We start from the raw sequence: 144,179 nt of genomic DNA on the forward strand, positions 1-144,179 counted from the left end.
AAAGAACCCATTCTTTGAGTTCTATCTCTCGTTCATTTGCTCTTAGGCAAATCACATTGTAGGATTACAATGAACTTCCCAACAAAACAACATTTGTTAGTTGGATTATAGAAGCGATATCCAAAAGTTATTTTAAGGATATCCTACAAGATTGTTATCAAACAAATATTGCTTATTAGCACACAACCCCAAATCTTTAACATGCTTAAGATTTGTCTTTCTTTTCCAACTACATCTTATGGAGTCATGAAAATATTGGAAGATCTTCTCATTGACAATCATATTGTTTTAGAAGTATATATCCTATATATGGGTAATAGATAACATTTAACGAACTAAATCTTATTCGAGTTCGTTCTTCTCCTAATGGAGAAATACATTATCTTATGATGCTATTTTCCTTGATATCTTTCAAGGAAACTCATCTAAAGTGTTACCTTATCTTGGATCAAATCTAAGGAGGTAAATATTTTAGACGTCTTACTCATCAACTTACATTTCTTGAATTCTTTGAAACATTTTGCAAAGTATTCGGACTTGTGTTTATTCAAAATAAACTATAGTCCAACCGAGAGTGATCTTCGGTGAATGTTATTCAACATGAGTAATATTATGTTTGTGGACAAGTGCCACTAACATTTAAGTGAATTGACCTCAACAACTTTGTGATTCTTTCTTCTTTCCAAAAGAATAAAGATTCGAACATTTCGCCTCTATACAATTTTAACAAGAAGGTATTGGATCCGGATCTAACAATCCAAAGCATCCATTTATTACCAACTCGTAATTTATGTTTGAGAGGTATCACAACTTTTGTTGGGATTAGTCATTACCTTGCAACCTTTTGGGTTTTAAGCATCATTATATTCTAAACAGTTAACACTACCATATCATCTCTACTATAGAGACAATCAAATAGATTACTATAATCCAATTTCTTTGGTAGTTCATATGAGGAAGTAAGTACTATCTGCTTTCGCAGAGATCTATATCTTATTCACGTTCCGTATGTGAAGCACCTTTTCTTCTTTCATATATCTTCTACTTCTTATTAGTCACACTTTTACAACGATTTGTAAAACATAGTTACTAATACGGAATCATACATTCAAGTAGAAGAACCAACTGTTTTGAACTATTCAAGAACAATTTACAACACCTTCAAAAGGTGTGTTCTTGACACTTGCAAGACATTTCTTGCAAATACCCCTTCCAATGTCCATCCTTTCATAAAGAAAGTTTGTTCCCTTGGAGTTATTTATCTTCTTTATTTGACTTTCACCTTTGACTACATTAGTCATGGTCCCTAAACTCCCACTATCTCTCTTGAAACCTTTTTCAATTATGTTATACACATCAAACAATTTTGGAGAGCATGTGGTTTATTGTTCACTACATAGTTTAAAATAAACTTAGTGAACGATTAGGATAGGGAAACAAAGGTGAAGTCCTTGCCTAGTTTCCGTCTCGTTAAGTGGTTTATCACTTCAACATTCAATGATTCAAAATCATCATAAGTCCATGTTAATGGACTATTTTTGTCAACCAACCATTATGTTCTAAACATAATTACAAACTTTCAAGAGTTGTACAAGGCAACTCTCATTTCTTCATACAACAATTTGTAAGTGAAGAATCATGGCACATAAAGTGTCCATGCCCTTGTGCTTACTTCTCAAGTTCTTTGTTCAATTAACAAAGAAATAAGCACTAAGTGTTTGTATTGACTAAGGGTTGTTCAAAGCAACTCTTATTTCTTCTTACAACAATTTGTAATTGAAGATTTATGACATTAAAAGTGTTGTCCTCTCTATGATAGACCTTTTCTAACATATTCTTCTAATGATACATTATCAATAGGAAGATTGTGAGGATGAGACTACTTAGGTACTTTTACAAGCCATTAAAGACAATCTATGGTTTTGTAGTACCAAGTCCGTAAACTAAACATTCGGCTTTTATTTGTCAAGTGTTGGATAGCGTTTGCAAATATATTGGTAAACAAATACATAACGAATATAAATTGATTGAATTTAAGCCATTTGATTCGGGTCTTTAAATCAAAATAGCACCACCCACTATTTTTGGCAAATTCCATATCCCTCATTGGAATTCGAGAGTTTTGGATGAAACTCTTAGTAGGTTATGAGAGGCTCACTATTACCAAGCCCACCTCAGAAGAACTCCATATTGGCTAGCAACAATAATAATGAGAGAGTACGCTTACTCATTTGCAACTAATGCAAGTACCCATCTTGTTTGGCCTCTAGAGAATGATGCCTCAGAAGAACTCCATATTGGCACCATTGCACTTAGTTAAGTCATTCCCACCATGCTAGTTCAAGTAGGGGTTCAAGAATGGCCTCAGAAGAACTCCATATTGGCCACACTCGTTGCCTACCTTTCACTTCATCATATGTTTATAGGCTTCTCCTGAATGTAAGCACATACTTTGCAACCCCAGAACTGGACGAATACATTGTACGAGTCACAAACGATTGAAGCCCACCACGGTGGAAGGCCACGAAAGAGTGTTCTAAGCACTCTCACGCTTATCAACTTAATAATGGTTTGGTTGAGGGTTTTAGGTCTCATCACATATAAACATACATTTTAATCTCTATTAAAACTATTTTGGTCCTATTACAACTATTGGTCCATATGATTGTTTTAGTTGTACATAATACTCCCACTATGCTTTTAAAACGGTTTTTAAAGCAAGAGTATATGTTACTACTAACATAAGGTTTGCATTCATTTGATGGACTATATAGTTGCCTTAGGGCCTTAGGATGACTATGAACCTTTGTTTAGATTCAACACGAGCCTTGTGTTGAATCTCGGTCTAGGGATGAAGATTGATTTTAGTTACGCGTTTAATCACATTAAGGCGTGTTGTCTTAGGGGCGTTGGACCCAATTACTTCATTTTCATGCATATCATATAAAGCAAGAAAGAAATACTTCAAAGTAAAGGATGAGCTTATGCTCATTACAACATTTGCATAAAACAAATTACCTTAAAGTAAAGAAGGACTTATGCCCTTTTACAACATTTGATCAAATCAAATTACAACCAAAATCTAATCTACACATTCCCATGGTTCAAACAAATTTGAAACGCCTTTCACATAGCTCAATTATATTAGGCTTAGGTTCATAATCATCCTTTAATTAATTAACGCTTTAAATAATTAATTGAATGCAACATTTTCATTTGGTTTTTGTATCCATAAAATTGATTTAAGTGGAGCTAAACAAAATGAAAATCCAATTCTCATTTAAAGAGACAAAACAATTTTGTTCTCATCCTATTTGGGCCATCATGCAATAACCACAACTTTTTGGGCCATATTGCGAAAACATAAACTTTTGGGGTCACTTTGTAAAAACACAAAAGTCACTACTTCATGTAAATACAACTAGAACCCAAAATTTAAATAAATTCAAAAACTTCATTAAAGGAGCAAAACAATTTGTCCTTTAGCGTTTTTAGGCCTTAACGTCAAAACGTAAACTTTCGGGTCAAAGTACAAATACACAAAAGTATCAAAACTTTATGTAATTGCATAAAAGCCCCAAAAATACCCTATTTTATTAGGGTGGCCGGTTTTTAGGGATAAAAATGAGTGGTGGGTGTTTTGATTTATTAGTTTTGTCAAAAACAATCAAGTAGTGCTTTCACCTTTCATAAAATTAATATATGTTTTGATGATTGATGTTTCCATCATCATTTATACAAATATTTAACACTTTAAATACTTTCATAAAATTAATATATGTTTTGATGATTGATGTTTCCATCATCATTTATTCAAATATTTAACACTTTAAATACTTTCATAAAATTAATATATGTTTTGATGATTGATGTTTCCATCATCATTTATTCAAATATTTAACACTTTAAATACATGATAAATCATTTGAAAAACATATAACATAAACTTTATGAAATATTCAAAACTTTGAATCAAAACACAAAACCTTTTTGTTCTTGGCAAGAACATCAAGAACAATGAAGAACATCCATGAAAACCCATAAGAGCTCCATGAATGTTTTCAAGCCATAAAACTCAAATTTTCATCATTCAAAATGAGGCTAACATCCTAGGGTACTTAGGGGTTCCAAAAGTCACCTTAAAACCATTTTAACAAGACAAACATGAACCCAAAAAATCACCCTTTGGATTTGGCCGAAAATCCCCAAAATCATGGCACCAAATTTTAGCTCCAATATTCATCCTCATATGAACTACATCTACAACATTTGAGATGGCAAATTTTCAAACAAAATTTACATTCAAAGAAGCAAGAATAAAGCTTGTAACAATTACAACTTTTAAATCATAAACTTATGAACTACAAAACCCAAAAGGATTCACCAACTACTAGACCTAGGCTCTGATACCACTTGAAGGATTTATTTTGAAAAACATGTTCATTTGAGCAACATCATATAACATGCAATTAACAATTAAAGGCGGAATCATGCTTGCATGCACTCAAAAACAAAACATTACCATGAAATTCAAAGCCTAGTAGATTGGTGAACCAATAATCAACTCAAAACAAAGTGAGTTGAAATTATTACCTTTGTAGATTCCTCTTTGCATAAGCAAAGGCTAATCACCCAAAGAGATAGGGCCTTCATTCCTTGCTTCTTAGATCATGGATTTGGATGGAAAAATAGGTTTCTCCAAGTTCCCAAAATAGGGAACCTCTAAGTCTCTTCACCAAGGTTTGATTGTAGAAGAAATGAGTGACCTTGAAGTAGTAGGATTGCTAGATGTACCCTCCAAGGTGTTGGCCTCTTTAGAGAGAAAATGGAGAGACAATTCTCACCAATTTTCCCCCAAAATAAACCCTTAATTTTTCCTTAATGAATTTTGGCTATAAAGTCATTTATATAGTCACTTCTTTAAGTAACCTAAACAACCAAAACCCTAATTCATCTAATATGGCCGGCCATTTAGGGATGTTTGGGCTTTTGGGCTTTAATGAATCTTTATTCATTAAATTGTCATACAATTTAAGTTAATGGGCTTGACGTTCGAAGCCCATTGGGCCTTAAGGTCCAAAACTATCCCGAAGTCTTTAACGAACTTATTCGTTTGATTAATTAACATATTAATTCATCCTTGCCATAATTAAATGATTAAACCATTTAATCATTCTTACTCATTTCCGTTTAATCTCCAATCTCTACCTTTTACGGTGTGCGATCCATTAGGTTCCTTTTAGCGAGGTAGTGGGCGATTAAAACCATTTTACATCGATTGTGAATTGAAACTATTTTCAATTCTCCCTTTAGTGATTACACACGTTTAGGGCTTCCACAAACCATGAGTGACACCTAGCAGCATATCATGGTTACCCAAGCTAATCAGAAGAGGTGGAAAACCTATTCAGTTCGGGATTACAAATGCAATACGGTCCTTCTCTAATCTAATACTCTTGACCACATTGTTTGGTATGATAGTTTATTTACTCATGTCTACTATCCAATGTGAATCGTTTGCTTATATGATTTCCTTGAATGTGATTTGGAACGCATTCCCCAATCTCATTCATACTCTGGCCAGAGATTCCAAATCATATCATAGAGTATTCTCCCTCAACTGTTTGAAGGTTAGAGATCCCTTGTTGCGCATTCACTTGTCTCCATGACTAAGTGGCTTAACCCCAACGATGTCGTGACACCCCGAGGGGGTGAATTAGACATAATCAAAGATTAAGGACTTAACCACAAGACAACTGTGATGCCTCAGGTCAAAGGACTACTTTGCATTATCCCAACCATGAGTTCTCATGTGACATGGAATATAAGAACTCTTCGTTGATCACGTTCAGTGAACTCATTCTCTTATTGAGCACCTACGTACTTGTCTTGATGTCACACACACCAATGACTCGAGACTAGTCACTCTCCCTGAGAGAAGACACAGTACGTACTGATCTTAACGGACTGTCAATGCCCAATTGGTAATCCTATGATCAGGAACATTTAGGATGTGTCTACGAAAGAATGGTCTCATTAATCTAACTTCATTAGATTGCATTCTCCCAATCACATATTCCTTGGACTTTATCGTTTAAGCATATAACATTTATATGAGACGGCTCAAACAATAATCTTTGCCCTTTATATGTTAAACTAGATTAGTTTAACATTTGAAATGTCCGTAAAGTATCATCATATGATTGGTTTTAGGGCACATTTCCAACAACCCTCGTAGAAATATTGCAAAAGCAACTCCTACTTCATCTGATGCTGTGGACAAGAAGCAACAAGTGATTTAAATCGTTCATAATATGTAGGAAAAGACTCACCTTCTTCTTGCTGAATTCCGCTTATCTTTTTGCGTAGGAGGATGATGCGAGAAGTTGGAAAGAACTTCTCCAAGAACGCTCTCTTCATACTCTCCCAAGAAGTGACAGTGCCGGGAGCTAACTCGTATAACCAATCCTTGGCTTTATCCATCAAAGAGAATGGAAAAGCCTTCATCTTCAAGATACATCCGTCAACATTGACGGGAGTCATACTAGAGCAAACCACTTCAAATTCTTTCAAATGTTTGTTAGGATCTTCCATGGACAAGCCATGGTATTTAGGAATATGATGAAGCAAACTTGACTTTAATTCAAACTCGTCCGTCTTACCTTGGGCAGCCGTGGGGTATTGGATGCACAAAGGTGCGGCATTATCCAAACCTGAGGCGGAAAGCTCTTTGAGTGTACGGTTGTCCACCGCCATGCCTTGGACTTCTTCAAATATCCCTGCCGTGACCTCCTCCTCTTCTTGGACGTTTTCTTCAAGGTCAGATTCGGAATTGGGTGGATGATGTTCTTGCTGGTTTCTAACTCTTCTCAACTTCCTCTCAAAATCGTCGTCAAAATCCAAGATGTTCGCACGAATCGTTTGAGAGCTTCTAGTCATACATTAGTACCTAAGAAACAAGAAACAAAATTAGGTCAGAAACTTACACAAAGTCAGAAACAAAGTGAAATAAAAGGAACAAAAAGAATCCAAGGGATTAGCAAAATTGCTAATCCCCAGCAACGGCGCCAAAAATTTGATGCGAAATAGATAAGCACACAAATTAAACCCTCTTTTTGTCAAATTGTAGTAGAGATGTAAGTAGGGATCGTTCTAGACCGGGGATTAGGAGGGATTGCTAAACACTTGGAAACTGACTTAAAAACTCAAAAGCAAAGTTTAAACCACTAAACTAGACTCAAAGAATGCAAAACTAAAGGTTAAAACACTTAAACAAACCTAAGACTCAAAACAGCAACCTAATGACTCAAAACTGCCTAAAAACCACTTTCTGGGCAGTTTTGAGAACCTAACAAGAACTTGGACGAATTTGAGTGAAAACTTGAATCAAAACACTTAAAACACAAATCAAAACACTTTCTAACTAATCTAAGATTTCAAAACAAAGGGGGATTGGTTTTGGACGAAAATTGAAAACAAAACAGAAACTTTAAACTAAACAGATTGTAGAACGTTTTGAATAAAAAGGATGGATAAAAGGCTAGTTAGGAGGCTAGTTAGGAGGTTCTTCTCCACACATGTCACACTTGCAAACAAAACGATTTTCAGTTGTTCTTCCAATAAATTATGAATACTCAACGCCCCAAGTTAACCGTGAATTGCACTAATTAACCCTCAGTTTTTCCACGAGTTATTGAGTTGGATGATTGCATACGACAACCCAAAGCATTCCCTACAAGTTCCCTACATGAATTGCATAATAGAGATACAAGCAAGAATCATTAAGTTCTATGAAAAACATAAGCATTGACGAAGCATTCGTTACTATGAATTGCATGAAACTTATGCCAAGAATTCATTCAACGCGATCGTTTTCAAGCAACCTTCACTACTTGTGATTATAAGATTGTAACTATTAGGTGAAACTTCCTCATAATCTAGCATCATATTCATGCATGAAAACTAAGTGTGCACTCTCAATCAACATACACAAATAAGTTATCAATCAAATAGATGAACGAATTGAATCCACAACTTATGAAATAACAACTGAATGTAATCAAATCATATTGCAAGCATGTACATGGTTTCGAATCACCCCCTAACTAAGAGGGGTTTAGTTCCTCATACTCGCAAAGCAAAGATACATAAATTTAGAAATTAAAACCCAAAGAAAGAAAACACCTAGAAGACTCCAACTTGGCAGCAAGATCATCAATGATTTCCCTTTCCTCCTTGCTGCGGCAGAGTCTTCCAATAAATTATGAATACTCAACGCCCCAAATTAACTGTGAATTGCACTAATTAACCCTCAGTTTTTCAACGAGTTATTGAGTTGGATGATTGCATACGACAACCCAAAGCATTCCCTACAAGTTCCCTACATGAATTGCATAATAGAGATACAAGCAAGAATCATTAAGTTCTATGAAAAACATAAGCATTGACGAAGCATTCGTTACTATGAATTGCATGAAACTTATGCCAAGAATTCATTCAACGCGATCGTTTTCAAGCGACCTTCACTACTTGTGATTATAAGATTGTAACTATTAGGTGAAACTTCCTCATAATCTAGCATCATATTCATGCATGAAAACTAAGTGTGCACTCTCAATCAACATACACAAATAAGTTATCAATCAAATAGATGAACGAATTGAATCCACAACTTATGAAATAACAACTGAATGTAATCAAATCATATTGCAAGCATGTACATGGTTTCGAATCACCCCCTAACTAAGAGGGGTTTAGTTCCTCATACTCGCAAAGCAAAGATACATAAATTTAGAAATTAAAACCCAAAGAAAGAAAACACCTAGAAGACTCCAACTTGGCAGCAAGATCATCAATGATTTCCCTTTCCTCCTTGCTGCGGCAGAGAAGTTTAGAACAGGTTTTGGGTGGTATTTAGGGTGTAGAATGGATGGGGAATGGTAGGGAAAGGTTTAGGGTTGATGGGGGTACGGCTAGGGATGATTTTTGGGCAGAATTTTGGGACTTTGGTGATGGGAAGGTGCGGCAGAATGCAAGGGCAGATTTCTGGCGTGAATGATTGTGTATGAGAGGTGGTGATCTGATCTAGGGGTTATAATGAGTATATATAGGCATCCAAAACCCTAGGGTAATCAGATTAGGGTTTCTAGAAGCCCAAATCCACCAGAAATTAGGTTAAAACAATCAGATTTTTAGTGGGAATAAGGCCTAAGGTGCGGCTAGGGTTAGGATTTAGAGATGGGCCTATGGTGCGGCAATGTCCAAGAATGTAAGGATGGGTCATCTAGAAGCCCAAAGCCAAGAATAGAAACTCTCACAAATGGAAACCTCCAAGAATAGAAACTTCCAACTTTAGAAACTTTGGGTTCTAATTCTGAATTCTTTGTTCTTCACTTTCATTTCTTCATTTCTTAAGCTCCCTTTGACCTTCAACTCGTCCATTCCTTGTGCTCCATAAGTAAAAACGCCATTTTAGCTCAATTATGCTCCATTTTGCACTTCCTTGCATACTGTCTCTAAAACCTGAAAACACATAAAACTAGCTTAAAAGACTACGTTAACTAAGAAAACACCATGGAAATGCATAAGAACTAGCTAACTAAGGCGCATAAATATGCTCCTATCATATGTAAGTAGGGATCGTTCTAGGCCGGGGATTAGGAGGGATTGCTAAACACTTGAAAACTGACTTAAAAACATAAAAACAAAATTTAAAACACTAAACTAGACTCAAAGAATGCAAAACTATACTTTAAAACAGTAAAACAAACCAAAAGACTCAAAACAGCACCTAACACTCAAAACTGCCATAAAAACACAATCTGGGCAGTTTTGAATACTAAGGAAGAAATTGAACGAAAATATGTTATAACTTGACTCAATACACTTAGAAACACAAACTAAATTGATTTCTAACTAAAATGACACTTGAAACTACAGGGGGAATTGGTTTTGACGAATTTAAAATAAAATAAGAACTTTGTAAAACAAAACAGGTTTTAAAACGACATTGGTTTAAAACTTATGGATGGAAGGCTAGCTAGGAGGTTCTTCTTCACACATGTCACACTTGCATACAAAATGATTTCCAATTGCTTTTCGATAAGTTATGAATACTCAACGCCCCAAATTAACTGTGAATTGCACTAATTAACTCTCAGTTTTTCAACAAGTTATTAGATTGGATGATTGCATACGACAACCCAAAACATTCCCTACAAGTTCCCTACATGAATTGCATAATAGAGATACAAGCCAGAATCATTAAGTTCTATGAAAAACATAAGCATTGACGAGGCACTCGTTACTATGATTTGCATGAAACTTATGCCAAGAATTTACTTAACGTGATTGTGACTAGCAACCTTCACTACTTGTGAATATAAGTTCATAATGATTAGGTGAAACTCCCTTATATTCTAGCGTCAAATTCATGCATGAAAATTAAGCGTGCACTCTCAACCAACATACACAAATTAGTTTTTATACGAACGGATAAGTAAATTGAATTCACAATTCAAGAAACGCAATTGGAAGTAATCAAATCATATAGCAAGCATAAACATGGTTTTGAATCCCCCCCTAGCCAAGGGGGGTTTAGTTCCTCATACTTGCAATTAAACAAAAACAATTGATATTAAACATAGAAAAACAAAGTAGAATACACCTAGAATGCTCCAACAACTCCAATGGAATGGCTAGCACAACTCCAAGCACTCCTCCTTCTTTGCAAGCCTTGGAACTAATGTAAATGTGTATGAATTTCTGTGTGTCTTCCTTGAAGGCTGAATGGTGTTTATATAGAGGTTGAAAATAAAAAGAAATGCAAGGTAATGGACATGACAACTCACGGCAAAGGGAAGAAAGGATGCTGCCAGCTTTGTTTTGCATGTGTGTGTGCTGTTTTTGTGCTCTTTCCACCTAGAAATAATCATTCCAAAGCCACCCAAAGCTATAAGTGGGAGACCAACAAGAAATCCACTTCATAGTGGTCCAATTTCCTTGCTTTTCTGCTGTCCATTCACTCCCCTTGTTGTAGAAATCTGCCATTGCCGTGTGTGTGTGTGTGTGTTGTCCTCATCACTTCCCACTCTTCCATGCTTTAATTTCTGATTCCTTGCTGCCCATGTGGTGTGTGTGTTGCTGTTTTCTTTCCTTCTTGCTGCCCATGTGGTGTTTATACTTGCACATACATGCTCTTCATCCATTTAGCTAGCAATAAACACATTTTCTGCCATCACATGGCAGCTATGATGTTTGTAGTTGTAGGCCAACACACTTGCACACACAAATGCTGATTTCCTAGCCTTCTAATATTCAAATTCGTCCATCCTCATGTCTCCATGTTTGCACCATCCAATCTTGGCCCAAAAATGCTCCAAAATGCATCTTCTTGCATCCTTGGCCCATAGAACCTATAAACACACAAAAATGGCTTAAACTACTAACATAACTAAGAACTAAGAACATAAATGCACGAAAACAAACATACTAAGTCGCATAAATATGCTCCTATCAAGGGCTTGCTAAAACCTCTAAATTGACTCAAAAACATAAAAGCAAAGTTAAAAACGTTTGAATAGACTTAAAGGACCCAAAACAGGTTCACAAGACTCAAAACAACTTAAAAACACTCAAAACTGCCTAAAAACACCAACTAGGCAGTTTCTGACTCTAAACACAACTTTGGACGAATTTAGGGTTTTCGCTTGACTCAAAACATTCAAAAACACAAACAAAACAAATTTTAAACACTTTGAAACAAGAAAAGTAAAGAGGGGGTTTGTTTTGGATGAATTTAAAATAAAAACAAGTAACTAAAACTTAAGACAGATTTTGGATGAATTTGGTTGAATTAGATGGATGATAAGCTAGCTAGAGGCTCTTTCTCCACACATGACATGTATGCAAACGAATTAATTTCCAGTTACTCCTTCATTGAATTATGAACGACAATGGCCCAAATTAACCGTGACATCACTAGTTAACCCTCAGATTTTCCTTCTATTATTGGATTGGATGACATCATTCAACCCAAAACATTCTTCAAAAGTTCCCTACATGACATCATAATAGAGATACAATCAAAGATCATTACGTTCAATGAAAATCATAAGCATTGACAAAGCACTTGCAACTATGACAACATGTCACTCATGCTAGGAATTAAACTTAACACGATCGTGACCAGCGACCTTCACTACATATGAATATAAGTTTGTAACGATTATGTGAAACTTCCTTATACTCTAGCATCAAATTTATGCATGCAAATTAAGTGTCGGCCCTTAATCAACTAACATAAATAAGTTATCAATCAAACAGTTAAGCCAATTGCATTCATGATTCAAGGATTCATAACTGGAATTTATCAACTCATATTGCACACATAATCATGGCTTTGAAATCACCCCTAGCCAATAGGGGTTTAGCCACTCATGTTTACAGCAAAATGAAAGGAAAAGAAATTAAACATTGTAAATATAGAACGAATTACACCTAGAATGCTTCAACAATCAAGCTTGAACATCTAAGAGTCCTTCCTTCTTTCTTCTTACTGCGGCACAAAGGTGGATGGGGTGTATGTGATGTGTTTAGGGGTCAGGGATTATGAATGGGCTAGGGCAAGAATGATTGTGTATGGTTCTTTTTGTGTATGGGTGTGGCTAGATGTATAGAATGGTGAATGGTTGAAGGATGCAACTAAGGATGGTATAAAAAGGCTCTCTCCTCGGCTAGGGTTCAGAAAAGGGTTTTAAATACTTAACTAAATTCTCCCACAATTGAATACGTAAGCAAGAATTAGAAATTAAAGAGAATTAAGTAACAAAGATGCGGCACAATATAGGAAAGGTATTTAAGGTCAGAATTTAAGAGAGAAAAGGGGAGGAAGGTGTGGCTGTCTTTAAATTGAAAAGGGAATGTGATTTTTGTTCAGAATTAGGCAAGGAGAGGATCCCTTGTGCGGCAAGAAAAGGAAAAGACCTAGAGTGGTGCGACTTGGACTTTAGGGAAGGTTTAGGGCTTTTAGAATATGTAATTAAGTGTCCTAACATATTTTGGAATCCTTTTGTGGCTGGAACATAGGTGAGGAAGGATTAGGAAACTTCCAAGTCAAGAATAGAAACTTTCAAGAATGGAAACCTCCAAGAATAGAAACTTCCAACTTTAGACACTTTGGCTTCCAATTCTGAACTCTTTGTTCTTCATTTTCATTTCTTCATTTCTTTCATCTCATTATTCATTCCTGGCCTCCTTTGATCTTTAATTTCGTCTATCTCCCTTGCTCCATTCATAAGCTATCCATTCTATGCTCGAAACTGCTCCAAAAAGCTTCAAAATGCACTTCTTTGCCTCTTTAACCCTTTGGACCTACAAACACACGGAAATGGCTTGAAATACTAATTTAACTAAGAAATAACAACCTAAATGCACAAGAACAAGCTAACTATGTCGTATAAATATGCTCCTATCAACAATGTTTCTTTGTCTCCTAAATAAACGTACTTCAAATGACTTGGCAATGGTTTAAGTTCAAGAATTGGGGCCTGAATCACTGAAGGTAACAACTTATTAGTAGAAACGGGAATTGAAATTGGGATTGGAGGCTTACCAACATGTTGCGGCAATGATTCAAGGGCTGCAACCATCTCGGCCTCTTCTTCACATTTAGGCACGGCAAGGATCTCCCTATCCATGCCGTAAGTGTGCTTGACTTCTGCTTCTTCACTTTTGAGTCTAATTCCATGTGCAATTTGTTGTTTCAAAGGGATCTTTGTCCAATGAATCAAACACATCAATAGAAAAACAAGAATGATCATCTTTAGGAAATTTAATAACTTCAGAAATATTGAAATCAATAATCTCCCCATCAAATTCCATCGTTAAAGTCCCTTTGAACACATCGATCTTTGTGGTGGCTGTTTTCATGAAAGGTCTCCTAAGAAGGATCGGCAATGGGGTAGAATGGGCTGAATCTTCCATGTCAAGCACGTAAAAGTCCGCTGGAAATATCAAATTGTTAACCTGCACCAAAACATCTTCCAAAACTCCTTTCGAATATGCATTAGAACGATCGGCCAATTGAATAATCACACCATCATTTTTAAGCTCTCCTAAGTTCATAGATGCATAAATTGAATAAGGCATGACATTAATTGAAGCTCCTAGGTCTAACATATCATGCTCAAACTTAGTATTTCTAATAACGCAAGGAATTGTAAAACTACCCGAATCTTTGCATTTAGATGGTAGTTTCCTTTGTAACACCGCATAAACATTCTCACTTACCTGGATCACTTCTTTATTCGAAATCCTCTTCCTCGTTGTGCAAAGCTCTTTCAAGAATTTGGCATACTTAGGAACTTGCTTGATTGCATCAAGGAGCGGGATACTAACTTAAACTTTCCTAAAGGTTTCCAGAATGTCTTTCTCATTCTCTTCTTTCTTTGACTGCTTCAACCTGCTAGGAAATGGCACATTTAGTGCAATAGAACTAGAAGAACATGAATTTGGGCTTTACCTTGATGGGTTGGGACGGTTTAGAGGCTTTAGGGGGCTGCGGCAAGGTTGATTCCTCCCTTACCGTGGCTTTTATTTCCTGTTCTTCTTCTTGTAATAGCTTTTCCTCCTTGTTAAGGCCTTGTTTGGATGGTTTTTGATGGTCTCTAAGCTTCTTGCCACTTCGCAACGTAATGGCCTTGGCGGTTTCAAAGCCTCATTTCGAATTGACAATGGTTGAACTAGGAAGTTTGCCTTGTTTTCGAAACTGCTGATGCGAAATATATAAGCACACAAATTAAACCCTCTTTTGTCAAATTGTAGTAGAGATATAAGTAGGGATCGTTCTAGACCGGGGATTAGGAGGGATTGCTAAACACTTGGAAACTGACTTAAAAACTCAAAAACAAAGTTTAAACCACTAAACTAGACTCAAGGAATGCAAAACTAAAGGTTAAAACACATAAACAAACCTAAAACTCAAAACAGCAACTAGAAGGCTCAAAACTGCCTAAAAACCACTTTCTGGGCAGTTTTGAGCACCTACACTAATTTGGACGAAATTTGATGAAAACTTGAATCAAAATACTTAGAAACACAAATCAAAACACTTTCTAACTAATCTAAGACTTCAAATTAAAGGGGGATTTGTTTTGGACGAAAATTTAACACAAAACAGAAACTTAAACTAACACAGATTGTAAAAACAATTTTGGTGAAATAGATGGTTAAAAGGCTAGTTAGGAGGTTCTTCTCCACACATGACACACTTGCAAACAAAACGATTTTCAGTTGTTCTTCCAATAAATTATAAAGACTCAATGCCCCGAATTAACCGTGAATTGCACTAATTAACCCTCAGTTTTTCCAGAATTTATCAAGTTGGATGATTGCATACGACAACCCAAAACATTCCCTACAAGTTCCCTACATGAATTGCATAATAGAGATACAAGCACGAATCATTAAGTTCTATGAAAAACATAAGCATTGACGAAGCATTCGTTACTATGAATTGCATGAAACTTATGCTAAGAATTCATTCAACGCGATCGTTTTCAAGCGATCTTCACTACTTGTGATTATAAGATTGTAACTATTAGGTGAAACTCCCTCATAATCTAGCATCATATTCATGCATGAAAACTAAGCGTGCACTCTCAATCAACATACACAAATAAGTTATCAATCAAATAGATGAACGAATTGAATCCACAACTTATGAAATAACAACTGAATGTAATCGAATCAAATTGCAAGCATGTACATGGTTTCGAATTACCCCCCAACCAAGGGGGTTTAGTTCCTCATACTCACAACATAAAGTTTATTGAATTGAAACATCGAAGACATAAGAAAGATTACACCTAAAACGCCCAAGAATTCCACTTTGAATTTCTGCACGTCAAGCTCCTCTTCTCTTCTCCTTGCTGCGGCAGAGATGGTTTTGGGGGTTATTGGATGTGGTTTTGGTTTAAGAATGGAGTTAGGATGATATGGTGGTGCGGCAAGGTGTGTGGGTGGTGTAGGGAAGTGTAGAATGGTGTATGGAGGTGGATGGTGGTTGCGGCAAGGTTGGGAAGTGGCTGGAATGGATGAAGGCTGCGGCAAGGAGGTTCTAAGGGTGATGATGGCTGCGGCAAGGTGGGGAAATAAGGTTGGATGAATTTCTGATTTGTAGAATGGGAGAGGGATGTGATGTGCGGCAAAGGGGGTAAAACACCTATATATAGGCACCTAAAACCCTAATTAAATCAGATTGAAACAATGGGCTAGGGTTTAGGTGCGGCACTTAAGTGGACTAGGGTTAAGGTTTGTGAAATAGGGCTTCTAGGATGGACATGTGCGGCATGGGCTTAGGAGAAATGGATTAGGGTTTAACATGGCAGAAATTGAATGATTAGGCCCTAAGATGCGGCATGGACTTAGGGTTCACAAGGAATTAGGGTTTAAGTCATCTAAAAGCCCAAAGCCGAGAATAGAAACTCACGAAAATGGAAACCTCCAAGAATAGAAACTTCCAACTTTAGAAACTTTGGTTGCCAATTCCGATTTAGGAAAGATCAACCCAAAATGGAAACTTTTAGGCTTAGCTTTCCTACTTCAAGTAGGAAACCTCAAATCTCGAACTCTTCAATTTCATCCCAACCTTGTGTTCCAAGCATGTCCTTTTCATTCCAAGCTCACATTTTGCTCCAAAAGCTCCAAATTGCATCATTTCATGTAATATGTCCTTTAAACCTGAAAACACATGAAAGTAGCTTAAAAGACTACTTTAACGAAGAAAACATAACAAAGATGCATAAGAACTAGCTAACTAAGGCGCATAAATATGCTCCTATCAACTGCCCAAGGAATTATGAAATCTGCCCTATTTGCTTCTTTATGTCATCATCTCCTTGTCTTGATATGCTGTTTGATTATTTTGATTTTGTAATCCCTGCAATAAAGAAGTTAGTAATTGAATAGCTTGATCATTATCAAATAATGAACTTAAGTTTTGTTGGGCAGATTGTGATTGAGGTTGATATTGTGCGAATGGCCTTTGATATATCCCAGGGGGTGGCTGTCGAAATCCCCTTATTGTTGAGGCTCCCTCCACTTAAAGTTTGGGTGATCTCTTCATCCCGGATTGTATGTATTCGAGTATGGATCATTCCTTTGCTGATTTTGGCCTTGATAACCTATGGCATTGGCACTTTCCCATCCTCCATTCTCTATTAATTAAGGACATTGATCATTGAGGTGCCCTTGCATAGAACACACACCACACACACTTGGTGTATTTCCTTGCACTTTCGATCCTTCAACAAATTGTGACAACATAACAGTGAGATTAGCCATTTGAGATTGAAGTTGTGAAATTGCACTTACCTCATTCACTTGCTGCTGTGGGATGTCTCTTTGTCCAACACCTTCGTATTGTTATGCATTTAAGGCTTGGTTTGCAATTAAGATCTTGGTCGTCATCGGTGTTTTGTCAACCAAAGCACCCCCTGCCGAGGCATCTAACATTTGCCTCTCAATTGGAAGGAGTCCCTAATAGAAATATTGCAGCAAAAGTTCTTCCTTCATTTGATGTTGAGGGCACGAGGCAACTAAAGCCTTGAAACGGCCATAATATGCTGGAAATGATTCGCCTTGGTTTTGTTGAATGCCACTAATCTTCTTCCTCAAAAGAATAACTTTTGAAGTTGGGAAGAATTTCTCTAAGAACGTTCTCTTCATGCTTTCCCAAGAAGTGACGGTTCCAAGTGCTAATTCTTAGAGCCAATTTTTAGCCTTGTCCATAAGAGAGAATGGAAAGGCCTTTATCTTCAGAATGTTCCCATCGACATTGATGGGTGTCATGCTCGAACATACCACTTCAAACTCCTTAAGATGCTCATTTGGATCTTCCATAGACAGCCCATGGTATTTGGGGATGTGATACAACAAGCTCGACTTCAATTTGAACTCATCGGTCTTTCCTTGGGCAGCCATGGGGTATTGAATGCAAAGGGGCACGTCATTGTCCAACCTTGAGGCTGAAAGTTCTTTGATCGTACAATTATCCACTGCTATGACTTGTTCTTCTTCTTCTTCTTCCTCAAATTCAGATTCAGCCTCTGAACTTGAACTAGGTGGATTAGGTTCTGGTTGCTTCCACTTTCTTCTCAAAGTTCGTTCAAAACCAAATTATCCTTCTCAAGTCCCCTAACTATGAAAAGCATGACAGAAAACATATCAAAGGTCATTAAGTTCTTTGAAAATCATAAGCATTGATGAGGCATTTGTAACTATGAAAAGCATGATACTCCTGCCGAGGATTTACTTAACGAAATCATGACTAGTGACTTCCACTACTTGTGAATATAAGTTCAAAACGATAAGGTGAAACTCCCTTATCAAGTTTATGCATGCAAACTAAGTATTGACCCTCAATTAACAAACACAAACATGTTTTAATAACTCAGATAAGCAAATCACATTCAAGACTCAAGAAACAATAATTGGATGTAATCAATTCATATAAAGCATATAATCATGGCTTTGAATTCACCTCCAACTATAAAGAAATTAGTTCTACATGTCTTTAAAAACTGAAGATGACATTAATTTAGACATTGAAAATAAAAGATAGAAAAAACCTAAGAAAGCTCCAACAATCCTATGTTGAATGACAATGCACGGCAATGGCTTATTCTCTCTCAATTGTATCTGAATATGTGGGTGTGTGGTGTAGGAAAATATGGTAGAGGGTGGTGGTTTGAATTGTGACAAAAAGGATGTATTTATAGGCTATAACCCATGGCACAATCCTAAGGATTAGGATAGGTTCCTGAAATCAAAGTGGGACAAGGTTTATATAACCAAAACCCAAGTGGAATGGGTTAAAACAATTAGAAATCAAAGGGGAGTAGGTTAGAAAGGTGCGGCACCTATTCCTACAAGGAAAAGGATAAATTTAGCCTAATTCAAGAGGGAAAAGGATTAGGGTTGGAGGTTCTAGGGCTTGTAGAAGAGCTTAAAGGATGTGGCACCAAAATAGGGGTTCTAGAAGGAATGAGGTGCCACTTTTGTAGGAGATGAGATAAGGCTTCTAGAATCATATTTTTATGTGTCCAAGTTTGAAAATAATATCCCTTGCAGCTGGAATTAAGGTAGGATAGGATTATGATAAGATAAGAAAAGGCTTGTTTGGATAAGATAAGGTAGTTTAGATAATGTTTTGGATAATATTCCTTCTTTTGAGCTGATTCCTTATCTTCTTTGTCTTGGATTTATTTTCTTCATCTTTTCAGCACATTCCTAGCATCTTGAACTTCAAATTCGTCCATCCATCTTGCTCCATTCATAAGCTATCCATTTAGGGCCCAAAACTGCTTTAAAACGCTTCAATTTGCACTTTCTTGCCAACTTTGTCATTTGGACCTACAAACACACGAAAATAGCTTAAAACACTAAAATAAGCACAAACTAATTATGAAAATGCAAGAAACAAGCTAACTAAGTCGCATAAATATGCTCCTATCAATTTGATTACATACAAGCATGATTCCGCGTTTAATTGTTAATTGCATGTGTAGTTGTTAAACTCAAATGAACTTAATAAAATCAAAATTTTCCTTCATAATCTTAACCTTGGAACCCCAAGTTAAGATTGAGGGGGAGTAATAACAGAGATGACATGCGTCAAATGTGGAAGCAGCAAAATCTCATTAGTGTAGAGGTTGCTTAAAAGTTAAGCTGGATAGTTATTTACTAGTTAAGGAACTGTGGTATAACTATGTATAGTAACTTGTATTGTTTCATTACAACTAATGAGAATCAGAAGCTTTCATACAAATCCCTATCTTCTTCTTCATTCTACTACTTCATGATTGACATTCACATGTTCTGAAACCCTAGATTCCTTGATTGTTCAAAGAAGTCGTTCTCCCCCTTTGAGATTGTCATGTAAAAAGCTCATAGGATTGTTGGAGATATGCCCTGAAAGTCAACCTTTGGAAGAAACCTTTCAGGACAATGTCTATATGTATGGAAAAACTCTAATACATCAAAAGGCAAAGTCACTCATTAGGACTATCTCAATAAACGATATACTTCCTAAAGAGTGAATCCATGGACAATGGATCGATGGAAGAAGTAATCTAATGATGTTAGATTGCAGAGACCTTCTTCACATAACCATGATGTCCAAAAAGGTTCCTGGTCATAGGATTGTAGGAGGGACACTGACAATACATAGACCAGTACATACTATGTCCCCTTCCAATGGGAATGATGGAAAGTCTCATGCCATTCGTGTAGTGACACTAAGACAAGTATGTAGGTGCTCATTATGGGAATGAGTTCACTGAACACAATCAAACGAGAGTACTTGCATGGAGGTTTACTCACATGTCAAGCAAGTGACTCTGCTGGTTGGAATAATGTAACTAATCCTTTAACCTGAGACATCATAGTTATCTTGTGGATACGTCGCTGATCATTTGATAATGAGACGTGACCACATCTCATCTTGGATGTGTTCTATGCATTGTTGGGGTCAGTGATTTATTCTCAGAGGCATGTGAATGATCAACAAGGGATCTCTAATCCTCGTTATGAGAGGATGAATACTCTAAGATATGATTCAGGAATCTTCGCCCGAAGTATCGATCGTAATGAAGGAAAGCGTTCCTATACGACTCAATAGAATCATATAACTTAATATAATCACATTAGGGGTTTGACATTAAATATCCATACCCTAGTAATGTGATTGTGAGTGTTGTATTAGAGAAGGATCGAATTACATTGTAATTCCAACTGAATAGGTTCTCCGAACAAATTCTACATTAGCTTGGGTAGCCATGATATATGGTTAGATGTCACTCATGGCTTGTGGGTTCTTCTAGATGATTAAATAAGTAGTCATCAAAGAAGAAGGAGAATTGAAAGTAAGTTTTAATTCACTAAGTGATTAGATTAATACAAATCAATTGGATTAGTGCCAATCACCTCACTGCCTTGCTAATTAGAACTTAAAATGACTGTACACCAAAACACTCTTGTAGTGAGACAACTAAAGGATGATGGAATAAATTAATTGGATTAATTAAGTGTTATGATTAATTAGAAAGTCTAAAGAAATCATAAAAGCGATGAATGATCGTTTTGGACTTAAAGAAAAGTTCGGGTTCATTTGGGCCCATTAAGCCCAAACCCATTGGGCTTTTATTTAAGCCCAAACCCATTGAGGTTTTATTTAAGCATAGGATGACTTGAAATGATAAAAGCCCAAAGCCCAAACAACACAAAAGGGGCCGGCCATTGAAGAGAGAGAGAGTTTTGTGTGTTCTTTTCACAAAAGAAGAAAAACATCTCTCTCTACACTCACACAAAGCCGGCCACCAAAGGGGATTTAGCTAATCATCTTCTCTCCCTTTGGTTATTCCATTATCTATCTCACTACATTAGTGGGTGTGGATCTTTAGAGGTCTTCTACTTTGGAGACTAAAGGAGAAAGGAGCTCTAAATCTTTCAAGGTGGAGGAAGCTAGGAGGGAGGCTAAACTCAAGGAGTTCTAAGAACAAAGAGCTTGGAGGTGGTCCATCCTTGGTCTCAAGTCTAGATCAAGAGGTATAAAACTATACATTCACTTTGTTCTTCAATATTTTCTTAGATGCATCATATATGAACCTATGCTTCTTAAAGGGGATTTGCATGACTATAGCTTTGATATTATGTGATAACATGCTTCCGTTGCAAATGTATATAAATTTTGAATTGTATATGCATGCTAGTCACTAGAAATCCCACATAAATCTCCGTATTTCCCTTCAAGGATTCAACCTTCATAGGGTTATGTGGTAAGTGGTTAATTAGCTTGTACGTTTAGGCTTGAATTAAATCCTTACGGGCGATAGGAGCATATTTATGCGACTTATTAGCTTGTACTTGTTCATTTATGTTGTTATTTCTTAGTTGATTTAGTATTTCAAGCCATTTTCGTGTGGTTGTAGGTACAAAGGGTTAAAGAGGCAAAGAAGTGCATTTTGGTGCCTTTTGGAGCAGTTTTGGGCATGGAATGGATATCACATGCATGGAGCAAAGTGGTTGGACGAAATTAAAGATCTAAATAAGCTAGAAATGTGCCAAGGAAAGGAAGAAAATAAATTGAGGACCAAGGAAGACAAGGAAACCATTAAGAATGAGGAAAGACTAGTCAAACTTGCCTTATCTTGTCGTTACCTTTCCTAATCCTAAATTACCAAAGATTTAGTCACACGAAGGGTTCCTAAATACTTTGGGACATTTGATTACATATTCTACAAGTCCTAAACCTGCCCTAAAAGTCCAAGCCATACCATTCTTCACCATTTCTCTTCCTTGCCATGCAAGGGAGCCATTCCTTTCCTATTTTCTGCCATAAATCACTCTAAGCCGTGCACATTCATCCATGTTCCCACCTTGATCTCATTTTCTGCACCATTCCACTTCCTTTCCTTTGTCTACCATGTGCATAATATCCTTTCACCTCCTTGCACTCATTGATTCACCACTTACTCACCTTTCCACCCAGACCATGCATAATCACCCTTGTCCCCTTCATGCACAAGTTTTCTTGCACTCATTTCATGCACCATTACACTCATTATCCACCCATGCTGTGCACCACCCTTGTTTCCATCATTATTTATGATTTCATGCATTAAAACCTTGAATCATTGCACTCAATTGCTGCACATTTCTTGTCCCCTTCACCCATCAGATTTCATACAACTTTTACCTCCACCACATGCACTCATTGATGTACCATCCACCACATTTGGAATCCCATGCCATGCATCATGAGTCTTGCTGCACCTTTGACTCATTTCTGCACCATTCCACCTCCATTTCCTTTCTCCACCATGTGCACAATCATTCATGTTCCCCACTTGCATTCATAGCTGCAAAACCACTCCATTTTACCCATCATGCTTTGCATCATCACTTCACTTTCACCTTTGAATCATTTCAACACCACTCCATGCACTCATTGCTGCAACACCACTCCATTTTACCCCTCATGCTTTGCATCATTACTTCATTTTCACCCTTGAATCATTGCACACACCACCATTTTTTCCCTCATTGCCGTGCACTTCCTCTATAAAGGAAGTGTGTGTGGCAGCCATATATTTAGTTTTTGCTTGATCATTCATCCCCATTTCAATACAACCTTCATCCAAACACATCAATTCATCTTTAAATCCATTCCTCCATACAAACAAACATTCAAACACTCACCAACACCTTGTGCCGTAGCAAAGGAAGGGAAGGAAAGTGCTTGGACGTGCTTGTTGTCCAACTTGGATTGTTGGAGCGTTTAGGTGTTTTCTTTCTTTTGTTTCCAATGTTTAAATTCATTTTCTTTCATTTTGTTGTGAATATGAGTGGCTAAACCCCTCTTAGCTAGGGATGATTTCAAAGCCATGATTATGTGTGTAATATGATTTGATAAATTCCAGTTATGAACTCTTGAATCGTGAATGCAATTGGCTTAACTATTTGATTGATAACTTATTTGTATTTGTTGATTAAGCGTCGACACTTAATTGGCATGCATAAATCTGATACTAGAATATAAGAAAGTTTCACATAATTGTTACAAACTTATATTCATAAATAGTGGAGGTCGCTTATAAACGATCGCATTAAGTTTAATTCTAGCATGAGTGACATGATGTCATAGTTGCAAGTGCTTTGTCAATGCTTATGATTTTCATTAAACGTAATGATCTTTGATTGTATCTCTATTATGATGTTATGTAGGGAACTTTTGAAGAATGTTTTGGGTTGTCGAATGATGTCATCCAATCCAATAAAACAAGGAAAATCTGAGGGTTAACTAGTGATGTCACAGTTAATTTGGAGCATTGTCGTTCATAATTCAATGAAGTAGTAACTGGAAATTGAATTATTTGTGTACATGTCATGTGTGGAGAGAAAGCCTCTAGCTATCCCATCCATCACCTTATTTCTCACATTCGTTTTACAATCTCTCTAGATTTTCATACTTGTTTGCTAGTTACAACTTCATCCAAATCAAAACCCCCCTTTTACTTTTTGTTTCAAGTGTTTCAAATCTTTTTAGTTTGTGTTTTCAAGTGTTTTGATTCAAGTAAAAGTCCATTTTCGTCCAAAGTCATTCCTAGTATCTAGTTTAAGTTTAGTTGGTTGTTTTGAGCTGTTTTGAGTATTTTAAGTTTACTTTGAGTCTTGTGGATCTTGTTAAGTGTTTTTAAGTTTAGTTTTATGTTTTTTAGTCAGTTTAGAGGTTATTAGCAAGCCCTCCTAATCCCCGGTCCAGAACGACCCCTACTTATACTTATACTACAATTGTCAAAAGAGGGTTAAATTTGTGTGTTAAGTTAATTTTCGCATCAAGTTTTTGGCGCCGTTGCTAGGGATTAGCAACTTTGCTAATCCCTTGTTATTTCTTTTTGTTTATTTTCATGTGTTTTTGTTCCTAATTGCTGATTTTACTTGTTTTCTTGTTTTAGGTGGTTTATGACTCGAAATTCTTAACCTATTCATAAGCACATATTTGACTTTGATGATGATTTTGAACGAACTTTGAGACGAGCAAGGAATCAACAAGAACCCCAACCATCTCAACCTGCACCAGATCTTGAAGAAGACAAAGTAGAAGAGCAAAAGGACCCCACGGCAAGGACTTTTGAAGAAGTCCAAGATATGGCAGTAGACAATCGAACAATCAAGGAGCTTTCCGCTTCGGGATTGGACAATGCTTTGCCTTTATGCATTCAATATCCAAGGGCGGCCCAAAACAAGATCGACGAGTTCGAATTAAAGTCTAGTTTATTGCACCATATTCCTAAGTTTCATGGGTTGTCCATGGAAGATCCTAATAAACATTTGAAGGAGTTCGAGGTTGTTTGTTCAAGCATGACCCCTATGAATGTTGATGGGAGCATTCTGAAAATGAGGGCTTTTCCCTTTTCTCTCTTGAAAAAGGCTAAAGATTGGTTGTATAAGCTAGCCCCCGGAACTGTCACATCATGGGAGAGTATGAAACGGGCATTTTTGGAGAAGTTTTTCCCAACTTTTCGAGTCATTCTACTATGCAAAAGGATTAGTGGCATTCAGCAAAACCAAGGTGAATCCTTTCCCACTTACTATGAGCGTTTTAAAACCCTTGTTGCTTCATGTCCACAACACCAGATGAAGGAGGAGCTTCTTCTTCAATATTTCTATGAAGGGCTTCTACCAATTGAACACCAAATGCTAGACGCCTTAGCGGGATGAGCTTTGGTGGACAAAACACCCATGGCTGCCAAGACCTTAATTGCTAACCGAGCATTGAATGCTCAACAATATGAAGGCGTTGGTCAAAGAGACAACCCACGACAGCAACAAGTTAATGAGGTAAGTGCTATTTCTGAACTTCAAAATCAAATGGCTAATCTTACTACTCTTCTTTCACAGGTGGTTGAAAAACCAAAAGAACAAAGTGTAGCTGTGTGTGGCGTGTGCTCAATGAATGGCCATTTCACGGATAAGTGCCCTCAATTGATCGAGAACGGAGGGTGGGAATCTGCCAATGTCGTGGGTTTTGGGAGTCAAAACCAACCAAGGAATGATCCGTTCTTGAATACATACAATCCAGGCTGGAAAAGATCATCCAAATTTCAAATGGAGGGAGCCCCAACAAACCCAACAACAAAGTGCATTCAGACAATAACCTCCGGGCTTCTATCAAAGGCCGTATACACCCGCACAACCCCAAACACAACCTGCCCAAAATAACTCAGGTTCGTCTTTTGATAATGCTCAAGTTATTTAGTTACTAACTACGTTGGCGAAGGGTCAGGAAAATCAAGCCAAAGATATGCACAATTACGCCAAGGAAGTGCAAAATCAAGCTCGAGAGGTGACTGAATTGAAGAGACAAATGGGATAAATGGCTGAGTTCATGGGGTAATTTAGTAGAGAACAAGGTAAGTTACCTAGTTCGACAGATGTGAAACCAAAGGGAGGCTTCGAATCTGCCAAAGCCATCACCTTGCGAAGTGGAAAAGAAGTTGGATCTGATCCCAGCCCATCTAAATCCAATCAAAAGGAGGACGAAAAGATGCAATCTGAGGAGAATGAACAAGGCCTGCCCTCGGTAAGGATTGAGCAATCTTTGCCGTAGCCACCTACACATCTTAATTCGACCACCAACGGTAAGTTGGATTCAAATTCCATGACTTTTAATTCCATTCCACCCAATGCACCCTTTCCTCGCAGGTTTATGCAATCAAAGAAGGATGAGAGTGACAAAGACATCTTTGACACATTCAGAAAGGTGCAAGTCAACATTCCACTTCTAGATGCAATTAAATAAGTCCCCAAGGATGCTAAGTTCCTGAATGAGCTGTGCACTAAAGGGAAGAGGGTTTCGAACAAAGAGGTGGTAAGGGTAAGTGAGAATGTCTCAACTGTGTTGCAATGAAAATTACCTCCTAAGTGCAAAGATCCCGACAGTTTTACAATTCCTTGTGTTATAGGAAATACTCGCTTTGAATCTGCCATGATAGATCTAGGTGCATCAATAAATGTCATGCCTTATTCAATATATGCATCTATGAACTTGGGAGAATTAAAAAATGATGGAGTGATCATTCAATTGGCCGATAGATCTAATGCGTATCCAAAAGGTGTTTTGGAGGATGTTTTAGTGCAAGTGAATCACCTAGTCTTTCCGGCGGACTTCTATGTGCTTAAAATGGAAGACTCGAACCATTCCCCTCAATTACCAATATTACTTGGCCGACCATTCATGAAGACTGCCCGTACAAAGATAGATGTATTCAAGGGAACATTGACCATGGAATTTGATGGGGAAGTTATTGATTTCAATATTTCTGATGCTATGAGATATCCTCATGATGGTCACTCTTGTTTCTCTGTTGATGTGATTGACTCTTTGGCGCAGGAATTCCTTAATGATTTGAGTGAGGATGCACTTGAAAAGACTCTCATGCAAAGCATTGGACTAAAAAATGAAGGGTTAGCACTTAGGCATGCACACGGCAACAACAAGGAACACCTTGCCGTGCCTATTCAAGAAGAATTGGTGGAGATGGTTGCTGCCCTAGATTCAAATCCAAGGCATATTGGTAAGTCTCCTAACCTAATTTCAATTCCCATTTCGACTAACAAGTTGCTTCATTCTGTAATCCAACCACCTTCCCTAGAGCATAAACCATTACCTAGCCATTTGATTTTTGGGAGAACAAGAGACGCTGCCCGTCATCATCTCTTTTTCACTCACTGCACATGAGGAGGACAAGTTGGTGAGGGTGCTTCAGGAATACAAAACTGCCATTGGGTGGACATTGGACGATATCAAGGGAATTAGCCTTACCACTTGCATGCATCGAATACTCTTGGAAGAAGGAGCCAAACCATCTAGAGAAGCACAACGCCGATCCACCCATGATGGATGTTGTGAAGAATGAAATCATCAAGCTATTAGATTGTGGAGTGATTTACCCAATTTCTGATAGCCATTGGGTCTCACCGGTCCAAGTTGTTCCTAAGAAGTCCGGAGTCACTGTGGTAAAAAATGAAGATAATGAGCTTGTGCCCACCCGAATCCAAACAGAATGAAGAGTTTGTATTGACTATCGGAAGCTCAACGCTACGACAAGAAAAGATCACTTCCTACTGCCCTTTATTAATCAAATGCTGGAAAGGTTAGCCGGTCATTCATTTTATTGTTTTCTTGATGGCTATTCGGGTTATAATCAAATTGTGATAGCTCCTAATGACCAAGAAAAGACTACCTTCACATGTCCCTTTGGTACCTTTACTTATCGACGCATGCCATTTGGGCTATGCAACACACCAGCCACATTCCAAAGGTGTATGGTAAGTATTTTCTTAGAATTTGTGGAAAACATTATTAAAGTGTTTATGGATGACTTTAGTGTTTTTGGTGACTCATTTGATGCATGCTTGAATAATCTTACTTTGATCTTACAACGATGCATCGAAACTAATCTTGTCTTGAATTGGGAAAAATGCCATTTTATGGTAAAACAAGGTATAATTTTAGGGCATATCATATCAGGGATTGAGGTTGATAAATCTAAAATAGATCTTGTACGTCACTTACCCTCTCCCACTTCGGTGAGGGAGGTTCATTCTTTTCTTGGCCATGCAGGATTTTATAGGAGATTCATCAAGGATTTCTCAAAAATCGCCCAACCCTTTTGCCGTTTACTCCAAAAGGAAGTAGCCTTCGAGTTCAACAAGGAGTGTGAGACTGCTTTCAAAACCCTCAAGGACATGTTGACTTCGGCCCCCATCATCATGCCACCAGATTGGAGCCTTCCATTTGAGCTAATGTGTGATGCATCCGATTATGCCATTGGTGTTGTTTTAGGCTAAAGGAGGAACAAACAGCCCCACTGTTGGAAATGTGCCCTAAAACTAATCATATGATGATACTTTACGGACATTTCACATGTTAAACTAATCTAGTTTAATATTAAGGGCAAAGATTATTGTTTGAGCCGTCTCATATAAATGTTATACGCCTAAATGATAAGTCCAAGGAATATGTGATTGGGAGAATGCGATCTAAAGAAGTTAGATTCATGAGACCATTCTTTCGTAGACACATCCTAAACGTTCCTGATCATAGGATTGCCAATTGGGCATTGACAGTCCGTTAAGATCAGTACGTGCTGTGTCTTCTCTCAGGGAGTGTGACTAGTCTCGAGTCATTGGTGTGTGTGACATCAAGACAAGCATGTAGGTGCTCAATAATGAATGAGTCCACTGAACACGATCAACGAGAAGTTCTCATACTTATGTCACATGAGAACTCATGGTTGGGATAATGCAAAGTAGTCATTTGACCTGGGGCATCATAGTTGTCTTGTGGTTAAGTCCTTGATCTTTGATTATGTCAAAGTCACTCCATTAGGCGGGTGTCCATGGCATCGTCGGGGTTAAGCCACTTAGCCATGGAGGCAAGTGAATGCACAACAAGGGATCTCTAACCTTCAAACCGTTTGAGGGAGAATACTCTATGATATGATTAAGAATCTCTGGCCAGAGTATGAATGATATTTAGGAAGTCCTTCCAAATCACATTCAAGGTAATCATATAAGCACACGAATCACATTGGATAGTAGACATGAATAAACTATCAATCCAAACAATGTGATCAAGCGTATTGTATTAGAGAAAGACCGTATTGCATTGTAATCCTAAACTGAATAGGTTCTCCACCTCTTCTGATTAGCTTGGGTAACCATGACATACTGCTAGGTGTCACTCATGGTTTGTGGAAGCCCTAAACGTGTATAATCACTAAAGGGAGAATTGAAAGTAAGTTTCAATTCACAATCGATTTCAAAGAGTTTTAATCGCCCACTGCCTCGCTAAAAGGAACCTAATGGATTGTACACCGTGTAAGGCATAGATTGAAGAAACAATGGAGATGAGTAAGAATAATTAAATGGTTTAATTATTTATGGCAAGGATTAATTAATATGTTAATTAATCAAACGAATCAAGTTCGTTAAAAGACCACGGGTTAGTTTTGGGCCTCAAGGCCCAATGGGCTTCAAGCGTCAAGCCCATTGACTTAAGTTGTATGACAACTTAATGACAAATAATTCACAAAGGCCTTAAAAGCCCAATGAAACCCTATGGCCAGCCATTTTGTTAAAGGAGTGGGTTTTAGACTGAATTACAAGTTTGCCACTCCAATGAATAAAGGTATAAATATGACTTTATAGCCAAAATTCATTAAGGGTTTCTTTTGGAGAAAATTGGAGAGAACATGACTCTCCCTTTCTCTCTAAAGAGGCCGGCCTCCTTGGAGGGTGTAGCTAGGATTCCTACTACTCCAAGGTCACTCATTTATTCTCCAATCTAACCTTGGAGAAAATTGGAGAGAACATGACTCTCCCTTTCAAGAGTTGTTCAAGGCAACTCTCATTTCTTCATACAACAATTTGTAAGTGAAGAATCATGGCACATTAAGTGTCCATGCCCTTGTGCTTTCTTCTAAAGTTCCTTGTTCATGTAACAAAGAAACAAGCACTAATGTTTGTATTGATTAAGGGTTGTTCAAAGCAACTCTTATTTCTTCATACAACAATTTGTAATTGAAGAATTATGACATTAAAAGTGTTGTCCTCTTTATGATAGACCTTTTCTAACATATTCTTCTAATGATACATTATCAATAGGAAGATTGTGAGGATGAGACTACTTAGGTACATATACAATCCATTTAAGACAATCTTTGGGATTGTTGTACCAAGTCCGGAAACTAAAGCATTCGGCTTTTCTTTGTCAAGTTTTGGATAGCGTTTGCAAATATATTGGTAAACAAATACATAACGAATATAAATTGATTGATTTTAAGTCATTTGATTCGGGTCTTTAAATCAAATAGCACCACCCACTATTTTTGGCAAATTCCATATCCCTCATTGGAATTCGAGAGTTTTGGAGGAAACTCTTAGTAGGGTATGGGAGACTCACTACTACCAAGCCCACCTCACAATGATATGATGTTGGCTAGCATTAATAATAATGAGAGAATACGCTTACTCATTTGCATCTCTTGCAAGTACCCATCAATTTGGCCTCTAGAGAATGTCACCTCACAATGATATGATGTTGGCTTCATTGCACTTAGTGAAGTCATTCCCACCATGCTTAGTTCATGAAGGGGTTCAAGAATAGCCTCACAATGATATGATGTTGGCCATCCTTGTTGCCTACACTCACCTCATCAAGTATGTATATAGACTCCTCCTGAGTATAAGCATGCACTTTGCACTCCCCCATGATAGGGTGAAGGCGGTGTACAAGTCATAAACGATCGGAGCCTACCATGGTGGAAGGCCACGAAAGAGTGTTCAAAGCACTCTCACGCTTGTCAACTTAATAATTGTTTGGTTGAGGGTTTTAGGTCTCATCACAAATAAACATACAATTTAATCTAATTAAAACAATTTTGGTCCTATTACAACTATTGGTCCATTTGATTGTTTTAGTTGTATATAATACTCCCACTATGCTTATAAAACGGTTTTTAAAGCAAGAGTATATGATACTACTAACATAAGGTTTGCATTCATTGATGGACTATATAGTTGCCTTAGGGCCTTAGGATGACTATGAACCTTTGTTTAGATTCAACACGAGGCTTGTGTTGAATCTCGGTCTAGGGATGGTGATTGATTTTAGTTACGCGTTTAATCACATTAAGGCGTGTTGTCTTAGGGGCGTTGGACCCAACTACTTCATTTTCATGCATATCAAATAAAGCAAGAAAGAAGTACTTCAAAGTAAAGGTGAGCTTATGCTCATTACAACATTTGCATAAAACAAATTACCTTAAAGTAAAGAAGGGCTTATGCCCTTTTACAACATTTGATCAAATCAAATTACAACCAAAATCTAATCTACACATTCCCATGGTTCAAACAAATTTGAAACGGCCTTTCACATAGCTCAATTATATTAGGCTTAGGTTCATAATCACCCTTTAATTAATTAACACTTTAACTAATTAAATAGAATGCAACATTTTCATTTGGTTTTTGTGTCCATAAAATTGATTTAAATGGAGCTAAATGAAATGAAAATCCAATTCTCATTTAAAGAGACAAAACAATTTTGTTCTCAACCTAATTTGGGCCAAAATGCAATTACCACAACCTTTGGGCAATATTGCAAAAACATAAACTTTTGGGTCACTTTGTAAGAACACAAAAGTCCACTACTTCATGTAATTACACTAGAACCCAAAATTTAAACAATGCAAAAACTTCATTAAAGGAGCAAAACAATTTGTCCTTTAGCAGTTTTGGACCTAAACGTAAAAACGTAAACTTTTGGGCCAAAGTGCAAATACACAAAAGTATCAAAACTTTATGTAATTGCATAAAAGCCCCAAAAGTACCCTACATGTAGGGTGGCCAGTTTTGGAGAGGAGATGTGAGTGATGTGTGTGTTGATTTGTGAGTTTTGACATAAAGCATGCAAGTGCACAAGTGGTGTGTGTGAAAGGGAATTAATCCTTTCACACCCACCATTATTTCTATCACCATTTAAACAAATATCTAAAACAATTAAACATTTGAAAATTCATAAAACATAAACTTTATGAAATAAATCAAAACTTTGAATCAAAACACAAAACTTTTTGTTCTTGGCAAAAATGTCAAGAACAATGAAGAACACTCATGAAAAACCCAAAAAATTTCCATGAACATTTTTCACCCAAAAACATTCCAAAACCATTCAAACTTTAGGGAAATAACATATAACCAAACTAGGGTACATAGGGGTTCCAAAAGTTACTTGAAAACACTTTTAACAAGTCAAACAAGAACCCAAAAATCCACCCTTTAGATTTGGCCGAAAATTCCCAAAAGCATGGCACCAAATTTTAGCTCCAATATTCATGCTCATATGAACTACATCTACAACATTTGAGATGGCAAATTTTCTAACAAAATTTACATTCAAAGAAACAAGAATAAAGCATGTAACATATTACAACTTTTAAATCACAAACTATGAACCACAAAACCCAAAAGGATTCACCAACTACTAGACCTAGGCTTTGATACCACTTGAAGGATTATTTTGTGAAAACATGTTCATTTGAGCAACATCGTATAGCATGCAATTAACAATTAAAGGCGGAATCATGCTTGCATGCACTAAAAAACAAAACATTACCCATGAAATTCAAAGCCTAGTAGATTGGTGAACCAAAACTCAACTCAAAACATAGTGAGTTGAAATTATACCTTTGTAGATTCCTCTTTGCATAAGCAAAGGCTAATCACCCAAAGAGAGGGCCTTCATTCCTTGCATCTAAAATCTATGGATTTGGATGGATGAAAAGGTTTCTCCAAGTTCCCAAAATTGAGAACCTCTAAGTCTCCACACCAAGGAGAGATTGGAGAAGGAATGAGTGACCTTGGAGTAGTGGGATTGCTAGATACACCCTCCAAGGGGGCCGGCCTCCTAGAGAGAAAAGGAGAGACAAGTTCTCACCAATTTTCTCTAAAAGAAACCCATAATGAATTTAGGCTATAAAGTCCTTTATATAGTCACTTCAAATAAGTGACCTAAAGAACCAAAAGGCCATTCTCTCTAACATGGCCGGCCATAAGGGTTTTATTGGGCTTTTGGGCCTTTGTGAATTAAGTTGTCATACAACTTAAGTCAATGGGCTTGACGTTCAAAGCCCATTGGGCCTTGAGGTCCAAAACTATCCCGAGGTCTTTAAGGAACTTATTCGTTTGATTAATTAACATATTAATTAATCCTTGCCATAAATAATTAAACTATTTAATTATTCTTACTCATCTCCATTGTTTCTTCAATCTCCACCTTACACGGTGTACGATCCATTAGGTTCCTTTTAGCGAGGCAGTGGGCGATTAAAACCATTTCACATCGATTGTGAATTGAAACTTACTTTCAATTCTCCCTTTAGTGATTACACACGTTTAGGGCTTCCACAAACCATGAGTGACACCTAGCAGCATATCATAGTTACCCAAGCTAATCAGAAGAGGTGGAGAACCTATTCAGTTTAGGATTACAAATGCAATACGGTATTTCTCTAATACAATACTCTTGATCACATTGTTTGGTTTGATAGTTTATTTATTTATGTCTACTATCCAATGTGATTCGTGTGCTTATATGATTACCTTGAATGTGATATGGAACGACTTCCTAAATCTCATTCATACTCTGGCCAGAGGTTCTAAATCATATCATAGAGTATTCTCCCTCAAACGGTTTGAAGGTTAGAGATCTCTTGTTGCGCATTCACTTGTCTCCATGGCTAAGTGGCTTAACCCCAACGATGCCGTGGACACCCGCGGATGGGGTGACTTTGACATAATCAAAGATCAAGGACTTAACCACAAGACAGCTGTGATGCCTCACGTCAAAGGACTACTTTGCATTATCCCAACCATGAGTTCTCATGTGACATGAATATGAGAACTCTTCGTTGATCGTGTTCAGTGAACTCATTCTCTGTTGAGCACCTACGTACTTGGCTTGATGTCACACACACCAATGACTCGAGACTAGTCACTCTCCCTGAGAGAAGATACAACACGTGCTGATCTTAACGGACTGTCAATGCCCAATTGGCAATCCTATGATCAGGAACGTTTAGGATGTGTCTACGAAAGAATGGTATCATGAATCTAACTTCTTTAGATCGTATTCTCCCAATCACATATTCCTTGGACTTATCGTTTAAGCATATAACATTTATATGAGACGGCTTAAACAATAATATTTGCCCTTTATATTTAAACTAGATCAGTTTAACATGTGAAATGTCCGTAAAGTATCATCATATGATTGGCTTTAGGGCACATTTCCAACATTATCCTCCCATTCCCTTTGGATTTCTGAATTGTTTTCCTTCAAGGATTGTGTGTTATTTTCCTATGCAAATTAGGCCTTTAAATCCTTTTCCTTTGCTACTTAGGGGCTGTGATTTTCAGCCTATAAATACAACCCTTTGCCGCACCAATTGATCACCATCCTCTACCATATTTTTCTACATTCATACATCCCTCAAACACACTCATCCCTCTAGTGTCGCAGATTGCAAGGAAGGAGAAAGAAGGAACAACCTGGTGCCGTGCCTATGCCCAAGCCTTGGGAGTGTTGGAGCGTCTCTAGGTGTTTTCTATCTTTGATTTCAATGTCTAAATTTATTTATCTTTGCTTTGTGAGTATGAGAACTTAAACCCCCCCTTGGCTAGGGGGGATTCAAAACCATGTTTATGCTTGCTATGTGATTTGATTACTTCTAATTGCGTTTCATAAGTTGTGAATTCAATTTACTTATCTACATGAATTAAAACTGATTTGTGTGTGTTGGTTGAGAGTGCATGCTTAATTTTCATGCATAAGTTTGATGCTAGGATATAAGGGAATTTCACCTAATCGTTATGAACTTATATTCGAAAGTAGTAAAGGTTGTTGATCACAATCGCATTAAGTAAATTCTTGGCATAAGTTTCATGCAATTCATAGTAACAAGTGCCTCGCCAATGCTTATGATTTTCATTGAACTTAATGATTCTTGCTTGTATCTCTAATATGCAATTCATGTAGGGAACTTGTAGGGAATGCTTTGGGTTGTCGTATGCAATTCATCCAATTCAATAACTTAAGGGAAATCTGAGGGTTAATTAGTGCAATTCACGGTTAATCTGGGGTGTTGGGAATTCATGGTTTATTGAGAAGCAATTGGAAATCGTTTTGTATGCAAGTGTGACATGTGTGGAGAAGAACCCCTTAGCTAGCCTTCCATCCATTCACTTTTATCAATTTCGTTTTAAAATCTGTTTTGAGTTACAAAGTTTTTGTTTTGTTTTAAATTTCGTCAAAACCAATTCCTCCTTTATTTTGAAGTGTTAGATTAGTTAGAAATCAATTTAGATTGAGTTTTTAAGTGTCTTGAGTCAAGTAATAACTTAATTTCGTCCAAATTTGTGTTAGGTGTTCAAAACTGCCCAGATTGTGTTTTTAAGGCAGTTTTGAGTGTTTAGGTGCTGTTTTGAGTCTTTTGGTTTGTTTTGGTGTTTTATTGTTTAGTTTTGCATTCTTTGAGTCTAGTTTAGTGTTTTAAACTTTGTTTTTACGTCTTTGAGTCAGTTTTAAAGTGATTTAGCAATCCCTCCTAATCCCCGGCCTAGAACGATCCTTACTTACATTCCTTACTACAATTGATAAAAAGAGGGTTTAATTTGTGTGCTTATATATTTCGCATCAAATTTTTGGCGCCGTTGCCGGGGATTAGCAAAGTTGCTAATCCCTTGGATTGTTTTATTTTAGTTTGTTTAATTATTCCAGATTCTGACCTATTTTTGTTTTAGGTACTAGTTTATGACTCGGAGTTCTCATCCGATTCGTGAACACATCTTGGACTTTGACGATGATTTTGAGCGAGAGTTGAGACGAAAAAGGAAGAATCCAGAACCTAGTGAATCAAGTTCAAACTCAGAAGCCGAAGTTGAGTTTGAGGAAGAGGAACCCACGGCAAGAGTGGGTGAAGTGGAGGAAGCCATGGCACAAGACAATCGTACAATCAAGGAGCTTTCGGCTTCGGGATTGGACAATGCCGCACCTCTATGTATTCAATATCCCACAGCTGCCCAAGGAAAGACCGAGGAATTCGAGTTGAAGTCAAGTTTGCTACACCACATTCCGAAATACCATGGGTTGTCCATGGAGGATCCTAACAAGCACTTGAAAGAGTTCGAGGTGGTTTGCTCAAGCATGACTCCAATCAACGTCGATGGGAGCATATTAAAGATGAAGGCCTTTCCCTTTTCTCTCTTAGAAAAGGTGAAAGATTGGTTATATGAATTGGCTCCCGGAACGGTCACATCTTGCGAGAGCATGAAACGGGCCTTCTTTGAGAAGTTTTTCCCAACTTCTCGAGTCATCCTCCTACGAAAAAGGATAAGTGGAATTCAACAAGATGAAGGTGAATCTTTTCCTACTTATTATGAACGTTTTAAATCTCTTGTTGCTTCTTGTCCACAACATCAACTGAAGGAGGAGCTTCTTCTACAATACTTATACGAGGGGCTTTTACCAATCAAACGTCAAATGCTAGATGCCTCGGCGAGAGAAGCCTTGGTGGACAAGACCCCCACTGCAGCAAAGACATTGATTGCCAATCGAGCATTAAACGCTCAACAATACGAAGGTGTTGGACAAAGGAGCAACCCACGGCAACACCAAGTGAATGAGGTAAGTGCCATAACCGAACTTCAAAATCAAATGGCTAACCTTACTACTTTGCTTTCTCAGGTGGTGGAAGGTCCAAAAGTGCAAAACGTGGCAGCTTGTGGCATATGCTCCATGCAAGGACACCCTACGGACAAGTGCCCACAATTGATAGAGAATGGAGTGTGGGAAACCCTCAATGCCGTGGGATTTGGCAACCAATACCAACCGAGGAATGACCCCTTTTCTAATACTTACAACCCCGGTTGGCGTGATCACCCAAATTTCAAATGGCGAGAACCCCAACAAGACCAACAACAAAGCACGTTTAGGCAACAACCCCCGGGTTTCTATCAAAAGCCGTTTGCACCAAATCAACCCCAAGCACAACCCGCCCAAAAATCAGGTTCTTCTATTGATAATGATCAGATTTTTAATTTACTAACTTCTATGGCGCAGGGCATGCAAACTAGGGACAAGAAGGTGGACGAGTTGGAGAAGCAAGTGGGGCAAATTGTGGAGTTTGTAGGAATGTTTCGAGACCAAGGAAGACTCCCTAGTTCAACCGTTGCAAATCCAAAGGGGGGATTCGAAACCGCCAAAGCAATCACATTGAGGAGTGGCAAACAAGTTGGAACTGAACCCCAAGCATCCAAATCAAGTCATAAAGAGGATGAGAAGTTTCTATTTAAGGAGGAAACACAAGCCACACCCACAACAAGGATGGAACAACCTTTGCCACAGCCATCTTGCATTTTCGAACCATCTAATTCGACCAAGGTAAGTTCAAATCCGAATTCTTCTAGTTCTATTCCACTAAACGTGCCTTTTCCTAGCAGGTTGAGGCAATCCAAAAAGGAGGAGAACGAGAAAGACATTTTGGAGACGTTTTGGAAAGTGCAAGTCAATATACCTCTTCTTGACGCAATTAAGCAAGTACCAAGGTACGCCAAGTTTTTGAAGGAACTATGTACAAAAAGAAGGAGAATTTCAAACAAAGAGGTTATCCAGGTAAGTGAGAATGTTTCCGCTGTTTTGCAAAGAAAATTACCCCCTAAATGCAAAGATCCGGGTAGTTTTACAATTCCATGTGTTATAGGCAATACTAAGTTTGAACATGCTATGTTAGATCTAGGAGCTTCAATTAATGTCATGCCATACTCAATATATGCATCTATGAACTTAGGAGAGCTTAAAAATGATGGTGTTATAATTCAATTAGCCGATCGTTCTAATGCATATCCGAAAGGAGTTTTGGAAGATGTGTTGGTGCAGGTGGATAACTTGATATTCCCAGCGGATTTCTACGTTTTAGAGATGGAGGACTCACCAAATGTCACCCTATTGCCGATTTTACTTGGGAGGCCCTTCATGAAAACAGCACGCACCAAGATCGATGTGTTCAAAGGGACGTTAACAATGGAATTTGATGGGGAGATTATTAATTTTAACATTTCTGAAGCTATGAAATTCCCTAAAGATGATCATTCTTGTTTTTCTATTGATGTATTGGATGAATTGGTGCAGGATTATCTTGATATGTTAGAAGACGATCCCCTTGAAACAACAATTGCACAAGGAATTGGAATGAAGCCCAATCTGGCCGTACCTAAGGAAGAACATGCCGAGCTTGTGGTTGCCTTTGAATCATTGCCACAACATCGTGGTAAGCCTTCTAACCCAATTCCAATTCCCGTTTCCACTAATACGTTGTTGCCTTCTGTGATTCAAGCCCCCGTCCTTGAGCTTAAACCATTGCCGGATCATTTAAAGTATGTATTTTTGGGAGATGAAGGGACGTTGCCCGTCATTGTCTCCTCATCACTCACGGCATTAGAGGAGGAAAAGTTGATTCGGGTGTTGAAAGAGCACAAAATAGCCATTGGATGGACATTGGTCGATATTAAGGGGATTAGCCCTACAACATGCATGCATCGCATATTTCTAGAGGAGGGGGCTAAACCAACTCGAGAGGCTCAACGCCGACTCAACCCTCCAATGATGGAAGTTGTGAAAAAAGAGATTATAAAGCTTCTCGATTGTGGAGTGATTTATCCAATTTCGGATAGCCGTTGGGTTTCACCGGTTCAAGTTGTCCCAAAGAAGTCCGGAGTCACTGTGGTGAAGAATCCCGAGGATGAGCTTGTGCCAACCCATATCCAAACAGGTTGGAGAGTGTGCATTGACTATAGGAAGCTCAACAACACCACAAGGAATGACCACTTTCCATTACCATTCATCGATCAAATGCTTGAAAGGTTAGCCGGTCATTCTTTTTATTGTTTTCTTGACGGTTATTCGGGATACAATCAAATTGTCATAGCTCCGGACGACCAAGAAAAGACCACCTTCACATGCCCATTTGGTACTTTTGCTTACCGTCGCATGCCATTCGGTTTATGCAATGCACCGGCCACGTTCCAAAGATGCATGGTAAGTATCTTTTCAGATTTTATTGAGAAGATTATTGAGGTATTCATGGATGATTTTAGTGTCTTTGGCGATTCGTTTAATGGTTGCTTGGAAAATCTCACATTAATCTTAAAACGATGCGTTGAAACTAACCTTGTTTTAAATTGGGAAAAGTGTCACTTTATGGTAAAACAAGGCATAGTTTTAGGGCATATCGTTTCTGAAAGGGGAATTGAGGTTGATAAATCGAAAATAGATCTTGTACGCTACTTACCCTCTCCAACTTCGGTTAGAGAGGTTCGTTCTTTTCTTGGTCATGCAGTATTTTATAGGCAATTCATCAAGGATTTTTTAAAGATTTCCACACCCCTATGCCGACTTCTCCAAAAGGATGTGTCCTTCGAATTCAACGAGGAGTGTGAAAAGGCGTTCAAACACCTCAAGGAGATGGTAACTTCGGCCCCCATCATTCGGCCACCAGATTGGAGCATTCCCTTCGAGCTTATGTGCGATGCGTCCGATTATGCTCTAGGCACTGTTTTGGGACAAAGGAAGGACAAACAGCCACACGTCATATATTATGCCTCTAGGACCTTGAACGACGCTCAATTGAATTATTCCACAACGGAAAAAAAAACTTCTTGCTGTTGTTTTTGCTTTAGATAAGTTTCGTTCGTATTTACTTGGTACTAAAGTAATAATTTACACTGATCATGCAACGTTGAAGTACTTGCTCACGAAGAAGGAGGCTAAACCAAGGCTTATTCGATGGATGCTTCTTCTCCAACAGTTCGATATCGAAATCCGAGACAAGAAAGGAAGTGAGAACGTGGTGGCTGATCACTTGAGCCGTTTGGTGCATGAAGAAGATGTTGTGCCTATCCCAGAAACATTCCCGGATGAGCAATTGATGTCCATTGAGGTTAGTGTGCTATGGTATGCATATTTAGTTAATTATTTGGCGTCTAAAGTCATTCCAAGTGAGTTAAATAAAAACCAACGTGATAAACTCAAGTATGATGCACGAAATTATGTGTGGGATGATCCTTATTTATGGAAATATTGCTCTGATCAAATCATTCGTAGGTGTGTGCATGATTCTGAAATTCAGTCTATTCTAAACTTTTGTCACACTTATGCATGTGGAGGTCACTTTGGCACTCAAAAGACTGCACGGAAAGTACTTGAATGTGGTTTTTATTGGCCTACTATCTTTAAGGATGCTAGAACATTTTGCATAGCATGTGATCGTTGTCAACGAACTGGAAATATAGGACCAAAAGACCAAATGCTGCAAAGCCCCATCTTTAATGTTGAAATTTTTTATGTTTGGGGCATTGATTTCATGGGTCCTTTTCCTTCCTCTCATGGTTTTGTTTATACTCTACTTGCGGTTGATTATGTTTCGAAATGGGTGGAAGCAAGAGCCACCCGTACTAATGATTCTAAAGTGGTTGCAGATTTTGTTAAGACTAACATATTTGCAAGGTTTGGAATGCCGCAGGTACTTATAAGTGATGGGGGCTCCCATTTCTGCAATCGAACCATTGAGGCGCTACTCAAGAAATATAGTGTCACGCATAAGGTGGCAACACCTTATCATCCTCAAACAAGTGGGCAAGCGGAGGTTTCAAATAGAGAAATCAAGCAGATTTTGGAGAAGACCGTAGGGCCAAACCGGAAAGATTGGAGCTTGCGCTTGAATGATGCATTGTGGGCGTATCGTACAGCCTACAAAACACCAATTGGAATGTCCCCATTTCGGCTAATCTATGGGAAACCATGCCATCTTCCGGTTGAATTGGAGCACAAAGCACATTGGGCCATCAAAACATTCAATATGGACATTGATGCCGCAGGACTTCATAGAAAGCTTCAATTGAATGAGCTTGAGGAAGTTAGGAATGAAGCTTACGAGAATGCTCGCATTTACAAAGAGAAAACGAAGGCATTCCATGACAAGATGATTCATAGCAAGACGTTCTCTATCGAGCAGAAAGTGTTACTTTTCAATTCTCAGCTTCGATTGTTTCCAGGTAAGTTGCATTCTAAGTGGATTGGTCCTTTTATTGTTACTAATGTTTTTCCGCATGGTGCAGTTCAAATTAAAAGTTTGAGGACGCAACAAGAATTCAAAGTCAATGGACATCGTTTGAAGCCATATTTCACAACTTTTGAGGAGAAGGCCGTGGAGGAAGTCTCCCTCCATGTCGTGGGCCCTATTCAAGCTTGATTGGAGGCATCGTCCGGCTGGAAGACGTTAAAGCAAGCGCTTCGTGGGAGGCAACCCATGTTTGCTTTTACTTTGCCATATTTGCCATGTTTGCTAGTTGTGTTATTTGCTTGTTTTTGTGTGAGTCTATGTTTGAAACATTGAGGACAATGTTTGGTTTCAGTGTGGGGGGGTAAACAAAGTGTTTTTATTGAAAAATTCGTAGGATTTTACCACCTAACATTTCCAAAGTTGTTTTTCACTGTTTTTAAGTGTTTTTAGTGTGTTTTGAAGCGTTTTAGTGTGTTTTAACATAAAAATCCGAAAATCTCATAAAAATTTGAAAAATTGTTTTGCAAAACCCAAAAAGAGTCGTTTTTGTGTGTTTGCTTGTGTCTTAGAGTACCTTCCAACACAATGATGAGGATTTGGTTTTTACTTGCATGACGGTTAAAGAAAGTTACAAACATGGATGGAAGTTTGATATGCTCTTTTGTTTATGCTTGGTCATCGTTGTTGTTTACGAATTCACATGTAAACACAAAGAAAAAAAATCAGTTTTTGTAACATGCTTGAAGGAAGTAACTCAAACTAACGCTACAACCTTGTGAGACTTGAGCCTAAACATTCTTTGGAGAGTTAATAATCTGTGAATTTGTTGTTTTCTAAAGTCGTTGCATGATCTCATCATTCTTTGCTTGGTTGCTACTTAGAAGGCGTTTCATCATTATAGATCCAAATATTAGAACTCATACCCATTTCATTCAAAGCATACAATTGATTAGCATAACATATAACAAGATGAAGTTGTTTAGTAGTTACCACCAGAGCCAAAAAACCTTCATACCATGCATTTGTTTTGTAGGTTTACCCTTTTGAGCCTTAGTTAGCCATTTTTCTTTGTTAGCCACATTATCCTTACCTAGCCTAGATTAGGACTATCCATACCCTTGTTCTTAAAGGATACTAAACATTACTTAGAGGGAATTCCTTTTGATCAACATTGTGCAGAAAAATAAGTATGGGGGAAGGGAAATTTTGTGTGCCAAAAGAAGTAGAAGGGCACGGGTTAAAAAAAAAAAAAAAAAAGAGCAAAATTCGTAGAAAAAGAAAAAATGAAGAAAAAAAGTGTGAAAAGAATGAAGAAGAGTTGAAAAATATGTGAAAAAGAGCTCTAAAGTGTTGGTTGTTGAAGAAGGGTCCAAAAAGCTTGAATTTGGTCCTAGGTGTTGCATGAGTCTTCCCCTTGTGTTTAAAAATTGATTTTTGCATGCAAAAGTGAATTCTAAGTGTCAATTTCATTACTTTGCTTATTATTCTTTAAGAATGTTTGTTTATCCTTACCTTTCTTTGTTAGCCAATACCTTAGCCCCGTTACAACCCTTTGCTTCTATCTTGATTGTTATGGGTTTCAATATGTGGAGTTTGGAATTGGTATGAGCATATGATATCCTTGGTTCTCGCATCTAAGTAGTAGCATTCCATTCATGAGATCATATCTAAATGCTTATTAACTCTAGAAAATGCTTTCTTTGTTATACATATATGTGAGCGTTCGTTTTCATATTTACATCAATCTTCTCACATATAACTAGTATAGGGTGTGTAGTTAGAAAATCTGTGTGACAATTGAGTGCATATCTAGTAAGGAATTGAGCAAATTCTCTAAGGCATGTTACTACATTCAAAATCATGTTTTAATTGGTTAAATGTGAACTAGTACGTGGTGACTATGATTAAGTATGTGCTTAAGTGTGAAGATGACTAAAATCTGTGGGAATGATGATTTTTAATATGTCATGTGCATTGGGAATCCCTGAGGCAAACGTTGGAAGGTTTAGGTTATGTTTTGATATTTTGTTTCGTTTCGTTTCGTTTTGTTTCTTTGTTTTGCTCGAGGACTAGCAAAAGCTAAGTGTGGGGGAATTTGATAGGAGCATATTTATGCGCCTTAGTTAGCCAGTTCTTATGCATTTATGTTGTGTTTTCTTAGTTAAGTTAGTCTTTTAAGCTATTTTCATGTGTTTTCAGGTTTTAAGGATAAAGTAAGCAAAAAGATGCAAATTGGAGCATTTTGGAGCAAAATTGAGCTAGAATGGAGCTCATGCATGTGGAGCACAAATAATGGACGAATTTGAAGGATTGAAGAAGCTAGGAATGTGTTTCAAAGTTGAAGAATTGAAGATGCAAAGTTTCCTAACTGAAGTAGGAAAGTGCTTAATTGAAGATGAAATCCTAGTCAACAATGGATTCCTAGTTGAAGAAGGATTCCTAGTTGAAGAATGATTCCTAAGTGAAGTGGGATTTCTAGAAGATTGAAGTTTCCTACTCAAACAAGGTTTCCTACTTGAAGAAGGGAAGTTAAAGCCAAAGAATCAGCTCAAGTGAAGAAACCTTATCCAAAACATTATCCAAACCTTATCCTATCCTATCTTATCCTAATCCTAATCCACCTATATTCCAGCTGCGAGGGAGGATTCCTAACTATTTTAGGATGCTTAAAACCAGATTTCTAGAAGACCTAATCCTTTCCTACAAAGGTGGGGCCAAGAACCTTTCTAGAAGACCTTTGCCTTGCATTGCAATTCAGCCACTTTCCCTCCAATTCTTGCCGTGAGTTTTCACCCAATTCCCTTGGGATTTTGGTTTCTAGAAGCCCTTATCCTTTCCTAGTTTAATGCCGCACCTTATCCTCCCATTCCCTTTGGATTTCTGATTTGTTTTCCTTCAAGGATTGTGTGTTATTTTCCTATGCAAATTAGGCCTTTAAATCCTTTTCCTTTGCTACCTAGGGGCTGTGATTTTCAGCCTATAAATACAACCCTTTGCCGCACCAATTGATCACCATCCTCTACCATATTTTTCTACATTCATACATCCCTCAAACACACTCATCCCTCTAGTGCCGCTGATTGCAAGGAAGGAGAAAGAAGGAACAACCTGGTGCCGTGCCTATGCCCAAGCCTTGGGAGTGTTGGAGCGTCTCTAGGTGTTTTCTATCTTTGATTTCAATGTCTAAATTTATTTATCTTTGCTTTGTGAGTATGAGAACTTAAACCCCCCCCTTGGCTAGGGGGGATTCAAAACCATGTTTATGCTTGTTATGTGATTTGATTACTTCTAATTGCGTTTCATAAGTTGTGAATTCAATTTACTTATCTACATGAATTAAAACTGATTTGTGTGTGTTGGTTGAGAGTGCATGCTTAATTTTCATTGCATAAGTTTAATGCTAGGATATAAGGGAATTTCACCTAATTGTTATGAACTTATATTCGAAAGTAGTAAAGGTTGTTGATCACAATCGCGTTAAGTAAATTCTTGGCATAAGTTTCATGCAATTCATAGTAACAAGTGCCTCGCCAATGCTTATGATTTTCATTGAACTTAATGATTCTTGCTTGTATCTCTAATATGCAATTCATGTAAGGAACTTGTAGGGAATGCTTTGGGTTGTCGTATGAAATTCATCCAATTCAATAACTTAAGGGAAATCTGAGGGTTAATTAGTGCAATTCACGGTTAATCTGGGGTGTTGGGAATTCATGGTTTATTGAGAAGCAATTGGAAATCGTTTTGTATGCAAGTGTGACATGTGTGGAGAAGAACCCCTTACCTAGCCTTCCATCCATTCACTTTTATCAATTTCGTTTTAAAATATGTTTTGAGTTACAAAGTTTTTGTTTTGTTTTAAATTTCGTCAAAACCAATTCCTCCTTTATTTTGAAGTGTTAGATTAGTTAGAAATCAATTTAGTTTGAGTTTTTAAATGTCTTGAGTCAAGTAATAACTTAATTTCGTCCAAATTTGTGTTTAGGTGCTGTTTTGAGTCTTTTGGTTTGTTTTGGTGTTTTATAGTTTAGTTTTGCATTCTTTGAGTCTAGTTTAGTGTTTTAAACTTTGTTTTTACGTCTTTGAGTCAGTTTTTAAGTGATTTAGCAATCCCTCCTAATCCCCGGCCTAGAACGATCCCTACTTACATTCCTTACTACAATTGATAAAAAGAGGGTTTAATTTGTGTGTTTATATATTTCGCATCACGTTGTAAAAGTATGGCTAATAAAAAGTAGAAGATTAATGAGAGAAGAGAAAGTACTTCATATTCGGAACGTGAATCAAATGTAGATCTCTGCGAAAGCAGATGGTACTAACTTCCTCATATGAACTACCAAAGAAATTGGAAAAAACCAAAGATTGTCTTTACATTCCAATTTTAAGGAACTTAATTCCGTCACTATAGTAGAGATGGATGAATGTTTTGTTTGACAAAACATTGTTCTTTATTAATGAATGATTAGATTATTGTAATCTAATTAATTATCTCTATAGTAGATATGATATGGTAGTGTTAACTGTTTAGAATATAATGATGCTGAAAACCCAAAAGGTTGCAAGGTAGTGACTAATCCCAACTGAGTTGTGATACCTCTAAAACATAAATTACGAGTTGGTCATAGATGGATGCTTTGGATCGTTAGATCCGGATCCAATACCTTCTTATTAAAATTGTATAGAGGCGAAATGTTCGAATATTTATTCTTTTGGAAAGAAGAAAGAATCACAAAGTTGTTGAGGTTAATTCACTTAGATGTTAGTGGCACTTGTCCACAACATAATACTACTCATGTTGTATGACATTCACCGAAGATCACTCTCGATTGGACTATAGTTTATTTTGAATAAACACAAGTCCGAATACTTTGCAAAAGGTTTCAAAGAATTCAAGAAATGTAAGTTGATGTGTAAGACGTCTAAAGTATTTGCCTCCTTAGATTTGATCCAAGGAAAGATAACACTTTAGAACAGTTTCCTTGAAAAATATCAAGGAAAGAAGCATCAAAAGATAATGGATTTCTCCATTAGGAGAAGAACGAACTTGAATAAGATTTAGTTCGTTGGATGTTATCAATTACCCATATATATGATATATGCTTCTAAGACAATATGATTGTCAATTAGAAGATCTTCCAAAATTTTCATGACTCCATAAAATGTAGTTGGAAAGAAAGGCAAATCTTAATCATGTTAAGATTTGGGGTTGTGTGCTAATAAGCAATATTTGTTTGAGAATTATCTTGTGGATATCCTTAAATTAACATTTGGATATCACTTCTATAAACCAACTAACAAATATTGTTTGTTGAGTAGTTCATTGTAATCCTACACTAGGATTTGCCCAAGATAGAGCAAATGAACGAGGGATAGAACTCAAAGAATGGTTCTTTAAGAAACAAGATAGTGATCAACAAATATAACAACCTAGTTCCTATACCACAAGCTCCAAGGTAGTCGAGAAGGATTTATAAACCGTCTCAGTTGAATGGTTTGAACTTTATGACTATGTCATAGGGTTACACCTCTTAATTCGAAAGAAATAAGAATGAAAATCCTTATGACTACATTGAGTGTATATACGATATATACTCAAGGAAATGGTAAAGTAACATTTGACCCGAAATAATGAAACCTTAAATAGCTAATTGGTAGCTTAAGGTGACTACAATCAAAGAGAATGGTTGACTTTGAAGAAACCATCTTTGACGTAGTCTTGTTTTCAATTAATTCGAAGATTGCTAGCTACAACTAAATGGTGATTCAATGTTTGGACATAATATAGGTTTCCGAAACCATTATTAAGATAGTCTTGATAATATATGTCTAAAACTATGAATCACAAGACATGTAAGTTGTAGAGATCCAACCATCATGGATCTTAGCAAGCTAGTGGGAGCTATTAACGTCTTATGAGAGAAAGATCAAAACGTTTGATTTCTCATAAAGATGTAAATGAATCTTTTGTTTACTAGGTTTACAAAAGATTAGTGGGAGTTAATCATGTTCCTAAATTTGAATATATATATATATATATACAAATATATGAGATATTGATTTTGGAAATGAAAAGAATACTTCTTCGTTAAAGTTATGACTTTAAAACATTATATGAAGATAGAATGTATATGGGAGACATAATCTATATACATGGGATGGAAATCTATATTGATAAATTTTAGGATATAATTGGATTATATCAAGCCCTAATAATAGACAAGAGATGCTAGGAAGTTTCTCATATGATGATAAACTTCAATTAGAAGGACGACTCTAGTAAGACTAGCAAGTTGTCCTTCTCAAAGGGAACATACCATTTGGCTCCCAAAGAAATAATGTGTAAATAGAATCCTTTATACATACGTAGAAAGGTGATTTATGTATTTCATATTGTATGAAAAACATTGATATGAGTTGTACCTAGAAAAGTACAAGACGATATCAGTGCAAGCCCAGGATCAGAACCATGGCAACTGTCAAGTGAGTCCTTGAGTATTTAAGAAATACTAAATGATAGATTCCTCAAAGAATGAGGAAGAATTAGAGTAACGTAATGAAAGCGTAAATGTATTAGATTATGAATCTACTCCATCATTGGATATTTCTTCATTATGAATGAAGAGATAATCAAATATCTCTTTATTATGACTAAAGAGATATTTGGATGGAAACGTTAAAAGTAATGACTTTAGTGTGTTCCATTATGAATGCAAAATATATTGCCATATAGAAGCTTACAACAATGTTGTTTGGATGGGAAAGTTCATTTATGAACTCTCCATTCGGTTCCAACCAGAAAGTGTCTCTAGTGTACCGACACTTGATGTGAAAATTAACTAGCACTCAAATTAAACCCTCTTTTTATCAATTGTAGCAATGTATGTAAGTAGGGATCGTTCTAGACCGGGGATTAGGAGGGATTGCAAAATCACTTGGAATTGACTCAACTACGTAAAAACAAGTTTAAAATACTAAACTAGACTCAAAGAATGCAAAACTAAATTCTAAAACACCAAAACAAACCAAAAAGACTCAAAACAGCCCCAAAACACTCAAAACTGCCTTAAAAACACAATCTGGCAGTTTTGAACACTAGACACAAAATTGGACGAAAATTGGTTTTAACTTGACCTAAGACACTTAAAAACACAAACTAAACACTTACTAATTTTGACACTTTAAAACAAAGGGGGATTGGTTTTGGACGAATTTAAAAACAAGTCAAACTTTGTAAATTAGAATAGATTGTCAAAACGAATTTGATTTAAATGGGTGAATGGAAGGCTAGCTAAGGGGTTCATCTCCACACATGTTATACTTGCATACAAAACGATTTCCAATTGCTTTTCAATAAACCATGAATTCTCAATGCCCCAAGTTAATTAGGTCCGCTTAAATTAACCTTCAGATTTTCCTAACGTTATTGAATTGGATGATTGCATACGACAACCCAAAACATTCCCCACAAGTCCCCTACATGATTGCATAATAGAGATACAAGCAAGAATCATGAAGTTCTATGAAAACCATAAGCATTGACGAAGCACTTGTTACTATGATTGCATGAAACTTATGCCAAGAATTTACTTAACGCGATTGAGATCATCAACCTTTACTACTTGTGAATATAATTCCATAACGATTAGGTGAAATTTCCTTATATCCTAGCATTCAATTTATGCATGATAATTAAGCGTGCACTCTCAACCAACACACACAAATCAATGTAATTCTCATAGATAAGTAAATTGAATTCACAACTTATGAAACGCAATTAGAAGTAATCAAATCATAACACAAGCATAAACATGTATTTCGAATCCCCCCCTAGCAAAGGGGGGTTTAGTTCCTCATACGCACAAAACAAAGAGAATTGAATTTAAACATTGAAATCAAAGGAAAAGAAACACCTAGAAATTCCAGCGACGCGAACTTGAATTGCATGAACTTCCGAGCTTCCTTCTCCTCCTCCTTGGTGCGGCAAAGGACTTTAGGGACAGGTTGGGACTTTAGGTGTATGGATGCATGGTTATGGATGGATGTAGTAGTGTTTAGGGGGTGGGGAGGATGTGGCAAGACTTAGAACTAGGGGGAATGGTGTTTGGTGGGTGCGGCAAGAGTGAGGAGAGGGTTGGACGAATTTCTGGAGTGAATTGTGGTGAGTGGTGATCTGATTTAGGGGTTAATAGGAGTATATATAGGCACTTAAAACCCTAGGGTAATCAGATATGGACTTGGATAACCCAAATCCACAAGGAAATAGGTCTAAACAATCAGATTTTGCAAGGGAAAAGGGGTCCTAGGTGCGGCAGGGATAGGATAAGGTGATAAGGTTTCTAGAATGCCTTGCAAGGCAAGGAACTAGGCATCTAGAAGCTAGGGTGCGGCACCAATGTAGGGATTTAAGGATAGGGCTTCTAGAAAGCCCCAAAATTGATAGGAATTGCATGAAACCCACGGCAAGGATGTAAACTTTCTAGAAACTTCTCATTTGTGTCCTACAACACTTAGGAGTCCTTCTAGCATTAGGAAAACATGTCTCAATCCTCCCTTGACTTGGAATTCTTCTCCTTCTTCATCTTGGATTCCTTTTCCTTCTTGGACTTGGAAAACTTCTTTGTTGCTGAAACTTGATGCCATTTGGATTTAACTTTCCTACTTCAAGTAGGAAACCTTGTTTGAGTAGGAATCTTCATCTTCAAGGAATCCTAATTCAACTAGGAAACCCATTTTGACTAGGAATCCTAATTCAACTAGGATTCCATCTTCACTTAGGCACTTTCCTACTTCAAGTAGGAAACCTTGTTTGAGTAGGAATCTTCATCTTCAAGGAATCCTAATTCAACTAGGAAACCCATTTTGACTAGGAATCCTAATTCAACTAGGATTCCATCTTCACTTAGGCACTTTCCTACTTCGACTAGGAAACCTTGTTCAAGTAGGAAACATCATCTTCAAATCTTCAATTTCATCCATCCTCTTGGCTCCAAGCATATGACATCCATTCCAAGCTCAACTTTGCTCCAAAAGGCTCCAAAATGCATCCTTTTTCATATTTTGCCCTTAGAACCTGAAAACACATAAAACTAGCTTAAAAGACTACTTTACTAAGCAAAAACACTATAAATGCACAAGAACAAGCTAAACTAAGGCGCATAAATATGCTCCTATCAACACTACGACACTAATGGGGCGATAGCTCAAGCCAAGGAATCAAGGTCTCATCAAGATCCGAACTCATATGAGAGACTGAACCAATGATTAAGAATCATGTATAATGGTGACGTCGTAATTCTCAAGGTTGCTTCTATGGATAACATATAGATATCCATTGTCTAGGCCTACTACTCAGCCATTTATGAAATGACTACAGAAGAGGTATCATCACTGATGACCAAGCTGATTGGCTCTAGTGCAAGTGGGAGATTGTTGGAAATGTGCCCTAAAACCAATCATATGATGATACTTTACGGACATTTCACATGTTAAACTAATCTTGTTTAATATCAAGGGCAAATATTATTGTTTGAGTCGTCTCATATAAATGTTATACGCCTAAACGATAAGTCCAAGGAATATGTGATTGGGAGAATGTGATCTAAAGAAGTTAGATTCATGAGACCATTCTTTCGTAGACACATCCTAAACGTTCCTGATCATAGGATTGCCAATTGGGCATTGACAGTCCGTTAAGATCAGTACGTGATGTGCCTTCTCTCAGGGAGAGTGACTAGTCTCGAGTCATTGGTGTGTGTGACATCAAGACAAGCATGTAGGTGCTCAATAATGAATGAGTCCACTGAACACGATCAACGAGGAGTTCTCATACTCATGTCACATGAGAACTCATGGTTGGGATAATGCAAAGTAGTCATTTGACCTGATCTTTGATTATGTCAAAGTCACTCCATCAGGCGGGTGTCCACAGCATCGTCGGGGTTAAGCCATTTAGCCATGGAGGCAAGTGAATGCGCAACAAGGGATCTCTAACCTTCAAACCGTTTGAGGGAGAATACTCTATGATATGATTAAGAATCTCTGGCCAGAGTATGAATGATATTTTGGAAGTCGTTCCAAATCACATTCAAGGTAATCATATAAGCACACGAATCACATTGGATAGTAGACATGAATAAACTATCAATCCAAACAATGTGGTCAAGAGTATTGAATTAGAGAAAGACCGTATTGCATTGTAATCCTAAACTGAATAGGTTCTCCACCTCTTCTGATTAGCTTGGGTAACCATGACATACTGCTAGGTGTCACTCATGGTTTGTGGAAGCCCTAAACGTGTATAATCACTAAAGGGAGAATTGAAAGTAAGTTTCAATTCACAATCGATTTGAAAGAGTTTTAATCGCCCACTGCCTCGCTAAAAGGAACCTAATGGATTGTACACCGTGTAAGGCATAGATTGAAGAAACAATGGAGATGAGTAAGAATAATTAAATGGTTTAATTATTTATGGCAAGGATTAATTAATATAATTAATCAAACGAATCAAGTTCGTTAAAAGACCACGGGTTAGTTTTGGGCCTCAAGGCCCAATGGGCTTCGAGCATCAAGCTCATTGACTTAAGTTGTATGACAACTTAATGACAAATAATTCACAAAGGCCTTAAAAGCCCAATGAAACCCTATGGCCGACCATTTTGTTAAAGGAGTGGGTTTTGGACTTAATTACAAGTTTGCCACTCCAATGAATAAAGGTATAAATATGACTTTATAGCCAAAATTCATTAAGGGTTTCTTTTGGAGAAAATTGGAGAGAACATGTCTCTCCCTTTCTCTCTAAAGAGGCCGGCCTCCTTGAAGGGTGTAGCTAGCAATCCTACTACTCCAAGGTCACTCATTTCTTCTCCAATCTAACCTTGGTGAAGAGACTTAGAGGTTCTCAATTTTGGGAACTTGGAGAACCATTTCATCCATCCAAATCCATAGATCTAAGATGCAAGGAATGAAGGCCCTCTCTTTGGGCGATTAGCCTTTGCTTATGCAAAGAGGAATCTACAAAGGTATAATTTCTCAACTCACTTTGATTTGAGTTGAGTCTTGGTTCACCAATCTACTAGGCTTTGAATTTCATGGTTAATGTTTTGTTTTTAAGTGCATACAAGCATGATTCCGCCTTTAATTTGTTAATTGCATGCTATAGATGTTGCTTAAATGAACATGTTTTTCACAATATTTCCTTCACCCACATCATCCACTACGCTTCCCGGACCCTAAACGATGCTCAATTGAATTATTCTACCACTGAGAAAGAACTTCTTGCAGTTGTATTTGCTTTAGATAAATTTCGTTCTTACTTATTTGGCACTAAAGTGATTGTATATTCTGACCATGCAGCGTTGAAGTATCTTCTCACCAAGAAAGAGGCCAAACCAAGGCTGATTCATTGGATGCTCCTACTTCAAGAGTTCAACATTGAAATATGAGACAAAAAGGGGAGTGAAAACGTGATGGCTGAGCACCTCAGCCATTTGGTGCACGAGAATGACTCCTTACCCATTCTAGAGACCTTCCCTGGCGAGCAATTGTTGTCCCTAGAGGTAAGTGAGCCTTGGTATGCTGATTTGGTCAATTATTTGGTCACAAAACAAGTTCCTAGCACTCTAGATAAATACAAGCGTGATAAACTCAGAAATGATGCACGATTTTATATGTGGGATGATCCATATTTGTGGAAGTATTAACCTGACCAGATTATTCGAAGATGTATGCACAATTCCGAGTTTAATTCAATTCTTTCATTTTGCCATAGTTATGCATGTGGGGGTCATTTTGGCACCCAAAAGACAACCCTTAAGGTTTTAGAGAGTGGTTTCTATTGGCCTACATTGTTTAAGGATGCTAGAACATTTTGTATAACTTGTGATAGATGCCAAAGAACAGGTACAATAGGTGCCAATGACCAAATGCCGCAAACCCCCATCTTTAATGTGGAAATCTTTGATATATGGGGTATGGATTTCATGGAACCCTTTTCGCCCTCATATGGTTTTACTTATATTTTGCTAACCGTTGATTATGTGTCGAAATGGGTGGAAGCCAAAGCCACCCGTACTAACGATTCTAGAGTGGTGGCAGATTTGACATGCCGAGGGTGTTCATAACCGATAGAGGCTCCTACTTTTGCAATCACACTATGAGGCGCTGTTTAAAAAGTACAATGTGAAGCATCCGGTTTCCACGCCATACCACCCTCAAACAAGTGGCCAAGCCGAAGTCTCGAATAGAGAAATCAAGCAAATCTTAGAGAAGACTGTTGGGCCAAACCAGAAGGATTGAAGCTTGCGTTTAGATGATGCACTGTGGGCATATCACACTGCCTACAAAACACCTTAGGGATGTCTCCATTTCAACTAATCTACGACCAGCCGTGTCACCTACCTGTGGAACTGGAGCACAAAGCGCATTGGGCTGTGAAAATATTCAATTTGGACTTAGATGCTGCTGGAATAAATAGAAAGCTCCAACTGAATGAACTTGAGGAGATACGGAACGAAGCCTATGAGAATGCACGAATTTACAAGGAGAAAACAAAGGCGTTTCATGACAAAATGATTCGGGGAAAAACATTCTTAATTGGACAGAAAGTGCTACTATTCAATTCCCGTCTACGATTGTTCCCTGGTAAGTTATGGTCTAAGTGGATTGGGCTATTTGTTGTCACTAATGTTTTTCCCCATGGTGCAGTCCAAGTTAAAAGCTTAAGGAACGGCGACGAATTCAAAGTGAACGGGCATCGTCTGAAGCTATAATATGAGAGAGTTGTGGGGGCAGATTGTGGAAGAAATCCCACTTAGTGCCGTGGGCCCTATCCAAGCTTAGAAGGAAGTTTCGTCCGGCTATAAGACGTTAAAGCAAACACTTCTTAGGAGGCAACCCATATTTTGCATTCCTAAAAACCTTCCCTTTTCTGCAGTTTTATTTTGCCATGATTGTCATTTTTATTTGTTGCTTGTTTAATTGTTTTTGGTGTGGGTTTATTTTTGAAACATTGACAGATATGCAAGGTATTTTTACATTAAAATTCATTGAAAATGAACAGAAGGCAGAAAAATACAAAAGGGAGCCTTCCCAAAGGCTGCTTAGTAGAAGTCTCAGTAGTCGGCGAAGCCTCAGCAGTCGGCGGAGCCCCAGAAGGAGGAGGTATCGGAGGTTGATCAATTGGAGCTTCATTACGCGGTACAGCCCCAGAAGGCGAAGGCAAATGTTGTTGGAACAAACCCACAAACCTCTGATGATCAAGTAAAATCTGACCATCAGATTCCTGCATCTGGTCAATCTTCCTCTTCATGTTTGTAGCATAGTTATGTGCAAGCCTGTGTAACTGTTTATTCTCAGGCTTGAGCCCTCTAATCTCTTGTTTGAGACTCATAACTTCAGCCGCCAATGATTCAACTTGACGGGTTCGAGCAAATAGACGTTGGGCCATATTAGACACAAAACCTGCACACTGCACACTGAGAGCCAGAGAATCCTTAACAGCCAACTAATCAGACCGTTTGGAAAGTAGTCTGTTATCTTTGGGAGTGACAAGGTTCCGGGCCACCACCACAACAGTCATATCATTCTTCATCACCGAATCCCCTATGGTAAGAGGACTAGTAGGGAATATGAAGGATGGGCACCATATGTTATCTGGAGAAGGCATGGATGCCTCTTCACCAAGGTTCAAGTCAAAACGACGGTTGGAGGGGGCAAACATTTTCGAAGGTGTTGAAGAAAGAAGAGGTCGGACAAATCGAGATCGTAGAAGTGCAATGAAGGGAATTTCTACAGGAAAAAATTCAAGTGTGTTTTGAAACGAACTACGTGCTTCTATAAAAATTAGCACTCGACGGGATTTCAAAGATCGAAGAGGCAAGCTTTGAAATCGAAGAGGCGCTAGCTTTCTTAAAAGCTGGGTTTGCTCAAAAACCACGGGCCATCCTCTTTTCCAAATTTGTCCGCACTTGTCACATGCAACCTCTGCACTTGACGGAGCTCAGAAATCGAAGAGGCAAGCTTAGAAATCGGAGAGGCATTTACTTTTCCAGACATGTCAGCACCTATCATATGCACACTCAGCCTTGTGGAAATTACGGGCAATCTGTCGAAGATTTCTGGTGGCGTAGAAAGCACGTGAAGTTTACTGTTCAATCATCAAACGGTTGCCGACAAGAGTGAAATAATAGTACCGGTTATTAATTCATATAAATGTCGACCTTCACCCTCAATTGCAAGGTAGACATACATAACCCTTTTTCATCTCCGAGAATGCCTTCCCAACAAAGCCTCTCGAGTCACTCAGTGTTCCTTATTCCCTGGGATACCTCTGTAAACAACCCATCAAAAGCAAATATATTGGTAAACAAATACATAACGAATATAAATTGATTGATTTTAAGCCATTTGATCCGGGTCTTTAAATCAAATAGCACCACCCACTATTTTTGGCAAATTCCATATCCCTCATTGGAATTCGAGAGTTTTGGATGAAACTCTTAGTAGGGTATGGGAGACTCACTACTACCAAGCCCACCTCACAATGATATGATATTGGCTAGCATTAATAATAATGAGAGATTACGCTTACTCATTTGCATCTCTTGCAAGTACCCATCTTATTTGGCCTCTAGAGAATGTAACCTCACAATGATATGATATTGGTTCCATTGCACTTAGTTAAGTCATTCCCACCATGCTTAGTTCATGAAGGGGTTCAAGAATAGCCTCACAATGATATGATATCGGCCATCCTCGTTGCCTACACTCACCTCATCAAGTATGTGTATAGACTCCTCCTGAGTATAAGCATGCACTTTGCACTCCCCCATGATAGGGTGAAGGCGGTGTACAAGTCATAAACGATTAGAGCTACCATGGTGGAAGGCCACGAAAGAGTGTTCAAAGCACTCTCACGCTTATCAACTTAATAATGGTTTGGTTGAGGGTTTTAGGTCTCATCACATATAAATATTCATTTTAATCTTTATTAAAACAATTTTGGTCCTATTACAACTATTGGTCCATATGATTGTTTTAGTTGTATATAATACTCCCACTATGCTTATAAAACGGTTTTTAAAGCAAGAGTATATGATACTACTAACATAAACTTTGCATTCATTTGATGGACTATATAGTTGCCTTAGGGCCTTAGGATGACTATGAACCTTTGTTTAGATTCAACACGAGCCTTGTGTTGAATCTCGGTCTAGGGATGGAGATTGATTTTAGTTACGCGTTTAATCACATTAAAGCGTGTTGTCTTAGGGGCGTTGGACCCAACTACTTCATTTTCATGCATATCAAATAAAGCAAGAAAGAAGTACTTCAAAGTAAAGGTGAGCTTATGCTCATTACAACATTTGCATAAAACAAATTACCTTAAAGTAAAGAAGGGCTTATGCCCTTTTACAACATTTGATCAAATCAAATTACAACCAAAATCTAATCTACACATTCCCATGGTTCAAACAAACTTGAAACGGCCTTTCACATAGCTCAATTATATTAGGCTTAGGTTCATAATCATCCTTTAATTAATTAACACTTTAACTAATTAAATTGAATGCAACATTTTCATTTGGTTTTTGTATCCATAAAATTGATTTAAATGGAGCTAAATGAAATGAAAATCCAATTCTCATTTAAAGAGACAAAACAATTTTGTTCTCTACCTAATGTGGGCCAAAATGCAATTACCACAACCTTTGGGCAATATTGCAAAAACATAAACTTTTGGGGTCACTTTGTAAGAACACAAAAGTCCACTACTTCATGTAATTACACTAGAACCCAAAATTTAAACAATGTAAAAACTTCATTAAAGGAGCAAAACAATTTGTCCTTTAGCGTTTTTGGACCTAAACGTAAAAACGTAAACTTTTGGGCCAAAGTGCAAATACACAAAAGTATCAAAACTTTATGTAATTGCATAAAAGGCCCCAAAAGTACCCCCACTAGGGGGTGGCCGGTTTTGGAAGAAGAAATGGAGTGATGTGTGTGTTGATTTGTGAGTTTTGACATAAAGCAATCAAGTGGTGCAAGTGGTGTGTGTGAAAGGAAATTAATCCTTACACACCCACCAATATCTCTTACACCATTTAAACAAATATCTAAAACATTTAAACATTTGAAAATCATAAAGCATAAACTTTATGAAATAAATCAAAACTTTGAATCAAAACACAAAACTTTTTGTTCTTGGCTAAAATGTCAAGAACAATGAAGAACATTCATGAAAAACTCAAAAAATTTCCATGAACATTTTTCACCCAAAAAACATTCCAAAACCATTCAAACGTTAGGGAAATATATATAACCAAACTAGGGTGCATAGGGGTTCCAAAAGTCACTTTAAAACACTTTTAACAAGTCAAACAAGAACCCAAAAAATCACCCTATGTATTTGGCCGAAAATTCCCAAAAACATGGCACCAAATTTTAGCTCCAATATTCATGCTCATAAGAACTACATCTACAACATTTGAGATGGCAAATTTTCTAACAAAATTTACATTCAAAGAAACAAGAATAAAGCTTGTAACATATTACAACTTTTAAATCACAAACTATGAACTACAAAACCCAAAAGGATTCACCAACTACTAGACCTAGGCTCTGATACCACTTGAAGGATGATTTTGTGAAAACATGTTCATTTGAATAACATCTATAACATGCATTTAACAATTAAAAGGCGGAATCATGCTTGCATGCATTCAAAAACAAAACATTACCCATGAAATTCAAAGCCTAGTAGATTGGTGAACCATGAATCAACTCAAAACAAAGTGAGTTGAAATTTATACCTTTGTAGATTCCTCTTTGCATAAGCAAAGGCTAATCACCCAAAGAGAGGGCCTTCATTCCTTTCATCTTAAATCTATGGATTTGGATAGAAGAATAGGTTTCTCCAAGTTCCCAAAATTGAGAACCTCTAAGTCTCTTCACCAAGGAGAGATTGGAGAAGAAATGAGTGACCTTGGAGTAGTAGTATGGCTAGATACACCCTCCAAGGGGGCCTTCCTCCTAGAGAGAAAAAGGAGAGACATGTTCTCACCAATTTTCTCCAAAAGAACCCTTTTTGAATTTTAGGCTATAAAGTTCTTTATATAGTCACTTCTATAAATGACCTAAAGAACCAAAAAAAACCCTAATTCAACACATATGGCCGGCCACATTAGGGATTTGGGCTTTTGGGCCTTTGTGAATCTTTATTCATTAAATTGTCATACAACTTAAGTCAATGGGCTTGACGTTCGAAGCCCATTGGGCCTTAAGGTCCAAAACTATCCCGAGGTCTTTAACGAACTTATTCGTTTGATTAATTAACATATTAATTAATCCTTGCCATAAATAATTAAACCTTTTAATTATTCTTACTCATCTCCATTGTTTCTTCAATCTCCACCTTACACGGTGTACGATCCATTAGGTTCCTTTTAGCGAGGCAGTGGGCGATTAAAACTCTTTCAAATCGATTGTGAATTGAAACTTACTTTCAATTCTCCCTTTAGTGATTATACACGTTTAGGGCTTCCACAAACCATGAGTGACACCTAGCAGCATATCATGGTTTCCCAAGCTAATCAGAAGAGGTGGAGAACCTATTCAGTTTAGGATTACAAATGCAATACGGTCTTTCTCTAATACAATACTCTTGACCACATTGTTTGGTTTGATAGTTTATTCATGTCTACTATCCAATGTGATTCGTGTGCTTATATGATTACCTTGAATGTGATTTGGAACGCCTTCCTAAATCTCATTCATACTTTGGCCAAAGATTCTTAATCATATCATAGAGTATTCTCCCTCAAACGGTTTGAAGGTTAGAGATCCCTTGTTGCGCATTCACTTGCCTCCATGGCTAAGTAGCTTAACCCCAACGATGCCGTGGACACCCGCGGATGGGGTGACTTTGACATAATCAAAGATCAAGGACTTAACCACAAGACAGCTGTGATGCCTCAGGTCAAAGGACTACTTTGCATTATCCCAACCATGAGTTCTCATGTGACATGAATATGAGAACTCTTCGTTGATCGTGTTCAGTGAACTCATTCTCTATTGAGCACCTACGTACTTGTCTTGATGTCACACACACCAATGACTCCAGACTAGTCACTCTCCCTGAGAGAAGACACAGCACGTACTGATCTTAACGGACTGTCAATGCCCAATTGGCAATCCTATGATCAGGAACGTTTAGGATGTGTCTACGAAAAAATGGTCTCATGAATCTAACTTCTTTAGATCGTATTCTCCCAATCACATATTCCTTGGACTTATCGTTTAAGCATATAACATTTATATGAGACGGCTTAAAACAATAATCTATGCCCTTGATATTAAACTAGATTAGTTTAACATGTGAAATGTCCGTAAAGTATCATCATATGATTGGTTTTAGGGCACATTTCCAACAAGAGAAGTATCACATTGGATAGTAGACATGAAACAAACTATCACTCAAACAATGTGATTAAGAGTATTGTATTAGAGAAGGACCGTATTGCATTGTAGTTGTAACTGGATAGGTTCTCCAACCACTTCTACTTAGCTTGGGTAACCATGATATGCTGCTAGGTGTCACTCATGGTTTGTGGAAGCCTTGAAGATTAGCCAACACTAATCAAAGGGAGAATTGAAATGTTGTTTCAATTCACAATCGATCGTTAAGAGTAACAATCGCCCACTACCTCGCTAATTGGAACCTAATGGATCGTACACCGAGTAAGGGTGAAAGTGAAGAAATATAAATGAGAAGGATAAGCAATTAAATGGTTTAATTGAGAATGGTCAAGATTAATTAATTAGTTAATTAATTTTACGAAAGGTTCGTATTGGGCTTTTAAGTTGGTTTTGGGCTTCGGGGCTCAAAAGCGTTTTGGTCCACAAGGCCCATTATGTTTAAGTTGTATGACAGCTAAAACAAAATGGGCAATTAGCCCAATAACAAAGGTAAGGCCGGCCATAAGGGTGAGGGTAGCAAATTTGGATTAATTACAAGTTTGCCACTCACTTGAAATGAAGTATAAAATCAACTTTATAGCTTTATTTCTAAAAAAAAAGGGTTTTTCTTGGTGAAATGAGGTAAAACACTTTCTCTCATTTTCTCTAAAGAGGCCGGCCACTTAGAGGGGAATTAGCTAGCAATCTTTTCTTCTCTAACTCATCCATTTCATCTTCACACTTCATCCTTGGTGTGGAGACTTAGAGACATCAAGCTTTTGATGTTTTTGGAGAACTAATCCTCAAATCCTCAAAGAAGCAAAGGAGCACTAAAAGGAGGAAAATCACAAGGAAGATCCAAGGAGCAAGGAGGTGACTTGAAGGCCCTCCACTTGGGTGAATCCCTTGTGTAAACAAGGATGAGCTTCAAGGGTAAAGAAACTCTAAATCTTTCCTTCTCTTTAATGTTGTTAAAGAGTTTATTGGTTCACCATATACTAGGCTTTGAAAGTCATGGGTTTTATGAATTGTTTTTGAATGCATGCCTACTTTAAAGTGTTAATAGTTTGCATATGTATTCAAATGTTCTTACATGTTCTTAGCTAGGACAAAATGTTTCCTTCAAGTGGTATCAGAGCCTAGGCCTAGTTTATGGTGAATCCTTTTGGGTTTTGTGATTTTCATGATTTGTGATTTAAATGTTGTAAATGTTACAAGCTTTGTTCTTGCTTTGAATATAAATTTTGCTACAAAATTTAGCATCTCAAATGTTGTAGATGTATTTCATTTAAGCATGAATATTGGAACTAAAATTTGGTGCCATGAATGTTTGGAAATTCGGCCAAATCCAAATGGTGATTTTTTGGGTTCATGTTTGTCTTGTTAAAATGGTTTTAAGGTGACTTTTGGAACCCCTAAGTACCCTAGGATGTTAGCCCTCTTTTGAGTGGGGAAAATTTGAGTTTTAATGAGTGAAAACATTCATGGAGCTCTTATGAGTTTTCATGTGTGTTCTTCAATGTTCTTGAGTTTCTAACCAAGAACAAAAAGGTTTGTATTTTTGATTCAAAGTGTTTGGTGTTTTAAAAAAAGTTTTGGTTTATTTATGATGGGTGATTGTTATAGGTGAAGGATGATTAATGCTATTAATGTTTCACAAAAACATTTCTCTTACAACCCATCCCATTCACCTTTAACCTCACCCACCAATTCCACTTGCATTTTGCACATGCATGCACCACTTGCATAAAATCCCTTTCACACTCTTTCACACTCCAAAAACCGGCCACCCCCTAGTGGGGGTACTTTTGGGGCCTATTATGCAATTACATAAAGTTTTGATACTTTTGTGTATTTGCACTTTGGCCCAAAAGTTTACGTTTTTACGTTAAGGCCCAAAAACTCTAAAGGACGAATTGTTTTGATCCTTTAATGATGTTTTTACATTATTAAAATTTTGGGTTCTAGTTGAAATTACATGAAGTTGTGGACTTTTGTGTTTTTTCAAAGTGACCCCAAAAGTTTGTGTTTTTGCATTGTGGCCCAATTGTTGTGGTCATAGTTTCCTTTTGGCCCAAATAAAATGAGAACAAAATTGTTTTGTCTCTTTAATGAGAATTGGATTTTCATTTCATTTAGTTCCATTTAAATCAATTCTATGGATCCAAAAACCAATTGTTTAAGTTGCTTTCTTAGTTAATGTGATTGATTAAGAAAAGGGTGATTATGAATCAAAGGCCTCGATAATTGAGCTATGTGATTGGCCGCTTTACATTATGAATGTTTGGGTTTGGTAGTGTAGATTTGAATGTAATTTGATTAATTCAATTTGTTGTAAATGGACATAAGTCCATCATTTGTGTTGTAAAAGGGCATAAGCCCTTCTTATTATTTCATGTATTCCTATTTGTTTAATTGTATGCAAAATGGAATAGTTGGGTCCAACGCCCAATAGGAAATAACGGTTTAATTGGATTAAACGCATAACTAAAATCAACAACTATCTACCTTAAACCCAAGGTCCAACACAAGGCTCATGTTGGATCAAATTAAACGGTTCATAATCATCCTAAAACCTAATATGACTATATAGTCCATATGAGGATGTAATGCATTCGTTAGTAGTTCCATATAGTCTCGCTTTTTTCTTCGAAATAGTGGGAGTATTATAAACTACTAATTCATATTAACTTGGACCAATGGTTATGATAGGCCCAAGTTCTTTTAATGAGATTAAAATGATTTTGATGTAGCCCAAAACTACTCCCTCAACAAACAAATATTAAGTTGATAAGCGAGAGATGTTTTGAACATCTCTTCGTAGGCCTTCCACCGTGGTGGGCTCCAATCGTTTGTGACTCATGCACCGGCTTCACCCTATCATGGGGGAGTTCAAAGTATGTGCTTACATCCAGGAGGAGTCCATAAACATATGATGAGGTGAGTGTTGGCAACGAGGATAGCCGACATCGTATCATCGTGAGGCTATTCTTGAACCCCTTCACAAACTAAGCATCGTGGGAATAACTTAAACTAAGTGCAATGGAGCCGACATCGTATCATCGTGAGGCAACATTCTCTAGAGGCCAAACGGATGGGTAATTACAAAAGGTTGTAAATGAATAATGCGTTATTCTCTCATCATTATTTTTGCTAACCAACATCGTATCATTGTGAGGTGGGCTTGGTAATGGTGAGTCTCCCATACCCCGCTAAGAGTTCAATATAACTCTCGAATTCTATTGAGGGATGTGGAATTTGCCAAAAATAGTGGGTGGTACTATTTGATTCAAAGACCCAATCAAATAGTTTTAAAACAAACAATCTAATACGATTTCTGTTATGTTATGTAGTTAACGACATGCCTAAAATTATACCCACCATTATACTTGACAAAAAGGGCCTTAAGGGCCAACGTTTCCTTGCTTGGTATCGCCACATTGAGAATGTCTCAAAGGTGAAAGACATATTGTATGTGCTTAAGCAATCCCCTCCTCATTTACCTCCTACGAAACTAGCTTCAAATGAGGAGTGTCAAAAATATGTTAGACACTATGAGGATGACCTACAAGCCAAATGCTTAATCCTCACTTCAATTAGTGAGGAGCTTATGAAGCAACATAAGCACATGAACACTTCTTGTGCCATGGTTGAAAGTTTGCATAAGATGCATGACATTGAGACTAGTAATGCACGATTCTCAAATGTTTGTAGTCTAATGAATGCCAAAATGGCAAAGGGGACATCGGTCCATAAACATGGACAAAAGATGGAAAAGATATTTAAAGATCTTAAAAGTTTAGGAACTTCCATCGATGGGAAAATGGCCCAAGACTTTTTCCTTGCATCTCTCTCGGATGATTTCACTAAGTTTATTGTAAACTATAAAGTGAATAGATTCGATCATGCTTTAACCGAGATGATTGACATGTGCTGTAAATTTGAAAAAGGTTTCAAAAAGGACAGTGAGAGTGAGAATGCAATCACAAGGAAAAGGTTGCATAAGAAGAAGGCAAAGAAATCCAAAGGAACATGCTTTCATAGTGGAAAGGATGAACGTTGGAAGAAGAAATACAGGGTGCGAATTGCGAGCCTTATGACACGAACTTTTGAAGAGACTATTTCTGTCATACAGAGTGCTTTTACAGTAAGCTCCAATTCCTGGATATTTGATTCAGGCGCTAGTCAACATATCTGTAATACGATGCAGGGACTAGCGGGGAGCAAGTCACTGCGCAATGGGGAGATGGTTGTGCGAGTTGGGAACGGCACTAAAATCTCTGCAAAAGCAATAGGCACCTACATGCTTAACCTACCCTCTGGGGAAGTCCTGGAACTTAAAAATTGTTTATATTTTCCTTCATGTATAAAGAATTTGATTTCTATCTCTAAGCTTTTACGAGATGGGCACTCAGTATTGTTTGACAAAATGAGTTGCACTTTATATTTGAACGGTCGTATTATCTATCATGGTAATATGATAGAGGGACTTTTTCACCTAGAGACGAATAGTGGGATGCCCTGTATTGCAAGCGGGAATACCTCAAAACCCAAAAGGGCTAGAGAAGAAGTTAACCAAGAAAAGATGTGGCATCTTAAACTTGGACATGTGAACCTTGATAAGATTCACAAGATGTCGAAAGACGGATATATCCGCCCATTAGGTAATGACCAGATGGGTACTTGTGAATGTTGCTTGAAAGGGAAGATGACCAAATCTCCATTTACTGGAAAACGAGAGCGTGCCACTGAAATTCTAGGGTTAATCCACACTGACGTATGTGGACCTATGTCTACTACTTCGAGAGGAGGCTTCTCCTACTATATCACATTCACCGACGATAACTCTCGGTTTGGCTATGTGTATCTTATGAAGTACAAGTCAGAATCCTTTGAAAGGTTCAAGGAATTCAAGAATGAAGTTGAGAAGCAAACTGGGAAACAGATAAAGATCCTAAGATCGGATCGAGGTGGTGAATATCTGAGTAATGAGTTCCTAGATTATCTCAAAGAGTGTGGAATAATTTCACAGTGGACTCCACCAGGAACTCCACAACTTAATGGAGTTTCTAAAAGGAGAAATCGAACCTTGATGAACATGGTTCGTTCTATGATGAGTTCCGCTGATCTACCAGTAACATTATGGGGATACGCTCTATATACAGCAGCTTACTTGCTTAATAGAGTACCTTCCAAGTCAGTTTCACAAACGCCCTATGAGATATGGCATGGAAGAAAGCCAAGTCTTAATCATATTAAGATTTGGGGTTGTGAAGCATATGTCAAGAAGCTTAAAGCTACTAAGCTCGAAGCGAGATCAGTAAGGTGCTATTTTGTGGGATATCCTAGAGAAACTATGGGATATGAGTTCTACCATCCAGACGACCAAAAAGTCTTTGTCGCCAGAACTGCTAAGTTTCTAGAGAACGAATTTGTTCTCAAAGGAACTATAAGCAAAGAGATGGAAATTAATGAGATTAATAATGAAGCACAAACAAGCACTCGACAAGTTGACAACCCTGTGTTGGAAGTATGCCCACAAAGCCACTCATTTGATGTAATAGCTTTTTGGAATACTTAATGTATTAAACTTTTATATGTTTAATGAAGGGCAAAGCTTATTGTTAATCACTATTTATTGTATCATGTGTTTAAGCAATAAGGGAATCCTAGGGATGTATTTGATCTAAGAGATAAGTGATCTAAGTGAGTTAGATTATCGAGACCATTCTCTTATGTTCATTCCTAAAACGTTCCTAGCCATAGGATTGCCAATTGGGTATTGACAATCCGCTAAGGTTAGTATGTGTTATGTCAACTCAAGCTTGAGTATGACTAGTCTCAAGTCATTTGGTGTTGAACACTAAGACAAACACATAGGTGCTCGAAAGAGTAATCGAGTACACTGAACAACGATCAAAAGAGAGTTCGAACATACATGTCATGTAAGAACTCGAAAGTTGCAATATGCAAAGTAGTCCTTTGACCTGAGGCATCATAGATGTCTAATGGTTAGGTCCTTGATCTTTGATCATGTCAACGGCATTCCATCGGAGTGTCCACGGCATTGTTGAGGTCAAGCTATCTAGTCATGTAGGCATATGAATGCACAACAAGGGATCTCTAACCTTCCATGGTGGAAGGAGAATACTCTAAGATATGATTCTAAAGTCTTTGGCCAAAGCATATGAATATGACTTAGGAAGTTTGTTCCAAATCATATTCAAGGGAATCATATAGATAAAGTATCACATTGGATAGTAGACATGAAACAAACTATCACTTAAACAAAGTGATTAAGAGTATTGTATTAGAGAAGGACCGTATTGCATTGTAGTTGTAACTGGATAGGTTCTCCAACCACTTCTACTTAGCTTGGGTAACCATGACATACTGCTAGGTGTCACTCATGGTTTGTGGAAGCCCTAATGATTAGCAAACACTAATCATTAAGGGAGATTTGAAATGTGGTTTCAATTCACAATCGATCGTTAAGAGTAACAATCGCCCACTACCTCGCTAATTGGAACCTAATGGATCGTACACCGAGTAAGGATGTATGTGAAGAAATTAAATGAAATGGATAAGCAATTAAATGGTTTAATTGAAGAATGGTCAAGGTTAATTAATTAGTTAATTAATTATACGAAATGTTCGTATTGGGCTTATATGTTGGTATTGGGTTTCGGGGCCCAAAAGCGTTTTGGTCCACAAGGCCTATTATGTTTAAGTTGTATGACAACTAAAACAAAATGGGCAAATAGCCCAATAACATTAACATGGCCGGCCATTAGGGTGGATGATGCAAACTTGGATTAATTACAAGTTTGCCACTCACTTGTAATGAAGTATAAAAGCAACTTTATAGCTTTATTTTCATTTAAGGGTTTGCTTGAAGAAATTGGGTGAAATATTTTCTCTCCTTTTTCTCTAAAGAGGCCGGCCACTTAGGGGAGGGACATCTAGCAATCTCTTCTTCCCTAAGTCATCCATATCATCTACACAAGATACATCCTTGGTGAAGAGACTTAGAGACATCAACCTTTTGGTGTTTTGGAGAACAAATCCTTAAATCCTCAAAGAAGCAAAGGAGCACTAAAAGGAAGAAAATCACAAGGAATATCCAAGGAGCTTGGAGGTGACTTGAAGGCCCTCCACTTGGGTGAATCCCTTGTGTAAACAAGGATGAGCTTCAAGGGTAAAGAAACTCTAAATCTTTACTTCTCTTTAATGTTGTTAAAGAGTTTATTGGTTCACCATATACTAGGCTTTGAAAGTCATGGGTTTTATGAATTGTTTTTGAATGCATGCCTACTTTAATGTGTTAATAGTTTGCATGTGTATTCAAATGTTCTTACTTGTTCTTAGCTAGGACAAATTTTTCCCTTCAAGTGGTATCAGAGCCTAGGCCTAGTTTATGGTGAATCCTTTTATGTTTTGTGATTTTCATGATTTGTGATTTAAATGTTGTAAATGTTACAAGCTTTGTTCTTGCTTTGAATATAAATTTTGCTAGAAAATTTGGCATCTCAAATGTTGTAGATGTATTTCATTTAAGCATGAATATTGGAACTAAAATTTGGTGCCATGTATTTTGGGAAATTCGGCCAAATCCTTAGGGTGATTTTTTGGGTTCATGTTTGTCTTGTTAAAATGGTTTTAAGGTGACTTTTGGAACCCCTAAGTGCCCTAGGATATTAGCCCTCTTTTGAGTGGTGAAAAATTGAGTTTTGGTTAGTGAAAACATTCATGGAGCTATTATGAGTTTTCATGGTGTTCTTCAATGTTCTTGAAGTTCTTGCCAAGAACAAAAAGTTTTGAAGTTATGATTCAAAAGTTTTATGTTTTTTGATGTGAAAATTACTTGACACACAAATTAAACCCTATTGATGACAATTGTAGCAAAGATTTAAGTAGGGATCGTTCTAAACCGGGGATTAACTAGGGCTGCTAATCTACTGAAATTAAACTCTAAAACACTAAAGTAGACTTAAAAACACAAGAATAGACTCTATAGACTCTAAACTGACCTAAGACACTCAAATCTGCAAAACTAAGTGAAATTGACTCAATTCTAAACCTAACAAGTGATTTGGACGAAATTAAAACTTACTTTGACTCAAAAGATTAAAAGAAAACAGATTGTAACTTAACTAACTCAGAAAACACTTAAAAGACTCAAAACAGCACAATACTAACAATTAGACTCAAAACAGATTCTAGAGATGAAATTGGACGAATTTAAGACTAAACTAAGACCCAAACAATGTTTATGGACAGATTCTAACCTATATTGACTCAAAACACTTTAAAGAACCTAATTAGGACAGATTCTGACCTAAAAACATAAAACAGAAAAGGGGGTTGATAGGAGCATATTTATGCGCCTTAGTTAGCTAGTTCTTATGCATTTTCATTATGTTTTCTGAGTTAAAGTAGTCTTTTAAGCTAGTTTTATGTGTTTTCAGGTTTTAAGGGCGTATTACACAAAATGATGCATTTTGGAGCCTTTTTGAGCATAATGGAGCTTGGAATGAATGTCACATACTTGGAGCCAAGAGAATGGACGAAATTGAAGATTTGAAGAAGATGATTCCTACTTGAGCCAGGATTCCTAGTCGAAGTAGGAAAGTGCCTAATTGAAGATGTAATCCTAATCAAAGAAGGAGTTCTAATTGAAGTAGGATTCCTAATCAACAAGGGATTCCTAGTTGAAGATGGATTCCTAGACGAATGAAGTTTCCTACTCAAACAAGGTTTCCTACTTGAAGTAGGAAAGTTAAATCCAAATGGCATCAAGTTTCAAGAAGAAAGAAGTAGTCCAAGTTGAAGAAGGAAAAGGTTTCCAAGAAGAAGGAGGATTCCCAAACACTTTAGGACACCTTATCCTTGCATTAGAGGGTTTCTAGAAGCCCTATCCAATTCATAAGAAGGTGCCGCACCCTAGCCTCCTAGATGCCCTATTTCCTTGCCTTGCAAGGCTTTCTAGAAGCCTTATCTTACCCTATCCTTTAGTGCCGCACCTTTTATCCTTTTTCCCATTGAATTTCTGATTTCTAGGCCTTTTTCCTTGTGGATTTGGATTCTAGAAGTCCATATCTGATTCCCCTAGGGTTTTTAGAGCCTATATAAAGGATGTGCCGCACCCATTCATACACACCACCTCTCACAATTCATCATTCACGCCAGAAACATACACTCACCTTTTGCCGCACCCTTGCACCACCATATTCCATAATTTCTGCCCAAAAACCATCCTAGCCGCACCACCCATCAACCCTAGACACCACCACACATCCCCCATCCATTCTACATCACAAATAACCCCAAAAACCTGTCCACAAGTTCTCTGCGCAGCAAGGAGGAATGAGGATTCTTGGATGCACTTGCTGTCAAGTTGGAGCATTCTAGGTGTTTTCTTTCTTTGGATTTTAATGTTTAAACTTATTTATCTTTGTTTTGTACGCATGAGGAACTAAACCCCCCCTTGGCTAGGGGGGGATTCAAAACCATGTTTATGCTTGCTATATGATTTGATTACTTCTAATTGCGTTTCATAAGTTGTGAATTCAATTTGCTTATCTATAAGAATTAAAACTTATTTGTGTATGTTAGTTGAGGGTCGACACTTAATTTGCATGCATGAATTTGATGCTAGAGTATAAGGGAATTTCACCTAATCGTTATGAACTTATATTCACAAGTAGTAAAGGTTGATGATCTCAATCGCGTTAAGTAAATTCTTGGCATAAGTTTCATGCAATCATAGTAACAAGTGCTTCGTCAATGCTTATGATTTTCATAGAACTTAATGATTCTTGCTTGTATCTCTATTATGCAATCATGTAGGGGACTTGTGGGGAATGCTTTGGGTTGTCGTATGCAATCATCCAATTCAATAACATTAGGAAAATCTGAAGGTTAATTTAAGCGGACCTAATTAACTTGGGGCGTTGGGAATTCATGGTTTATTGAAAAGCAATTGGAAATCGTTTTATATGCAAGTGTGACATGTGTGGAGATGAACCCCTTAGCTAGCCTTCCATCATCCATTTAAACCAAATTCGTTTTAGAGTCTTGTCAATTTACAAAGTTTTGTTTTGTTTTCAAAATTCGTCCAAAATCAATCCCCCTTTAGTTTCAAGTGTCAAATTAGTTAGAAATCCATTTAGTTTGTGTTTTTAGGTGTCTTGAGTCAAGTTAAAATCAATTTTCGTCCAAATTCTTCCCTAGTGTCCAAAACTGCCCAGAAAGTGGTTTTAAGGCAGTTTTGAGTGTTTAGTTGCTGTTTTGAGTCTTTTGGTTTGTTTTAGTGTTTTAAAGTTTAGTTTTACATTCTTTGAGTCTAGTTAGTGTTTTAAACTTGTTTTTTTACGTTTTTGAGTCAATTCCAAGTGATTTTGCAATCCCTCCTAATCCCCGGCCTAGAACGATCCCTACTTACATACTTGCTACAATTGATAAAAAGAGGGTTTAATTTGAGTGCTAGTTAATTTTCACATCAGGGGTTTGATTTCTGACGAAATTGAATTAAAACTAAACAAATTGCAAATCAAAGTAAACTAAAACAAAATTAAGATGAATTCAAGGGTGAAAAGCTAGTTAGAGGATCCTTCTCCACACATGAACATATGCAACATAAATCAATTTCCAGTATTGTTTCTTTAAACCATGAATGACAATGCCCCAAATTAATCGTGAATGCACAAATTAACTCTCAGATTTCCCTAAATTCATTGAATTGGATGAATGCATGCAACAACCCAAATTATTCTTCTCAAGTTCCCTATATGAACAGCATGATAGAGATACATTCAAAGATCATTAAATTCCATGGAAATCATAAGCATTGACAAGGCAATTATAACTATGAACTGCATGATACTTTTGCCAAGAATCTACTTAACACGATTGTGACTAACAATCTCCACTACTTGTAATTATAAGTTTCTAACGATTAGGTGAAAGTCCCTTATAATTTAGCATCAGATTCAAGCATGCAAACTAAGTAGGCCTCCTTAATCAACACACAATAATAAGTTATCAATCAAATAGATAAGTAAATCGCATTCATGTTTTACGAAACAATAACTGAAAGGAATCAATTCATATTAACATATGTCCATGGCTTCAAATTCACCACTAACTAATAAGAGTTTAGTTCCACATGTTCATAGCAATTGAAAAGCAAATTAAAATAAACATCAAAACTGAAACGAGGGAAGAAAGAACTCTTAAAACTCCCAAGGATGCAGATGGCATGCGCACAAGGCCCTCCTTCATCAATGGAATGCACGACAAGGCTCTCATTCTTCTCCAAAAGGTGCGGCAGAGATGTATATGGATGTAGGATGGTGTTTTGTGATGTAGAACGGTGATTAGGGTTGCGGCAAGGTGTTTTTGAATGGTGTAAAGGGTGGTGACGAATTTATGGCTGAAAACTTGTATTTATAGGCTAGGGTTTTCACAAAATCTGATGGGAAAGGGTTAGGGTTTTGGAGATAAAAGGCTTGGCCCATCCAAAGGAGAAAATAACTAGGGTTTTATGCAGATTTTTAGGCTTCTAGAACATTAGGTATGGCACAAACCCTAGGGGAGATAAATTAGGGTTTAACTTAGCAGAAATAAAAGGCTTAAGCCCTAGGGTTTGCGGCAAAAGGGTTTAATCCACCAAGGAAAGAGTTTTGGCCCACTTTGTTTATGAAAAGGATTTGTATAACCCAAATCCACAAGGAATAAGGCTAGCCAAATCAGAATCCACATGTAATTGGCTTAGGAAAGGCACGGCTTAGGCTTAGAACATAGGTGAGAGAGGATTAGGAAACTTCCAATCCAAGAATAGAAACTTTCAAGAATGGAAACCTCCAAGAATAGCAACTTCCAACTTTAGAAACTTTGGTTTCCAATTCTGAACTCTTTGTTCTTCATTTTCATTTCTTCATTCATTATTCATTCCTAGCCTCCTTTGATCTTCAATTTCGTCCATTTCTTTTGTTCCAAACATGCGCCATTCAATCCAAGCTTCATTTTGCTCCAAAAAGCTCCAAAATGCATCTTTTTGTGTAATATGCCCTTAAAACCTGAAAACACATGAAACTGGCTTAAAAGACTACTTTAACTTAGAAAACATAATAAAAATGTATAAGAACTAGCTAACTAAGGCGCATAAATATGCTCCTATCATTTTTCATAAAGTTTTGGTTTAATTTTGATGGGTGATAGTTATTGGTGAAGCATTAATATTGGCTTTAATGTTAGACAAATATCTTTAATGTTTGACATAAATATTTCTTACAACCTATCTATATCACCTTTATATCTCACCTAATAAAATCAACTTGCATAAAACCCTTTCACACTCCTTTACTACTCTAAAACCGGCCACCCCCTAGTGGGGGTACTTTTGGGGCCTTTTATGCAATTACATAAAGTTTTGATACTTTTGTGTATTTGCACTTTGGCCCAAAAGTTTACATTTTTACGTTAAGGCCCAAAAACTCTAAAGGACGAATTGTTTTGATCCTTTAATGATGTTTTTACATTATTAAAATTTTGGGTTCTAGTTGAAATTACATGAAGTTGTGGACTTTTGTGTTTTTTCAAAGTGACCCCAAAAGTTTATGTTTTTGCATTGTGGCCCAATTGTTGTGGTCATAGTTTCCTTTTGGCCCAAATAAAATGAGAACAAAATTGTTTTGTCTCTTTAATGAGATTTGGATTTTCATTCCATTTAGTTCCATTTAAATCAATTCTATGGATCCAAAAACCAATTGTTTAAGTTGCTTTCTTAGTTAATGTGATTAATTAGGACAAGGGTGATTATGAACCAAAGGCCTCGATAATTGAGCTATGTGATTGGCCGCTTTACATTATGAATGTATGGGTTTGGTAGTGTAGATTTGAATGTAATTTGATTAATTCAATTTGTTGTAAATGGACATAAGTCCATCATTTGTGTTGTAAAAGGGCATAAGCCCTTCTTATTATTTCATGTATTCCTATTTGTTTAATTGTATGCAAAATGGAATAGTTGGGTCCAACGCCCAATAGGAAATAACGGTTTAATTGGATTAAACGCATAACTAAAATCAACAACTATCTACCTTAAACCCAAGGTCCAACACAAGGCTCATGTTGGATCAAATTAAACGGTTCATAATCATCCTAAAACCTAATATGACTATATAGTCCATATGAGGATGTAATGCATTCGTTAGTAGTTCCATATAGTCTCGCTTTTTTCTTCGAAATAGTGGGAGTATTATAAACTACTAATTCATATTAACTTGGACCAATGGTTATGATAGGCCCAAGTTCTTTTAATGAGATTAAAATGATTTTGATGTAGCCCAAAACTACTCCCTCAACAAACGAATATTAAGTTGATAAGCGAGAGATGTTTTGAACATCTCTTCGTAGGCCTTCCACCGTGGTGGGCTCCAATCGTTTGTGACTCATGCACCGGCTTCACCCTATCATGGGGGAGTTCAAAGTATGTGCTTACATCCAGGAGGAGTCCATAAACATATGATGAGGTGAGTGTTGGCAACGAGGATAGCCGACATCGTATCATCGTGAGGCTATTCTTGAACCCCTTCACAAACTAAGCATCGTGGGAATAACTTAAACTAAGTGCAATGGAGCCGACATCGTATCATCGTGAGGCAACATTCTCTAGAGGCCAAACGGATGGGTAATTACAAAAGGTTGTAAATGAATAATGCGTTATTCTCTCATCATTATTTTTGCTAACCAACATCGTATCATTGTGAGGTGGGCTTGGTAATGGTGAGTCTCCCATACCCCGCTAAGAGTTCAATATAACTCTCGAATTCTATTGAGGGATGTGGAATTTGCCAAAAATAGTGGGTGGTACTATTTGATTCAAAGACCCAATCAAATAGTTTTAAAACAAACAATCTAATACGATTTCTGTTATGTTATGTAGTTAACGACATGCCTAAAATTATACCCACCATTATACTTGACAAAAAGGGCCTTAAGGGCCAACGTTTCCTTGCTTGGTATCGCCACATTGAGAATGTCTCAAAGGTGAAAGACATATTGTATGTGCTTAAGCAATCCCCTCCTCATTTACCTCCTACGAAACTAGCTTCAAATGAGGAGTGTCAAAAATATGTTAGACACTATGAGGATGACCTACAAGCCAAATGCTTAATCCTCACTTCAATTAGTGAGGAGCTTATGAAGCAACATAAGCACATGAACACTTCTTGTGCCATGGTTGAAAGTTTGCATAAGATGCATGACATTGAGACTAGTAATGCACGATTCTCAAATGTTTGTAGTCTAATGAATGCCAAAATGGCAAAGGGGACATCGGTCCATAAACATGGACAAAAGATGGAAAAGATATTTAAAGATCTTAAAAGTTTAGGAACTTCCATCGATGGGAAAATGGCCCAAGACTTTTTCCTTGCATCTCTCTCGGATGATTTCACTAAGTTTATTGTAAACTATAAAGTGAATAGATTCGATCATGCTTTAACCGAGATGATTGACATGTGCTGTAAATTTGAAAAAGGTTTCAAAAAGGACAGTGAGAGTGAGAATGCAATCACAAGGAAAAGGTTGCATAAGAAGAAGGCAAAGAAATCCAAAGGAACATGCTTTCATAGTGGAAAGGATGAACGTTGGAAGAAGAAATACAGGGTGCGAATTGCGAGCCTTATGACACGAACTTTTGAAGAGACTATTTCTGTCATACAGAGTGCTTTTACAGTAAGCTCCAATTCCTGGATATTTGATTCAGGCGCTAGTCAACATATCTGTAATACGATGCAGGGACTAGCGGGGAGCAAGTCACTGCGCAATGGGGAGATGGTTGTGCGAGTTGGGAACGGCACTAAAATCTCTGCAAAAGCAATAGGCACCTACATGCTTAACCTACCCTCTGGGGAAGTCCTGGAACTTAAAAATTGTTTATATTTTCCTTCATGTATAAAGAATTTGATTTCTATCTCTAAGCTTTTACGAGATGGGCACTCAGTATTGTTTGACAAACTGAGTTGCACTTTATACTTGAACGGTCGTATTATCTATCATGGTAATATGATAGAGGGACTTTTTCACCTAGAGACGAATAGTGGGATGCCCTGTATTGCAAGCGGGAATACCTCAAAACCCAAAAGGGCTAGAGAAGAAGTTAACCAAGAAAAGATGTGGCATCTTAAACTTGGACATGTGAACCTTGATAAGATTCACAAGATGTCGAAAGACGGATATATCCGCCCATTAGGTAATGACCAGATGGGTACTTGTGAATGTTGCTTGAAAGGGAAGATGACCAAATCTCCATTTACTGGAAAAGGAGAGCGTGCCACTGAAATTCTAGGGTTAATCCACACTGACGTATGTGGACCTATGTCTACTACGTCGAGAGGAGGCTTCTCCTACTATATCACATTCACCGACGATCACTCTCGGTTTGGCTATGTGTATCTTATGAAGTACAAGTCAGAATCCTTTGAAAGGTTCAAAGAATTCAAGAATGAAGTTGAGAAGCAAACTGGGAAACATAGAAAGATCCTAAGATCGGATCAAGGGGGTGAATATCTGAGTAATGAATTCCTCGATTATCTCAAAGAGTGTGGAATAATATCACAGTGGACTCCACCAGGAACTCCACAACTTAATGGAGTTTCTGAAAGGAGAAATCGAACCTTGATGAACATGGTTCGTTCTATAATGAGTTCCGCTGATCTACCAGTAACATTATGGGGATACGCTCTATATACAGCAACTTACTTGCTTAATAGAGTACCTTCCAAGTCAGTTTCACAAACGCCCTATAAGATATGGCATGGAAGAAAGCCAAGTCTTAATCATATTAAGATTTGGGGTTGTGAAGCATATGTCAAGAAGCTTGAAGCGAGATCAGTAAGATGCTATTTTGTGGGATATCCTAGAGAAACTATGGGATATGAGTTCTACCATCCAGACGACCAGAAAGTCTTTGTCGCCAGAACTGCTAAGTTTCTAGAGGACGAATTTGTTCTCAAAGGAACTATAAGCAAAGAGATGGAAATTAAGGAGATTAATAATGAACCACAAACAAGCACTCGAAAAGTTGACAACCCTGTTCCTGAACCCCTAGCTCCACGTAGATCTGAACGGGTTAGTAAGCCACATAAGAGGTATGGCTTAGACAATGACTTTGCGGAATTGCTCCTTCTAGGTGACAATGACACAAAGGAGGACCCTAGGGACTACACTAAAGCAATGTCTGACATTGATTCAAAGAGATGCCAAGATTCCATGAAATCCGAGTTGGATTCCATGTATCAAAATCAGGTCTGGACTCTTGTAGACCCTCCAGAAGGTATTGTACCTGCTGGAAACAAATGGGTCTTCAAGAGGAAGATAGGCGTTGATGGGAACGTGGAGACTTATAAGGCTAGACTAGTAGCTAAGGTTTATAGGCAAAGAGAAGGGATTGACTATGAAGAAACTTTCTCTCCTGTGGCCATGATTAAGTCCATTCGGATCTTGCTTGCTATAGCTGTGTACCATGATTATGAAATCTGGCAAATGGACGTGAAGACGGCCTTTCTGAACGGCTACCTAGAGGAAGAGCTCTATATGACTCAACCCGAAGGTTTCGTGTCCAAGTCTGAAAAGACTTAGGTATGCAAGTTTCAAAGGTCCATTCATGGACTTAAGCAAACCTCCAGAAGCTGGAACATTCTTTTCGACACTGAAATCAAAACGTTTGGTTTTACTCAAAACGAAGACGACAATTGTGTTTATCAAAAGGTCGTTGGGGAAGTAGTAGTATTCCTAGTGTTATATGTAGATGACATATTACTATTCGGGAATGACACTGCAATACTTTCTTCTGTAAAAGTGTGGTTGTCCAAAACCTTCCACATGAAAGATTTAGGAGATGCATCTTATGTACTTGGGATAAAGCTCTATCGTGATAGATCCAGAAAATTAATTGGATTATCCCAATCTATGTACATTGATAAGGTGCTAAGTAGATTCCAGATGGAACAATCTAAGAAAGGTTTTCTTCCTGTTAGACATGGAATTCACCTTTCTAAGTCCATGGAACCTAAGACTCCTGAAGAGATACGGCAAATGAATATTATTCCTTATGCTTCTGCCATAGGGAGTCTCATGTATGCCATGATATGCACAAGGCCTGATATCGCATATGCTGTGAGCATTACTAGTCGATATCAATCTAACCTAGGACCAGAACACTGGGCAGCAGTCAAGACGGTCCTTAAATACTTAAGAAGAACTAAGGACATGTTCCTTGTATATAGAGGAGCAGCAGAGTTGCGAGTGGAAGCCTATACAGACGCAGATTTCCAATCTGACGTCGATGATAGGAGTTCTAACTCCGGATATGTATTCACTCTAAATGGTGAGGCTGTTAGTTGGAAAAGCAAGAAACAAAGTGTAATTGCTGATTCCACAACAGAGGCTGAATATGTCGCTGCAGCTGAAGCCGGCAAAGAAGCGTTATGGATGAAGAAGTTCATCACTGAACTTGGAGTGGTTCCAACCATTACATCACTAGTAACTTTGTACTGTGATAATAGTGGGGCGATAGCTCAAGCCAAGGAACCCAGGGCACATCAAAAGAACAAGCATTTTGACAGGCGCTTTAATATCATTAGAAGATATGCTGCCGAGGGGAAAGTCAACATCCTCAAAGTTGCTTCAACCGATAATGTAGCAGATCCACTGACAAAGCCAATGTCTCAAATCCAGCTTGACCGTCATATGGAAAAGATGGGTATTAGATACATGGGAGGATGGCTTTGAGTGCAAGTGGGAGATTGTTGGAAGTATGCCCACAAAGCCACTCATTTGATGTAATAGCTTTTTGGAATACTTAATGTATTAAACTTTTATATGTTTAATGATGGGCAAAGCTTATTGTTAATCACTATTTATTGTATCATGTGTTTAAGCAATAAGGGAATCCTAGGGATGTATTTGATCTAAGAGATAAGAGATCTAAGTGAGTTAGATTATCGAGACCATTCTCTTATGTTCATTCCTAAAACGTTCCTAGCCATAGGATTGCCAATTGGGTATTGACAATCCGCTAAGGTTAGTATGTGTTATGTCAACTCAAGCTTGAGTATGACTAGTCTCAAGTCATTTGGTGTTGAACACTAAGACAAACACATAGGTGCTCGAAAGAGTAATCGAGTACACTGAACAACGATCAAAAGAGAGTTCGAACATACATGTCATGTAAGAACTCGAAAGTTGCAATATGCAAAGTAGTCCTTTGACTTGAGGCATCATAGATGTCTAATGGTTAGGTCCTTGATCTTTCATCATGTCAACGGCATTCCATCGGAGTGTCCACGACATTGTTGGGGTCAAGCTATCTAGTCATGTAGGCATATGAATGCACAACAAGGGATCTCTAACCTTCCATGGTAGAAGGAGAAGACTCTAAGATATGATTCTAAAGTCTTTGGCCAAAGCATATGAATATGACTTAGGAAGTTTGTTCCAAATCATATTCAAGGGAATCATATAGATAAGTATCACATTTGATAGTAGACATGATACAAACTATCACTTAAACAATGTGATTAAGAGTATTGTATTAGAGAAGGACCGTATTGCATTGTAGTTGTAACTAGATAGGTTCTCTAACCGCTTCTACTTAGCTTGGGTAACCATGACATACTGCTAGGTGTCACTCATGGTTTGTGGAAGCCCTAATGATTAGCAAACACTAATCATTAAGGGAGATTTGAAATGTGGTTTCAATTCACAATCGATCGTTAAGAGTAACAATCGCCCACTACCTCGCTAATTGGAACCTAATGGATCGTACACCGAGTAAGGATGTATGTGAAGAAATTAAATGAAATGGATAAGCAATTAAATGGTTTAATTGAAGAATGGTCAAGGTTAATTAATTAGTTAATTAATTATACGAAATGTTCGTATTGGGCTTATATGTTGGTATTGGGTTTCGGGGCCCAAAAGCGTTTTGGTCCACAAGGCCTATTATGTTTAAGTTGTATGACAACTAAAACAAAATGGGCAAATAGCCCAATAACATTAACATGGTCGGCCATTAGGGTGGATGATGCAAACTTGGATTAATTACAAGTTTGCCACTCACTTGTAATGAAGTATAAAAGCAACTTTATAGCTTTATTTTCATTTAAGGGTTTGCTTGAAGAAATTGGGTGAAATATTTTCTCTCCTTTTTCTCTAAAGAGGCCGGCCACTTAGGGGATTGACATCTAGCAATCTCTTCTTCCCTAAGTCATCCATATCATCTACACAAGATACATCCTTGGTGAAGAGACTTTGAGACATCAACCTTTTGGTGTTTTGGAGAACAAATCCTTAAATCCTCAAAGAAGCAAAGGAGCACTAAAAGGAAGAAAATCACAAGGAATATCCAAGGAGCTTGGAGGTGACTTGAAGGCCCTCTACTTAGGTGAATCCCTTGTGTAAACAAGGATGAGCTTCAAGGGTAAAGAAACTCTAAATCTTTACTTCTCTTTAATGTTGTTAAAGAGTTTATTGGTTCACCATATACTAGGCTTTGAAAGTCATGGGTTTTATGAATTGTTTTTTAATGCATGCCTACTTTAATGTGTTAATAGTTTGCATGTGTATTCAAATGTTCTTACTTGTTCTTAGCTAGGACAAATTTTTCCCTTCACCCTGTTCCTGAACCCCTAGCTCTACGTAGATCTGAACGGGTTAGTAAGCCACCTAAGAGGTATGGCTTAGACAATGACTTTGCGGAATTGCACCTTCTAGGTGACAATGACACAAAGGAGGATCCTAGGGACTACACTGAAGCAATGTCCGACATTGATTCAAAGAGATGGCAAGATGCCATGAAATCCGAGATGGATTCCATGTATCAAAATCAGGTTTGGACTCTTGTAGACCCTCCAGAAGGTATTGTACCTGTTGGAAACAAATGGGTCTTCAAGAGGAAGATAGGCGTTGATGGGAACGTGGAGACTTATAAGGATAGATTAGTAGCCAAGGGTTACAAGCAAAGAGAAGGGATTGACTATGAAGAAACTTTCTCTCCTGTAGCCATGATTAAGTCCATTCGGATTTTGCTTGCTATAGCTGCGTACCATGATTATAAGATATGGCAAATGGACGTGAAAACGGCCTTTCTGAACGGCTACTTAGAGTAAGAGCTCTATATGACTCAACCCGAAGGTTTCGTGTCCAAGTCTGAAAAGACTAAGGTATGCAACCTTCAAAGGTCCATTTATGGACTTAAGCAAGCATCCAGGAGCTGGAACATTCATTTCGACACTGAAATCAAAACGTTTGGTTTTACTCAAAACGAAGACGACAATTGTGTTTATCAAAATGTCGTTGGGGATGCAGTTGTATTCCTAGTGTTATATGTAGATGACATATTACTATTCGGGAATGACACTGCAGTACTTTATTCTGTAAAAGTGATAGGAGCATATTTATGCGCCTTAGTTAGCTAGTTCTTATGCATTTTCGTTATGTTTTCTTAGTTAAAGTAGTCTTTTGAGCTACTTTCATGTGTTTTCAGGTTCAAAGGGCATATGACATAAAAGATGGCAAAATGGAGCATTTTAGAGCAAAAGTGAGCTTGGATTGAAAAGTACATGCTTGGAACAAGGAATGGACGAGTTTGAAGGTCAAGGGAGCGTAAGAAATGAAGAAATGAAAGTGAAGAACAAAGAAGTCGGAATTGGCAACTAAAGTTTCTAAAGTTGGAAGTTTCTATTCTTGGAGGTTTCCATTTTCGAGAGTTTCTATTCTTGGCTTTGGGCTTCTAGACGACCCATCCCTACCTCTTGGACAAGGCCGCATCCTCCTAGCCCAATTCATCTTGGATCCTCACTTAATGCCGCACCTAAACCCTAGCCCATTTCCAAATCTGATTTCCCTAATCTCTGCCGCACCTAGGGCCCCAAAATACCTGATTTCCTTGCCTTGCAAGGCATTCTAGAAGGCCCATCTCTAACCCTAATCTGATTGCTAGGGTTTGAAGTGCCTGTATATACTCCTTTAAACCCTTTGGCCGAACATACCCTCTCCATATTCAGAAATTCGTCCAAAACCCTATTTCCCACCTTGCCGCAGCCTTCCATCCCCAAACTCCCAACTTTCTGCCCAAATTCAACCTTGCCGCACCATCCTCTTCCCCAAACCATTCCTACATCCTTCCATAACCATTCATCCACCTTGTGCAGCCACTAAAGGAGGAGAAAGAAGGAGTGCCGTGCAGTCCAAAGGAAGGAGAAGCCTTGCACATGCAATCTGCCATTAGTGGAGTGTTTGGAGTTCTTTCTTTCTTTGTTTCTGTTTTCATGTTTAATTTAAATTGTTGTTCAATTATGTTAGACATGTGGAACTAATTTCTTTTTAGTTAGAGGTGAATTTGAAGCCATGGACATATGTTTTATATGATTTGATTTCTTCCAATTATGATTTCAGAAATTGTGAATGTGATTTACTTATCTATTTGATTGATAACTTGTTTATGTATGTGGGTTGAGGGTCGACACTTAATTTGCATGCTTAAACTTGATGCTAGGGTATAAGGGAATTTCACCTAATCGTTATTAACTTATATTCATAAGTAGTGAAAGTCGCTAGTCACGATTGTGTTAAGTAAATCCTAGGCAAGAGTAACATGCGTATCCCATAGTTATGAATGCCTCGTCAATGCTTATGATGTCCATTGAACTTAATGATCTTTGATATGTGTCTCTATCATGCGTATTCCATAGTTAGGGTCCTTGATAAGAATAATTTGGTTGTAATGCGTATTCCATTCAATTCAATGAATCTAGGGAAATCTGAGAATTAATTGGTGCAATCTAGTTAATTTGGGGCATTGTCATTCATGGTTTGTTGAAAGAGTAATTGGAGATTGAGTTGTATGCATATGTTCATGTGTGGATAAGGAACCCTCTAACTAGCTTCTCACCATTCTATTTAATCACAATCTGTTTTGCTTTACATTTGTTTTTAAAGTTTGAGTTTTAAAGTTTTAATTTCGTCAAAATCATTCCCCCATCTATTTTAAAGTGTTAGATTAGTTAGAAATCCATTTAGTTGTGTTTCCAAGTGTTTTGAGTCAAGTCATAGTCCAAATTCGTCCAAAGTAGTGTAGGTGCTCAAAACTGCCCAGAAAGTGGTTTTTAGGCAGTTTTGAGCCTTCTAGTTGCTGTTTTGAGTTTTTAGTTTGTTTAGGTGTTTTAAACCCTAGTTTTGCATTAATTGAGTCTAGTTTAGTGTTCTACATTATATTTTTATGTTCTTGAGTCAGTTTTACATTGATTAGCATCCCTAGTTAATCCCCGGTTAGAACGATCCCTATTTGCTCATATACTACAATTGTCATCCATAGGGTTTAATTTGTGTGTCAAGTTAATTTTCACATCAAATTTTGGCGCCGTTGCCGGGGATTAGCAAAATTGCTAATCCCTTGTGTTGTTGCCGTGTGTCTTGATTTAATTTACCTAGTTTTCTGATTTTGTTTTGTTTTCTTGGTGTAGGTACTAGTGCATGACGCGGAGTTCTCAAACTGTGCATGCAAACATCTTGGACTTTAACGACGATTTTGAACGTGATTTGAGAAGAAAGAGGAGGCATCCCGAACCTAGTGAACCTAGTTCAAGTTCAGAGGCCGAATCTGAGTTTGAAGAAGAGGAAGAAGAAGTTATGGCCGCGGATAATCGGACCATCAAAGAGCTTTCGGCCTCGGGGTTGACCAATGCCGCACCATTATGCATTCAATACCCCGCGGCTGCCCAAGGCAAGACCGACGAATTTGAGTTGAAGTCAAGCTTGTTGCACCACATTCCGAAATACCATGGGCTTTCCATGGAAGATCCCAACAAGCATCTCAAGGAGTTCGAGGTTGTTTGTTCGAGCATGACACCCATCAATGTTGACGGGAGTATTCTGATGATGAAGGCCTTTCCATTCTCACTTTTGGAAAAGGCGAAAGATTGGCTTTACGAGTTAGCACCCGGAACGGTTACATCTTGGGATAGTATGAAAAGAGCGTTCTTGGAGAAGTTTTTCCCAACTTCAAGAGTCATTCTCTTGAGGAAACGGATTAGTGGCATCCAACAAAACCCAGGTGAATCGTTTCCTTCTTATTATGAACGTTTTAAATCACTTGTTGCTTCTTGTCCACAGCATCAAATGAAGGAGGAGCTACTCATTCAATATTTCTACGAAGGACTCCTTCCCATGGAACGCCAAATGCTTGATGCCTCGGCGGGAGGAGCGTTGGTGGATAAGACTCCGGGGGCTGCAAAAGTTCTAATTGCCAACCGAGCACATAATGCACAACAATACGAAGGTGTTGGACAAAGGGACCCCCCACGGCCACAAGTGAATGAGGTAAGTTCTATGCCCGAGATTCAATCCCAATTAGCTAACCTTACTTCTATTGTTTCTCAGTTAGCCGAGGGAATGAAGATTCATGGACCAAGTGTGTGTGGCGTGTGCTCGATGCAAGGACATGCCAATGATCAATGCCCTCAATTGATTGAGAATGGGGGTTGGGAAGCTGCCAATGCCGTGGGTTTTGGGAACCAAAATCAACCACGCCATGATCCATACTCTAATTCCTACAATCCGGGGTGGAGGGACCATCCGAATTTCAAATGGCGGGATCCTCAACAACCCCAACAACAAGGAGGATTTAGGCAGCAACCACCGGGCTTTTATACAAAGCCATTTGTCCCCAATCAAAACCAAGTGCAAACCGCCCCACCAACCTCAGGTACGTCTTTGGATAATGATCAAGTTGTTAAGTTACTTACTACTTTGACGCAGGAAGTACAAACTCAAAATAAGGAGAGACAAATCCAAGACAAACGGGTGGATAATTTGGAGAAGAAAATGGGTCAAATTGCCGAGTTTATGGGGCAAATTAGAGAGCAAGGTAGATTGCCTAGTTCAACCGTTGTGAACCCGAAGGGAGGATTTGAAACCGCTAAGGCCATCATGTTGAGAAGTGGTAAACAGGTTGGAGCGGACTCAAATACATCCAAATCAAGTCAAGACGAGGAGGACAAGATGCTGAAAGAGGAAGCACAGGGAGCAAAGCCCACGGCCAAGGATGACCAAACCTTGCCGCCACCACCTAGTCCTCCTAAACCGTCCCCAACCACCAAGGTAAGTCCCAATTCGACTCTTTCTAGTTCTATTCCACTAAATGTGCCCTTTCCTGGCAGGTTTAGGCAATCAAAGAAGGAAGAAGCCGAGAAGGATATTCTAGAGACCTTTCGGAAAGTTCAAGTCAATATCCCGCTCCTTGATGCGATTAAGCAAGTCCCGAGGTATGCTAAGTTCTTAAAAGAACTTTGTACAACAAGGAGAAGGATTTCGAACAAAGAGGTGGTCCAAGTAAGTGAAAACGTCTCTGCTGTGTTACAAAGGAAATTACCCCCTAAATGCAAAGATCCGGGTAGTTTTACAATTCCGTGCGTTATTGGTAATACTAAGTTTGAACAATGCATGTTAGACTTAGGGGCTTCGATTAATGTCATGCCATACTCGATTTATGCATCTATGAACTTAGGTGAGCTTAAAAATGATGGTGTGATAATTCAATTAGCCGATCGTTCTAATGCATACCCAAAGGGTGTTTTGGAAGATGTTTTGGTGCAGGTTGGTAATTTGATTTTTCCAGCGGACTTTTACGTGCTTGACATGGAGGATTCACCCCATTCTACCCCATTGCCGATTCTATTAGGGAGGCCCTTCATGAAAACAGCCCGCACCAAGATAGATGTTTTTAAAGGAACTTTAACGATGGAATTTGATGGGGAAGTCATTGATTTTAATCTTTCTGAAAGTATTAAATTTCCTAAGGACGATCATTCTTGCTTTTCTATTGATATAATTGATGATTTGGCACAGGATTTTCTGGATTGTTTGGAGAGGGATACACTTGAAACGACAATTGCACAAGGAATTGGGCACAAAAATGGTGTTGCCATGCCTAGAAGTGAGGATGAGGCCGAGATAGTGGCTGCCCTTGAGTCACTCCCTCAACACCATGGTAAGCCTTCTAACCCAATTTCAATTCCAGTTTCCACTAATAAGATGTTACCCTCAGTGATTCAGGCACCCGTACTTGAGCTTAAACCGTTACCCGATCATTTAAAGTACGTTTTTCTGGGAGACAACGAGACATTGCCCGTCATTGTCTCTTCATCACTCACGGCCATAGAGGAGGAGAAGTTGATCCGAGTGTTGAAAGAGCACAAGACGGCCATTGGGTGGACTTTGGCCGATATTAGGGGAATTAGCCCCACTACGTGCATGCATCGCATACTTTTAGAGGAGGGGGCTAAACCAACTCGAGAGGCTCAGCGCCGTCTCAACCCTCCAATGATGGAAGTTGTGAAAAAGGAGATTATCAAACTTCTTGATTGTGGAGTGATTTATCCGATCTCTGATAGTCGTTGAGTGTCACCGGTGCAATGTGTTCCAAAGAAGTCCGGAGTGACCGTGGTAAAGAATGCCGAGAATGAGCTTGTGCCAACCCGTATCCAAACAGGTTGGCGAGTGTGCATTGATTATAGGAAGCTCAACGCCACCACAAGGAAGGACCACTTCCCTTTGCCATTCATTGATCAAATGCTTGAAAGGTTAGCCGGTCATTCTTTTTATTGTTTCCTTGATGGTTATTCTGGATATAATCAGATTGTCATAGCGCCGGATGACCAAGAAAAGACAACTTTCACATGCCCCTTTGGTACTTTTGCTTATCGTCGCATGCCTTTTGGGTTATGCAATGCTCCGGCCACATTTCAAAGGTGTATGGTGAGTATCTTTTCAGATTTTGTGGAAAAGATTATTGAGGTATTTATGGATGATTTCAGTGTGTTTGGTGATTCATTTGATGGATGTTTGGAAAATCTCACACTAATTTTGAAACGATGTGTAGAAACTAACCTAGTGCTTAATTGGGAAAAATGTCACTTTATGGTTAGACAAGGCATAGTTCTAGGGCATATTGTTTCAGAAAGAGGAATTGAAGTGGATAAATCGAAAATAGATCTTGTACGCTACTTACCCTCTCCTACTTCGGTTCGAGAGGTTCGTTCGTTTCTTGGTCATGCAGGATTTTATAGGCGATTTATCAAGGACTTCTCCAAGATCTCTAATCCTCTTTGCCGTCTCCTCCAGAAAGATGTGGCGTTTGACGTCAACAAGGAGTGTGAGAAGGCGTTCAATCACCTAAAGGACATGCTAACTTCGGCCCCTATCATAATTCCACCGGATTGGAGCCTTCCTTTTGAGCTTATGTGCGACGCTTCCGATTATGCATTAGGAGCTGTTTTGGGGCAAAGGAAGCACAAGAGGCCGCATGCTATCTATTATGCCTCTCGGACTTTAAATGATGCACAATTGAATTATTCCACCACTGAAAAAGAACTTCTAGCTGTTGTATTTGCTTTAGATAAATTCCGTTCTTATTTGCTTGGTACTAAAGTTATTATTTATACTGACCATGCAGCATTGAAGTATTTGTTCACCAAGAAGGAGGCCAAACCACGACTCATTCGTTGGATGCTTCTTCTCCAAGAGTTCGATATCGAAATCCGGGACAAGAAGGGAAGTGAAAACGTGGTGGCTGACCACTTGAGCCGTATGGTACATGAGGAGGATGCCGTACCTATCATGGAGACATTCCCAGATGAGCAACTGATGTCCGTCAAGGTAAGTGAACCGTGGTATGCTGATTTGGTGAATTATTTGGTGTCTAAACATGTTCCTAGGGAATTACTTAAACACCAAGGTGATAAATTGAAGAAAGAGGCACGGTTTTATGTGTGGGATGACCCGTATTTATGGAAATATTGCCCTGACCAAGTTATACGTAGGTGTGTGCACGATTCTGAGTTTAATGCTATTCTAACATTTTGTCACACTTATGCTTGTGGGGGACACTTTGGCACTAATAGAACAGCACTTAAGGTATTAGAATGTGGTTTCTATTGGCCTACCATCTTTAGGGATGCTAGAACATTTTGCATGTCTTGTGATAGATGCCAAAGAACGGGCAATATAGGTCCTAAACAACAAATGCCGCAAACCCCCATTTTTAGTGTTGAAATATTTGATGTTTGGGGTATTGATTTTATGGGTCCCTTTCCTTCGTCACATGGATTTCTTTATATATTACTTGCTGTGGATTATGTGTCGAAGTGGGTGGAAGCAAAAGCCACCCGAACTAACGATTCTCGAGTGGTTGCAGATTTTGTGAAAACTAACATTTTTGCAAGGTTCGGAATGCCACGCGTGCTCATCAGTGATGGAGGTTCCCATTTTTGTAATCGAACCATCGAGGCGTTGCTCAAGAAATACAATGTCACGCATAAGGTGGCCACACCTTATCATCCTCAAACGAGCGGGCAAGCCGAGGTTTCGAATAGGGAAATCAAGCAAATTATTGAGAAGACCGTGGGGCCTACGAGGAAGGATTGGAGTTTGCGCTTAAACGATGCATTGTGGGCGTATCGCACTGCCTACAAAACCCCCATTGGGATGTCACCTTTTCGGCTCATCTATGGGAAGCCATGCCATCTTCCCGTCGAGTTAGAGCATCGTGCACACTGGGCCGTCAAAACGTTTAATTTGGACCTTGATGCCGCAGGTTTACATAGGAAGCTCCAATTGTGCGAGCTTGAGGAAATCCGACATGAAGCTTATGAGAATGCCCGGATTTACAAGGAGAAAACGAAGGCATTCCATGACAAGATGATTCGTGCCAAGACGTTCTCTATTGGGCAGAAAGTGTTGTTGTTCAATTCTCGCCTTCGGTTGTTTCCGGGTAAGTTGCGTTCCAAATGGGTTGGTCCTTTTATTGTCACTAATGTTTTCCCTCATGGTGCAGTGCAAATCAAGAGTGCAAGGACGCAACAAGAATTCAAAGTGAATGGGCATCGATTGAAGCCCTATTACGAGATGTTTGAGGAGCATGTCGTGGAGGAGGTACCCCTCCATGCCGTGGCACATAGTCAAGCTTAAACGGAGGTACCGTCCGGCTGGAAGACGTTAAAGCAAGCGCTTCGTGGGAGGCAACCCATGCATTCGACAAAGGAAGACCTAGAGAGCACTCCAATTCCAGATTTGCGTTCCTAAACCCTTCTCTTTGTTGTTTATTTCGTTTCTGCCATGTTTAGTTTGTGTAGTGTTTGTTTGTTTTGTTTATGTGTTTTTGTGTGAGTCTATGCTTGAAACATTGAGGACAATGTTTGGTTTCAGTGTGGGGGGGTAACCAAAGTGTTTTGATGCAAATTCGTAGGGTTTTCTCACTCATACTTCCCAATGTTGTTTCTTGCTGTTTTTAGGTGTTTTTAAGCTGTTTTGGTGTGTTTTAATGTGTTTTGATTCAAAAATCCGAAAATCCCATAAAAATTTGAAAATTTGTTTTAAAAAAAAAACCCAAAAAGAGTTGTTTTTGTGGTTGTTTGTGTCTTAGGGTACCTTCCAACACAATGATGAGGATTCGGTTTTTAATTGCATGACTGTTAAAGAGAGTTATAAACATGGATGAAAGTTTGATTTACTCTTGGTTTATGCTTGGTTGTGGTTATAACTTATGAATTCACATGTAATCATAAAGGAAAAAAAATTAGTTTTTGTAACATGCTTGAAGGAAGGAACTCAAACTAACGCTACATCCCTGAGAGATTTGAGCCTAAACTTTATTTGGAGAGTTAAAATCTGTGCATTCTTGTTTTCTAAAGTCGTTGCATGATCTCATTATTCTTTGCTTGGTTGTTACTTAGAATGCGTTTCATCACTTTAGTTCCAAATGCTAGAACTCATGCCAATTTCATTCAAAACATTTCATTGAATTGCATAACACGTATTCAAGATGAAGTTGTTTAGTAGTTACCACCATAGCCAAAAAGCCTTCATTCCATACATTTGTTTTTGTAGGTTTTAGCCCCGTTGAGCCTTGTTTAGCCTATATTGTTTGTTAACCCACGTTATCCTTACCTAGCCTAGATTAGGACCATCCATACCCTTGTTCTTAAAGCATAGTAAGCATGACTTAAAATGAATTCCTTTTGATCAAGGGTGTGCAGAAAACAAGTGTGGGGGAAAGTGAGCCTTGTGTATTGTGTGCCAAAGTCTTAAATGAGGCATGGGGTAGAAAAGAAAAGAAAAGAAAAAAAAAATGTGAAAAGTGTGAAAAAGAGTTGAAAGAGCATGAAAATGAGCTCTAAGGTGTTGGTTGTTGAAGAATGGGTCCAAAACAGTGAATTTGACCCTAAGTGTTGCATGAATTTCCCCTTTGAGTTTAAAAGTTGAGTTTTGCATTCAAAAGTGAATTCTAAGTGTCAATTTCATTGCTTTGCTTACTATTGTTTTAAGAACGTTTGTTTACCCTTCACCTTTCTTTGTTAGCCAATACCCCAAGCCCCGTTACAACCCTTAACTTCTATCTTGAGTGTTGTGTATTTCAATTTGTGGAGTTTGGGATTGGTATGAGCATATGGTGTCACTGGTTCTCGCGTCTAAGTAGTAGCATTCCTTTCATGAGATCATATACATGCTTATTAAATTCAGAAAAAGCTTTCCTTGTTATAACATATGTGAGCATTCGTTTTCATATTTACATCAATCTTCTCACATATAACTAGTATAGGGTGTGTAGTCAGAAAATCTGTGTGAAAATTGAGTGCATATCTAGTGAGGATTTGAGCAAATTCTCTAAGGCATGTTACTACATTCAAAATCATGTTTTACTTGGTTAAATGCGAACTAGTACGTGGTAACTATAATTAAGTATGTGCTTAAGTGTAAAGATGGCTAAAATCTGTGGGAATGATGATTTTTAATATGTCATGTGCATTGGAAATCCCTGAGGCAAACGTTGGAAGGTTTAGGTTGTTTTTGTTTGTTTTGTTTCGTTTTGTTTTTCTTTTGTTTCTTTGTTTTGCTCGAGGACTAGCAAAAGCTAAGTGTGGGGGAATTTGATAGGAGCATATTTATGCGCCTTAGTTAGCTAGTTCTTATGCATTTTCGTTATGTTTTCTTAGTTAAAGTAGTCTTTTGAGCTACTTTCATGTGTTTTCAGGTTCAAAGGGCATATGACATAAAAGATGGCAAAATGGAGCATTTTAGAGCAAAAGTGAGCTTGGATTGAAAAGTACATGCTTGGAACAAGGAATGGACGAGTTTGAAGGTCAAGGGAGCGTAAGAAATGAAGAAATGAAAGTGAAGAACAAAGAAGTCGGAATTGGCAACTAAAGTTTCTAAAGTTGGAAGTTTCTATTCTTGGAGGTTTCCATTTTCGAGAGTTTCTATTCTTGGCTTTGGGCTTCTAGACGACCCATCCCTACCTCTTGGACAAGGCCGCATCCTCCTAGCCCAATTCATCTTGGATCCTCACTTAATGCCGCACCTAAACCCTAGCCCATTTCCAAATCTGATTTCCCTAATCTCTGCCGCACCTAGGGCCCCAAAATACCTGATTTCCTTGCCTTGCAAGGCATTCTAGAAGGCCCATCTCTAACCCTAATCTGATTGCTAGGGTTTGAAGTGCCTGTATATACTCCTTTAAACCCTTTGGCCGAACATACCCTCTCCATATTCAGAAATTCGTCCAAAACCCTATTTCCCACCTTGCCACAGCCTTCCATCCCCAAACTCCCAACTTTCTGCCCAAATTCAACCTTGCCGCACCATCCTCTTCCCCAAACCATTCCTACATCCTTCCATAACCATTCATCCACCTTGTGCAGCCACTAAAGGAGGAGAAAGAAGGAGTGCCGTGCAGTCCAAAGGAAGGAGAAGCCTTGCACATGCAATCTGCCATTAGTGGAGTGTTTGGAGTTCTTTCTTTCTTTGTTTCTGTTTTCATGTTTAATTTAAATTGTTGTTCAATTATGTTAGACATGTGGAACTAATTTCTTTTTAGTTAGAGGTGAATTTGAAGCCATGGACATATGTTTTATATGATTTGATTTCTTCCAATTATGATTTCAGAAATTGTGAATGTGATTTACTTATCTATTTGATTGATAACTTGTTTATGTATGTGGGTTGAGGGTCGACACTTAATTTGCATGCTTAAACTTGATGCTAGGGTATAAGGGAATTTCACCTAATCGTTATTAACTTATATTCATAAGTAGTGAAAGTCGCTAGTCACGATTGTGTTAAGTAAATCCTAGGCAAGAGTAACATGCGTATCCCATAGTTATGAATGCCTCGTCAATGCTTATGATGTCCATTGAACTTAATGATCTTTGATATGTGTCTCTATCATGCGTATTCCATAGTTAGGGTCCTTGATAAGAATAATTTGGTTGTAATGCGTATTCCATTCAATTCAATGAATCTAGGGAAATCTGAGAATTAATTGGTGCAATCTAGTTAATTTGGGGCATTGTCATTCATGGTTTGTTGAAAGAGTAATTGGAGATTGAGTTGTATGCATATGTTCATGTGTGGATAAGGAACCCTCTAACTAGCTTCTCACCATTCTATTTAATCACAATCTGTTTTGCTTTACATTTGTTTTTAAAGTTTGAGTTTTAAAGTTTTAATTTCGTCAAAATCATTCCCCCATCTATTTTAAAGTGTTAGATTAGTTAGAAATCCATTTAGTTGTGTTTCCAAGTGTTTTGAGTCAAGTCATAGTCCAAATTCGTCCAAAGTAGTGTAGGTGCTCAAAACTGCCCAGAAAGTGGTTTTTAGGCAGTTTTGAGCCTTCTAGTTGCTGTTTTGAGTTTTTAGTTTGTTTAGGTGTTTTAAACCCTAGTTTTGCATTAATTGAGTCTAGTTTAGTGTTCTACATTATATTTTTATGTTCTTGAGTCAGTTTTACATTGATTAGCATCCCTAGTTAATCCCCGGTTAGAACGATCCCTATTTGCTCATATACTACAATTGTCATCCATAGGGTTTAATTTGTGTGTCAAGTTAATTTTCACATCAAAAAGTGTGGTTGTCCAAAACCTTCCACATGAAAGATTTAGGAGATGCATCTTATGTACTTGGGATAAAGCTCTATCGTGATAGATCCAGAAGACTAATTGGATTATCCCAGTCTATGTACATTGATAAGGTGCTAAGTAGGTTCCAGATGGAACAATCTAAGAAAGGTTTTCTTCCTGTTAGACATGGAATTCACCTTTCTAAGTCCATGGGACCTAAGACTCCTGAAGAGATACGGCAAATGAATACTATTCCTTATGCTTCCGCCATAGGAAGTCTCATGTATGCCATGATATGCACAAGGCCTGATATCGCATATGCTGTGAGCATTACTAGTCGATATCAATCTAACCCAGGATCAGAACACTGGGCAGCTGTTAAGACGGTCCTTAAGTACTTAAGAAGAACTAAGGACATGTTCCTCGTTTATGGAGGAGCGACAGAGTTGCGAGTGGAAGCCTATACAGACGCAGATTTCCAATCTGACGTCGATGATAGAAGTTCCAACTCCGGATATGTATTCACTCTGAATGGTGGGGCTGTTAGTTGGAAAAGCAAGAAACAAAGTGTAATTGCTGATTCCACGACGGAGGCAGAATATGTCGCTGCAGCTGAAGCCGGCAAAGAAGCGTTCTGGATGAAGAAGTTCATCACTGAACTTGGAGTGGTTCCAACCATTACATCACCAGTAACTTTGTACTGTGATAATAGTGGGGCGATAGCTCAAGCCAAGGAACCCAGGGCTCATCAAAAGAACAAGCATTTTGACAGGCGCTTTAATATCATTAGAAGATATGCTACCGAGGGGAAAGTCAACGTCCTCAAAGTTGCCTCAGCCGATAACATAGTAGATCCACTGACGAAGCCAATGTCTCAAATCCAACTTGACCGCCATATGGAAAAGATGGGTATTAGATACATGGGAGGATGGCTTTGAGTGCAAGTGGGAGATTGTTGGAAGTATGCCCACAAAGCCACTCATTTGATGTAATAGCTTTTGGAATACTTATTGTATTAAACTTTTATATGTTTAATGAAGGGCAAAGCTTATTGTTAATCACTATTCATTGTATCATGTGTTTAAGCAATAAGGGAATCCAAGGAATGTATTTGATCTAAGAGATAAGTAATTTAAGTAAGTTAGATTAACGATACCTTTCTCTTATGTTGATTCCTAAAACGTTCCTAGCCATAGGATTGCCTATTGGGCATTGACAATCCGCTAAGGTTAGTGTGTGTTATGTTGACTCAAGCGCGAGTATGACAAGTCTCAAGTCATTTAGTGTTTGACACTAAGACAAACACATAGGTGCTTGAAAGAGTAATCGAGTACACTGAACAACGATCAAAAGAGAGTTCAAACATACATGTCATGTAAGAACTCGAAAGTTGCAATATGCAAAGTAGTCCTTTGACCTGAGGCATCATAGATGTCTAATGGTTAGGTCCTTGATCTTTGATCATGTTAAATGGCATTCCATTAGAGTGTCCACGGCATTGTTGGGATCAAGCTATCTAGTCATGTAGGCATATGAATGCACAACAAGGGATCTCTAACCTTCTATGGTAGAAGGAGAATACTCTAAGATATGATTCGGGAGTCTTTGGCCAAAGCATATGAATATGACTTAGGAAATTTGTTCCAAATCACATTCAATCGAATCATATAGAGAAGTATCACATTGGATAGTAGACATGAAACAAACTATCACTCAAACAATGTGATTAAGAGTATTGTATTAGAGAATGACCGTATTGCATTGTAGTTGTAACTGGATAGGTTCTCCAACCACTTCTACTTAGCTTGGGTAACCATGATATGCTGCTAGGTGTCACTCATGGTTTGTGGAAGCCTTGAAGATTAGCCAACACTAATCAAAGGGAGAATTGAAATGTTGTTTCAATTCACAATCGATCGTTAAGAGTAACAATCGCCCACTGCCTCGCTAATTGGAACCTAATGGATCGTACATCGAGTAAGGGTGAAAGTGAAGAAATATAAATGAGATGGATAAGCAATTAAATGGTTTAATTGAGAATGGTCAAGATTAATTAATTAGTTAATTAATTTTACGAAAGGTTCGTATTGGGCTTTTAAGTTTGTTTTGGGCTTCGGGGCTCAAAAGCGTTTTGGTCCACAAGGCCCATTATGTTTAAGTTGTATGACAACTAAAACAAAATGGGCAATTAGCCCAATAACAAAGGTAAGGCCGGCCATAAGGGTGAGGGTAGCAAACTTGGATTAATTACAAGTTTGCCACTCACTTGAAATGAAGTATAAAATCAACTTTATAGCGTTATTTCTAAAAAAAGGGTTTTTCTTGGTGAAATGAGGTAAAACACTTTCTCTCATTTTCTCTAAAGAGGCCGGCCACTTAGAGGGGAATTAGCTAGCAATCTTTTCTTCTCTAAGTCATCCATTTCATCTTCACACTTCATCCTTGGTGTGGAGACTTAGAGACATCAAGCTTTTGATGTTTTTGGAGAACTAATCCTCAAATCCTCAAAGAAGCAAAGGAGCACTAAAAGGAGGAAAATCACAAGGAAGATCCAAGGAGCAAGGAGGTGACTTGAAGGCCCTCCACTTGGGTGAATCCCTTGTGTAAACAAGGATGAGCTTCAAGGGTAAAGAAACTCTAAATCTTTCCTTCTCTTTAATGTTGTTAAAGAGTTTACTGGTTCACCATATACTAGGCTTTGAAAGTCATGGGTTTTATGAATTGTTTTTGAATGCATGCCTACTTTAAAGTGTTAATAGTTTGCATATGTATTCAAATGTTCTTACATGTTCTTAGCTAGGACAAAATTTTTCCTTCAGCTAAACCCCTCTTAGCTAGGGGTGATTTCAAAGCCATGATTATGTGTGTAATATGATTTGATACATTCCAGTTATGAACTCTTGAATCGTGAATGCAATTGGCTTAACTATTTGATTGATAACTTATTTGTATTTGTTGATTAAGGGTCGACACTTAATTGGCATGCATAAATCCGATGCTAGAATATAAGAAAGTTTCACATAGTCGTTACAAACCTATATTCATAAGTAGTGGAGGTCGCTTATAAACGATCGCGTTAAGTTTAATTCTAGCATGAGTGACATGATGTCATAGTTGCAAGTGCTTTATCAATGCTTATAATTTTCATTAAACGTAATGATCTTTGATTGTATCTCTATTATGATGTCATGTAGGGAATGTTTGAAGAATGTTTTGGGTTGTCGAGTGATGTCATCCAATCCAATAAAACAAGGAAAATCTGAGGGTTAACTAGTGATGTCACAGTTAATTTGGAGCATTGTCGTTCATAATTCAATGAAGTAGTAATTGGAAATCGAATTATTTGTATACATATCATGTGTGGAGAGAAAGCCTCTAGCTATCCCATCCATCACCTTATTTCTCACATTTGTTTTACAATCTGTCTAGATTTTCATACTTGTTTGTTTGTTACAACTTCATCCAAATCAAAACCCCCCTTTTAGTTCTTGTTTCAAAGTGTTTCAAATCTGTTTTAGTTTGTGTTTTTAAGTGTTTTGATTGAAGTAAAAGTCCATTTTCGTCCAAAGTCATTCCTAGTGTCTAGTTTAAGTTTATTTGGTTGTTTTGAGCTGTTTTGAGTATTTTAAGTTTGCTTTGAGTCTTGTGGATCTTGTTAAGTGTTTTTAAGTTTAGTTTTATGTTTTTGAGTTAGTTTAGAGGTTATTAGCAAGCCCTCCTAATCCCCGGTCCAAAACGATCCCTACTTATACTTATACTACAATTGTCAAAAAAGGGTTAAATTTGTGTGTTAAGTTAATTTTCGCATCAACGGGTAACATTAGTGAGCATGTTGAATGAAATACTTTTTGGACAATATCTAAAGGGAAGTGATTTCACACCTTTTTGGCTTCTTACGCGCCAATATGTATTTCTAACTATTGGATTGAATAAATCACACAGAATCAACGGTCATGATTAAACAAAGGTGTGTAGAAGCCTAAAGCAGGTATGTATTTGTCATGTCCTATTCAAAATCTGTTGTCTCTCAGGTAGAAGAAATCCAGAAATTGATCTATGAACTGCACTACGAGGGATGCGAGATCAATGAGCATTTCCAAGTTGGGGCGATAATTGAAAAATTGCCAACTTCGGGGAATGACTTCAAAATTTATCTTAAAAACAAGCGTCGCGAGATGAATATGGAGGATTTGATCCTGAGGCTACGAGTGGAAGAAGACTGCAGAAAGGCAGACCATTCTGGAGGGTTTGTTGCCATTGAAGCCAATGCAAATTATGTTGAGGAAGGAAACTCCAAGGCCAAGCCGAAGAAGAATAAGGCTCCTAAAACCAAGCAGTTTGTACAATTTGCCCTTGCTCCCAAAGGCAATAATCTGAAGAAGATTAAGGGCGCATGCTATGTGTGTGGCAAATCTGGTCACAAGGCACAAGATTGTTATCATCGTAAGGATGGAAATCATACCAACGGAAACAACAACAACCATGCTAACATGGCAACCACCAAGGAAGAATTGGCTGCTATTGTGTCCGAAGTCAACATGGTCTCAAATATGAGTGAATGGTTATTGGATACTAGTGCTACTAAGCACATATGCGCTGACAGAAATCTATTCACTGAATACCATCTTGCTACCCATGGAGAAAAGCTGTATATCGGCAATTCTGCCTTTACTGCGGTGGAGTGCAAAGGCAAAATGGTACTCAAATTCACATCTAGAAAGAGTCTCACCTTGCTGAATGTGCTGCATGTTCCTGAAATAAGGAGGAACTTGGTTTCTGGACCTATTCTGATTGCTAAAGGCTTTAAACTTGTAATGGAATCCAACAAATTTGTACTTACCAAGGGTGGGATGTTTGTTGGAAAGGGTTATGTGGCTGATGGCCTTATGAAACTCAATGTAATTGCCATTGATGATGCTAATAAAATAAATGCTTGTACTTATATTGTTGAGTCTTCTAATATTTGGCATGCTAGATTAGGACATGTTAATTTTCGTTCCATGTATAGAATGGTTAAATTAGAATTATTACCTAAATTCCAAATTGATTTTAATAAGTGTGAAACATGTACTGAATCGAAATTTGCTAGGCAAATGAGAAAGTCAATTCTAGAAAGATCAAATGAATTACTTGGATAAATTCATAGTGATCTTTGTGACTTTAAATCCACACCAACTCATGGAGAAAAGAATTATTATGTCACTTTTATTGATGATTGCAGTAAGTATTGCTATGTTTATTTGATTCATAGCAAGGACAAAGCTTTGAATATGTTTAAGACATATAAAGCTGAAGTTGAAAATCAACTTGAGAGAAAAATCAAAGCACTTAGATCCGATAGAGGAGGAGAGTATGAGTCTACTGCCTTCTCAGATTTTTGTGCACAACATGGAATTATACATCAAACAACGGCTCCATACACACCACAACAAAATGGTGTTGCCAAAAGAAAAAATAGAACATTCAAAGATATGATTAATTTCATGTTAAATAGTTCAGGGCTTCCACACCGTTTGTGGGGTGAAGCTTTACTTACTGCAAATACCATATTGAATAAGGTTCCTCTAAAAAAGATTGACAAGTCACCTTATGAACTATGGAAAGGACATAGACCCACTTATAAAACCCTCAAAGTGTGGGGTTGCTTAGCAAAGGTGCAAGTTCCGTTACCAAAAAGAACGAAGCTAGGATCTAAAACTATTGATTGTGTATTCATTGGATATGCAAATAATAGTGCTGCTTATAGGTTCCTTGTTGTAAAATCTTTGATTTCTGACATACATGTCAACACTATATTAGAATCAGTGGATGCAGAATTCTTTGAGGATATATTTCCTTACAAAGAAAAGGAATCTGGTTATAATACAAAGAGGGTTCACGATCATAGTCATGATGAAGCCTCTTCTTCTGGTGTCCAAGGAAATGATGTGGAACCAAGAAGAGGAAAAAGAATCAAAGTTTCTAAAAACTTTGGACCATATTTCATTGCTTTTTTGTCCGAGAATGAACCTAGAACTTTTAAAGAAGTAATGTCTTCTTCTGAGGCTCCTTTATGGAAGGAAGCAATTAAAAGTGAAATGGAATCCATTATGGAAAATAACACATGGGAATAGGTTGATTTACCTCCTGGTAGTAAACCAATTGGTCATAAACAGATTTTCAAGAAGAAACTTAAGGCAGATGGAACCTTTGATAAGTTCAAGGCACATTTAGTAGCTGATAGGAGCATATTTATGCGCCTTAGTTAGCTAGTTCTTATGCATTTATGTTGTGTTTTCTTAGTTAAAGTAGTCTTTTAAGCTATTTTCATGTGTTTTCAGGTTTTAGAGACAAAGTGAGCAAAAGGATGCAATTTGGAGCATTTTGGAGCAAAATTGGGCTAGAATGGAGTTCATGCACATGAAGCACAAGGGATGGACGAATTTGAAGGATTGATGAAGCTAGGAATGTGTTTTGAAGTTGAAGAATTGAAGATACAAAGATTCCTAATTGAAGTGGGAAAGTGCTTAATTGAAGATGAAATCCTAGTTGAAGATGGATTCCTAGTTGAAGTTGGATTCCTAGAAGATTGAAGTTTCCTACTCAAACAAGGTTTCCTACTTGAAGAAGGGAAGTTGAAGCCAAAGAATCAGCTCAAGTGAAGAAACCTTATCCAAAACATTATCCAAACCCTATCCTATCCAATCCTATCTTATCTTATCCTATCCTAATCCTATCCTAATTTAATTCCAGCTGCATGGGGGATTTATTTTCATATTAGGACACATTAAAATTGGTTTCTAGAAGCCCTTATCCACTCCTACAAAGGTGCCACACCTTATCCCTTGTTTTTTCTAGAAATCAGCCACAAAACAACCTTTCTAGAAGGCCTTATCCCTTGTCCTACAAAAGTGACGCCCCAAACCTTTCTAGAACTTCTAGAAACCTGATTATTCCTTTCCCCCTTGGTTTCTAAAAGCCTTAGCCTTTTCCTTCAAGGATTGTGTGTTATTATCCTATACAAATTAGGCTTTTAAATCCTTTTCCTTTGCTACATAGGGGCTGCGAATTTCAGCCTATAAATACCATCCTTTGCTGCACCATTTAGTCACCATCCTCTACCATATTTTCACTACACCATTCACCCAAACATACCTTGTGTGCCGTGAGTTTGCAAGGAGAAGAAGGAAGACAACTTGGAGCCGTGCATGCCATTCAAGGAGCTTGGATTGTGGAGCGTTTCTAGGTGTTTTCTATCTTTGTTTTAATGTTTAAATTTATTTATCTTTGTTTATTTGCGAGTATGAGGAACTAAACCCCCCTTGGTTAGGGGGGGATTCGAAACCATGATTATGCTTGCTATATGATTTGATTACTTCTAATTGCGTTTCATAAGTTGTGATTTCAATTTGCTTATCTATGTGAATTAAAACTTATTCTTGTATGTTGATTGAGGGTCGACACTTAGTTTGCATGCATGAATTTGATGCTAGGATATAAGGGAATTTCACCTAATCGTTATGAACTTATATTCACAAGTAGTAAAGGTTGTTGATCACAATCGTGTTAAGTAAATTCTTGGCATAAGTTTCATGCAATCATAGTAACAAGTGCTTCGTCAATGCTTATGGTTTTCATAGAACTTAATGATTCTTGCTTGTATCTCTATTATGCAATCATGTAGGGGACTTGTGGGGAATGCTTTGGGTTGTCGTATGCAATCATCCAATTCAATAACATTAGGAAAATCTGAAGGTTAATTTAAGCGGACCTAATTAACTTGGGGCGTTGGGAATTCATGGTTTATTGAAAAGCAATTAGAGATCGTTTTATATGCAAGTGTGACATGTGTGGAGATGAACCCCTTAGCTAGCCTTCCATCCATCCATTTAAACCAAATTCATTTTAGAGTCTTTTCAATTTACAAAGTTTTGTTTTGTTTTCAAAATTCGTCCAAAATCAATCCCCCTTTAGTTTTAAGTGTCATATTAGTTAGAAACCCATTTAGTTTGTGTTTTTAGGTGTCTTGAGTCAAGTTTAAACCAATTTTCGTCCAAATTCTTCCCTAGTGTCCAAAACTGCCCAGAAAGTGGGTTTAAGGCAGTTTTGAGTGTTTATTTGCTGTTTTGAGTCTTTTGGTTTGTTTTAGTGTTTTAAAGTTTAGTTTTACATTCTTTGAGTCTAGTTAGTGTTTTAAACTTGTTTTTACGTTTTTGAGTCAAGTCCAAGTGATTTTGCAATCCCTCCTAATCCCCGGCCTAGAACGATCCCTACTTACATACTTGCTACAATTGATAAAAAGAGGGTTAATTTGAGTGTCAACATAATTTTCACATCAGTAGCCAAAGGTTATCGCCAAAAAGAAGGTTGGATTATTTCAACACCTATTCTCCATTTTCTCGCATAACGTCAATTTGGACGTTAATAGCGATTGCAGCTGTATACAACTTTGATATACATCAAATGGATGTAAAAACAACATTTTTAAATGGAGACCTAGATGAAGAAATATACATGGAACAACCTAAAGGGTTTGTGCATAAAGGACAAGAAAGCAAAGTGTGCAAATTAGTTAAGTCATTATATGGAGGGCACGAGAAATTTGATCATACTTTGTTGACACATGGGTTCAAAATAAATGAATCTGATAAATGTGTCTACATTAAGAGTAATGATAAAACTTGTGTTATTGTCTGCTTGCATGTGGATGATATGCTCATAATGGGAAGCGATAAAGATGTAATAACCAAAACAAAGAAAATGTTGAATTCAAGTTTTGACATGAAAGACTTAGGTCAAGCCGATGTCATTTTGGGAATTGAAATTAAGAGAAATAGTGAAGGATATGTCCTTACACAATCCCATTATGCAGAAAAAATAATATGAAGGTTTGGTCAATTTGACTGTAAACCTGCTGTAACTCCTTTTGATGCTGGATGTAAGTTGAAGAAAAATAAAGGCGATGCCATATCTCAACTTGAATATTCTCAAGTAATTGGAAGTCTAATGTACTTGATGAATTCAACTAGGCCCGACTTAGCTTATGTAGTAAGTAGGCTTAGTAGATATACAAGTAATCCGGCACAAGAGCATTGGAATGCTTTAGTAAGAGTGTTAAGGTATTTGAAAAATACACTTGACTACGTATTATACTACACAAAGTATCCACCTGTTATAGAAGGCTTCAGTGATGCCAATTGGATTTCTGACACTACAGAATCCAAATCGACAAGTGGATATGTTTTTACCTTGGGAGGTGTAACAATATCTTGAAAATCCTCTAAACAGAAATGTATAGCTCGGTCCACTGATAGGAGCATATTTATGCGACTTAGTTAACATGTTTTCTTGCATTTACTTAATTAGTTATTGCTTATAAGAGTGTTTTAAGCTATTTTCATGTGTTTGTAGGTCCTAATAACAAAGTTGGAAAGAAAGTGCATTTTGGTGCAATTTGGAGCAATTTTGGGCCAAAATGGATTGCATGCATATGGAGCAAGTAGGATGGACGTTTTTGGTGTTTTAAAAAGGGTTTCAACACATGCAAAAATCTGAATAATGAAGTTGAAGTGTGGAAGTGTGCAGATACATACACTTAAGGAACAATTTGAAAGGAAAAGAAGTGAAAAATGCCATTTGTTGGATTGCTTTACAAGATGTATTCACATTTTCAGCAACTACAAACATAATTGCAAGCTGAAATGATGCATAGCATGTGTGTAGAAGTGTAAAGTGGCCGAAAGTTGATGTTTGCAAGATGAAATGATGCAAAACATGTGTGTGAAAGTTGTCTAACAGCTAGTACATGTGGAAAAGGGATGGAATACAAGGCAAATGCATCAGAAATTGAAAAATGAAGGCACATGGACAGCTACAAAGGAGTTGAATTAGCAAAAGAGGAATGATTGCCTTTTGTTAAAGGCAAGACACAATGATAAAAGAGCATGTAAACTAGCTGTTTTTGCATCATTTTGGTCTTTGTTTGTATTGTTTATTGAAGCCACTTGAGTGATTCTTTGCTTTGGAGCTTCTATAAATAGGGAGTGAAGGGAAGAACACTACATATTACACTACATCAAAAACACATCAACCACCCCTCCATATTCAGAATTTTCGCCAGAAATCATTCCCTCTCTTTGCCGCAGCATTCCTTCACCATTATTCCATATTTTTCTGATTCTTTTTACCCTAGCCGTACCCCCCATCAATCCTAAACTCTTCCATACCATTCCCTACCCATTCTCCCATACAAATACCACCCTAGAACCTAACTTTAGACCAAGTGCCGCAGCAAGGAGGAAAGAAGACTTGTGGATGCACCTGCTGTCCAAGTTGGATCATCTAGGTGTTTTCTTTCTTTGGATTTTAATGTCTAAATTTATGTATCTTTGCTTTGTGAGTATGAGGAACTAAACCCCCCTTGGCTAGGGGGAATTTGAAACCATGTTTATGCTTGCTATATGATTTGATTACTTCTAATTGCGTTTCATAAGTTGTGAATTCAATTTACTTATCTACATGAATTAAAACTAATTTGTGTATGTTGGTTGAGAGTGCACGTTTAATTTTCATGCATAAGTTTGATGCTAGGATATAAGGGAGTTTCACCTAATCGTTATGAACTTATATTCACAAGTAGTAAAGGTTGTTGATCACAATCATGTTAAGTAAATTATTGGCATAAGTTTCATGCAATTCATAGTAACAAGTGCTTCGCCAATGCTTATGATTTTCATAGAACTTAATGATTCTTGCTTGTATCTCTATTATACAATTCATGTAGGGAACTTGTGGGGAATGCTTGGGGTTGTCGTATGCAATTCATCCAATTCAATAACTTAAGGAAAATATGAGGGTTAATTAGTGCAATTCACGGTTAATCTGGGGTGTTGGGAATTCATGGTTTATCGACAAGCAATTGGAAATCGTTTTGTATGCAAGTGTGACATGTGTGGAGAAGAACCCCTTAGCTAGCTTTCCATCCATTCACTTTTATCAAATTCGTTTTAGAATCTGTTCAATTTACAAAGTTTGTTCTTGTTTTCAATTTTCGTCAAAACTCAATCCCCATTTATTTTGAAGTGTTAGATTAGTTAGAAATCAATTTAGTTTGTGTTTTTAAGTGTCTTGAGTCAACTCATAACCCAATTTCGTCCAATTTAGTGTTAGGTGTTCAAAACTGCCCAGAAAGTGTTTTTAAGGCAGTTTTGAGTCTTTTGGTTTGTTTTGGTGTTTTATAGTTTAGTTTTGCATTCTTTAAGTCTAGTTTAGTGTTTTAAACTTTGTTTTTACGTTTTGAGTCAGTTTCAAGTGATTTGGCAATCCCTCCTAATCCCCGGCCTAGAACGATCCCTACTTACATACTTTGCTACAATTGATAAAAAGAGGGTTTAATTTGTGTGCTTATATATTTCGCATCAAATGTTTGGCGCCTTTGCCGGGGATTAGCAACATTGCGAATCCCTTAGATTGTTTTATTTCAGTTTGTTTTAATGAATTCCAGATTCTGACCTTGTTTTGTTTCTTGTTTTTAGGTACTAGTTTATGACTCGGAGTTCTCATCCGATTCGTGAACACATCTTGGACTTTGACGATGATTTTTAGTGAGAATTGAGATGAAAAAGGAAGAATCCAAAACCTAGTGAATCAAATTCAAATTCAGAAGCCGAAGTTGAGTTTGAAGAAGAGGAACCCACGGCAAGAGTGGGTGAAGTAGAGGAAGCCATGGCACAAGACAATCGTACAATCAAGGAGTTTTCGGCTTCGGGATTAGACAATGCCGCACCTCTATGTATTCAATATCCCGCGGCTGCACAAGGAAAGATGATAGGAGCATATTTATGCGCCTTAGTTAGCTAGTTCTTATGCATTTTCATTATATTTTCTTCGTTAAAGTAGTCTGTTGAGCTACTTTCATGTGTTTTCAGGCTTAAAGGGCATATGACATAAAAGGATGCAAATTGGAGCCTTTTGGAGCAAAATTGAGCTTAGATTGGAAAGTACATGCTTGGAGCACAAGGAATGGACGAGTTTGAAGGTCAAAGGAGCTTAAGAAATGAAGAAATGAATGTGAAGAACAAAGAATTCAGAATTAGAAACCAAAGTTTCTAAAGTTGGAAGTTTCTATTCTTGGAGGTTTCCATTTGTGAGAGTTTCTATTCTTGGCGTTGGGCTTTTGGATGACCTATCCTTACCTCTTGGACTTGAGCCGCACTTCCTAGCCCATTCTCTCTTAAATTCTGACTTATTAGGGCCTTTAGTTGTGGATTTGGGTTATACAAATCCCTGTTTAAAACTAAGTGGACCTAAGCCCTAATTCTTTGTGGATATTCACCCTATGCCGCACCTAAACCCTAGCCCATTGCCTAATCTGATCTCCCTAATCTTTGCCGCACCTAGGGTTCTAGAATACTTGATTTCCTTGCCTTGCAAGGCATTCTAGAAGCCTTAACCCTAGCCCACTAAACCAGCCGAACCCTAGGCCTTTTCCCATACAAAATCTGATTGTTTTAACCTATTTTCTGTTGGATTTGGGTTTCTAGAAACCCTAATCTGATTGCTAGGGTTTTTAAGTGCCTATATATACTCCTTTAAAGCTTTTGGCCGAAACTACCACCTCCCATATCATCCATTCACTCCAGAAAATCATTCTAAACCCTTGCCGCAACCACCAATCCCATTCTCCCTAGTTCTAAGTCCTTGCCGTGCCTCCCTAGTCCTTTTAACCCTTCTACCCTCTTCCATAACCATCCATCCACCACAGCCGTGCCTTCCTACCACCATCACCACCTTGTGCAGCCACCAAAGGAGGAGAAAGAAGGAGTGCCGTGCAGTCCAAAGGAGGGAGAAGCCTTGCACATGCAATCTGCCATTAGTTGAGTGTTTGGAGTTCTTTCTTTCTTTGTTTCTGTTTTCATGTTTAATTTAACTTGCTTTTCAATTATGTTAAACATGTGGAACTAATTTCTTTTTAGTTAGAGGTGAATTTGAAGCCATGGACATATGTTTTATATGATTTGATTTCTTCCAATTATGATTTCAGAAATTGTGAATGTGATTTACTTATCTATTGGATTGATAACTTGTTTATGTATGTGGGTTGAGGGTCGACACTTAATTTGCATGCCTAAACTTGATGCTAGAGTATAAGGGAATTTCACCTAATCGTTATTAACTTATATTCATAAGTAGTGAAAGTCGCTAGTCACGATTGCGTTAAGTAAATCCTAGGCAAGAGTAACATGCGTATCCCATAGTTATGAATGCCTCGTCAATGCTTATGATTTCCATTGAACTTAATGATCTTTGATATGTGTCTCTATCATGCGTATTCCATAGTTAGAGTCCTTGATAAGAATAATTTGGTTGTAATGCGTATTCCATTCAATTCAATGAATCTAGGGAAATCTGAGAATTAATTGGTGCAATCTAGTTAATTTGGGGCATTGTCATTCATGGTTTGTTGGAAGAGTAATTGGAGATTGAGTTGTATGCATATGTTCATGTGTGGATAAGGAACCCTCTAACTAGCTTCTCACCATTCTATTTAATCACAATCTGTTTTGCTTTACATTTGTTTTCAAAGTTAAATTTTAAAGTTTTAAGTTCGTCAAAATCAATCCCCCATTTATTTTAAAGTGTTAGATTAGTTAGAAATCAATTTAGTTTGTGTTTTCAAGTGTCTTAAGTCAAGTTTTAGTCCAATTTCGTCCAAATTAGTGTAGGTACTCAAAACTGCCCAGAAAGTGGTTTTGAGGCAGTTTTGAGTCTTTTAGTTGCTGTTTTGAGTTTTTGATTTGTTTAGGTGTTTTAAACTCTAGTTTTGCATTAATTGAGTCTAGTTTAGTGTTCTACATTATGTTTTTATGTTCTTGAGTCAGTTTCACATTGATTAGCATCCCTAGTTAATCCCCGGACTAGAACGATCCCTATTTGCTCATATACTACAATTGTCATCCATAGGGTTTAATTTGTGTGTCAAGTTAATTCACACATCAAATTTTGGCGCCGTTGCCGGGGATTAGCAAAATTGCTAATCCCTTGTGTTTTTGCCGTGTGTCTTGATTTAATTTACCTCGTTTTCTGATTTTGTTTTGTTTTCTTGGTTTAGGTACTAGTGCATGACGCGGAGTTCTCAAACTGTGCATGCAAATATCTTGGACTTTAACGACGATTTTGAACGTGATTTGAGAAGAAAGAGGAGGCATCCCGAACCTAGTGAACCTAGTTCAAGTTCAGAGGCCGAATCTGAGTTTGAAGAAGTGGAAGAAGAAGTTATGGCCGCGGACAATCGGACCATTAAAGAGCTTTCGGCCTCGGGGTTGACCAATGCCGCACCATTATGCATTCAATACCCCGCGGCTGCCCAAGGCAAGACCGACGAATTCGAGTTGAAGTCAAGCTTGTTGCACCACATTCCGAAATACCATGGGCTTTCCATGGAAGATCCCAACAAGCATCTCAAGGAGTTCGAGGTTGTTTGTTCGAGCATAACACCCATCAATGTTGACGGGAGTATTCTGATGATGAAGGCCTTTCCATTCTCACTTTTGGAAAAGGCGAAAGATTGGTTTTACAAGTTAGCACCCGGAACAGTTACATCTTGGGATAGTATGAAAAGAGCTTTCTTGGAGAAGTTTTTCCCAACTTCAAGAGTCATTCTCTTGAGGAAACGGATTAGTGGCATCCAACAAAATCAAGGTGAATCGTTTCCTTCTTATTATGAACGTTTTAAATCACTTGTTGCTTCTTGTCCACAGCATCAAATGAAGGAGAAGCTGCTCATTCAATACTTCTACGAAGGACTCCTTCCCATGGAACGCCAAATGCTTGATGCCTCGGCGGGAGGTGCGTTGGTGGATAAAACTCGAGGGGCTGCAAAAGTTCTCATTGCCAACCGAGCACATAATGCACAACAATACGAAGGTATTGGACAAAGAGACCCCCCACGGCCACAAGTGAATGAGGTAAGTTCTATGCCCGAGATTCAATCCCAATTAGCTAACCTTACTTCTATTGTTTCTCAGTTGGCCGAGGTAATGAAGATTCATGGACCAAGTGTGTGTGGCGTGTGTTCTATGCAAGGACATGCCAACGATCAATGCCCTCAATTGATTGAGAATGGGGGTTGGGAATCTGCCAATGCCGTGGGTTTTGGGAACCAAAATCAACCACTCCATGATCCATACTCTAATTCCTACAATCCGGGGTGGAGAGACCATCCAAATTTCAAATGGCGGGATCCTCAACAACCCCAACAACAAGGAGGATTTAGGCAGCAACCATCGGGCTTTTATACAAAGCCATTCGTCCCCAATCAAAACCAAGTTCAATCTGCCCCAACAAACTCAGGTATGTCTTTGGATAATGATCAAGTTGTTAAGTTACTTACTACTTTGACGCAGGAAGTACAAACTCAAAATAAGGAGAGACAAATCCAAGACAAACTGGTGGATAATTTGGAGAAGCAAATGGGTCAAATTGCCGAGTTTATGGGGCAAATTAGAGAGCAAGGCAGATTGCCTAGTTCAACCGTTGTGAACCCGAAGGGAGGATTTGAAACCGCTAAGGCCATCATGTTGAGAAGTGGTAAACAGGTTGGAGCGGACTCAAATACATCCAAATCAAGTCAAGACGAGGAGGACAAGTTGCTGAAAGAGGAAGCACAGGGAGCAAAGCCCACGGCCAAGGATGACCAAACCTTGCCGCCACCACCTAGTCCTCCTAAACCGTCCCCAACCACCAAGGTAAGTCCCAATTCGACTTTTTCTAGTTCTATTCCACTAAATGTGCCCTTTCCTGGCAGGTTTAGGCAATCAAAGAAGGAAGAAGCTGAGAAGGACATTCTAGAGACTTTTTGGAAAGTTCAAGTCAATATCCCGATCCTTGATGCGATTAAGCAAGTCCCGAGGTATGCTAAGTTTTTAAAAGAACTTTGTACAACAAGGAGAAGGATTTCGAACAAAGAGGTAGTTCAAGTAAGTGAAAATGTCTCTGCTGTGTTACAAAGGAAATTACCCCCTAAATGCAAAGATCCGGGTAGCTTTACAATTCCGTGCGTTATTGGTAATACTAAGTTTGAACACTGCATGTTAGACTTAGGGGCTTCGATTAATGTTATGCCATACTCGATTTATGCATCTATGAACTTAGGTGAGCTTAAAAATGATGGTGTGATAATTCAATTGGCCGATCGTTCTAATGTATACCCAAAGGGTGTTTTGGAAGATGTGTTGGTGCAGGTTGGTAACTTGATTTTTCCAGCGGATTTCTACGTGCTTGACATGGAGGATTCACCCCATTCCACCCCATTGCCGATTCTATTAGGGAGGCCCTTCATGAAAACAGCCCGCACCAAGATAGATGTGTTTAAAGGAACTTTAACGATGGAATTTGATGGGGAAGTCATTGATTTTAATCTTTCTGAAAGTATTAAATTTCCTAAGGACGATCATTCTTGCTTTTCTATTGATATAATTGATGATTTGGCGCAGGATTTTCTTGATTGTTTGGAGAGGGATACACTTGAAACGACAATTGCACAAGGAATTGGGCAAACATATGGTTTTGCCGTGCCTAGAAGTGAGGAGGAGGCCGAGATAGTGGCTGCCCTGGAGTCACTACCTCAACACCATGGTAAGCCTTCTAACCCAATTTCAATTCCAGTTTCCACTAATAAGTTGTTACCCTCAGTGATTCAGGCACTCGTACTTGAGCTTAAACCGTTGCCCGATCATTTAAAGTACGTCTTTCTGGGAGACAACGAGACATTTCCTGTCATTGTCTCCTCATCACTCACGGCCCTAGAGGAGGAGAAGTTGATCCGAGTGTTGAAAGAGCACAAGACGGCCATTGGGTGGACTTTGGCCGATATTAGGGGAATTAGCCCGACTACGTGCATGCATCGCATACTTCTAGAGGAGGGGGCTAAACCAACTCGAGAGGCTCAGCGCCGTCTCAACCCTCCAATGATGGAAGTTGTGAAAAAGGAGATTATCAAACTTCTTGATTGTGGAGTGATTTATCCGATCTCTGATAGTCGTTGGGTGTCACCGGTGCAATGTGTTCCAAAGAAGTCCGGAGTGACCGTGGTGAAGAATGCCGAGAATGAGCTTGTGCCAACCCGCATCCAAACAGGTTGGCGAGTGTGCATTGATTATAGGAAGCTCAACGCCACCACAAGGAAAGACCACTTCCCTTTGCCGTTCATTGATCAAATGCTTGAAAGGTTAGCCGGTCATTCTTTTTATTGTTTCCTTGATGGTTATTCTGGATATAATCAGATTGTCATAGCGCCGGATGACCAAGAAAAGACAACTTTCACATGCCCCTTTGGTACCTTTGCTTATCGTCGCATGCCTTTTGGGTTATGCAATGCTCCGGCCACATTTCAAAGATGTATGGTAAGTATCTTTTCAGATTTTGTGGAAAAGATTATTGAGGTATTTATGAATGATTTCAGTGTGTTTGGTGATTCATTTGATGTATGTTTGGAAAATCTCACAATAATTCTGAAACGATGTGTAGAAACTAACCTAGTGCTTAATTGGGAAAAATGTCACTTTATGGTTAGACAAGGCATAGTTCTAGGGCATATTGTTTCAGAAAGAGGAATTGAAGTGGATAAATCGAAAATAGATCTTGTACGCTACTTACCCTCTCCTACTTCAGTTCGAGAGGTTCGTTCGTTTCTTGGTCATGCAGGATTTTATAGGCGATTTATCAAGGACTTCTCCAAGATCTCAAACCCTCTTTGCCGTCTCCTCCAGAAAGATGTGGCATTTGACTTCAACGAGGAGTGTGAGAAGGCGTTCAATCACCTCAAGGACATGCTAACTTCGGCCCCTATCATAGTTCCACCGGATTGGAGCCTTCATTTTGAGCTTATGTGCGATGCTTCCGATTATGCATTATGAGCTGTTTTGGGGCAAAGGAAGGACAAAAGGTCGCATGTTATCTATTATGCCTCTCGGACTTTAAATGATGCACAATTGAATTATTCTACCACTGAAAAAGAACTTCTAGCTGTTGTATTTGCTTTAGATAAATTCCGTTCTTATTTGCTTGGTACTAAAGTTATTATTTATACTGACCATGCAGCATTGAAGTACTTGTTCACCAAGAAGGAGGCCAAACCACGACTCATTCGTTGGATGCTTCTTCTCCAAGAGTTCGATATCGAAATCCGGGACAAGAAGGGAAGTGAAAACGTGGTGGCTGACCACTTGAGCCGTATGGTGCATGAGGAGGATGCCGTACCTATCATAGAGACATTCCCAGATGAGCAACTGATGTCCGTCAAGGTAAGTGAACCATGGTATGCTGATTTGGTGAATTATTTGGTGTCTAAACATGTTCCTAGTGAATTACTTAAACACCAAGGTGATAAATTGAAGAAAGAGGCACGGCTTTATGTGTGGGATGACCCGTATTTATGGAAATATTGCCCTGACCAAGTTATAAGTAGGTGTGTGCACGATTCTGAGTTTAATGCTATTCTAACCTTTTGTCACACTTATGCTTGTGGGGGACACTTTGGCACTCAAAGAACAGCACTTAAGGTGTTAGAATGTGGTTTCTATTGGCCTACCATCTTTAGGGATGCTAGAACATTTTGCATGTCTTGTGATAGATGCCAAAGAACGGGCAATATTGGTCCTAAGCAACAAATGCCGCAAACCCCCATTTTTAGTGTTGAAATCTTTGATGTGTGGGGTATTGATTTTATGGGTCCCTTTCCTTCGTCACATGGGTTTCTTTATATATTGCTTGTTGTGGACTATGTATCGAAATGGGTGGAAGCAAAAGCCACCCGAACTACTGATTCTCGAGTGGTTGCAGATTTTGTGAAAACTAACATTTTTGCAAGGTTCGGAATGCCACGAGTGCTAATCAGTGATGGCGGTTCCCATTTTTGTAATCGAACCATCGAGGCGTTGCTCAAGAAATACAATGTCACGCATAAGGTGGCCACACCTTATCATCCTCAAACGAGCGGGCAAGCCGAGGTTTCGAATAGGGAAATCAAGCAGATTCTTGAGAAGACCGTGGGGCCTACAAGGAAGGATTGGAGTTTGCGCTTAAACGATGCATTGTGGGCGTATCGCACTGCCTACAAGACCCCCATTGGGATGTCACCTTTCCGGCTCATCTATGGGAAGCCATGCCATCTTCCCGTCGAGTTAGAGCATCGGGCACATTGGGCCGTCAAAACGTTTAATATGGACCTTGATGCCGCATGTTTACATAGGAAGCTCCAATTGTGTGAGCTTGAGGAAATCCGACATGAAGCTTATGAGAATGCCCGGATTTACAAGGAGAAGACGAAGGCATTCCATGACAAGATGATTCGTGCCAAGACGTTCTATATTGGGCAGAAAGTGTTGTTGTTCAATTCTCGCCTTCGGTTGTTTCCGGGTAAGTTGCGTTCCAAATGGGTTGGTCCTTTTATTGTCACTAATGTTTTCCCTCATGGTGCAGTGCAAATCAAGAGTGCAAGGACGCAACAAGAATTCAAAGTGAATGGGCATCAATTGAAGCCTTATTACGAGATGTTTGAGGAACATGTCGTGGAGGAGGTACCCCTCCATGCCGTGGCACCTAGTCAAGCTTAAACGGAGGTACCGTCCGGCTGGAAGACGTTAAAGCAAGCGCTTCGTGGGAGGCAACCCATGCATTCGACAAAGGAAGACCTAGAGAGCATTCCAATTTCAGATTTGCGTTCCTAAACCCTTCTCTTTGTTGCTTATTTAGTTTCTGCCATGTTTAGTTTGTTAGTGTTTGTTTGTTTGTTTATGTGTTTTTGTGTTAGTTTATGCTTTTGAAACATTGAGGACAATGTTTGATTTAAGTGTGGGGGGGTAACCAAAGTGTTTTGATGCAAATTCGTAGGGTTTTCTCACTCATATTTCCCAATGTTGTTTCTTGCTGTTTTTAGGTGTTTTTAGGCTGTTTTGGTGTGTTTTAATGTGTTTTGATTCAAAAATCCGAAAATACCATAAAAATTTGAAAAATTGTTTTAAAAAACCCAAAAAGAGTTGTTTTTGTGTGTTTGTTTGTGTCTTAGGGTACCTTCCAACACAATGATGAGGATTCGGTTTTTAATTGCATGACTGTTAAAGAGAGTTATAAACATGGATGAAAGTTTGATTTACTCTTCGTTTATGCTTGGTTGTGGTTATAACTTATGAATTCACATGTAATCATAAGGAAAAAAAATTAGTTTTTGTAACATGCTTGAAGGAAGGAACTCAAACTAACGCTACATCCTTGAGAGACTTGAGCCTAAACTTTATTTGGAGAGTTATTAATCTGTGCATTCTTGTTTTCTAAAGTCGTTGCATGATCTCATTATTCTTTGCTTGGTTGTTACTTAGAATGCGTTTCATCACTTTAGTTCCAAATGCTAGAACTCATGCCAATTTCATTCAAAACATGTTATTGATTTGCATAACACATATTCAAGATGAAGTTGTGTAGTAGTTACCACCATAGCCAAAAAGCCTTCATTCCATACATTTGGTTTGTAGGTTTAACCCCGTTGAGCCTTATTTAGCCTATATTGTTTGTTAACCCACATTATCCTTACCTAGCCTAGATTAGGACCATCCATACCCTTGTTCTTAAAGCATAGTAAGCATGACTTAAAATGAATTCCTTTTGATCAAGGGTGTGCAGAAAACAAGTGTGGGGGAAAGTGAGCCTTGTGTATTGTGTGCCAAAGTCTTAAATGAGGCATGGGGTAGAAAAGAAAAAGAAAAGAAAAAAAATTCGTAGAAAAAAGAAGAAAAAATGTGAAAAGTGTGAAAAAGAGTTGAAAGAGCATGAAAATGAGCTCTAAGGTGTTGGTTGTTGAAGAAAGGGTCCAAAACATTGAATTTGACCCTAAGTGTTGCATGAATTTCCCCTTTGAGTTTAAAAGTTGATTTTTGCATTCAAAAGTGAATTCTAAGTGTCAATTTCATTGCTTTGCTTACTATTGTTTTAAGAACGTTTGTTACCCTTCACCTTTCTTTGTTAGCCAATACCCCAAGCCCCATTACAACCCTTAACTTCTATCTTGAGTGTTGTGTATTTCAATTTGTGGAGTTTGGGATCGGTATGAGCATATGGTGTCACTGGTTCTCGCGTCTAAGTAGTAGCATTCCTTTCATGAGATCATATACATGCTTATTAAATTCAGAAAAAGCTTTCCTTGTTATAACATATGTGAGCATTCGTTTTTATATTTACATCAATCTTCTCACATATAACTAGTATAGGGTGTGTAGTCAGAAAATCTGTGTGAAAATTGAGTGCATATCTAGTGAGGAATTGAGCAAATTCTCTAAGGCATGTTACTAAGTTCAAAATCATGTTTTAATTGGTTAAATGTGAACTAGTACGTGGTGACTATAAATAAGTATGTGCTTATGTGTAAAGATGGCTAAAATCTGTGGGAATGATGATTTTTAATATGTCATGTGCATTGGAAATCCCTGAGGCAAATATTGGAAGGTTTAGGTTGTTTTTGTTTGTTTTGTTTCATTTTGTTTCTTTTGTTTCTTTGTTTTGCTCGAGGACTAGCAAAAGCTAAGTGTGGGGGAATTTGATAGGAGCATATTTATGCGCCTTAGTTAGCTAGTTCTTATGCATTTTCGTTATATTTTCTTCTTTAAAGTAGTCTGTTGAGCTACTTTCATGTGTTTTCAGGCTTAAAGGGCATATGACATAAAAGGATGCAAATTGGAGCCTTTTGGAGCAAAATGGAGCTTAGATTGGAAAGTACATGCTTGGAGCACAAGGAATGGACAAGTTTGAAGGTCAAAGGAGCTTAAGAAATGAAGAAATGAATGTGAAGAACAAAGAATTCAGAATTAGAAACCAAAGTTTCAAAAGTTGGAAGTTTCTATTCTTGGAGGTTTCCATTTGTGAGAGTTTCTATTCTTGGCGTTGGGCTTTTGGATGACCTATCCTTACCTCTTGGACTTGAGCCGCACTTCCTAGCCCATTCTCTCTTAAATTCTGACTTATTAGGGCCTTTAGTTGTGGATTTGGGTTATAAAAATCCCTGTTTAAAACTAAGTGGACCTAAGCCCTAATTCTTTGTGGATATTCACCCTATGCCACACCTAAACCCTAGCCCATTGCCTAATCTGATCTCCCTAATCTTTGCCGCACCTAGGGTTCTAGAATACTTGATTTCCTTGCCTTGCAAGGCATTCTAGAAGCCTTAACCCTAGCCCACTAAACCAGCCGAACCCTAGGCCTTTTCCCATACAAAATCTGATTGTTTTAACCTATTTTCTGTTGGATTTGGGTTTCTAGAAACCCTAATCTGATTGCTAGGGTTTTTAAGTGCCTATATATACTCCTTTAAAGCTTTTGGCCGAAACTACCACCTCCCATATCATCCATTCACTCCAGAAAATCATTCTAAACCCTTGCCGCAACCACCAATCCCATTCTCCCTAGTTCTAAGTCCTTGCCGTGCCTCCCTAGTCCTTTTAACCCTTCTACCCTCTTCCATAACCATCCATCCACCACAGCCGTGCCTTCCCACCACCATCACCACCTTGTGCAGCCACCAAAGGAGGAGAAAGAAGGAGTGCCGTGCAGTCCAAAGGAGGGAGAAGCCTTGCACATGCAATCTGCCATTAGTGGAGTGTTTGGAGTTCTTTCTTTCTTTGTTTCTGTTTTCATGTTTAATTTAACTTGCTTTTCAATTATGTTAAACATGTGGAACTAATTTCTTTTTAGTTAGAGGTGAATTTGAAGCCATGGACATATGTTTTATATGATTTGATTTCTTCCAATTATGATTTCAGAAATTGTGAATGTGATTTACTTATCTATTGGATTGATAACTTGTTTATGTATGTGGGTTGAGGGTCGACACTTAATTTGCATGCCTAAACTTGATGCTAGAATATAAGGGAATTTCACCTAATCGTTATTAACTTATATTCATAAGTAGTGAAAGTCGCTAGTCACGATTGCGTTAAGTAAATCCTAGGCAAGAGTAACATGCGTATCCCATAGTTATGAATGCCTCGTCAATGCTTATAATTTCCATTGAACTTAATGATCTTTGATATGTGTCTCTATCATGCGTATTCCATAGTTAGAGTCCTTGATAAGAATAATTTGGTTGTAATGCGTATTCCATTCAATTAAATGAATCTAGGGAAATCTGAGAATTAATTGGTGCAATCTAGTTAATTTGGGGCATTGTCATTCATGGTTTGTTGGAAGAGTAATTGGAGATTGAGTTGTATGCATATGTTCATGTGTGGATAAGGAACCCTCTAACTAGCTTCTCACCATTCTATTTAATCACAATCTGTTTTGCTTTACATTTGTTTTCAAAGTTAAATTTTAAAGTTTTAAGTTCGTCAAAATCAATCCCCCATTTATTTTAAAGTGTTAGATTAGTTAGAAATCAATTTAGTTTGTGTTTTCAAGTGTCTTAAGTCAAGTTTTAGTCCAATTTCGTCCAAATTAGTGTAGGTACTCAAAACTGCCCAGAAAGTGGTTTTGAGGCAGTTTTGAGTCTTTTAGTTGCTGTTTTGAGTTTTTGATTTGTTTAGGTGTTTTAAACTCTAGTTTTGCATTAATTGAGTCTAGTTTAGTGTTCTACATTATGTTTTTATGTTCTTGAGTCAGTTTCACATTGATTAGCATCCCTAGTTAATCCCCGGTCTAGAACGATCCCTATTTGCTCATATACTACAATTGTCATCCATAGGGTTTAATTTGTGTGTCAAGTTAATTCACACATCAAAAGACCGAGGAATTCAAGTTGAAGTCAAGTTTGCTACACCACATTCCGAAGTACCATGGGTTGTCCATGGAGGATCCTAACAAGCACTTGAAAGAGTTCGAGGTGGTGTGTTCAAGCATGACTCCAATCAATGTTGACGGGAGCATATTGAAGATGAAGGCTTTTCCCTTTTCTCTCATGGAAAAGGCGAAAGATTGGTTGTATGAATTAGCTCCCGGAACGGTCACATCTTGGGAGAGCATGAAACGGGCTTTCTTGGAGAAGTTTTTCCCAACTTCTCGAGTCATCCTCCTACGAAAAAGGATAAGTGGAATTCAACAAGATGAAGGTGATTCTTTTCCTACTTACTATGAACGTTTTAAATCTCTTGTTGCTTCATGTCCACAGCATCAGATGAAGGAGGAACTTCTTCTACAATACTTCTACGAGGGGCTACTACCAATCGAACGTCAAATGCTAGATGCCTCGGCGGGAGGAGCCTTGGTGGAGAAGACCCCCACAGCAGCCAAGACATTAATCTCCAATCGAGCGTTGAATGCCCAACAATACGAAGGTGTTAGACAAAGGAGCAACCCACGGCAACACCAAGTGAATGAGGTAAGTGCCATAACCGAACTTCAAAATCAAATGGCTAACCTTACTACTTTGCTTTCTCAGGTGGTGGAAGGTCCAAAAGTGCAAAACGTGGCAGCTTGTGGCGTATGCTCCATGCAAGGACACCTTACGGACAAGTCCCCACAATTGATAGAGAATGGAGGTTGGGAAACCCTCAATGCCGTGGGATTTGGCAACCAATACCAACTGAGGAATGACCCATTTTCTAATACTTACAATCCCGGTTGGCGTGATCATCCAAATTTCAAATGGCGAGAACCCCAACAAGGCCAACAACAAAGCACATTTAGGCAACAACCCCCGGGTTTCTATCAAAAGCCGTTTGCACCAATTCAACCCCAAGCACAACCCGCCCAAAAATCAGGTTCTTCTATTGATAATGATCAGATTTTTAATTTACTAACTTCTATGGCGCAGGGCATGCAAACTAGGGACAAGAAGGTGGACGAGTTAGAGAAGCAAGTGGGGAAAATTGCCGAGTTTATGGGGCAGTTTCGAGAGCAAGGCAAGTTGCCTAGCTCAACCGTGGTCAATCCAAAAGGTGGATTCGAATCTGCAAAAGCTATAACTTTGTGAAGTGGGAAGCACATAGGATCTGACCCCCAACACTCCAAATCACGTTCTAACGAGGTGGAGGAGTTGATGATTGAAGAGGAAGAACAAAAACCACCCACGGCAAAGGTGGAAACACCTTTGCCGCAAACCCTATGTGATCCTAAGTCATCCAATCTGTCCAATAGAGGTAAGAACGTATCAAATCCAGTTCCTACTAATGTTTTTCCTTCGAATGTTCCTTTTCCAAATAGGTTCAAGCAAACAAAGAAAGAAGAAGCTGAAAAGGACATTCTAGAGACATTTAGGAAAGTTCAAGTCAACATACCCCTTTTGGATGCAATTAAGCAAGTCCCGAAGTACGCCAAGTTCTTGAAGGAACTTTGCACCACGAGGAAGAGGATGTCGACCAAGGAAGTTGTGAAAGTAGGCGAGAACGTGTCAGCCATCTTGCAATGCAAACTGCCCCCTAAATGCAAAGATTTGGGTAGTTTTACGATTCCTTATGTCATTGGTAATACTAGGTTTGAATCTACCATGTTAGACTTAGGTGCATCTATAAATGTCATGCCATATTCAATTTATGCATCTATGAACCTAGGAGAGTTAAAAAATGATGGTGTAATTATACAATTGGCCGATAGATCTAATGCCTATCCAAAGGGAGTTTTGGAGGATGTTTTAGTGCAGGTTAATCATTTGATCTTTCCGGCGGATTTCTACGTACTTGAGATGGATGAATCGGACCATACCCCTTCATTACCCATCCTCCTTGGAAGGCCATTCATGAAAACGGCTCGAACAAAGATTGACGTATTTAATGGCACTTTAACGATGGAATTTGATGAGGAAGTGATTAATTTCAATCTTTCTGATTCTATGAAGTTTCCTAGTGAAAATCATTCATGTTTTGCTATTGATATAATTGACTCTTTCGCGCAAGACCATTTTGACAATTTGAAGGACGATGCACTTGAATTGGTCGTTGCACAAGGAAAGAACATGAAAAACATTGAAACAGCCACCAAGGAAACCCACGGCATGCATGAGGATTCCATTGCCGTGCCCCCTAGTGAAGATATCATTGAGATGGTGGCTGCCCTTGAGTCATTGCCATCGCAAACTGGTAAGTTTTTGGACCCTATTTTAAGTTCGGTTTCGTCTAATAAAATGCTTCCCTCAGTTGTGCAGCCACCCACACTTGAACTTAAGCCATTGCCTAGTCACTTGAGGTATGTTTTCTTGGGAGAGGATGAGACATTGCCCGTCATCATTTCATCCTCACTCACGACACAAGAGGAGAGTAAATTAGTAAGGGTGCTAAAGGAGTACAAAACGGCAATTGGATGGACATTGGCCGACATCAAGGGAATTAGCCCTACTACGTGCATGCATCGCATACTTTTGGATGAGGGGTCTAAAACATCTCGAGAGGCTCAGCGCCATCTCAACCCTCCTATGATGGAAGTTGTGAAGAAGGAGATCATAAAGCTTCTAGATTGTGGAGTTGTCTATCCAATCTCGGATAGTCGGTGGGTTTCGCCCGTTCAATGCGTACAAAAGAAATCCGGAGTGACAGTGGTAGCTAATGCCGAGAATGAACTTGTTCCTCAACGTATTCAAACCGGTTGGAGGGTGTGCATCGACTATAGGAAGCTAAATGCCACCACAAGGAATGATCACTTCCCATTGCCGTTCATTGACCAAATGCTTGAGAGGTTAGCGGGTTATGCTTTCTATTGTTTTCTTGATGGTTATTCTGGTTATAATCAAATTGTCATAGCACCCGAGGACCAAGAAAAAACCACTTTTACATGCCCTTTTGGTACATTTGCATATCGTCGCATGCCTTTTGGTTTATGTAATGCACCTGCCACATTTCAAAGATGCATGATGAGCATATTTTAGGATTATGTAGAGAAAATAATTGAAGTTTTCATGGATGATTTTAGCGTCTTTGGTGATTCGTTTGATAGTTGTTTGCATAATCTTAGCTTGATTTTAAAACGTTGCATTGAAACTAACCTTGTTCTTAATTGGGAAAAATGTCATTTCATGGTTAAACAAGGCATAGTTTTAGGTCATATAATCTCTGAAAAAGGTATTGAGGTTGATAAGTCAAAAATAGATCTTGTACGTCACTTACCCTCTCCGACTTCGGTTAGAGAGGTTCATTCTTTTCTTGGCCATGCAGGTTTCTATCGTAGGTACATCAAAGATTTCTCAAAGGTGGCACAACCTTTTTGCTGACTTCTACAAAAAGATGTGACGTTTGAGTTTAATGAGGCATGCACGGCATCATTCAACCAACTCAAGGAGTTGTTGACTACGACACCAATCATTGTCCTACCGGATTGGAGCCTACCTTTCGAGCTTATGTGTGATGCGTCCGATTATGCGTTAGGAGCTGTTTTGGGACAAAGGAAGGACAAGAGGCCGCATGTCATCTACTATGCCTCACGGACGTTGAATGATGCGCAGTTGAACTATTCCACTACGGAAAAAGAACTTCTTGCCGTTGTTTTTGCTTTAGATAAGTTTAGATCATATTTAATTGGGACTAAAGTAATTGTTTTCACTGACCATGCAGCTTTGAAGTACTTGCTGACTAAAAAGGAAGCCAAACCGCGGCTAATTTGTTGGATGTTGCTACTTCAAGAGTTCGATATTAAGATTTGTGACAAGAAGGGAAGTGAGAACGTGGTGGCTGACCACCTAAGCCGCATGATGCATAATGAGGAGTCCCTACCCATTGTCGAGACATTCCCCGATGAACAATTGTTGTCCATAAAGGTTAGTGAGCCTTGGTATGCCGATTTGGTGAACTTTTTGGTGTCAAAACAAATTCCAAGCACTTTCACTAGGCACCAACATGATAAACTTAGGCATGATGCACGGTTTTATGTGTGGGATGATCCATATTTATGGAAATTTTGCCCGGATCAGATTGTACGTCGATGTGTGCATGATTCTGAATTTCGTTCAATTTTAAGTTTTTGTCACACATATGCATGTGGTGGTCACTTTGGCACACAAAGAACAGCACTTAAGGTGTTACAATATGGGTTCTATTGGCCTAGTATCTTTAAGGATGCTAGAACGTTTTGCTTAACATGTGATAAATGCCAAAGAATGGGTAACATAGGTGCTAGGGATTAAATGCCGCAAGTTTCTATCCTTAATGTTGAAATTTTTGATGTTTGGGGAATTGATTTTATGGGTCCCTTTCCTTCCTCGTATGGTTTCATGTATATTTTGTTTGCGGTTGATTATGTGTCGAAGTGGGTGGAAGCTAAAGTCACCCGGACTAATGACTCTAAAGTGGTTGCAGATTTTATTAGAACTAACATTTTTGCAAGGTTTGGCATGCCACGTGTCATCATAAGTGATGGAGGATCGTACTTTTGCAACCGGACCATAGAGGCGTTATTGAGGAAATACAATGTCAACCATAGGGTTTCTACACCTTACCATCCTCAAACAAATGGCCAAGCCAAGGTTTCCAACCGTGAGATCAAACAAATTCTAGAGAAGACCGTTGGGCCTACAAGGAAGGATTGGAGCTTACGGTTAGATGATGCACTTTGGGCATATCGTACGGCGTACAAGAACCCATTGGAATGTCCCCATTTAGGCTCATCTATGGCAAGCCGTGCCATCTCCCCGTTGAATTGGAGCACAAAGCTCATTGGGCCATCAAGAAGTTCAATATGGACCTAAATGCCGCAAGAAGTCATAGGAAGTTTCAACTCAATGAACTTGATGAGATACGGCATGAGGCGTACGAGAATGCTAGCATTTACAAGGAGAAAACCAAAGCTTTCCATGATAAGATGATTCGAGGCAAAACATTCTCCATAGGCCAGAAAGTGCTATTGTTCAACTCCCGTTTACGGTTGTTTCCCGGTAAGTTACGTTCTAAGTGGATTGGACCGTTTGTTATTACTAATGTTTTTGTTCATGGTGCAGTCCAAATCCAAAGCTGGAAAACGGGACATGAATTCAAGGTGAATGGGCACCGATTGAAGCCCTATTATGAGCACTTTGAGGAGCATGCCGTGGAGGACATCTCCCTGCATGCCGTGGGCTCCAATGAGGAGTGAATGAGTTCTTCGTCCGGCTGCAAGACGTTAAAGAAAGCGCTTCTTGGGAGGCAACCCATGTATTCAAATAAGGAAGATTTTTGAATCGCTCCACAATCAGTTTTGCGTTTCTAAAAACCTTCCCTTTTCTGTAGTTTTATTTTGCCTTGATTATCATTTTTATTTGTGAAACACTGCCAGTTATGCAAGGTATTTTTCCATTCATAAAAAAAGAAAGGAACATTAAGCAGATAAATACAAGAGGGAACCTTCACAAAGGCTGCTTAGGAAAAGTCTCAGTAGTCGGCAGAGCCTCAGCAGTCGGCGGGGCCACAGAAGGAGGAGGTATCAGATGTTGATCATTTGGAGCTTCACTACGCGGTACAGCCCCAGAAGACGAAGGCAAATGCTGTTGGAACAAACCCACAAACCTCCGATGATCAAGTAAAATCTGACCATCAGATTCCTGCATCTGGTCAATTTTCCTCTTCATGTTTGTGGCATAGTTGTGTGCGAGCTTGTGCAACTGTTTATTCTCATGCTTGAGCCCTCTAATCTCCTATTTGAGACTCATCACTTCAGCCGCCAACGATTCAACTTGACGGGTTCGAGCAAATAGGCGTTGGGCCATGTTGGACACAAAACCAGCACACTGCACACTAAGAGCCAGAGACTCCTTAACAGCCAACTCATCAGACCGTCTGGAAAGCAGTCTGTTATCTTTAGGAGTGACAAGGTTTCAGGCCACCACCGCAGCGGTCATGTCATTCTTCATCACCGAATCCCCAACGGTAAGAGGACCAATAGGGGATATGAAGGATGGGCGCCATATGTTATCTGGAGAAGGCGAGACTGCCTCTTCACCAAGGTTCAAGTCAAAACGACGGTTGGAAGGGCCAGACATTTTCATAGGTGTTAAAGAAAGAAGAGGTCGGACAAGTCAAGATCGTAGAAGTGCAAGAAGGGAGTTTTCTATAGGCAGAAATTCAAGTGTTCTTTGAACGTCCTGCGTACCTCTATAAAAATCAACATGTGATGGGATTTTAGAGATTGAAGAGGCGAGTTCAGAAATCGAAGAGGCCAACTAAAAAAATCAAAGAGGCGCTAGCTTTCTCAAAAGCTGGGCTTGCTCAGAAACCACGGCCAATCTTCTTTTCCAGATTTGTCCGCACTTGTCACATGCAACCTCTGCACTCGACGGGATTTCAAAGATCGAAGAGGCAATTCCAGATATTGAGAGGCATCTGCTTTTCCAGACGTGTCAACATCTGTCACATGCAGAGTAAGCTTTACGGAAATCACGAGCAGTTTGTCTTAGCGCCGATTCCAACCATCTGCTTTTCCAGACGTGTCAACATCTATCACATGCAGAGTCAGGTTTGCGGAAATCACGGGCAGTTTGTCAAAACGCCGATTCCAGATATCGAAGAGGCACTTGCTTTTCCAGACGTGTCAGCGCCTGTCACATGCACACTCAGCTTTACGGAAATCACGGGCAATCTGTCTATGATTTCTGGTGAAGTAGAAAGCATGTGAAGTTTACTGTTCAATCATCAAACGGTTGCCGACAAGAGTGAAAGAACAATACCGGTTATTATTTCCTATAAATGTTGACCTTCACCCTCCATGGCAAGGCAGACATACATAACCTTCAGTCATCTCCGAGAATGCCTTTCCAACAAACCCTCTCAAGTCACTCAGTGTTCCGTATTCCTTGGGGTACCTCTGCAAATAACCCATCCAAAGCAAAAGTATTTCATATCATGAAGGTTGAAAGCAAGAGTATCTCATATCATGCTTTCTCCCTGTCCTTCTCCTTGTCGTTATTTTAGGACAAGGAGAAAATGAGTAATCAGCCAGCACTTGGTATCAATCTTCCGATCTGGAAACGACTGCCTGGAACCCCTTCCTGATTGCTTACCTAGCCTTGCTCTTGAGTACTCATCTTCATCATCTTATGCTTCCTCTTCGTCTACCACATCTGCTTGGGGAACAGATAAGGGAAGTGAAAATGATACCTTGAAGCATGTGAAGACAATTTACCAATTCATCCTCAGCTAAGGACAAGGAGAAAGAAAGCAAGAGGTGGGCACTTGGAAAGATTGAAGAAAGAAACAGACTAACACCTTTACCTCGTGCTTGCCCGCCGTGCAGATGAAACAAGCAGAGAAGAATGCAGACTGCACAATCAAATCATCCCAGCAGAAGGAGTCTGATTTGAAACCAAGGAACTCTCATATTTCTCGCTCAGAATTCCAAACCAGTTCGAGATCAAAGCTGTGGAAAGTCAACAAGATCATCTATCTCCAAAACCAGATTTGCATTCTTAAACTCTACTCTGTCTGGTTTTTACTTTGCCATATTTGTCATGTGTATTCGTTAATTGTTTGTTTGCTTGTTTTTGTGTGAGTTTATGCTTAAAACATTGAGGACAATGTTTGATTTAAGTGTGGGGGGGGGGGGTAACCAAGTTGTTTTGCATGAAATTCGTAGGAGTTTATCACCCATTACTTCTAGTGTTGTTCCTTGCTGTTTTAAGTGTTTTTAAGCTATTTTGGAGTATTTTAGTGTGTTTTGACATAAAAATCCGAAAATCTCATAAAAATTTGAAAAATTGTTTTGAAAAAAAACCAAAAAGAGTTGTTTTTGTATGTGTCTTAGGGTACCTTCCAACACAATGATGAGGATTTGGTTTTTAATTACATGACTGTTAAAGAGAGTTATAAACATGGATGAACATTTGATTTACTCTTTGGTGTATGCTTGGTTGTGGTTATAATTTATGAATTCACATGCAATCATAAAGGAAAAATCAGCTTTGTAACATGCTTGAAAGAAAGAACTCAAATGTACGCTACAACCTTATGAGACTTGAGCCTAAACGTTTATTTGGAGAGTTAATAAACTGCGCATCATTGTTTTCTAAAGTCGTTGCATGATCTCATTATTCTTTGCTTGGTTGCTACTTAGAAGGCGTTTCATCATTTAGTTCCAAATGCTAGAACTCATGCCTATTTCATTCAAAGCATGTTATTGATTTGCATAACACGTATTCAAGATGAAGTTGTTTAGTGAGCCGAGAGCCAAAAAGCCTATCCCATTCATTATATGTTTAAGTTTAACCCCGTTGAGCCTTGTTTAGCCTACGTTCTTTGTTAACCCACACTATCCTCACCTAGCCTAGATTAGGACCATCCATACCCTTGTTCTTGAAGCATAGTAAAGCATGACTCAAATTGAATTCCTTTTGATTAATGTATTGCAGAAAACAAGTGTGGGGGAAGTGATTCTTGTGTGTGTGTGTGCCAAAGTCTTTAATAAGGCACGGGTCGAAAAAAAAAAAAAAAAGTTGTGAAAATGTATGAAAAAGAGTTCTAAAGTGTTGTTTGTTGAAGAAAGGGTCCAAAACATTGAATTCGGCCCTAAGTATTGCTCAAATCTTCCCTTTGTGTTAAAAGTTGATTTCTACATTCTAAAGTGAATTCTAAGTTTCGATTTCATTACTTTGCTTGCTATTGCCTTAGGAACGTTTGTTATCCCTATCTTTCCTTTGTTAACCATTACCCCAAGCCTCGTTACAACCCTTGACTTCTATCTTGAGTGTTATGTGTTTCAATTTGTGGAGTTTGAATTTGGTATGAGCATATGGTGTCACTGGTTCTCGCATCTAAGTAGTAGCATTCCATTCATGAGATCATATCTAAACATGCTTAATAACTCCAAAAATTGCTTTCTTTGTAACACATATATGTGAGTGTTCGTTTTCATGTTTACATCAATCTTCTCACATATAACTAGTGTAGGGTGTGTAGTCAGAAAATGTGTGAAAATAGAGAGTATCTTGTAAGGAATTGAGCAAATTCTCTAAGGCATGTTACTACATTCAAAACATCATTTTAATTGGTTAAATGAGAACTAGTAAGTGGTGACTGTGATTAAGTATGTGCTCAAGTGTGAAGATAACTAAAATCTGTGGGAATAATGATTTTTAACATGTCATGTGCATTGGAAATCCCTGAGGCAAATGTTGGAAGGATTAGAATGTGTTTTGTTTACTTTGTTTTGTTTGTTTGTTTCGTTTTGCTCGAGGACTAGCAAAAGCTAAGTGTGGGGGAATTTGATAGGAGCATATTTATGCGACTTAGTTAACATGTTTTCTTGCATTTACTTAGTTAGTTATTGCTTATAAGAGTGTTTTAAGCTATTTTCGTGTGTTTGTAGGTCCTAATAACAAAGTTGGAAAGAAAGTGCATTTTGGTGCAATTTGGAGCAATTTTGGGCCAAAATGGATTGCATGCATATGGAGCAAGTGGGATGGACGTTTTTGGTGTTTTAAAAAGGGTTTCAACACATGCAAAAATCTGAATAATGAAGTTGAAGTGTGGAAGTGTGCAGATACATACACTTAAGGAACAATTTGAAAGGAAAAGAAGTGAAAGATGCCATTTGTTGGATTGCTTTACAAGATGTATTCACATTTTCAGCAACTACAAACATAATTGCAAGCTGAAATGATGCATAGCATGTGTGTAGAAGTGTAAAGTGGCCGAAAGTTGATGTTTGCAAGATGAAATGATGCAAAACATGTGTGTGAAAGTTGTCTAACAGCTAGTACATGTGGAAAAGGGATGGAATACAAGGCAAATGCATCAGAAATTGAAAAATTAAGGTACATGGATAGCTACAAAGGAGTTGAATTAGCAAAAGAGGAATGATTGCCTTTTGTTAATGTTGGAAATATGCCCTGAAAGTCAATCTTTGGAAGAAACCTTTCAGGACAAATGAATCGATGTATGGATGACTCTTATACATCAAATGGCAAAGATACTAATTAGGACTATCCCAATAAACGATATATGTCCTTATTAATGAATCCATGGACAATGGATCGATTGATGAAGTAATCTAATGATGTTAGACTACAGAGACCTTCTTCACATAACCATTATGTCCAAAAAGGTTCCTGGTCATTGGATTGTCGGAGGGACACTGACAATGCTTAGACCGGTACATACTGTGTCCACTTCAAATGGAAGAATGGAAACTTTCATCCCATTTGTGTAGTGACACTAAGACAAGTATGTAGGTGCTCATTAAGGGAATGAGTTCACTGAACACAATCGAACGAGAGTACTTGCATGGAGGTCTACTCACATGTCAAGCAAGTAACTCTAATGGTTGGAATAATGTAAGTAGTCCTTTGACCTGAGGCATTGTCGTTGTCTTGTGGCGAAGTACTTAATCTTTGATTATGTCAAAGTCACCCCATTCGCGGATGTCCACGACATAATTGTGGTTAAGCCACTTAGTCATGAAGGCAAGTGAATGCGCAACAAGGAATCTCTAATCCTCGATTAGAGAGGAAGACTACTCTAAGATATGATTCGGGAATCTTCGGCCGAAGTATCGAGCGTAATAAAGGAAAGCGTTCCTATACGACTCAAATGAATCATATAAGAAGGAATAATCACATTAGGGGTTTGACATAATATATCCATATCCTAGTAATGTGATTGAGAGTATTGTTTTAGAGAAGGATCGAATTACATTGTAATTCCAACTGAATAGGTTATCCGAACAACTTCTACATTAGCTTGGGTAGCTATGACATATGGTTAGATGTCACTCATAGCTTGTGAGTTCTTCTAGATGATTAAATGTAGTCATCAAAGAAGAAAGGTGAATTAAAAGGAAGTTTTTAATTCACTAAGTGATTGGATTAAATATAATCAATTGGATTGATGTCAATCACCTCACTGCCTTGCTAATTAGAACCTAAAATGATTGTACACCGATACACTCTTGTAGTGAGTAATTAATGGATGATGGAAATAATTAATTGGATTAATTAAGTGTTGTGATTAATTTAGAAAGTCTAAAGAAATCATAATAGCGATAAAAGATCGTTTTGGGCTTAAAGAAACGTTCGGGTTTAATTGGGCCCATTGGGCCTAAATCCATTGGGCTTTTATTCAAGCATTGGATGACTAGAAATAAATAAAAGCCCAAAGCCCAAACCAACACAAAGGGGCCGGCCCTTGCAAGTGGAGAGGGAGAGATATTTAGTCAAGTTGTTGACTAGGTTTCTTTTTGTCTATATAAGGAACTTTATAGAGTTTTAATCCTTAAGGGGTTTTTGTGTGTTTTAAAACAACAAAGAGGCTAAAGAAAACATCTCTCTAAAATCACAAAGGCCGGCCACCTAGAGGGTGAATTAGCTAACAATCTTTCACCCTTTTGATTATTCCTCCATCCATCTCACTACACTAGTGGGTGTGGATATTTAGAGGTCTTCTCCTTTGGAGACTAAAGGAGAACCTTGGAGCACTCTTACTAACAAAGTGGAGGAGGCAAGGAGGGAGGCTAGGCTCAAGGACTTCAAGGAGCAAAGGACTTGGAGGTGGTCCATCCTTGGTCTAAAATCAAGATCAAGAGGTATAGATCTATACCTTCACTTTATTCTTAACTTAAATGTTTTAGATGCATTATATATAAACCTATGAACCTTGAAGGGGATTTGCATGACTATAGCTTTGATATTGTTTGATAAATCGCTTCCGTTGCTCATGTATATAAATTTTGAATTGTATATGCATGCTAGTCATTTAGAAATCCCATGTGTTAAACTCATAATTTTTCCCTTCAGTTAAAGGCAAGACACAATGATAAAAGAGCATGTAAACTAGCTGTTTTTGCATCATTTTGGTCTTTGTTTGTATTGTTTATTGAAGCCACTTGAGTGATTCTTTGCTTTGGAGCTTCTATAAATAGGGAGTGAAGGGAAGAACACTACATATTACTGAAGGAATTATTTTGAAAAACATGTTCATTTGAGCAACATCATATAGCATGCAATTAACAATTAAAGGCGGAATCATGCTTACATGCACTCAAATACAAAACATTTACCCATGAAAATCAAAGCCTAGTAGATTGGTGAACCAATAATCAACTCAAAAATAAGTGAGTTGAAATTAATACCTTTGTAGATTCCTCTTTGCATAAGCAAAGGCTAATCACCCAAAGAGATAGGGCCTTCATTCCTTGCTTCTTAGATCCATGGATTTGGATGGAAGAATAGGTTCTCCAAGTTCCCAAAATTGAGAACCTCTAAGTCTCTACACCAAGGAGAGATTGGATGATGAATGAGTGACCTTGGAGGATTAGATGACTAGCTAATCACCTCCAAGGTGTTGGCCTCTTTAGAGAGAAAATGGAGAGACAATTCTCACCCATTTTCCCCAAAAATAAACCCTTATTTCACTTAATGAATATTTGGCTATAAAGTCATTTATATAGTCACTTCTTTAAGTGACCTAAATAACCAAAACCCTAATTCATTCCTTATGGCCGGCCATTTAGGGATTTTTGGGCTTTTGGGCTTTAATGAATCTTTATTCATTAAATTGTCATACAACTTAAGTTAATGGGCTTGACGTTCGAAGCCCATTGGGCCTTAAGGTCCAAAACTATCCCGTGGTCTTTAACGAACTTATTCGTTTGATTAATTAACATATTAATTAATCCTTGCCATAAATAATTAAACCATTCAATTAATCTTACTCATTTCATTTATTTCGTCCATCTCTACCTTACACGGTGTACGATCCATTAGGTTCCTTTTAGCGAGGTAGTGGGCGATTAAAACCATTTTACATCGATTGTGAATTGAAACTATTTTCAATTCTCCCTTTAGTGATTACACACGTTTAGGGCTTCCACAAACCATGAGTGACACCTAGCCGTATGTCATGGTTACCCAAGCTAATCAGAAGAGGTGGAGAACCTATTCAGTCTGGGATTACAAATGCAATACGGTCTTTCTCTAATCTAATACTCTTGACCACATTGTTTGGTTTGATAGTTTATTTTCTCATGTCTACTATCCAATGTGTGTCTTGTGCTTATATGATTACCTTGAATGTGATTAGGAACACATTCCCAAATCTCATTCATACTCTGGCCAGAGATTCAAATCATATCAGAGAGTATTCTCCCTCAAACAGTTTGAAGGTTAGAGATCCCTTGTTGCGCATTCACTTGTCTCCATAGCTAAGCGGCTTGACCCCAACGATGCCGTGGACACCCTCCTGGTGGGATGACTTTGACATAATCAAAGATCAAGGTCTTAACCACAAGACAACTATGATGCCTCAGGTCAAAGGACTACTTTGCATTATCCCAACCATGAGTTCTCATGTGACATGGAATATGAGAACTCTTCGTTGATCGCGTTCAGTGAACTCATTCTCTATTGAGCACCTACCGCACTTGTCTTGATGTCACACACACCAATGATTCGAGACTAATCACTCTCCCTGAGAGAAGACATAGTACGTACCGATCTTGACGGACTGTCAATGCCCAATTGGCAATCCTATGATCAGGAACGTTTAGGATGTGTCTACGAAAGAATGGTCTCAAGAATCTAACTTCATTAGATTACATTCTCCCAATCACAAATTCCTTGGACTTTATTGTTTAAGCATATAACATTTATATGAGACGGCTCAAACAATAATGTATGCCCTTTATATGTAAAACTAGATTAGTTTAACATGTGAAATGTCCGTAAAGTATCATCACATGATTGGCTTTAGGGCACATTTCCAACAATCTCCCACTTGCACTAGAGCCAATCAGCTTGATCATCAATGATGATATCTCTTCTGTAGTCATTTCATAAATGGCTGAATAGTAGGCCTAGGCAGTGGATATCTATATGTGTTATCCACAGAAGCAACCTTGAGAATAACAACGTCACCATTATACATGATTCTCAATCATGTGGTTCAGTCTCTCATTTGTGTTCGGATCTTGATGAGACCTTGATTCCCAGGCTTGAGCTATCGCCCCATTAGTGTCATACACTTTCTGGTTGGAACCGAATAGAGAGTTCATAAATGAACTTTCCCATCCAAACAACATTGTTGTAAACTTCTATATGGCAATATATCTTGCATTCATAATGGAACACACTAAAGTCATTACTTTAATGTTTCCATCCAAATATCTCTTTAGTCATAATAAAGAGATATCTGTTTATCTCTTCATTCATAATGAAGAAACATCCAATGATGGATTAGATTCATAATCTAATACATTTACGCTTCCATTACGTTACTTTGATTCTTCCTCGATCTTTAAGGAATTTATCCTTTAGTATTTCTTAAATACTTAAGGACTCACTTGACAGTTGCCATGGTTCTGATCCTGGGCTTGCACTGATATCATCTTGTACCGTTCTAGGTACAACTCATATCAATGTTTTTCATACAATATGAAATACATAAATCACCTTTCTGCGTATGCATAAAGGATTCTATTTACGCATTATTTCTTTGGGAGTCAAAGGGGCACGTTCCCTTTGAGAAGGGCAACTTGCTAGTCTTACTAGAGTCATCCTTCTAATTGAAGTTTATCATCATATGAGAAACTTCCTAGCATCCATTGTCTATTATTAGGGATTGATATAATCCAATTATATCATGAAATATATCATTATAGATTTCCATCCCATGTATATAGACTATATCTCCCATATACATTCTATCTTCATATAATGTATTAAAGTCATAACTTTAACGAAGAAGTATTCTTTTCATTTCCAAAATTAATATATCATATATATTTAAATTTTTAGGAACATGATTAACTCCCACTAATCTTTTGTAAAACTAGTAAACAAAAGATTCATTTACATCTTTATGAGAAATCAAACGATTTGATCATTTTTCTCATAAAATGCAAATAGCTCCCACTAACTTGCTAAGATCCATGATGGATGGATCTCTACAACTTTCATGTCTTGTGATTCATAGTTTTAGACATATATTATCAAGACTATCTTAATAATGGTTTCGGAAACCCATATTATGTCAAAACATTGAATCACCATTTAGTTGTAGCTAACAATCTTCGAATTAATTGAAACTAAGACTACGTCAAAAAATGGTTCCTTTAAAGTTAACCATTCTCTTTGATTGTAGTCACCTTAAGCTACCAATTAGCTATGAAGGTTTCATTATTTCGAGTCAAATGGTACTTTACCATTTCCTTGAGTATATATCGTATATGCACTCAATGTAGTCATAAGGATTTTCATTCTTATTTCTTTCGAATTAAGAGGTGCAACTCTATGACATAGTCATAAAGTAACCATTCAACTGAGACGGTTTTTAAATCCTTATCGACTACCTTGGAGCTTGTGGTATAGGAACTAGGTTGTTATATTTGTTGATTACTTTCTTGTCTCTCAAAGAACCCATTCTTTGAGTTCTATCTCTCGTTCATTTGCTTTTAGGCAAATCACATTGTAGAATTACAATGAACTATCCAACAAAACAACATTTGTTAGTTGGTTTATAGAAGCGATATCCAAAAGTTATTTTAAGGATATCCTACAAGATTATTATCAAACAAATATTGCTTGTTAGCACACAACCCCAAATCTTTAACATGCTTAAGATTTGTCTTTCTTTTCCAACTACATCTTATGGAGTCATGAAAATATTGGAAGATCTTCTCATTGACAATCATATTGTTTTTAGAAGTATATATCCTATATATGGGTAATAGATAACATCTAACGAACTAAATCTTATTCAAGTTCGTTCTTCTCCTAATGGAGAAATACATTATCTTATGATGCTATTTTCCTTGATATCTTTCAAGGAAACTCATCTAAAGTGTTACCTTTCCTTGGATCAAATCTAAGGAGGTAAATACTTTAGACGTCTTACTCATCAACTTACATTACTTGAATTCTTTGAAACATTTTGCAAAGTATTCGGACTTGTGTTTATTCAAAATAAACTATAGTCCAACCGAGAGTGATCTTCGGTGAATGTAATTCAACATGAGTAATATTATGTTTGTGGACAAGTGCCACTAACATTTAAGTGAATTAATCTCAACAACTTTGTGATTCTTTCTTCTTTCCAAAAGAATAAAGATTCAAACATTTTGCCTCTATACAATTTTAACAAGAAGGTATTGGATCCGGATCTAACGATCCAAAGCATCCATCTTTCACCAACTCATAACTTATGTTTTTAGAGGTATCACAACTTTAGTTGGGATTAGTCACTACCTTGCAACCTTTTGGGTTTTAAGCATCATTATTTTCTAAACAGTTAACACCACCATATTATCTCTACTATAGAGATAATTAATTAGATTACCATAATCCAATCATTGATTAATAAAGAACATTGTTTTGTCAAACAAAACATTTATCCATTTCACATAGTGACTGAATTTAGTTCCTTAAAATTGGAATACAAAGACAATCTATGTTTTTCCAATTTCTTTGGTAGTTCATATGAGGAAGTAAGTACCATCTGCTTTCGCAGAGATCTACATTTGATTCACGTTTCGAATGTGAAGTACTTTCTCTTCTCTCATTTATCTTCTACTTCTTATTAGCCACACTTTTACAACGATTGTAAAACATAGTCACTAATACAGAATCATGCATTCAAGTAGAATAACCAACTGTTTTGAACTATTCAAGAACAATTTACAACACCTTCGAAAGGTGTGTCCTTGACACTTGCAAGACATTTCTTGCAAATACCCCTTCCAATATCCATCCTTTCATAAAGAAAGTTTGTTCCCTTGGAGTTATTTATCTTCTTTATTTGACTTTCACCTTTGACTACATTAGTCATGGTCCCTAAACTCCCACTATCTCTCTTGAAACCTTTTTCAATTGTGTTATACACATCAAACATTTTGGAGAGTATGTGGTTATTGTTCACTATATAGTTTACAATAAACTTAGTGAACGATTAGGATAGGGAAACAAAGGTGAAGTCCTTGCCTAGTTTCCGTCTCGTTTAAGTGGTTTATCACTTCAACATTCAATGATTCAAAATCATCATAAGTCCATGTTAATGGACTATTTTTGTCAACCAACCATTATGTTCTAAACATAATTACAAACCTTCAAGAGTTGTACAAGGCAACTCTCATTTCTTCATACAACAATTTGTAAATGAAGAATCATGGCACATTTAAGTGTTCATGCCTTTGTGCTTTCTTCTCAAGTTCTTTGTTCATTTAACAAAGAAACAAGCACTAAGTGTTTGCATTGACTAAGAGTTGTTCAAAGCAACTCCTATTTCTTCATACAACAAATTGTAATTGAAGAATTATGACATTAAAAGTGTTGTCCTCTTTATGATAGACCTTTTCTAACATATTCTTCTAATGATACATTATCAATAGGAAGATTGTGAGGATGAGACTACTTAGATACATATGCAATCCTTTTAAGACATTCTTTGGGATTGTGGTACCTAAGTCCGGAAACTAAAACATTCGGTTTTGTCAAGTGTTGGACAGCGTTTGCAAATATATTGGTAAACAAATACATAACGAATATAAATTGATTGATTTTAAGCCATTTGATTCGGGTCTTTAAATCAAAATAGCACCACCCACTATTTTTGGCAAATTCCATATCCTTCATAGGAATTCGAGAGTTTTGGATGAAACTCCTAGTAGGTTATGAGAGGCTCACTATTACCAAGCCCACCTCACGATGATACGATATATGGCTAGCAACAATAATAATGAGAGAGTACGCTTACTCATTTGCAACTCATGCAAGTACCCATCTTATTTGGCCTCTAGAGAATGTAACCTCACAATGATATGATATTGGTTCCATTGCACTTAGTTAAGTTCTTCCCACCATGCTTAGTGTGTGAAGGGGTTCAAGAATAGCCTCACGATGATACGATATATAGCTATCCTCGTTGCCTACACTCACCTCATCATATGTATATGGATTCCTCCTGAGTATAAGCATGCACTGTGTACTCCCCCATGATAGGGTGAAGCCGGTGTACAAGTCATAAACGATTGGATCCCACCACGGTGGAAGGCCACGAAGAGATATTCTAAACATCTCTCGCTTATCAACTTAATATTGGTTTGGTTGAGGGTTTTAGGTCTCATCACATATAAACATACATTTTAATCTCTATTAAAACTATTTTGGTCCTATAACAACTATTGGTCCATCTCATTGTTTTAGTTGTACATAATACTCCCACTATGCTTTTAAAACGATTTTTAAAGTAAGAGTATATGATACTACTAACATAAACTTTGCATTCATTTGATGGACTACATAGTTGCCTTAGGGCCTAAGGATGATTATGAACCTTTGTTTAGATTCAACACGAGCCTTGTGTTGAACCTCAGTCTAGGAATGAAGATTGATTTTAGTTACGCGTTTAATCACATTAAGGCGTGTTGTCTTATGGGCGTTGGACCCAACTACTTCATTTTCATGCATATCGTATAAAGCAAGAAAGAAGTACTTCAAAGTAAAGGTGAGCTTATGCTCATTACAACATTTGCATATAACAAATTACTTTAAAGTAAAGAAGAGCTTAAGCCCTTTTACAACATTTGATCAAATCAAATTACAACCAAAATTTAATCTACACATTCCCATGGTTCAAACAAATTTGAAACGCCTTTCACATAGCTCAATTATATTAGGCTTAGGTTCATAATCACCCTTTAATTAATTAACACTTTAACTAATTAATTGAATGCAACATTTTCATTTGGTTTTTGTATCCATAAAATTGATTTAAATGGAGCTAAACAAAATGAAAATCCAATTCTCATTTAAAGAGACAAAACAATTTTGTTCTCATCCTATTTGGGCCATCTTGCAATTAACCTCAACTTTTGGGCCATATTGCAAATACAAAAACTTTTGGGGTCACTTTGTATAATACACAAAAGTCACAACTTCATGTAAATACAACTAGAACCCAAACTTTTAATAATGCAAAAACATCATTAAAGGAACAAAACAATTTGTCCTTTAGCGTTTTTGGACCTAAACGTAAAAACGTAAACTTTTGGGCCAAAGTGCAAATACACAAAAGTATCAAAACTTTATGTAATTGCATAAAAGCCCCAAAAGTACTCCCTTTGAGGGAGTGGCTGGTTTTAGGGAGGGATAAGGTTGGTGTGTGTGTTGATTTGTGAGTTTTGTCAAAAACATGCAAGTGTATGTAAGATAAGATATGTTTTTGAAATAATTCAAACACAATTATTTCAATCATCATTTATACAAATATTTAACACTTTAAATACATAATAAATCATTTAAAAACATATCACATATACTTTATGAAATAATTCAAAACTTTGAATCAAAACACCAAACCTTTTTGTTCTTGACAAGAACATCAAGAACAATGAAGAACATCCATGAAAAACCCAAATTTTTCCATGAACCTTTTCCACCCAAAAACATTCCAAAACCATTCTTACTTAAGGGAAATAACATCTAACCAAACTAGGGTACTTAGGGGTTCCAAAGAACACATTAAAACACTTTTAACAAGTCAAACAAGAACCCAAAAATTCACCCTTTGATTTTGGCCGAATTTTCCCAAAAGCATGGCACCAAATTTTAGCTCCAATATTCATGCTCATATGAACAACATCTACAACATTTGAGATAGCAAATTTTCCAACAAAATTTACTTTCAAAGAAGCAAGAATAAAGCTTGTAACAATTACAACTTTTAGATCATTAACTTATGAACTACAAAACCCAAAAGGATTCACCAACTACTAGACCTAGGCTCTGATACCACTTGAAGGAATTATTTTGAAAAACATGTTCATTTGAGCAACATCATATAGCATGCAATTAACAATTAAAGGCGGAATCATGCTTACATGCACTCAAATACAAAACATTTACCCATGAAAATCAAAGCCTAGTAGATTGGTGAACCAATAATCAACTCAAAAATAAGTGAGTTGAAATTAATACCTTTGTAGATTCCTCTTTGCATAAGCAAAGGCTAATCACCCAAAGAGATAGGGCCTTCATTCCTTGCTTCTTAGATCCATGGATTTGGATGGAAGAATAGGTTCTCCAAGTTCCCAAAATTGAGAACCTCTAAGTCTCTACACCAAGGAGAGATTGGATGATGAATGAGTGACCTTGGAGGATTAGATGACTAGCTAATCACCTCCAAGGTGTTGGCCTCTTTAGAGAGAAAATGGAGAGACAATTCTCACCCATTTTCCCCAAAAATAAACCCTTATTTCACTTAATGAATATTTGGCTATAAAGTCATTTATATAGTCACTTCTTTAAGTGACCTAAATAACCAAAACCCTAATTCATTCCTTATGGCCGGCCATTTAGGGATTTTTGGGCTTTTGGGCTTTAATGAATCTTTATTCATTAAATTGTCATACAACTTAAGTTAATGGGCTTGACGTTCGAAGCCCATTGGGCCTTAAGGTCCAAAACTATCCCGTGGTCTTTAACGAACTTATTCGTTTGATTAATTAACATATTAATTAATCCTTGCCATAAATAATTAAACCATTCAATTAATCTTACTCATTTCATTTATTTCGTCCATCTCTACCTTACACGGTGTACGATCCATTAGGTTCCTTTTAGCGAGGTAGTGGGCGATTAAAACCATTTTACATCGATTGTGAATTGAAACTATTTTCAATTCTCCCTTTAGTGATTACACACGTTTAGGGCTTCCACAAACCATGAGTGACACCTAGCCGTATGTCATGGTTACCCAAGCTAATCAGAAGAGGTGGAGAACCTATTCAGTCTGGGATTACAAATGCAATACGGTCTTTCTCTAATCTAATACTCTTGACCACATTGTTTGGTTTGATAGTTTATTTTCTCATGTCTACTATCCAATGTGTGTCTTGTGCTTATATGATTACCTTGAATGTGATTAGGAACACATTCCCAAATCTCATTCATACTCTGGCCAGAGATTCAAATCATATCAGAGAGTATTCTCCCTCAAACAGTTTGAAGGTTAGAGATCCCTTGTTGCGCATTCACTTGTCTCCATAGCTAAGCGGCTTGACCCCAACGATGCCGTGGACACCCTCCTGGTGGGATGACTTTGACATAATCAAAGATCAAGGTCTTAACCACAAGACAACTATGATGCCTCAGGTCAAAGGACTACTTTGCATTATCCCAACCATGAGTTCTCATGTGACATGGAATATGAGAACTCTTCGTTGATCGCGTTCAGTGAACTCATTCTCTATTGAGCACCTACCGCACTTGTCTTGATGTCACACACACCAATGATTCGAGACTAATCACTCTCCCTGAGAGAAGACATAGTACGTACCGATCTTGACGGACTGTCAATGCCCAATTGGCAATCCTATGATCAGGAACGTTTAGGATGTGTCTACGAAAGAATGGTCTCAAGAATCTAACTTCATTAGATTACATTCTCCCAATCACAAATTCCTTGGACTTTATTGTTTAAGCATATAACATTTATATGAGACGGCTCAAACAATAATGTATGCCCTTTATATGTAAAACTAGATTAGTTTAACATGTGAAATGTCCGTAAAGTATCATCACATGATTGGCTTTAGGGCACATTTCCAACAATTACACTACATCAAAAACACATCAACCACCCCTCCATATTCAGAATTTTCGCCAGAAATCATTCCCTCTCTTTGCCGCAGCCTTCCTTCACCATTCTTCCATATTTTTCTGATTCTTTTTACCCTAGCCGTACCCCCCATCAATCGTAAACCCTTCCATACCATTCCCTACCCATTCTCCCATACAAATACCACCCTAGAACCTGACTTTAGACCAAGTGCCGCAGCAAGGAGGAAAGAAGACTTGTGGATGCACCTACTGTCCAAGTTGGATCTGAAGGATGATTTTGTGAAAACATGTTCATTTTGATGTGAAAATTAACTAGCACTCAAATTAACCCTCTTTTTATCAATTGTAGTAAGTATGTAAGTAGGGATCGTTCTAGGCCGGGGATTAGGAGGGATTGCTAAATCACTTGAAAACTGACTCAAAAACGTAAACACAAAGTTTAAAACACTAAACTAGACTCAAAGAATGTAAAACTATAACTTAAAACACCAAAACAAACCAAAAGACTCAAAATAACACAAAAACACTCAAAACTGCCTTAAAACCACTTTCTGGGCAGTTTTGAACTCTAAACAAGATTTTGACGAAAATAGGTTTTAACTTGACTCAAAACACTTAAAAACACAAACTAACACACTCTCTAACTAATTTGACACTTGAAAACAAAGGGGGATTTGGTTTTTACGAAATTGAAAACAAAACATAAACTTGTAAATCAAAACAGATTTTAAAACGAATTTGATTGAATTGAATGGATAGAAAGCTAGCTAAGGGGTTCATCTCCACACATGTTATACTTGCATTCAAAACGATTTCCAATTGCTTTTCAATAACCCATGAATTCTCAACGCCCCAAGTTAATTAGGTCCGCTTAAATTAACCTTCAGATTTTCCTAACGTTATTGAATTGGATGATTGCATACGACAACCCAAAGCATTCCCCACAAGTCCCCTACATGATTGCATAATAGAGATACAAGCAAGAATCATTAAGTTCTATGAAAACCATAAGCATTGACGAAGCACTTGTTACTATGATTGCATGAAACTTATGCCAAGAATTTACTTAACGCGATTGAGATCATCAACCTTTACTACTTATGAATATAAGTCCATAACGATTAGGTGAAATTTCCTTATATCCTAGCATCAAATTCATGCATGCAAATTAAGTGTCGACCCTCAATCAACATACAAGAATAAGTTTTAATTCACATAGATAAGCAAATTGAAATCACAACTTATGAAACGCAATTAGAAGTAATCAAATCATATAGCAAGCATAAACATGGTTTCGAATCCCCCCCTAGCCAAGGGGGGTTTAGTTCCTCATACTCGCAAAGCAAAGATACATAAATTTAGAAATTAAAACCCAAAGAAAGAAAACACCTAGAAGGCTCCAACTTGGCAGCAAGATCATCAATGATTTCCCTTTCCTCCTTGCTGCGGCAGAGAAGTTTAGAACAAGTTTTGGGTAGTATTTAGGGTGTAGAATGGATGGGGAATGGTAGGGAAAGGTTTAGGGTTGATGGGGGTACGGCTAGGGATGATTTTTGGGCAGAATTTTGGGATTTTGGTGATGGGAAGGTGCGGCAGAATGCAAGGGCAGATTTCTGGCGTGAATGATTGTGTATGAGAGGTGGTGATCTGATCTAGGGGTTATAATGAGTATATATAGGCATCCAAAACCCTAGGGTAATCAGATTAGGGTTTCTAGAAGCCCAAATCCACCAGAAATTAGGTTAAAACAATCAGATTTTTAGTGGGAATAAGGCCTAAGGTGCGGCTAGGGTTAGGGTTTAGAGATGGGCCTTCTAGAATGCCTTGCAAGGCAAGGAAATCAGATATTCTAGAGGCCTAGGTGCGGCTAGGGTTAGGGTCCACAAGGAATTAGGGTTTAGGTCATCTAAAAGCCCAAAACCAAGAATAGAAACTCTCGAAAATGGAAACCTCCAAGAATAGAAACTTCCAACTTTAGAAACTTTGGTTTCCAAATCTGAATTCTTTGTTCTTCACTTTCATTTCTTCATTTCTTAAGCTCCTTTGACCTTCAAACTCGTCCATTCCTTGTGCTCCATTAGCATACACTCCATTCTAGCTCAATTTTGCTCTAAAATGCTCCATTTTGCACTTCTTTGCATACTTCGTCTCTAAACCTGAAATTGCACGAAAATGACTTTAAACACTAAAATAACTAAAGAAAAACAACATAAATGCTTAAGAACAAGCCAACTAAGTCGCATAAATATGCTCCTATCACATTTAAGCAACATCAATAAGCATGCAATTAACAATTAAAGGCGGAATCATGCTTGCATGCACTTAAAAACAAAACATTAACCATGAAATTCAAAGCCTAGTAGATTGGTGAACCAAGACTCAACTCAAATCAAAGTGAGTTGAGAAATATACCTTTGTAGATTCCTCTTTGCATAAGCAAAGGCTAATCACCCAAAGAGAGGGCCTTCATTCCTTGCATATTAAATCTATGGATTTGGATGGAAGAATAGGATTCTCCAAGTTCCCAAAATAGAGAACCTCTAAGTATCTTCACCAAGGTTAGATTGGAGAAGAAATGAGTGACCTTGGAGTAGTGGGATTGCTAGATGCACCCTCCAAGGGGCCGGCCTCTTTAGAGAGAAATGGAGAGACATGTTCTCTCCAATTTTCTCCAAAACAAAACCCTTAATGAATTTTGGCTATAAAGTCATATTTATACCTTTATTCATTTGAGTGGCAAACTTGTAAATAAGTCCAAGTGCACTACCCTTAACCATATGGCCGGCCTTAGGGTGTATTTGGGTTGTTTGGGCCTTTGTGAATATTTAGACATTAAGTTGTCATACAACTTAAGTCAATGGGCTTGACGTTCGAAGCCCATTGGGCCTTAAGGTCCAAAAACTATCCCGAGGTCTTTAACGAACTTATTCGTTTGATTAATTAACATATTAATTAATCCTTGCCATAAATAATTAAACCATTTAATTATTCTTACTCATCTCCATTGTTTCTTCAATCTCCACCTTACACGGTGTACGATCCATTAGGTTCCTTTTAGCGAGGCAGTGGGCGATTCAAACTCTTTCAAATCGATTGTGAATTGAAACTTACTTTCAATTCTCCCTTTAGTGATTATACACGTTTAAGGCTTCCATAAACCAAGAGTGACACCTAGCAGCATATCATGGTTACCCAAGCTAATCAGAAGAGGTGGAGAACCTATTCAGTTTAGGATTACAAATGCAATACGGTCTTTCTCTAATACAATACTCTTGACCACATTGTTTGGTTTGATAGTTTATTTATTCATGTCTACTATCCAATGTGATTCGTGTGCTTATATGATTACCTTGAATGTGATTTGGAACGCATTCCTAAATCTCATTCATACTCTGGCCAGAGATTCTAAATCATATCATAGAGTATTCTCCCTCAAACAGTTTGAAGGTTAGAGATCCCTTGTTGCGCATTCACTTGCCTCCATGGCTAAGTGGCTTAACCCCAACGATGCCGTGGACACTCCAATGGAATGACGTTTGACATAATCAAAGATCAAGGACTTAACCACAAGACAACGACGATGCCTCAGGTCAAAGGACTACTTTTCATTATCCCAACCATGAGTTCTCATGTGACATGAATATGAGAACTCTTCGTTGATCGTGTTCAGTGAACTCATTCTCTATTGAGCACCTACGTACTTGTCTTGATGTCACACACACCAATGACTCGAGACTAGTCACTCTCCCTGAGAGAAGATACAGCACGTACTGATCTTAACGGACTGTCAATGCCCAATTGGCAATCCTATGATCAGGAACGTTTAGGATGTGTCTACGAAAGAATGGTCTCATGAACCTAACTTCTTTAGATCGCATTCTCCCAATCACATATTCCTTGGACTTTATCGTTTAAGCATATAACATTTATATGAGACGGCTCAAACAATAATCTTTGCCCTTTATAGTTAAACTAGATTAGTTTAACATGCAAAATGTCCGTAAAGTATCATCATATGATTGGTTTTAGGGCACATTTCCAACAGGATCATCTAGGTGCTTTCTTTCTTTGGATTTTAATGTCTAAATTTATGTATCTTTGCTTTGTGAGTATGAGGAACTAAACCCCCCTTGGCTAGGGGGCAATTTGAAACCATGTTTATGCTTGCTATATGATTTGATTACTTCTAATTGCATTTCATAAGTTGTGAATTCAATTTACTTATCTACATGAATTAAAACTAATTTGTGTATGTTGGTTGAGAGTGCACGCTTAATTTTCATGCATAAGTTTGATGCTAGGATATAAGGGAGTTTCACCTAATCGTTATGAACTTATATTCACAAGTAGTAAAGGTTGTTGATCACAATCGTGTTAAGTAAATTATTGGCATAAGTTTCATGCAATTCATAGTAACGAGTACTTCGCCAATGCTTATGATTTTCATAGAACTTAATGATTCTTGCTTGTATCTCTATTATGCAATTCATGTAGGGAACTTGTGGGGAATGCTTTCGGTTGTCATATGCAATTCATCCAATTCAATAACTTAAGGAAAATCTGAGGGTTAATTAGTGCAATTCATGGTTAATCTGAGGTGTTGGGAATTCATGGTTTATCGAAAAGCAATTGGAAATCGTTTTGTATGCAAGTGTGACATGTGTGGAGAAGAACCCCTTAGCTAGCTTTCCATCCATTCACTTTTATCAAATTCGTTTTAGAATCTGTTCAATTTACAAAGTTTGTTCTTGTTTTCAATTTTCGTCAAAACTCAATCCCCATTTATTTTGAAGTGTTAGATTAGTTAGAAATCAATTTAGTTTGTGTTTTTAAGTGTCTTGAGTCAAGTCATAACCCAATTTCGTCCAATTTAGTGTTAGGTGTTCAAAACTGCCCAGAAAGTGTTTTTAAGGCAGTTTTGAGTGTTTATTTGCTGTTTTGAGTCTTTTGGTTTGTTTTGGTGTTTTATAGTTTAGTTTTGCATTCTTTGAGTCTAGTTTAGTGTTTTAAACTTTGTTTTTACGTTTTGAGTCAGTTTCAAGTGATTTGGCAATCCCTCATAATCCCCGGCATAGAACGATCCCTACTTACATACTTTGCTACAATTGATAAAAAGAGGGTTTAATTTGTGTGCTTATATATTTCGCATCATCCACCATGGAGTCCGAGTTTATAGCTTTAGACTTGGCTGGCGAAGAAGTCGAGTGGCTCAAAAAATTTCTAGAGGATATTCCCATGTGGCCAAAGCCGATAATTGCTATATGTATACATTGTGACAGTATGGCCGCACAAGCAAGGGCCAAAAGTCATGTATACAATGGGAAGTCACATCACATCAGGCGTTGACATAATACTCTTAAGAAGTTGCTCTCCAATGCAATAATATCCATTAATTATGTGAAGTTAAAGGACAATATAGCTGATCCTTTAACAAAAGGCCTACCAAGAGAGCAAATATTATTTACATCGAGGGGAATGGGTCTCAAGCCAATTCAATGAATCGAACTGGGCAGAAACCTAACCTAGCTGATTGGTGATCCCATGGTCTAGGTTCAATAGGCAAAGTGGTTGAGTTTGATTCAAAAGTTGAACACACAACTTACCCATTCTTATGATAAAATGTGTGTTGTCTGTTGACGTTTGAGGGATACATTTAATGACATTAATATCTTGTTATCAAGAGGAATATGGCAGACTATTCTTAATTAATGTCACCTATATAGGAGAAAATGGGGCTGCATTTATGAGAATTGACATGGCTAAATTCTCTAAAGCTCCTACGAAATCTGGGATCTGTTCAGGGCCAAAATGAACACAATCGTATGAATTAAGGTGTGGCAAACATGATATGTGTGTAGCATATTGTCTCAGTTTATTACTACGGTGAACAGTTCAAGATCTTTCACATCCACTGCATCACCAAGTAAACCCGATATGTTTTCACTAGGGTAAGTTCAAGTCCAAAAGACACTTCACTCGATGCATATCATGTCTATTCTCTCTCAGTTTTAGGCAACCTAGTCATCCATTTGCATTTACATTTGCATTCAAATGTGGGTTAATTGTTGGAGTTTGAATGAAATTTCAACTCAAATGTGGGGTATTGTTGGAAATTTGAGTAGTTTAAGTAGAAATTTCTTTGTCCCACATTGGTCATTCCCAAAAGATTTTATCACTTTATAAGGCTTTGTCATTTATAGAAAGTGATTGGAGTAATAGGCCTGGAGAATAAAATTGGGCTCACCCTTGGGGTTGGGCTTTGGGGTGCACTAATTAATTGGTAATTAATTATAATTAATATATAATTAATTATCAAAAGATGGGCCTTGGGCCTCTTGGGTTCGGGCTCTAATAATTAAATTATTTAATTAATTATTTTCAGATTCAATTAATTATTTTTAATTAATTTCGAATTTAATTAATTAATTATTTTTTACCAACAGACTCATCATTTTAGATGAAGTCTGAAGAGTTCATAAAGAACACAGAGTAAAGCGCCCATCTGGAGAAGATGTCTCCCAACAGACACATCTCATTCTCATACCTGTTGCGAACAGGCATCCTTCTATTATATATACATCATTCTGCATGGCATTTAGGACACATAAAATCAATATTCTTCTTCTAAAATCACAAACATCCTTTATGAGAGAGCCACACAGAAATTCGCCAGAAGTTAAGTTTTCCAGTGCTAGAATTCTAACTAGATCGTTGATGCGAGAATTACTTGACACACAAATTAAACCCTCTTTTTGACAATTGTAGTATAGATGTAAGTAGGGTATCGTTCTAGGCCGGGGATTAGGAGGGATTGCTAATCTATTCTAAATTAATTTAAAAATATTAAACAAGACTCAAGGACACAAAACTAGGCTAAAAACTCTAATAACTCGAAACACACTTAGAATGACTCAAAATAATGAAAATAATCAAATTAGACACTAGGAACTGAAATGGACGGAAATTGAATTAAAAGACTAACAACAATGAAAACTAATTAAACAATATAATTTAATAATGGGGGGTAGTTTGGTTTTAACAAGAAGTAAATTAAACTTAAATAAATTACAG

At 37.9% G+C, this 144,179-nt stretch overlaps 1 pseudogene; it reads left to right on the top strand.

Moving 5' to 3' along the window:
• Window positions 1–37,318: 37,318 nt before the first annotated feature.
• LOC126618138 (uncharacterized) lies at window positions 37,319–120,667 on the top strand (annotated as a pseudogene).
• Window positions 120,668–144,179: the final 23,512 nt, after the last annotated feature.

Source organism: Malus sylvestris, chromosome 4 (genome assembly GCF_916048215.2).
Source record: "Malus sylvestris chromosome 4, drMalSylv7.2, whole genome shotgun sequence".
NCBI classification, from domain to species: domain Eukaryota; kingdom Viridiplantae; phylum Streptophyta; class Magnoliopsida; order Rosales; family Rosaceae; genus Malus; species Malus sylvestris.